Raw genomic sequence first — 142,768 nt, 5'->3', positions numbered from 1 at the left:
CATGTGGCAACAGAGGTCTAGTTTGGTTTGGTGTCATTGTCTTGATTGATGCCAGCTCATTGCATTCTTACCCACGATTACTACTTTTGTAGATTCTGCACATGTTGACACAGTGAAATGGATAAACAATACCAGCAGTTTTCTGTGAAAGTAGTTTGGCACTTCCAGGTCTTCTGAATTAGCCTTGGAGTCTTACAAAGAATTTGTGTATGGTGTTTTGAGAACTCTTGGACAATTTTATCTGCCCCCAGATATCAGCTAAACCTTTTAGAACTCCTTGTTTCCTGGTTACGAAACCATTTGAGTGTCTCTACCCTCTTTCTTTTCTTTTCTTTTTTTTTGCTTTTTGGGTCACACCCAGTGATGCACAGGGGTCACTCCTGGCTCTGCACTCAGGAACCACCTCTGGCGGTGCTCAGGGGACCATATGGGATGCTGGGAATTGAACCCGGGTTGGCCGCGTGCAAGGCAAATGCCCTACCCGCTGTGCTATCGCTTCAGCCCCTCTACCCTCTTTCTTTAAGAAAACTCATAAAGTCCCTACCTGCCTGGGAGGATACTTCCTATGTTAGACCTCCACCCTGGTTTTTCCCCCACTGAGCTCCAGATTTATGCAGTAGGAAGCATTTGATGAATGTTTGTCACGTGTTCAGATGTATAAAGGAATGTTTGAAAGGTTGAGTTGTATGATAATCTGAGACTGGGTGGGAGAGAAACTGGCAACATTGGTGGTGGGAAATGTACACTAGTGAAGGGAAGGGTGTTGGAACATTGTATGACTGAAACCCAGTCCTGAACAACTTTGCAACCATGTATTTCATAGTAATTCAGTAAAAAAGGAAAAAAATTGAGCCCTTTCATCAGAACAAAACAAAACAAAACAAAAACCTCCCTTCAGAAATACTTGCTTCCTCACTTTACATTTCTCTATGTATGTCTTCACATGTCATTTAATTACTTGCTTAGTTTCAATAAACCCTTACTAATTTTTTGCCCCTTTGTTCCGAGTGAATCATCCTTAAATGTTTTTCCTGTATTCCTGTTCATTATGTAAAAGGCCTTAGCTGAGATGGAAAGCACAGGCCCACTGTTCTCCCTGGTGTTTTCGGTGCTGCTGTAGGTTTTCCCTTTTTTGCAAATTACTAAGCATCAAAGATTTATGTTGTGGGTGTATTCTTGGTACATCAGGGGCTCAGTTATTTCTTTATTTCATTGAATTGTTTGTTGTAGGAAGAGTAAATGTCACAGGCAAGAAAACTATTTTTGTAAAACCTTTGTCTTTAGTGATAATGGGGATTTTCCCCCAGTTTTGTTTCTTTTGTTTTGTTGTGATTTCGGGAGCAACGCAGTGCCAGGGAGTTGACTCAGGCTTCCCGCACCCTCCCAACATGGAGCAAGCGCTTCAGTCCTTGGAGCTGTCTTCTTGGCCCGTTTCCCTCAGCTTTCAAGGTTGGCTTCCAAACTTGTATTTTACTGATAGGTTTGTTTGTTTGTGTTTTTGGTTTGGGGGCCATACCTGGCGGTACTCAGGGATTACTTCTGGCTCTATACTCAGGGATCACTCCTGAGTGAAGGGCTGGGGGACCATATGGGGTACTGGGGATCGAACCCAGATCAGTTGCGTGCAAGGCAAGTGTCCTACTCACTGTACTATCAGTCTAGCCCCTGAACTTGTATTTAATTTTGCTTTTTTGTTTGGGGCCATACCAGGGATGAAAACAGCATCTCCCACATGCAAAAACATGTGCTGAGGGCCATCTCCCCAGCCCCCAACTTGTCTTTATTCATTTCAGTGTTGTTACATTAGCCTGTCTTTCCCAATGAAGCAGGGGTAGACTAGTTTAGTCTAGCACTTTAGTAGCAGAGTCGATGTCTTTCTGTGACATAGCAGTTCTTGGGGAGCCCTGGAACCATCCTTGGCGGTACTTAACCAACCAGGACAGACCAGCCGGTACAAGGGCCTGGTAATGCAATCCTGCTCAGGCCCAGTTGTGTGTCGTGGGGGTGGGGGGGAGCACCCTGGGCCACGCCTGTAGCATTGAGGAAGGTATGCCTTGGTTGTGGGCAAGGCATATCTCTTGACTCCTGAGCTATCTCCCTAGCCCAACTCAGCATTCCTTGCTAAATCACTTAAGATTTTCTTGATAAAATATAATGTGATTAAATTTCTGTTCTTCCACCCACCTATTTAACTGTCAGTCAAGAATTTACAGTTCTTCAGCTAAATACTCATATATCTAGTCTATCAGTGATTAGATAACCATTTTTCCTCTAGAAAATGCCCAGACTGGGAGTGAGTCTTTAAATTGGCTCCTGAGATATCTTATCCTTTGCATTAGGGTTACAATAAAAATAGCTCATAGCTCTAACTACTAAAGGCTTCTTTTTGAAAACTGGTAACTGTTTTCTAATTTTAGAAAAATTCTGTCAGCAGCATTCAGACTGAAAGCAATTACCTATAGAGGCCCAGTAACAAAAGACCTCTCTCCCTTAACTCTGGATACTGAAGACATCTCTGAGATGCTATGACTCCAGATTTAGTCAAGTTGGTCCTTCAGATGCAAAAGCAACAGAAAATTATTTTCAGAAACTCATAAGACTCATGTGCCTTTCTTGGAAGAGTGACTTACAGTAGCATTTCAACTACCCTAGGGATGAATTAAGGTGAAGTGTAAAATAAAAATTGCAGCTTAAGAAGGACCCACAGTGAATGACAAAACTGTTTAATCTCAGTTGAGTCTAAGTTATCACAGTTAGAAATATCTATGAAACTATAAACGAATACTTTTTTTTTCTTTTTTTGCTTTTTGGGTCACACCCAGTGATGCACAGGGGTCACTCCTGGCTCTACACTCAGGAATTACCCCTGGCACTGCTCAGGGGACCATATGGGATGCTGGGAATCGAACCCGGGTCAGCCACATGCAAGGCAAACGCCCTACCCGCTGTGCTATCACTCCAGCCCCACTAATACATTTATTTAGAATGATTTCCTTTCCGTCTTTGATCTAAAGATCCCAGCATATATTTTAAGTGTGGTAACGGAATCAGGGTTATGATAGGAGCATGGAACATAAGAGAAAGGCCTGGGAGACAGCTCAGAGGGCCAGAGCATAGCCTATGCACTGCATCATATTCCAAGCACTAAGTCAGAGCCCACCCCAAGTGCCACCCTGTGTGACCCCTTAAAAAGAAGAAACATGAGAGGCACTAAGATTCTAGGGAACACTGCCCTTGTCCCCCTCCCATCTTAAGCAACTAATGCACTTAGGTACAAAGAAGCCCTGTTTATGAAAAGTCAGATTCCCCACTAAGGAATCTGTTGATTCTTGCTGTTCTCTTGAAATTCAAACTGGTCCCAGCAAAGCCGAGAACTCTCAGGCTGGGCCCATGACTCAGAAGACTGGAGCATATGGTTTGCATGTGGGAGTCCCAGGTTCCATCCCCATTACCACATGGTCCTCCAAGCACCACTCTGAGTGACCCCTGAGCACTGCAAGGTGTGGTCCCTTAACAAATAGACAGCCGGGGCCAGAGCAATAGTACATTTGCCTTGTATGCGACGGACTGCCCTGTGTTTATTTTCTGATCTTCCCTGTGATCCCCAAGGCCCTGCCAAGAGTGGTTCTAGAGTGCAGAGCCAGGAATAAACCCTGAGCATCACTAGTAACGGCCTAAAAATCCCCCCAAATAAATAATTATATAGCCAAAGCCCTCTATCTGAGGGGTAGCTGAAGCTAAGAAAGGGCATATTTCTGACTGGCGGGAGCTTCCAGTGAGAGCATCAGTGTGACAGGCCCTGGCAGTCCTCCTCCAAAGGCCAGTGCACATCCTGCTTTGGCAAAAAGGAACCTCGCCCCAGCTATTTCGGTATCCAGAGGCCTGCTATTCCTCCTGCGGCAGTTTTGAAAATTGCAGAAGACTTTCATTGACGTTCATCCTGAGAAAATGTTTCAGTCTTGAAAAGGACAAATGTCAACCATTGCATCATGGCAGATTACCTGTAAAATAAAATGCTACAGATGAAAAGGGAAAATGAAGCCATGGATGAGGGGAGTGGGAGGGAGGGCCAGAGTATAATGCTTCCAGGCACTTGGCTTCTGTCCGGTGCTTCCTGTCTGAGGGCGGTGGTCAGCCCTTTGCCTCCCCATTATGTCCTTCAACTCCAACTTCTCTCTGTGTCTCTTCATGGCTGGAGGTGGCAGCAGGTGGCAGTGCCCTCTAGTGGGCCTGCCTCTCCCACCTTCGGTGTGTTTTTCTAGCCCGATGACAGTCCTTAGCTGTCTATGCCTATAGTGTCGGTGTGTCCTTCCTCTTGATATCTCTCCTGGCAGGCTGGCAGCGTCCTCACCTTCTTTCCCAATCAGAAGGGTCCACCCTCACCTTTATTTTGGCCTTTCCAGTGAGAAAACAGTAGGCTTTGCTCTGGGCAGCGTCAGTAGTACCACTGTGTCCACACCCTCATCCTGGCCCAACATTCTCCTTGGTCTTCAGTAAAAGTTCTCAGTAGTAAGAGTCTTGTGATGAAATATTCCTTTTATCCAAATGAAAGCCTCAGAAGCTTTGCTGTATACTCTGCCTCTCCCTAACCATCTGATTTGCATGTATTATTCTAGGTTGGCGACAGAGATGATTCCAATCTTTATATAAACGTGAAGCTGAAGGCTGCCGAAGAGGTAATGCCTGCGATCGCGATGCCTCATCCTCCACCTCTGCGGTCACCCTCATCCTGTAACTCAAATGCCACCGCAGACTTGTCGTCACCTGTTCTGCATGTCAGAAACAAGTGACTTAGAGCTGTTAGATTTAGAAAAGACCCCTGGTGGGCCCTTCACTGTTTTTCACTCCTTGGATTTGCTTAGTGGACATGAAGTTGGATTTGCTTAGTGGAACTGAACTGCAGCACAGTTCTGTATGTGCTGTTCATACATAGTTCATACTTCATGAAAGGACATGAAGTACAGCACATAGCTAGTGAGTAGGTCAAAGTGAGAAATAAGTCCACAGAGAACTCCTCGGGGTAAAAAGAAACAGAGGTTCTCTTTCCATTGACATGTTTCAAATGTTCGTTTTTGCAGATTGGGATCAAAACCACCCACATAAAGTTACCAAGAACAGTCACAGAACCTGAGGTGAGTTGTTTCGAACAACTAACATGTTCTTTGGTTTCATAGAATTTACAGATTCCCAGTACCCCGTATGGTCCCCCGAGCACCACCAGAGGGACCTAAATAATTGCACAGAGCCAGTAGTAACCCCTGAGCATTGCTGGCTGTGGCCAAAACCAAATACACCAGATTCAAGGAGGACTACACTGCAAGAAGATAATAGTTAAGCTGTTGGTACAGGGAAGGGTCAGCTTGACTACTGACTTGGAAAGGGTTTCATCTTCTGATTTCTGTGTGATAAATACATACATGTTCCATGTGGTGTTACTTTTAGGTGTTGAAGTGTATTGCATCTTTGAATGAGGACCTCACTGTCCATGGGTTCATAGTGCAGCTCCCTTTAGATTCAGAAAATCCCATTAACACCGAAGCAGTGATCAATGCCATCTCTCCTGAAAAGGATGTGGATGGGTGAGTGTGACCTGGTCTTATGTAACCGTATCTGTTTGTAAGGTCGGAAGCAAATATTTGCTTCTAAAGGTTAAAAGCACCTTGTTACCTCTCTGTCATCTTCATTGCTTTAGTTTGACAAGCATCAGTGCTGGGAAACTTGCTAGAGGTGACCTGAATGACTGTTTCATCCCTTGTACACCAAAAGGATGCTTGGAACTCATCAAGGAGACAGGTACAAGAAATAAATACTTTGACATGATGTATACATCCCAAATGTTAACTTCGTAAACTCTAATTTCTGTGGAGTGATTATAAACATTTTGTGCAATAGTGCAGTTAGCTGGAATATTTGATCTACTTCTGTTGTCAACTTTAGAAATAATTATAAAATAAAAATTTATTTTGCTGGTTTTTGGAAGGAAGGGAGGGAGGGAGGGAGGGAGGTTGGTTGGTTCCTGGAACTGATCTTGTGTGCAGGTATAGAGGAGGTACGCTGGACCCAGAATCAGTGGGCTTGATTGGCTCATTCTGTCTCCTGGGGCCTTTACCTCAATCTCAGCTTTGTCAGCAGCTCTCTGAAATTGCTGTTATTTTTTGCCCAGTAGATGAGAACGCAGACTCACAGGGATAAGTAACTTTTCCAGAAGGCAGCAGAGCCACAGTTTGAACTCAGGATTATTTGAGTTCAGTGCAGCTAGTTTGGGGGAGGAGTGAGGAGGGAATGCTATTGTTAAAAAAAAATTCTCCAAGTCTCTACCCACTTCATGGGCACTGAGCCTTCATAGTAGTTCTTGGACTAGACAGATGGCTGAAACATCTCTTGAACAGTTGGCCATATCACCCCCATTACCTAGTCTCTATCTTGGTATTTTAACTTTATTGTGAATACTTTTAGCAGAGATCTTTGTTTTAAAATAAGGAAATGTATCCTGTTGAATAGATCTAAGGGCTGGTAGATAGTACAGCAGTTTGAGTTCCTGCCTAACATGTGCCTGACCGGGTCCTATCCTTAGTATCCCAAGGTGCCTCGAGCCTTCTGGGTGCAACCCCGAGGCCCCCAAACACTACCAGGTTGATTCAAGTGTCCCCAGTATCACAGAGCCTGAGCATCATCGGAAGTACAGGCTTTTGTGCTAAACTGACGAAATGACCTTTTGTGCAGGATGTGTCAGTCCTGCAAGGGACAGAGGTACAAGGCCACAGAGCACTCGATAGGCAAAAACACTCTCAGCTGCACTTTAAGTTCCTTTTCATCAGTTCCCTGCAAATAGCCCTGTGGTTGAGGTCCTAGGCAAAAGAAATGTAGATGAAGATCTGCTCAAATAAACTTAACTGAAAGTTGGAAAGAGTTACTAATACGAACTACTTTCCTTGCTATGCTCCACCCCACTAATACCCATTTGTCATAACCACTATAATTTAATCTGATGTCCTCTTCTCCCATATGGCTGTTTAGCTGAATGTTGGGGTTTCTTTTCTTTTTGTGTGTAGGTTTTCTTCCCACTCTCCTATGACTCAATGAATGAATCTTGGCTTAAGCTGCTCCCTTAAACCCACAGGAAGGAGGACACATGTCCACGTCCCAGTTTGTAGCCGCAGTGCTTAAACTGATATTATTGCCAAAGGCGGACTGACTGTTCAGGGGAGTTTTCCTTGTGGCTAAAATCCTGCTTTTGTGCACTTGTTCTGTGCTCTGCAAAGGATGGCTCTCCACAATGTGAACGTTGGCTATTCTTTCAGGGGTGCAGATTGCTGGCCGGCACGCTGTGGTGATCGGCCGCAGTAAGATAGTCGGTGCCCCGATGCACGACTTGCTTCTGTGGAACAATGCCACTGTAACCACCTGCCACTCGAAGACTGCCAATCTCAATGAAGAGGTAAAGGGTCCTGAGTGGAGCAGAAAGGGAGAATGTGTGTGTGTGTGTGTGTGTGTGTGTGTGTGTGTGTGTGTGTGTGTGTGTGTGTGTGTGTGTGTGTGTACACGCACACTTCAAGAAACAAATTCTAACAAAAATTTGTTGTGGTCTGGCCATGCTCTTTCTCTAGCCAGTTACCGTGTGGCAGATACGTAGCAGAGCTGTGACTTGACCCCTCGCAGCATGGTGCCCACAGATGCGTCACAATGCTGGCCTCTGAGGCAGAGGCATTCTGTGGGGGTTGTGGACAGTGGTCCTTTGGCCCCTGTGGCAACCTGTTCTTGACTCTGACATTGGCTGCGGAGCCTAAGAATCCGCCAGGGCTGCACCTCTGTTGACAGTGTGGGCTCTAAGCTGGGAGAACAGGAGAGGGGTGCAGCCCGTGCTCCGCAGAAGGTTTGCACTCCATTCCATGAGAGAGGGAGCTGGGATCCAGAGCCTGGCTCGGGGGCTGTGGCTCCAAGCCTGGGCCCTTCCCTTCCCTGCAGGCTTTTTGTCTCATGTGGGAGTCAGTACAGCATATGAAACGTGGTCAGAAATGGTGTGTGGCCTGTGTTCGAGACATTCACCTAACATGCTGTCTAATGACTGATGACAGTTCAGTAGGTTAGACAGAACTGGACCAGAGAGTTAGTTTAGCAAGCCAAGTGTTGGCTTGCATGTGGCTAACCTGGGTTCGATCCCAGACACCACGTATGGTCCACCAAGTACTGCTGGGTGTGGTCCAAAACAAACACAAACACAGTTTTGTATAATTTTATACAAAACTTAGGATGTCCTTTCACTCGAGGGTTGTTGTTGTTGTTGTTTATAATACACATTTTGTGTTAAATATGTTAAATATTTTATGGAAACCAAGGGCCTCCTCACACATATAGCACAGTTGCTCTACCACCGAGCTGCATCCTTGGCCTTCACTCTAGATTTCTGTGTGTTTCTCTGTTTAATTTCTGAACCTTCTTTTATTAGGTGAATAAAGGTGACATCCTGGTGGTTGCAACTGGTCAGCCAGAAATGGTGAAAGGGGAGTGGATCAAACCTGGAGCAATAGTCATTGACTGTGGGATCAATTACATCCCAGGTGAGCAGTGCAGAGGAAGAAAGTGGTTTCTCATGCGCCAGCCGGAGGAAGGCGTCTGGGTCGTCACAGTCTAGGCAAAGACCCCATTGTCCCGCTTGAAGTTTGAAGTGCTAAGGTCCAGAGGGATATGCCAGGGGATGCATGCAATTAGTAGCTGGCATAGTCGCCCCTTGAAGACAGGTTAACGGCAGAGCTTGTGATTGTCGCCTCTGCTATGTGCAGGCTGAAGCAAGAGCGGGGGGGCGTGTGCATTGTTTGCACCTTGAGCTCACCTTTTAATAAAATATTTTGTATTGTGTATTAAATAATATGGACTGGAGCGATAGCATAGCGGGTAGTGTGTTTGCCTTGCATGTGGCCAACCCAGGTTCGATTCCTCCGTCCCTCTAGGGAAGGCTGGCAAGCTACCGAGAGTATCCCACCCTCACGGCAGAGCCTGGCAAGCTCCCCGTGGCGTATTCGATATGTCAAAAACAGTAACAAGAAGTTTCACAATGGAGATATTATGGTGCCCGCTCGAGCAAATCGATGAGCAACGGGACAACACTGCTACAGTGCTATTAAATAATACATAATTTTAGCAGGCAATGGATAGATTTAAAACAGTGTGCTCTTTGCAAGGATTTGAGAATCCTGGAGGACAGCTTAGCTCATTTGGCCAAGATTTCCCTAGGTTTTTCGAGGTTCAGCCTGGACTTTTTCTAGGCACAGAGGGTAAAACCACCTTTGCCATGTCCAGTAGCATCCTTGGCAACCTCTCCTCGGATAGTCTTCACTCCCCTGGTCTGCTTCATGACATCCCCATTTCTCCTTCCCAGGGGTCTGGGATCTTTCTGTTTCACTCCCAGTCATTTGTCATTTTGGATGTGCTTTCAAATATTAGGAATTTTTCCTCTTCTCTGTACTCTGACTTTGAGTCTTATCCTCTCAGCTAGATGAACTGCTGTGGATCTTTCTTTCTTTCTTTCTTTCTTTCTTTCTTTCTTTCTTTCTTTCTTTCTTTCTTTCTTTCTTTCTTTCTTTCTTTCTTTCTTTCTTTCTTTCTTTCTTTCTTTCTTTCTTTCTTTCTTTCTCTTTCTTTTCTTTCTTTCTTTTCCTTGGAGTGGGGATTAGTGGCCAGTGGTGCTCAGGACTTAGTCCTGACTCTGCACTCAGGTATCAGTCCTGGTAGGCTCAGGGGACTATATGAAATGCCAGAGATTGAATCTGCTCAGTCACGAGCGAGGCAAGCACCCTATCCTCTGTACTGTCTCTGGCCTCGGATCTCCTACTGGTCCTCAGCACCAGCAGGCTAGTCCTGCATCTGAAGTTTCTCCACATAAAGCAGCTCATAGATTGGGAAAGGAGTAACCAACCATTAACCAGATGACTGTGTTGGTGTGTAGAACCTGACCCCAAGTGTTGGCTACCCCATTGTAGAAAATTCAGGTTTGACTTGGCTTTCCCCACCTCCTTCCACCTTCTGTCTGGATTTCCTTCTTCATTCCAAACCTTGTCTGTAAGTTCTCCCAACAAGGAGTGGGCTCTCCTTTTGAAACTTCTTCTCCTCTTCCTGCCCCTCCCATGCCCCTTGTTCTCTCCTCTGTCATGTGTCACTTGCTGGGTCCTGTGTTCTCCCCGAGTGCACAGTAGCTTCCCACCATGCTCTGTCCATATTTCTGCCTGCTCATTGCTAGCACAAGTATCTGTTGGATTATTGAAGGGAGTTATAACAAGAATAGTCTTTTATTCTCCTTCCCCATCTCAAGTTTGAAATACAGACACTGAGCTGCCAGGAACATTAGTCACTGTCAAGCCTTCACTGTTTTTAACCTCCCTCCCACTCTACCTACCACGCTTTTAAGACAGTAGCTCATAATTGATCACTCATTTTCTTATAGTGTAATTATCTTATGGATGATGAAGAAATTGCTCTCCTACAACTCACTTTTGAGTACTTGCAATATGACATTGCTCATTCTTCTTAAACCTTGCACCTTCTGTATCATATTTCTGCTTTTGACTTTTTTTCTGTTTTGGAAATTCTGGGTGGGAATCTTGAGACTTACAGAGATCAGTATGGAATGTTGACTTAAATGTGAAACTTTCTCTCATTCACATTCGTTCTTTACACAAACAGTAAAATACGAATGTGATTTAAAATAATATCTTCAATGGTCAGCTTCTTTTTTCTTATCCTGGGCATATAGTGAATAAGTATAAATAAGACTGGATTGTACTGTTCTCTGAGAAAAGCTATACCACTGAATCATAGACCAGTGGGAAGAGGTCCTAAAGATTGTCTCTGTAAATAGTAATATTTGAAGCATCAGGTTCTAAAACTGGGCCACTTCTTGGTTATATTTTGATTATTTAAATAACTTGTATGATTTAAATAACCAGGGATAACATAGATCACCAAGTTAAGAATGAATTAAAGTGTTGTTCTAAAGGAATAATTTAATTTAAATGTTTTAAGTATAGAGCAAAAATAGTTGGCCCAAAGACTTGAACATATCTCTGCTTGATTTATTAAAAGTAATGTGAGATAAGAGCTGTATTAATAGTAAGGTGGGGCAGGAGGTTATAAAAAGGGAAGATTCACACCCCCTTATCCCAATCTAATCTCAATCTATCCAGTGTAGTGGCTTCTGCAAATGAAATGTGAATGAGTCAAGGATTAAGTTGGACTTTATATAGAATTCCTAGTAAAAGAACAATTTTAGGATTGTTGTAATATCCAGAATGTTTGTTGGTTGCCAAAACATACTCTTAAACAAATAGAAGTGATCTCTGTCCATTGGTTGCATCAGTTTCCATAATGTACTCTCTACCTTAGCGGACACTCAGGTTATCTGATAGTTAAGAAGCAAAATTCAGCTCATCTAGTACATCATTAAAATGGTGCAAGATTTAGTATGTTGGGGCAGAGCTATGGTACAGTGGGTAGAGTAATTTCCTTGCATGCAGCCCACCTGAGTTCAATCCTCAGTATCCCATAGGGTACCCCTTTGTACTGACAGGAGAAATTCCTGAGTGCAGAGCCAGGAGTAACCCCTACGCATCACTGGGTGTAGCCCAAAAATCAGAAGGGGGAAAAAATTGGTATGTCTTCTTTATTCTACTAAATTGGGTCCATCCACTCCAGAAAATAACATATGTGTTAGATTCTACCAGATGCTGCTAGGGGGAGCATTAGAGCTGCAAGGTTTGATCCTATTACCAGCCCTCCCGCAAGTGCCCTGAAGCCCAGTGAAGGACATTTTGTATGAGTGAGCAGTGATGCAGGCTTTTATTCTTTGCAGCTCAGATTTGTGGTAGTTCTTGTATCCTTCTAAGGGAAGTGCAATTATATTCTTTGCCTTTTGCATACATTTAAAGTAACTACTTGTCTTTGGAACTAGATGTTGAATTGTTCCTCCAGCTCATGCCTGGAGCTTACAAAATGCTGACAGTTGCTGTAGAAACGGTATCTGGCAGCTGTGACATAGTTGAAGCTTTATGCACCCAAAAAATTCCTTTGTAAGCCTGGGGCGAATTAGCATTTTAAAAGGTGTTCATTATGTACTGGGTAGAATAACAAAAACAACTGGCATTTTAGTTGCCACCTGACAGACTACAAAAGGATTCTCCTGGCTCTGAAAAACCACTTCAGCAAATTGTGAATTTTGCAGGTAAAACAAGTTTCTCTCTAGGAAAGAGAAAATAGCTGTCATCCTATAGATTTTAAGGAAAATAGACTCTTAAGTCAAGAGAACTGCACACCCTAAATGCTACTTAATTTAAGAGGAAAACAGTCTTGATTGACACATAATTTAGAAATACACCAATGATTCAGATTCTGAAAATTCACTTTAATATTTCCCCCCCCTTGACCAGATGATACCAAACCAAATGGGAAAAAAGTCGTGGGTGACGTGGCATATGATGAGGCCCGAGAGAGGGCAGCCTTCATCACTCCCGTGCCGGGCGGCGTTGGACCCATGACAGTGGCAATGCTAATGCAGGTACGTGTGAATTAATGTTTCTGTCGTGGCGCTCCGAAGCCAGTACAGCTCCAATGACTGCTTTTCTTCCCTAGTAGAAATATTGTCAAGACATACTCAAGAAGTAAGAATGTGAGAACAAGAAAGGAAATAGAAGAATAGAGAAATAGAGTCGTATTAAAGGAGGAGAGTAGAGGTGGTACAGTTCTAAATTAGTTTGTAATATAAGTAGGTGCAAACACTGCCTTTCTGGGTGCATATTGACTACTTTGCCCTTTGTCCCACACACTCCCTGATAGAGCAGCATGGGACCTGCAGACTCTGGCCTAGAACTAAATTAAGCATGTTAATAGGTAGATCTTTGGTTTTTCCTTTCTTCTTTTTCGTGTTTGTGCCACAGCTGACAGTGCTTGGAGTTTGCTCCTGGCACTGTACTCAGGGATCACTCCTGGTGGTGCTTAGGGACCAAATGGGATCCCAGGGATGGAACCTGGGTCGGCCATGTGTAAGGCAAATGTCGACCCACTGTACTATCACTCAAGCCCCATGTTAGGTGAGTTTTAAAGCTGTTCATTTTGTGGTTGCACTGGAATGAGCCAAGGTTTGGAACTGAGCTGGAGCTGAAAAGAACACCTCTAAATTCCATTGTTGTTACTTTGTTTAGAGCACAGTAGACAGTGCACAGCATTTCCTGGAGAAATCTAAGCCTGGAAAATGGATAATTCAATATAACAGCCTTACGCTCAAGACACCTGTTCCAAGGTAAAAATAAAGCCTTTCTGGTTTTAAACTTTGTGGATTATTGGTTTCTAGCTGACAGCTACTGTAGTTGTATTTATGTCCCCTCTGGAGCCCCAGGGCTGCTTGTGGGATGAGAGAGGAAGCATTGTTAGGGTGAGCTCAAATTCAGAGAGGAAAGATAAATATAAATTTTTTTGTTTCTTTTCAGTGACATTGACATATCACGATCTTGTAAGCCGAAGCCTATTGGTAATCTGGCTCGAGAGATTGGTTTACTCTCTGAAGAGGTGGAATTATATGGTGAAACAAAGGCCAAAGTTCTACTGTCGACACTGGAACGCCTGAAGCATCAGCCTGATGGGAAATATGTGGTGGTCACTGGGTATGGGTTTTTATTCACTCGCCAATCAAATTTTAGTATTAATCCTGAATCTCCTATCTCCTTGCCAGAGGTTGTTTTTGCATTCACTATATCGTGAGTGCCTGTATACATTATATATAACTTCCTTTGATTTGTTCTTAGCATTTTGCACCAGTTTTCTCTAATTTTATCCTTCCGTAACAGTAACCCATGAGGTTCAAGATTTTATGTCCTCGAAGATGAGTATATTTGTCAGGGTTATCAAGTAAAGCATTGTATCTTAAAAGTTGTTTTCAGGGTACTAGAGAGAGAATGCAGTGGGTAAGGTGCCTTCCTTGGACACTGCTAACTGGAGTTCGATTCCAGCGCTCCATACAGTCCCCAGAGCACCACTGGGTGTGATCCCTGAATGCAGAGCCAGAAATAAGCCCTGGCATATTGCCAGCTGTGGACTCCCCTTTTTTAAACCTCATATTCAGAAATCTGCTAGTTCTGTTGACTTTTTTTTTAATTCTTTGACTAATATTAAAGGCTAATTTTTGAGACTGTGCTGAGAAATTTAAATAACAGTGTCTATAAGTATTTGTGCCTCACAGTGCCAAGAGTTAGCAGCAGTTTTGTTTTAATTTAAAATTTGGGAGTGGGGGCAGGGCAATAGTACAGTGGGTAGGGCACTTGATCCCTGTCATCCCATATGGTCCCCTGAGTGCAAAGTCAGAGTAACCCCTAAACATCACAAGGTGTGACCCAAAAAGCAAAACATAAATAAATAAATAAATAAATAAATAAATAAATAAATAAATAAATAAATAGAGAGGTGATGACAAATCAGGCTCTCAGAAAAGATCCTTTCCACGTCTTTTATATTTGTTTTTGGGTGCCACCCTAGCAGTGCTTGGGGATTCCTCCTAGGTTATGCTCAGGGGTTGCCCCGCACTCACTCAGGGAATCATGGGGTGGCCTCGCGCTTTGAGCTCTCTCTCCCCAACCCTCTTTGCGCATCTTTCATTTTCAAGTGAGTGAATCATATAAATATAACTCACATTTGGTTTTCTTCTTTTGTCTTCACCCTGAAGAATAACTCCAACGCCACTGGGAGAAGGGAAAAGCACCACTACGATTGGGCTGGTGCAAGCCCTCGGTGCCCATCTTCACCAGAATGTCTTCGCCTGTGTGCGGCAGCCCTCTCAGGGCCCCACCTTTGGAATCAAAGGTACCCATAGGACTGGACCTTGGGGTGCCCCTCCTTTATTCCTCCCAGGCCCACTGTGCCCATGAATGCTTGTGAACAAGTTCAGCTCACTTGACATCACTTGTCCTCCTCACATCTCCCTTCTCGAGCCCCTCCGCCCTCTACTCTCACTGTCTGACATGATGTGGGGATTGTCTAGGCTGGGTAGTGTGCAGCCAGGGCTCCTGCTGTAACAGTGATAGCAAAGGTAATCATTGCTGCTGATGGGGAGTTAAGGCATACCTACCCTTTATTTATCCTGTTAAGCAAAGTAAGTTAGAGGGAGGACAGTTATCCATTAACCTCTCTTATCTGTAGCAGATAGAGAAGCAAAACAAGGGCATAGACAGTATCAAAATCTTGGCCCTGGATTATAAAACTGATACTGCCAGCAGGGGGAGAGCGGGATGAATGAAGAGATGAACTAGAGTTGGCATAAAGATACTGGTGGAAGGCGATGGACACTTTGGTGATAAAGTGCAGTAAATATACGTCAAGACTATCAATGTTGGGGCTAGAGCGATAGCACAGCGGGTAGGGCATTTGCCTTGCACACGGCCAACCCGGGTTTGATTCCCAGCATCCCATATGGTCCCCCATGCACCATCAGGAGTAATTTCTAAGCGCATGAGCCAGGAATAACCCCTGTGCATCGCCAGGTGTGACCTGAAAAGCAAAAAGAAAAAAAATCAATGTTGGCCTGAGTACAGTGGGTAGGGCCTTTGCCTTGCACACCTGTATTCAATTTCATATTCTCCCTTGAGCACTGCCAGGAGTAATTCCTGAGTGCAGAGCCAGGACTATCCCCTGAGCACTCACAGGTGTGAGCCAAAAACAAACCAATCATTGTTAATGCTAATGTAACTATTTTACCTAAACTATAAATAATATTCCCAAATTTCTCAAATTTTCTAAAAATATATGGCTATGCACATATACAAATATATATCTCCTATTTTAAAAAAGAGAGAGATGACTGTCCTTATGTGAAGATTTTGCATTGCCTATTCAGCGAAGCTGTTCATACATATTGTATCTCCTGACCTGAGGTATGCATCACCCTTATACTTGTTTGTTTGTTTATTAATTTATTTTGCTTTTTGGGTCATACCTAGCAATGCACAGGGGTTACTCCTGGCTCTGCACTCAGGAATTACTCCTGGTGGAGCTCATATGGGATGCTGGGCTTCGAACCCAGGTTGGCCGCGTGCAAGGCAAATGCCCTACCCGCTGAGCTATCACTCCAGCTCCGCAACATCACCCTTTTAGAATAGCAGCAGCTGACACTTCAGAGGTAACTCGGTAAAAGGCAACATTACCAAAATGAGCCCACTGTCCATTTCAAACTCTCAAACAATTACAGTTCCATCAGCATGGTTTTTCGGTATTTCAGTTGAGAGACTGCTCACTTTATCTGAATGGATAAAGACTCAATGCCAGTAACCATACTTCACCTTCAGTTGTTGATAGCTATATTTTATATAAATGGGCTTAAATTTTGTTCAGTTCTTGATTTTAATACTCCCTTACAATTTCAGAATGAGCTTTTTCCTGGGTTTTGCTTATTGAACCCAGTTTTCTCTGTCCTTGTATAGCCCCATTTTCATTGCTTTATCTCTGCTTTGCAAAAATAAGGACCCCACAAAATCTGTAATTCAACTTGACATTTACCTCTCTGATGCCCTGGACGTTTTGAATGTCATTTGAGTAATAATCCAAATGGGCAAGCAAAAAAATCTAGCAGTTAACCTGTCTTTTAGGAAGCTAGTCTGTTTCCAGTATGTGAATTTTAACATTCTTTTTTTATAAAATGCTAGAGTAGCCCTCTGTGAGATAGGAGACTGAACAAGTCTGCCTTTATGTAAACTAAGTCTTGTAACATATTTGGAATCGTGGGGAACCTGTTTGTAAAGATAATTAATAGTTACATATGTATTTAAAGTTTTGTCATTTAGATTGAGATTTCAGCTGAGAGAATAGTCAGCATGAACAAAATCAAGTGTTTTATGTTAGTAAAAGAAAATTAGAAACACCTGATTAAATCTGCCCAAATAATTGTCACAGTAAATAAATAATGCGCAGCAATTACAAAAACCCATTAGTGCCTTTATTTCTGAGTTGCCAGGCTCAGCATGGCTAACCTGTCTTTCCCGGTGACTTGTCCTCTAGGTGGCGCTGCAGGAGGCGGCTACTCACAGGTCATTCCTATGGAAGAGGTAGTGTCTGGGATTTTGTTGAATCTAGACTTTTCATTACACTTGTTCTTTTCCACTCAGAGATAAATGTTCATTATGGGTCTCTCACTCAATGAATAGAATATTTCTTTCAGTAAGAGGAACACTTAAGGGGGAAAAATAAATCTTTGCAGTCTCAGTTGAGAGACTGCTCATTTTTTGACAAGGATCAGACGCTGACTTTAAATATAAATATTTGATCAGTGAATTCAGGGCCATAGTGGGGAAATGTCTAGGCATCTTTGATACTCCTTTGAGATGCTACTCATTGTGGCACTTGAACCCCGGTGGTATGACATTTGTGATCCCTAGATTTCTAAGTTGGGGAAAATGGTAATTTGTTACAAGGATAGTGTGCTGGTACCTTAAATTTTCAAGAGCTCCCTCCCTCCATGAAGTGTTTGTTCCCTGACATAGCTTCCAGGCTTTTACATTGAAGTCAATTTAAGTGCAAGAGAATGAATTTGAGCAAGGTTGATGGAAGTTGGAAGGCTAATGTGGCTTCTCCTTTGTAGTTCAATCTCCACCTCACGGGTGATATTCACGCCATCACCGCTGCTAATAATCTAGTTGCTGCAGCCATAGATGCCCGGATGTTCCATGAACTTACCCAGACAGACAAGGTAGGCTCCTGAGACACATTACGCCCCCACCCCATGCATTTTTGAAAGCGTTGAAGCATCTGAATTGTTGGATGCTGATGATGCAAACTAGCACAGCAATGAGGTTCCTCTCACTTAAAAGTCCTTTGTGTATATTTTTTTAAGGCTCTCTTTAATCGTTTGGTACCTTCAGTAAACGGAGTGCGAAAGTTCTCTGATATCCAGATCCGACGGTTACAAGTAAGTGTGAGCTTTTTCTGTGTGTGTACGTGTGTTTGGGCCTCACCCAGCTCAGTGCTCAACGGTGGCTCCTGGTAGTGCTTGGAGGACTCTCTACTGCTTGAGATCAATTGAATCTGGACAAACCATGTGCTCAGCCCATTGAGCTATCTCTCCAGCATCCCAGCCCCCATTTTATTTATTGTTGATATTGAAAATTGGGTTGGAGCGATAGCGCAGTGGGTAGGACATTCACCTTGCACATGGCCGACCCGGGTTCAATTCCTCCGTCCCTCTCGAAGAGCCCGGCAAGTTACTGAGAGTATCCCACCAGCACAGTAGAGCCTGGCAAGCTCCCCATGGCGTTTTCAATATGCCAAAAACAGTAACAAGTCTCACAATGGAGACGTTACTGGTGCCCGCTCGAGCAAATCGATGAACTACGGGACGACAGTGCTACAGTGCTATTGTATAAAACTGTGAAATTGATAAGGAAGCAATGTCTCCCAAAGGCATTTAAGTCGCAGTCCTAGAATAGAGCACTGACAGCTGCCCTCCCCTAACATGACAACTTTGAGCTTCATTTACAGCTTGAATAGGGGTTTCAGCATAGCATTGTATCATTGCAGTTTTTGGATTATAAATCTGTGCCCTTTTCAGCACCTTCACCAACACTATATGAACCTCCCCAGTGGTGCTCAGGAGTGGGACCAGCATTTCGATATTAGAGTCTAAAGATGAAGTGCTGCTTGGACTCCTTGTGTACAGGGCCTCTGGGGTTATACCCAGTAATGTGCAGAAGGCCAATGGTGCTGGAGATTAAACAAGGTCAGGTAGCTAGGCATAATGCCCTAACCACTGACTTTCCTTTACATTTTTTTATTTGAATTGTGTGACATACATAGTCACTGAATTACGAATGAAAACAAGGGTGTGGCTTAAAGTGGTAGAACACATACTTTGCATGTGCAGGGCCCCAGGTTGATGGCTCTCACAGGCTGCCCTCTAAGCCCAGTCAACTAGAAGGAAATAAGGAAGGGGGTGTGTCTCCAGGGACATAGGTTGAGTGCTAGAGCTCATGGCTAGCATGTGTGAAACTCTCAGCTCAATTTCCAGTACTACATGTTCTTTCATCCTATACCACCAAATACAGCCCTGTGGTGGTCCCTGAGCACTCTCAGGCTGATCATTGCCAGGAGTAGCTCTTTTTAATTTATTTATTGCTGGGGATTAAAGCCACGCCTCATATAACTCAAGGCAAGTGCTCTACCACTGAACTGCCTCCCTGGCCCAGGAGTGGCCTCTATTCAAAACAAAACAAAAAAACACATGTACCATATGATCCAGAAGTCCCACCCAGGGGAAATGCAAGCTGTATTTATGCAAAAACCTGCGTGTATTTTGCAACTCTGTTAATAATCTTTCAAATTTAGAAACCACCCAAAAGTCCATCAGGGGATAAATGACTATTACATCCATAGGGTAAAAAGGAGTGAACCATTGATATGCACAACAACATGAATGAATCTCAGAATAATGTTGAGAATGAAAGAAACCATTCTCAAAAGATTGCATACTGTTTATGTTCATATGGAAGAAAATGGGTCTGATGGAGAACAGATCAGTGGATGCTGGGTTTGGAGGTTGAAGAAGGAAGGATATGATATAAAGGGTAGTAAACAGCATTAAAATAAAATCCCAAAATATTCCCTTATGAAAAATTATATATTCCATATGTGCATTTACATATGAGTCATTGCTTTTGAAATCCTTTGTTTTTATTCATTCGCTTTTGATTTGGGGACACTAGCAATATATGGTACTTACTCCTGACTCTGTTCAGAGGACCATATGTGGTGCCTGGATTTTGTACCAGTGTCAGATCAAGCATTTTATCTCCAGACCAAATACCTAACTTCAGAGTTGTTTTTTATTTTCTATTGAATCATCCTGAGATGCACAGTTAAAAGTTGTTAATGATTGCGTTTCAGTACTAAAAAATTCTAGCACCCATCACTTCTCCACTGAAACCATGTATATCATTTTACCTTCTTTCAGCACTCAGTTCTTGTCCAGTGATCATTGTCAACTATCATCATCATAGTGCCCCTTTTCTTTCTGTCCTAACAGCCCTCCCCACCCACTTGTGGCAAACTTCTACCATGGATCAATCCTCCTGGCCCTCATTTCTATTGTCTTTGGGTATTGTTCTCATACTGTGCTGTTTTAGATTCTACAATTGAGTGTGATCATTCTATGTCTGTCCCTCTCTCTCTGACTAATGTCAGTCAGCATGATACTTGCCATGTCCATCCATGTGTGGAGCAAATTTCATGACTTCATTTTTTAACAGCTGTGTAGTATTCCATTCTTCAGAATTTGGGTTGTTTCAAGATTTTAGCTATTATGAATAGTGCTGCAATGAACATAGAAGTACAGATGGTTTTTTTTTTGGGGGGGCCTCTAGCACATATTCCCAGGAGCAGTTTACATATGAATGAAAGCTCAATTCTTGGGTTTTGAAGAATGTCCATATTTTCAAAAAAAGTTGGATCAGTCAGCATTCCCACCAGCACTGAATAAGAGTCCCTTTTTGCCAGGTCCACCAGCGCTGGTTGTTGTTGTTCTTTGTGATGAGTGCCAGTCTCTTTGGTGTGAGGTAATATCTCACTGTTGTTTTGATTTTCATTCCCCTGATGATTAGTGATATAGAGCATTTCTACATACGCCTTTTGGCCATTTTTTTAACTTTTTATTAAATCACCATGTGGAAAGTTACAAAGTTCTCAGGTTTATTTGTCAGTTATACAATATTCAAACACCCATCCCTTCACCAGTGCCCATATTCCACCACCACAAACCCCAGTATACCCCCCGCCCCCACCCCCTACCCCCTACTGTATAACTAATGAATTTCACTTCATTTTTTCTTTACCTTGATTACATTCCATAATTCAACACAAAACTCACTATAGTTGTTGGAGTTTCCACCCAAGAGAGACAGACCTACTACATTTGATAATTAGTTTTTCACTGCTGGAAATGAAGAGATATGTAGCCCCACTGCTACAAGTACATAACTCTCTCTCTTTTTTTTTCCTTTTTCCTTTTCCCTTTTTTTTTTCTTTTTCCCCCTCATCCCCCTTCCCGAGCCTCATAGTATGGTGTACGCCACGCCGCGTCAGCCAGCGTGGGGCTTTTGCTTAGTTCACAGTCCAGAGAGGTGGCTGCTACATTAATAACCTTCAATATTTCAACAAAAACTTACTGTTATTATTTGGTGTTTCCCCCCAAGTCAGACCTGTTCAAAAGGAACCGATTCACATTGCTGACAATTATAGATGTTAAGTTTTGGATTTCTGTATAAAGTCCAGGGAAAATTCTGCCAGAAATTACATAGCCCAGTTCACAGTCCCAGTGCATTGCTGTAAGAAGTCTCTGGATTCAAAGTCTTTAGGCACAGAGGGTCTGATTCACGCTCAGCGGCTCCGGATTTATCTGGGCCGAGGGCGTGCCGGTTACGCCCCCTTCCCATGAGTTCCTGGGAGCCCCAAAAGTAAAAACCGAATACCTCTGGGTTTGGAGTCATAGAAGATGGCGCTTGCCACGTGGGTGCCGCCAGCCCGCCGCTTTCCTTGCAGGAAGACAGGGTGGGGAGGAAGAAAATCCACCCCTGGCAGTACAGAGTTGTAGCCCAGTTCGAAGTCCCAGTGCATTGCTATCAGATGCTGCGCTGGATGCCCGAATGTGTTAGATCTCTGGAATCAAAGTCTTTAGGCGCAGAGGGTCCGATTCACGCTCAGCGGCTCCGGATTTATCTGGGCCGAGGGCATGCCTTTTGGCCATTTGGATTTTTTTTTTAAGGAATTTTCTGTTCTTTTCTTCTCCCCATATTTTGACAGGTAGATGTTTTCTTCTTTTAAAGTTCCACCAGTGCTTTATATATGTTGGATATTAACCCTTTATGGAATTGGTGGTGAGCAAATTCTCCTAGTCTGTGTGCTGTCTTTGTATTCTAGTCTTCATTTCCTTTGAGGTCGAAAAGTATCTTAATTTAATGTAGTTTCATTTGTTTATGTTTGCTTCCACTTGAACTTTTTTTTTAATTGGATCACCGTGAGATACAGTTACAAAGCTTTCATGTTTGAGTTTCAGTCATACAATGATCGAACACCCATCCCTCTACCAGTGCACATTTTCCACCACCAATGTCCCCAGCATCCTCTCCCCCTGCCCCTATGGCAGACAATTTGCTCCATACTCTCTACTTTGGGGCATTGAACACCCATCCCTCTACCAGTGCACATTTTCCACCACCAATGTCCCCAGCATCCTCTTCCCCTGCCCCTATGGCAGACAATTTTCTCCATACTCTCTACTTTTGGGCATTATGGTTTGCAATACAGATACTGAGATTATCACATTTGGTCCTTTATCTACTTTCAGCACACATCTTCCATCCCAAACAATCCCTCCGACCATCATTGACTTAGTGATCCCTTCTCTATTCCAGCTGCCTTCTCTCCCTACTCATGAGGCAGGCTACTAGCTATGGAGCAGTATTCCTGGCCTTTGTCTCTACTGTCCTTGGGTGTCAGTCTCATATTACATATTTATAAGCAAATTTCATGACGTCATCTTTCCTAGCAGCTGCATAGTATTCCATTTGAACTTCATTTTTAATGTAATTTTTTTCAGTCAGTTGTTTTAGTTATGATTTAAAAAGCATGTGATTTTGTTTTCCTCCCTCCGGTGCCAAGGATTAACCTAAGGTCTCTGCATGCAAAGCAAGCTGTTATCCATGATCTGTACATCCCTTGTCTGTGATTTTTTTTGTGTGTGTGTGTATGTGTGAAGCAAGATAGTTCTTATTAAAACTTATTTAGAAAGATGTAGGAGAGAGAAAGACAAAAGTAGATGTTTAAGAGACTTCTCCAGAGTAGACCATTGAAGAAACTATTGAGGCAGTCAAGCAAGATATGCTTTCAAGGGAGAACTCAGGCTTGAAGAGCAAGCCTGATTTTATATTTCAGTGCTGCAAGAATAATGCATGAGGGGCTGGAGCGATAGCACAGCGGGTAGGGCGTTTGCCTTGCACACGGCCGACCCGGGTTCGAATCCCAGCATCCCATGTGGTCCCCTGAGCACTGCCAGGAGTAGTGCCCAGATGCATTAGTTGTTCACATTTTGCCCTAGTTGCTTTTTATAATTTTATCTCTACACACACATATACACACACTTTCTGGAAAAGGCAGTTATTTTTTTTTTTTATGATTTGGTATTCCTTGGTTTATTTTGTTTTTACTACCCTGTCTCTCCAAATCCTATGCTTAGAGTAAAAATCATTTTATTAATTAAAATTGTCTTCTGTGAGGCAGTAGGGTACTGTGGAAACAGATGTTTTAGATCTTACTTTACTGATGGAACTATATGTCAGATGTGTCACATCCTGAGCACTGCATTGTGTGGCCCAAAATAAATAAAAACAAAACCTCTGTATACTTTGAAATCAAGTGGCTTCCCTAAAGCCAACTAACCTCACTGGGTTGGAACGAGAACATCACCAGCTTGTAAGTACCACCACTGACAACACATACATGAGTTTAAAGTAAGTTTTCAGGATATAGGAAAAGAATTATTGGAAGATTTAGGTACCCACTTGGATAGTTGTTGAGTTGGCGAAAAACTAATGTAGATTATAGGCATTTTCCATTTGTCTACAACCTTGTTGGATAAACTTGTATCACTTGTCTTACCATCGCTCATCGATTTGCTCGAGCGGGTACTAGTAACGTCTCCATTCGTCCCTGTCGCATGACAGTATAGCCTAATGCTATCTGCTCGCTCCAGGAATACGAAGAGCCTCAAACCATTCAGGGTCTTGACAAATCTGGATAAACATTGGGTGGATAAACATTGTAGATCAATAAAAATTCCAGAATTTCCTTTTTCCTTTGTCAGGAGGCAAAGACATCCTTTTTTGGCTTTATGGAACAATGAGAGGTCAAAATATAATGGCACATTAAAAACAGCACATAAAAGTTTCTTATACTGCTTTTCCATTTTGGGTTGATGAATAAGACAGCATTTGTTCACCCTGATTACAGAGGCCTGAACTTACGGAAATGCTCCAGTGCTCAGTTATCAGGCAAACATGTCAAAAATACCTTAGGAGGGGCTGGAGTGATGATACAGCGGTTAGAGCATTTGTCTTGCACATGGCCAACCCGGGTTTGATTCCCAGCATCCTATATGGTCTCCTGAGCACCACCAGGAATAATTGCTGAGTGCAAAGCCAGGAGTAACCCCTGAGCACCGCTGGGTGTGACCCAAAAAACAAAACCAAAAAAAAAGTGTCTTAGTATTAATGTGAATGGAAAATAGCCCCATTTTTTGCCAAAAGGATCATAGCTTTCCCTTTTGAATTTAAGATTTGTTAGAGAAAACCCTCCGGAGGTGGGGATTAAAACATTTGGAAATCTTGGGGCTGGAATGATAGCACAGCGGGTAGGGCATTTGCCTTGCATGCGGCTGACCCGGGTTCAATTCTCAGCATCCCATATGGTCCCCTGCGCACCACCAGGGGTGATTCCTGAGTGCAGACCCAGGAGTAACCCCTGTGCATTGCCAGGTGCGACCCCAAAAAAAACAAAACAAAACAAAACAAAAAAAAACCATTTTGAAATCTAGTAGACCTTTAATTTACCTCTTTTTTTTTTTTTTGCCTCTTCAGAGACTGGGGATTCAAAAGACTGATCCTTCCACGCTGACAGATGAAGAGATCAACAGATTTGCAAGATTGGACATTGATCCAGACACCATAACTTGGCAAAGAGGTACTTTTAAACAAGTAGTCTACATGAAAGCTTTGCTTTGGTTATATGCAACCCCCTCCCCCTCTATAGGAGTTGTTCATAGGGCTGGAGAGAGAGTACAGAGATAAGGTATTTACATGAGCCTTGCCTGTGGCCACTTCAGTTAACCGTGGATTGATCCCCAGTACTGCATATGGGCTCCTGGGTATAGCAGGTGTCCTTCTGAGCACAGAGCCAAGCACAGCCCTTGAGCACTGCCAGCCCCTCAGCTCAGCTTCACCCCCCACACCCGCCGCCCCAAAAGAGAGTGAAGTCCAGAAGCTTGTGGGGTTATTCCTGGTTAAGACATGACCAAGATGCTGACCTCTTTCTTTCTTCTGGCCATCTCCTCAGTCTCCTCATTAGCCATAAACAAACCTCCTTTTGTTGAACATTTGACATATTCAGAATTGATTGGAGTGGTAGTTATTTCAGGAAGTCTGGGCATAAATCAGAGTTATTTTGCAAGTTTGACTTAATGCAGAAACTGTGTTATGAAGTAGAAAAATTACGTTTAATTGTTTCTTGAATCCCCTCTCGGAGAGCCTGGCAAGCTACCCGTGTGTATTGGATATGCCAAAAACAGTAACAATTAGTCTCTCAATGAGAGACGTTACTGGTGCCTGCTTGAACAAATCCATGAGCAACGGGATGACAGTGTTTCTTGAATCGTGTTGCCCTTTTATTCTCAGAATGGGTTTTGTTTGTTTTGCTTTTGGGAGAGGGGGGGCTCTTTGGGTCACACCAAGCAGTGCTGAGCTTTACTCCTGGCTTTGCACTCAGAAATTACTTCTGGCAGTGCTTGGGGGACCACACGGGATGCCGGGAACCAAACCAGGGTCAGCAGCATGCAAGCCAAATGCCCTCCCCGCTGTACTGCTGCTCCAGCCTCTTCTTAGAACTGTTTTCTGGCATAAGCAACTTGATTTTCTGTGAGCTTTCTACCCTACCTGCTCATTTTTACCTCATTTTATTAAGCTGTCTTGTAAAAAAGTAAGGCGCCTTCAAAAGTTAAAGACTTAGTTGATAAGTGAGTTGCTTGGCTCCTTGCCATAGGTTTCATATCAGCTGTGCATCCATTTATCCTGTGTCACTGCTGAGGAGTTTTCATCTAGTCACTCAGCGTAGCTAACAGCCAGTTGAACTATTTTTGTGATTTTTCTTGGGCTTAGTAGCTGTTGCTAGCTAATAGTATTTTTAACATGACTCTTAATATCTAAAATGGCACACTAATTTTTTTTCTTCCTACCTCAATAGCCTTAGACAGATGGTATACTAATTTATCAGGAATAAGCAAAAGAAACTTTCATAAAGTTTATTTTTCTTAAAAGAATGATTTATCTCATTTTCAATTGTTGTTGCAGTATCCAGGGGTAGCATACTGGGTCGAGGTGGTCATACACTTGGTTGAGCTTTGCTGGATTCCATTACACATGATTAGCCTGAGGAATCTCAACCAGCTGCGCCTTCAGTGGACCAAATAACAGGGATTGAGCTTTTGGCTTTATGCATGCAAAGCCGATACTCAGCCACTGAGTTCTTCCCCGACCCCTGTAGGTCCATTTTGAAATTTGAGCATTTCATTCACTTTTCCTTTGCTTTGTGTCTAATTCACACATTCTAAGGAAAGTAGGACCAGACATAGGAACAAATGGACCATAGTTTGACTGGCTGTCTTATACAGAAATTTATAGTGAGTGAATTCCACTACATATAAATGTTTTGAAATCTCAAGTGTAGACTCCACCAAATTACATGCTTCACCTATGTGTGCTGCATATGTGTGTGAGTAGCATACAAGATACTGCTTTTCTGCTTAAATTTTTAGTCTTTTAGGAAAATAGTTTGACATATTATCAAGTGTCTTCAAAATGTCTCTGCTCTTTGTTCCATTTAGATATAAACTCATTTGTGGTTCATTTTGCATTTTTCTGATTATTCTTTCACATCTCATACAAATTAAAAAGTGACTACATTAAGATGCTAACTGTAGTTTGTTCAGGAAGTTGAAATTTAGTTTGATCTTTGCCTTGTTTCCCAAGAGAATGCAATCAGGTAAATATTTTGTCATTTGAATGCAAAGTTTGGCCAGAGTGATAGTACAGCAGGTAGCATGTTTGCCTTTCACGTAACTGGCCTGGGTTCCCCGGCATTCCATATGGTCCTCCAAGCATCTCCAGAGTAATTCACAAGTGCAGAACTTAATACCGTTCCTGGGTATAAAGCCAAAAGCCAAAAAAAAAAAAAAAAGTAAATTATGGTATTCCACTTTGGGATTTCCTTATCCCAACTTGAGATATGTAATTCCTATTTTTTTACTTTTGGGATTCTCTCTCTCTCTCCCTTCTCTCTCTCCCCCAAATTCTCCCCCCCCCACACACACACACACTATCTTTACTTTAAAAAAAAAAAAAGAAGGAAAGAAATAAGGAAATTATTTCTTCTAAGCATGCTCCAGAAAAGAGCAGACCTGTTATTTAGCCTCCTCCCAGAGGCTCTGTCCAAACCCTGCATTCACACCTCATGTATGTGTCAGGGTAGGATGAGGTCAGTGATTCATCCCACAGCATGGCACAGACATCAGCCTTTTGGAAAACTGGCCCTCTCTATTTCCTTGCACATATATGGAAGATGCTTTAAAATAGAGTCCAGATTTTTAGTTAATTTGAATTTTCTAGTCAGTAAAAATAAACTACTCCATATTTCTTTCTATTAAAAAAAGTTGCCTGTACATAAATGGTATATGAATATTACTCTTTAACCTTTATTCTGATTTATTTTAGCTTGTTTTGTCATCAATTTTGAAATAAAATCTTAAATTATTCATTAAGTAGACTTGCTGCTTTAAAATTCTGCTGGTTCTAGAGACTGGTGCAATAGTACAGTGGGTATGGTGCTTGCCTTGCATGCAGCTGACTTGGGTTCCATCCCTGGCACCATATATGGTCCCCTCAGGCACTGCTAGGAGTGTGATCCCTAAATACAGAACCAAGAGTAAACCCTCCCTAAGCACTGCCAGGAGTGGCCCAAAAACTACAGCCCCAAAAATAAAAAAAGGACCTGCTAGTTCTTTTAACCTTAGGACTCTTCTGCTCAACTTGATTCCCCATCTTCCCTGTTGTAGTGTTGGATACCAATGATCGATTCCTGAGGAAGATCACAATTGGCCAGGCTCCAACAGAGAAAGGATACACACGGACGGTAATTCTTTGTTCCTTTTTAAGTAAATGAATTCTTTAAACTAGATCCTTCTACTCTCTCCTCCTCCATCTTTCCTTTCGATTGATCCTGCCAGGTGTTATTCTGCCTTCTCCCTTTTAAAATGGAAGTGAGTGGGTGTGTGGGATTGAGTGCTCCTGACAGCTTTTGCAATGAATCCCATGTGTCACCTGTGTGTTTTTCTCTGGCATTTCCCCCCCTGGAGGTGGAGAACACCAAAGGAACATCTTTGCACATGAATTGACTAAAATTGCTACTTTTTGGCGAACATTTATAAAGTCTATTAAGTATAAATGCTTGCATGTTGCTTCCTAGGAACTTAGGGAAACTATAAACACAAGGATTGTTGGACCTAGTAGAACATTTTTTTTTCTTAATTGACTACTCAAACTCTTGGAATGATTACAAAGTTTTGCTATTTGGAAGGTTATTTTTATTATTAAGTTCTAGGTGTCCTAATCCATCTGTCTAGCCTTCTGAGCATTTTATTTAAACCTCAATTGCAAACTGGTATCACTTTTATGATCAAACTTCTGGTTTAATGTCATTTTCCCTGTCACCAGGCTCAATTTGATATCTCTGTGGCCAGTGAAATCATGGCTGTTCTGGCTCTCACCACCTCTCTGGAAGATATGAGAGAGAGACTGGGCAGAATGGTGGTGGCCTCCAGCAAGAAAGGGGAGCCCGTCAGTGCTGAAGATCTGGTGAGTACCTGAGAGCCCTGAGCTTGGGGACACTCGCAGTCCATTGGGTCTCTTAAGGTTTGCCTGTATCCAACAGTATGCTAGAAATGAGGTTGCCACAGTTAACTACTAAGTTCAGTTTGAGAATTCTACTCACAAGGTGGTCTCAATTTTACAGAGTGCTTCAGAGTGAGTTATAGATGGTATATCACACATGGCATTAGCAACATTTTTACCCCTGGACAATTCCCACGGTCCATGGGAGGCTTGTAGTCGCTGAGCTCGATTCATCCCCTGGTACCTCCCCCCCATGACAGGCCTCATGTCATGAGGCTTTTTGTTTCCTGTACCTACATTGATAACCACATGTGAAACAACTCATTAGCCAGCTCTCCTGATGGTCCTTCTAGGCCAGCATTACACTTGAGGTTATATCTCAACTGTTTGTTTCATAATAGAAGGTTTGAAATGAGGTGATTTTACATATTAATTTTTTAAAGCCTAGTTTGTGTTGACCTACACCAAATGACTCGCCTGTGGTTAGCAGTATGTCAGAGGAGTTCAGAAAAGGGGAGAGAGGCCCATTTCCTGTTTGCGCAGTTAATATGTGTGACCAAGATAATGGTTTAAATTTTTACATCTAAAGCAGAAACTTAGATGTCAGTGAGATCCATGGCTTTATCTTATTTTGATAATAGCTTTTCAGCTATCGTTAGATGCCTTAAAGAAGGGGCCTGATATTTTAAAAGCTGGTATTAAACGTCTGGGTTTTGCTTTTACCTTTGGGAAATAAATTTAATCGAGGCACATAAGTGTACTCTAGGAACCCAGTACTCTCAGACAGACTTCTTAAACTGTTCGCACTTATGTCCCACTGAGAAATTTTTATGTGAACCTGGGCATATAGGTATATAAAAACTGGCATGCAGGGGCTGGAGTGATAGCACAGCGGGTAGGGCGTTTGCCTTGCACTCGGCCAACCCGGGTTCAATTCCCAGCATCCCATATGGTTTCCTGAGTGCAGAGCCAGGAGTAACCCCTGTGCATTTCCAGGTGTGACCCAAAAAAAGAAAAAAAAAAAACTGGCATGCAAATCATACCTATACTAATAATAAGTCATAAATGTATTTTAAAACAAAATTCTTAAGATTTTTATATTCATACATACCATCTCATAGGGAGTTGTAACTCACAGGTTAAGAAATAGCTCTAGGCATTAGCATTTCTATGTGATTTGTTACCACTAGTCACAGAATTTCCTGCAGGCTGTGAAAAAGGTATTGCCACTTAACTCTGGTTTTCAGCAGCCCAGCCTGAGTGTGAAAAGATTGGAATAGTTGGTGTGAACCAGTCTGACATGGATTCCCTCACATCAGTTGGTAGTAGAGATTGAGATCTTATTTCCAGAGTTATGTGTTTTTCCAGAAATTACACACGAAGGACATATAATCTGTTTGCCCTCCTTAAAATAATTGGTAGCTTTATAATACAGAAAAAAAAAAAAAGAATGGATGAATCTTGTTTTGGACAAAGTGCTAAATTGGTCCACAGTGAATAACAAAGATAGACCTAATCATGCTCAGTTTCAATTGAATTTGGTTCAGCAGTTTCGGTTGAAGGTTGACAGATTTATTTTTATTTATTATTTATTTATTTATTTGCTGATTCAAATCGATGCTTCCCACCTTTGTTAATAGGGAGTGAGCGGTGCCCTGACCGTACTTATGAAAGATGCAATCAAGCCCAATCTCATGCAGACACTGGAGGTGAGCTGAATGATTCTTCCTTCTAAGCATCTTTTCTGGGTTTAGACAGAGTGGTTATAAAGCTTGCTTTTTTCAGGCCAGAGGGCTAACTCATTGTGCTGAGCACATACTTTGTACACAGGAAGCCTGGGTTCAGTCCGTAGCTTTGCATGGTTCCCTGAACACAGCAGGGAGTCACCCCTCCCAGTCCCCAGCACACTTTTCTTGAGGAATCATGAACCTTCTCTGCTTTTCTTTTCATTCTTCCTCAGTGTGACTGGGGTGGGTACTATGATATGATATAAAATTGGTGAGTTCGTAGTTTCCTTCTGTGGAGTCTTTTTTGGATTCCAACTAAGTGTGTCCCAGGCCTGTGATCCCATCTGCAGCCGGATTACCCACTGCTCCCTAACAATGTCTTGACTTCCACAGGGTACCCCAGTGTTCGTTCACGCGGGGCCATTTGCCAACATTGCCCATGGCAATTCCTCCATCATTGCAGACAGGATTGCGCTCAAGCTGGTTGGCCCTGAAGGATTTGTAGGTGAGTGGTTTTGCAAAATCAGTAAAGAGATCCCCTTTTCCTTTTATTATTAAAAGGGGGTGGGGTGACATTTTTACAATGTTGTTTCTCTTCACAGTGACCGAGGCAGGATTTGGGGCTGATATTGGCATGGAGAAGTTTTTTAACATCAAGTGCCGCTATTCTGGCCTCCGCCCTCATGTGGTGGTGCTTGTGGCCACCATCAGGGCTCTTAAGATGCACGGAGGGGGCCCTACGGTAAGGACCCATTTCTGGGGCTTTCCTGAAGGCCTTGTCAAGCTATATGACTTGGGCCTGTTACTTCACTAAGCCGCTCTTCTCGCCGGTGGGGAGGCCCAAAGCATGGGGGCTCCAATTGCCCATACTACATGGGCACCATTGCTTGGTGTTCCAGGAACCCACTAGCTGTCTAGTCACCTTTCTGAGAAAACGCTGGGTACTCTTTAAGCCTCTTCAAGGACTTGTGCTGCGTCCACCCAGAAGATCTCTGTGCTCTGACTGTGAAACTTGAGTCCCGTTTCCCCTGTAGACTGCCCCTAGCAGCTGCCACCTGGAATGGGAGGCGAGAGGCAGATTAGGATGTGCTCATCCCAAGCCCCACCTGAATTTTGAGTTATCCTGAGTTCCTGTTTGTTGAATATTAGCTTTTTGGTTTTATTTCTTTCGGTAGTGCTGGGGATTGAACCCAGGACTGAACCCATCTGCCTTGCAGATGCAAGGCAAGTAGTATTTAGCTGCTGAGCTACATTCCTGGCTTTTATTTATTTTTTTATTTTTTATTTTTTATTATTGGTGTGTATTTTGGGTCACACCCAGTGGTTCTCAAGACTTACTTCTAGCTCTGCGATCAGGCATCAGTGCTGGCAAGAGCTCAGATACGGGCTACTCATATTGGCCTCATGGATGGCAACCACCCTGTCCATACTACTATTACTCCAGCCCTTGAAATTTTTTTTTAATTAAATTATTTGGGGGAGCTAGAGTACAGCAGGTAGCACATTTGCCTTGCATGTGGCCAATTGGGGTTCAATCCCCAGCATCCCATATGGTCCCCTGAGCGCTGCCAGGAGTAATTCCTGAGTTTAGAGCTAGGAGTGACCTGTGAGAATTGCTGGGTGTGGCCCCCCTTTTTTTTTTTTTTTTTGGCATTTTGTATCACACCCAGCAATGCTCAGAGGTTACTCCTGGCTCTGCACTCAGGAATTACTCCTGGCAGTGCTCAGGGAACCATATGAATGCCAGGAATTGAATCTGGGTTGGCCATGTGCAAGGCAAATGCTCTATCCACTATACTTTCACTCCACTCTCCACGTCCCCCTAAAAAGTTAATTTTTAGGGACCAGAGAGATTGCCTTGCACGTAACCGACCCAAGTACAATTCCTGGCACCCCGCATGGCCCCCCAAGTACCACCAGGACAGATTTCTGAGCATAGAGCCAGGTGTTAGCACTGAGCACCACTAGATATGGCCCCAAGCCCCTAAGCAAAACAAAACAAAAAAAAAACAATTTATTGAGATAATATTGATTTACATGACTTTTTAGGGAATGGTTTCACACCTTTTCAAAATATGTCGCCACACCATCAAAATACTAGTATCCTCCACCACGGCCATTGGAATCTTACCCGCTGGATTTCCCTCTCCCTGTTGGTAACCTTAGTTCTGTATTCTGCATCTGAGGGTTTGCTGTCTCTTGGTTTTTTTTCTGTTCCTTCTTTTTGCTTCTCTATACATCACATGAATGAAGTTATCTGCTACTTGTCTTTCTCCGTCTGCCTTATTTCACTTAGCCTGACCTCCAGTTCATCATCTGTGTTGCAGAAAGCAAGATATCTTCTTTTCTGATAGCTGAGTAGTATTCTACGGTGCATAAATATCACTTTTTTTGGGGGGGTGTCCCCTCCTCTATCATGGGTGCTTGGGTTATTTTCAGATCTTAGCTATTATAGATAAAACTATAGTGCATATAAATTTTTTTAGTAGTTTTGTGTTCTTTGGATAGATACCTAGGGATGGAGTTGCTGCATTATGTAATAGATCTATTTTTAATATTTTTAAAATAATCAACAATAGATGGGGGTTCTTTTTTCTCCACACCCCCACCTGCACCCATTTTTGGCCTTTTTGATACAAGTCATTCTTACAAATGTAACATGCTATCTTGTCATTTTGATTGACATTTCCCTGATAATAAGTAATGAAGATATGGAATGCTTCAGAGATTTATGTGTCATTTTTACATGGGGCCTCCTTTAATCTTCTTTCATTCCAGTTTTACTAAATATGCATATCTGGGGCCTGAGGGTTGTGTTTGGGTTATTCTTGGCTCTGCACTCAGGAATTACTCCTGGTGGTACTCAAGGGATGACATGGGATGCTGGGGATCAAACCTGGGTCAGCCATATGTCAGGCCAGAACCTTACCCACTGTACTCTCACTCCAGCCCATAGTACATCTTTTAGAACTCTTCAGAGTCTGACTCACTTGACACCCTCTGGAGTCCCGTGTTTTCTTGTTGGTCTGTTGTGATGACACATGCCAAATAATCCTTGGGAAAGTCCGTGTGTACTTAGTAAGCATGAAAGAAGCCGTAGGACCTGAGTGTCATTAATGGATGTAGCTATGACCTCATGCCTCCAGACCATGCACTGCTGAGCACGACCCAACACCGTTCTGAGTCTTACTTGTCCCCAAGGACACCTCAGTGCTCCTCGCCAAGTTACCCTGTCCTGTCAGCAGAGCAGCATATGCTCCCTTTTTCTCTCACAAGCTACATTTCTGAAGGCTCTTGTACCTTCTCACTCATGCTCACACCACTGCACCTTCCCTTTCTCTTTTCCCTCTGGTATGAAAATTCACGATGCTTTACTGGGCAGCCTTGAGAGGAGATTTAGCTATGCCGGTTTCTGGTGCCAGTGCTCACCTCATTTCCAGCTACACTAGAGGAGCTTGTGGGAGACCCAAACGAGGTGGCTTGAAACCCTGCTTCCTGCCCAGCCTCTGTGCTTCCTTTCAGATTGGGAGCACTTTCGTCTCCTGAAGGAATGGGAGCAGAACTGGTCAAAAACTTCTTTTATTCTTCTTTTTGAAAAAATTACGTATGGTGTATTTTTTTTGTTTGTTTGTTTGTTTGTTTGGTTGGTTGGTTGGTTGGTTGGTTTTGGTGTGTTTTTTTGGGGTTTTTTTTTGTTGATTTTTTTTTAGGGGTTGGGGGATGCACCACACCCACAGTGCTCAGGGGTTACTCCCGGCTCTGCACTCAGGAATTACTCCTGGTGGTGCTCAGGAGACCTTATAGGTTGCCAGGAATCAAACCCAGATTGGCCGCGTGTAAGGCAAGTGCCCTCCCGCTGTACTGGTGCTATAGCCCCAGTGGAAGCTTCGTAATCACTGTTGTTTCACATAGTGGAGTCCTTGGGGTGGGCTACTGAGCCACCGGGCACCTCCTGTCTGAAGTCCAGTTGGGAGTGCTGTGCTAGGGGAAGAGTCCGGGGCCTGCTCTCTCGTCTATGTTGCGGTGCCCCACAGGTCAGCGCCATGAAGACATGGTTCCCCTTCGTGAGTCCATCCCGACTCCACATCAGACACCTCGGGGTGTCCTCTGCTAACAGCGTGCTGCCCTTTCCCTCCACCCCTGTGTTCCCGTTCCCACTACTATGTAAGTGACTCGCTGAGGTCCTTACCCCTGCTTCCTTCCAGCATCCCCTTCACCTCCGAGTCAGACCTGCAGGTCACCTGCTCTGTTGAAAGCAACTTTTTTGCTTGTTTGTTTGTTTTTGAGCTGTGCTGCAGAGTTCATGGTAGACCCTAAACCTTCAGGCTGGGGAACAATCTTGTATGTGTGGCTTCTGGTTTTCAGTCTGTCTCAAGAACCATTTTAAGTTGAAAATGCCTCTGACTTTGCTTCCTTTCCTTGCAGGTCACTGCTGGACTGCCTCTTCCCAAGGCTTACATTGAGGAGGTAATTTTCAGGTCTTTTTAGTTACTTTGATCCAAGAAAGCCCCACACCCAGAATGAACATTTCTTTGTTTTTCTCTGGTGGAAATGGAATGGGAAAGTTCTTTGGTTGCTTCTGGGAGCAAGAGATGCTACAAGACCTGAAGTGTGGGACGAATTGCATGAAAAGAAATAAGAGAAGTGCCTTATAAACAGAATTTCCCCACATGAAATGTCAGTAAAATCACTGCCGAGACCAGAGGTTTAACCAGGAGTGTGTTAGCTGGCTGGTGAGATTTTTTGATAGTACAGCTTGAGGTGGGGAATACTCCTGGGTTCAACCCCATAGGTTAATGAGGTTGAAAACCCTGCCTAGGACTGAGAGGTAGTACAGCAGGTAGGGCGATTTGCACTCACCCAACCCAGAATCCATCCCTGGCATCCCATGTGGTCCCCCAAGTTTACCAGGACTAATTCCTGAGTGCAGAGCCAGGAGTAACGCCTCCACATTGCCAGGTGTGGCCCTCCTCACCCCTCCCTCCCCCCACACACACATCCCCAGAAAAGAAAAAAAAAAAGAGAAAAAAAGCCTGCTCTAGACAGATAGACGGTTCCTTCCGCTCTCTTCCTGCATTGGCCAGTTGAATCCAACTGCCATTCGGATCAGAAGCAAATACAGAGCTCTCTTGAGATGCCTTTTTCTGCAGATTTAAATCCACATTAGAGTGCCAAGATGTGGTCAGGTTCCTGGTTGTGTTTTAGGCAACACTTAACACAAGTTGATCTGGCTTATCATGGCAAGCAGGCATTGAAAGAATAACTGTGAGCTGCAGTATTCACAGTGATACCATTTCCCACCAGAGACCGGCTAGTGGATAAGATGATAAGCTCAACTGTTGTCATTATTAATTGAAGGTTTCTACCCATTTGGGGAGGCTTTAAAACTGTCAAGTAGTGTGGGGTCAGTCTTCAGGCCCCAAATGAAGTATTTAAAAAGCTTCGAGAAAAAAATCATTGCTGCCGTGGGTCTGCCTGTCTTCTGGCTTGTGGTTGCCTTTTATGGCCATTTGTCTGATTCAGGCGTAGGAGGGGAATTCACAGTTCTGGCCCTCACAGCCACCCCGCAGCCTTTCCTGTGTCTAATTAGAGTGACTGCCCCTCACTGGCCCAGCTGGTGTCTTCATTTAAGAGATCCTACTTATTTAAAACTGTTTTTGATCAGTCTTACATGGGAATTGGTTTACATGTGACTAAAGGTGGAAAAAAAAATTAGCAACGCTCTTTAGAATATCAACTGAGTTCTAATCTTAGTTTCAGTGATTAAAAGGGAAAAGAGCACAAATCTTCTCTGTAATTTTAGTGTTTGCCATCTTTAACTTACTCCATTCTCCTGCTGTTTTATGTAATTTGCTGCTCAGTTATGCTCATGATCCAGTGTATATTTTCATGAGACTGTTGTATTTTTCATTGTGTTCTTGTTTAAATAGGGGCCATGCGCAGTAGCGTGTGGGAGGTCCAGGGACACTTCCGGTGACGCCTAGCCCCATACTGTGGTTGCTGGGCTCCGCCAGTGCTATGCTTGGTGATGTCCCCTGTGGGGTACTGTGATGCTATGGATTGAACTCATGGTCTTGGGAGGCTGAGCTTTCACCTCAGATCCATAAAAATTACTTTGATCCAAAAAAGCCCCACAGCTGGAATGAATATGTATAAACAAGTGCGTGAGTATGCACTTATTTAAAAATGTGTCCAAAAGTGAAATTAATTCAGCTGTCCCTAGTTTTGCAACTGTAGTACCTCTGTTGGGTTCCATATAAAAGTTGATGGCCTTGGGGCTGGAGAGATAGCACAGCGGGTAGGGCGTTTGCCTTGCATGCGGCCGACCCGGGTTCAAATCCCAGCATCCCATATGGTCCCCTGAGCATGGCCAGGGGTAATTCTTGAGTGCAGAGCCAGGAGTAACCCCTGTGCATCGCCAGGTGTGACCCAAAAAGCAAAAAAAAAAAAAGTTGATGGCCTTACTTTTCCTAACTTCTACATGGTAAATATTTATTGGGTCTCTCACCACTCAGTGACCTGGCTCCCTAGTGACAGGTTGGCATTTTTCACACTTACCTAGTGTTTCAAACAGTGCCACAGCAAACATCGTTAAATGTTTTCTTATGACTCTATTTTAAGTTTCTTAGTATTAGGCTCTTAAAGATGGTATTTACCTTATTTTCTGGTGTTCCTGGTAAATAAGAGTTCATGGTCGAGTCCACTAGAGATCTTAGTGTTTCCTGACAGTACTTGTGGCAGTTGTGTCCCGTTGGCAGGCAATGTACTAGGTTCTGTCTTCCATTGCAAGGGTCTTTGTGACTGCTCCCTCTTTGCACCGTGGGAAGTCATTTAGCCTGTAAACACAGAGATGGTAAATCTAGTTTATTTAAGGGCAGCCAATTTCCCTTAAGTAATAGACAAACTATTAAGATCTGGTATGGTGACAGTAAATACAGCAGAAGCTCCGTTTCAGTCTAGGCAGGAATTGAATATAGCTGGTGTGACAGCACGCACGCGCGCACGCACACACACACACACACATACACACTCACACTCACACTCCAGCACACACTCTCGTTTGCCACAGCGGGAGAAGCACTCGGGATCGCTCTCCCTTGTCCTGACAGCAGTGCGTGGCCGCTGCTCGAGTGCACAGCTGCCCTTTCAAGCAGAACCGACAACTGTTTGCAGCTCTGCCCTCGTATCTTCACAGACCTCTCACCCTGTGTTTACAGGACCTGGAACTGGTGGAAAAGGGCTTCAGTAACCTGAAGAAACAAATCGAAAATGCCAAAATGTTCGGGGTTCCAGTTGTGGTGGCTGTGAATGCATTCAAGTAAGTGCAAAGGGAAAGAATGAAAGGAAATGTGGGATGTGGTCAGAGTACTGACTGTTTCTAAGCCTTGGTTGGTTTTCAGCTGGTGCTGTTGGTTGTTGGGCCTGAGAAGCCAGTAATGACAGATACTGCATACACCAGAACACCTCATGCACTGAGGATCGAGTCAGATTTGGGTTCCTTGGGAGCCCATCTTGATCAGGGGGACTGGATAAAACATAGACCCAAAGTTATTCTTCATTAGTCTCTTGAAGCCTCTTTGCCAACAGAAGGGCACAGCTCTACAGAGTTCATGATCTTACTGGGTCTGTTGGGGTGTTGTTTTGAGCAGAAGTTGAATGTATAGAGCTGGAAATCTTCCCACAAGACTGGTGTAGGTAATGTGATGTGAGTTTTGATCTTATTCTAATGGTCTCACAACAGTGTGGGAAACAATTTTTTTTTTTCAAAGATAACATTTTTCAGTTCCTTATGTACCTAGAATGTTCTCTTTTGTTTCTTTTTGTTTTTTTGCTTTGGGACCACAGTCGGCTTTGCTCAGGGCTTTCTCATGGCTGTGTAATCAGGGATCACTCCTGGGGACCATATGGGATGCAGGGGATCAAAACCTGGTTGGCTGCATGTAAGGCAAGCACCCTGTCTGCTGTACTCTCTAGCCCTCGAATGTTCTTTGTATGTGTTGTACATACATGCCATCCTAAGCCTCATGACGCCCTAGTGAAGTAAGTGCTGTGATTATTCCCATTTAATAAAATCTCTTGCCAGAAACCAGCCCACCTGTGTGCTGTGGAGACAGACAGGACTCACTGCCAGGCTGGAATTGTTGGACTAGTGTCCACTGATGAGCAGCTGATGCATCAAAGTTTAATGACGGAACCAAGTAGCTGACTTCTTTGCCGTCATGAATGTGTTAGCCTGAAGTGCTGTATCTTACAGGACGGACACAGAGACTGAGCTGGACCTTGTCAGCCGCCTTGCCAAGGAGAATGGGGCTTTCGACGCTGTGAAGTGTACTCACTGGGCAGAAGGGGGCAAGGGAGCCCTGGGCCTGGCTCAGGCCGTCCAGAGAGCAGCTCAGGCACCCAGCCACTTCCAGCTCCTTTATGACGTCCAGGTGGGTCATTTGCTTTTAAAAACAGAAGCAGCAGCACACTGGGGTTTCTTTGTGATTTCCACTACTTAGAGGCCTGTGGAGTTTACTCACACATGGAGCCTATAACCAGCCTGGACTCCCCGCTCTGGACAATCCACACATACGACCACTGACATAGAGGATGGAGGGTCCATCCCAGATCCCCTGAGAGGCTGGCCTACAGGCTAACTTTTGAAAAGATTTGCTGTCCAGTCCCTTTGTGGGCAGAAGAAAGGGTTATATAGAAAATCCAAAGTGTAGCTCACTGTCAGCTGTAGCCCAGGCCTTCGGCCTTGTAATAACAAATGTGCTGGGAGCTATGCAAAGCCCAGGTGTCTTCGGCCATTTCCTGGTGAGAGGGGAAATGTGGGTGTGTGCCCCCGACTTCTGCCCAGTCAGGGAAACTTCCTGTCGCCCTCTCAGACGCCAGCATTCTTACCATTGCTGCTCTGTCCAGCCTAACAAACATTGTTTATTCTGGGATACAGTTTGGTTATTTCAGGGGAAGGTGGTATTTTGTTCTCGGTTTCCTCTGTGTGTGTTTCAGGACACGACTGGACCAAAGGTAGTGCCCACAACAGTTAGAAACTTGGTTAGGATCATCGTGTGCCTGAGCATGTTCTGCGTATATTCTCAAGTCTGGTTTTTGGCTTGGTTTTTAAAAGCTAATCGTAGACTTGCAAAAATAGCTATGAAAGATAAAAGGGAAAAATTGCTGTTGCTCTTGAATTGTGACATTTTCTTGTTTCTATTGCAAAGACAGTGCACTGACAGGTGAGAACATTCTCTACTGACATTGCCATTTTCCTGTTGAGCGTTAGTTTTATCGCTTAGCATGAAAATCTATTCCAACAATTGTCTTTTGGGGACTGGAGAGATAGTACAGGGATTAAGGCCTTTGCCTTGCATCCTGTTGATCCCCGTTCAATCCCAGTTCAGTCCCCAGCACACAAAAGATCCCCCAAGCACTGCCCAAGGTCACTCCTGAGCACTGCTAGGTATGGCCCAAGCCATCCCCTACCCCCCCAAAAAACTTTTTTGTTGTTTATTTTATTTTGTTTTTTAGGAAGTCCTACACACATTTGCAGAGCATTTTTAGGCTCCCTCACTAACTTTCCTGATCTCCCTCCACAGTGAATTCCAGTCCTTGAAAGCAGCAGGAATCCTGGAGGAAGAGGGGGTGATAAGAACTTTTTCTACTTGGATGTTCTAAGAAACAGGAGGCTGCTACTTGTTATCTTATTCAGCATCTGTTGGTCTGAAATCACCCCCCAGGAAAAGTACTTTTGCTTGGGGAAGTTCTGAATGTGCTCAGCATTTTTAGAGCTCCAGACAAGGGAATCTCGGCTGCATCCTTCAGCGCGTCGCTAAGCAGCCACTGTGTTCCTAGAGCCGCTTTCCAAAGCCTCTAGCACTGTTGAGTTCAAAGGGATCTTTTAATAATTTTGTGGCCAAATTATTCTTCCTCTTAGAAAACAAAACCCAGGCCAGAGAGATCATTGAAAGTACTGAGCACATGCTCTGCGCATGGAAGCTCAGGTATCGTCCTGGTGCTGGTGACCCACACCCGCCTCCCACTAAGCACAGAGCCAGGAGTAGCCCCCAAGTGCTGCTGGCTGTGGTTCAGAAAATAGCAGTCACCTGTCCTCTCAGCCTTAGCTTCCCGCTGCTAGAGTCAGATAGAGTCCTGATTTTAGTAACTGTATATCCATTTACCTGTGTGCAGCCTCCCCTCCCATTTCCTAAGGCAGTCCAGGTGCCCTTGGCTCCAAATCTCTTTGCCCTGAGAGTGGCCTTTCTACGTAGACCAGTAGCCTCCATCCACTACACTGTTGGCTTTAGGTGCTAGGGTAAGGCCTGTCCTTTCTCCCCACTCCCAATGTGTGTCCACCATGTAAGTCACCAGCTTGTCTTTTTACTACAAAGGTGATTTTGTTTATGATTATTTACAAGTTACAGCAATTAGCGGTATGCTATGTTAATCTGCCTCTCAGGAACTAAGAGATGATGAGAAATGAAGTTCTTCAGTAGCCTGCACTGCTGTTTGTGATGTACCTTGTATGGTCTCACACTTTTATCTACACACACACAATAATTTGGCCTCTGGGAAGTTTTCTATGTATAAAAAAATAGGTTGGTATTTAAATGTTTCTTCTGTACATTAAGATGTATAGAAGAACACTTGCTTACCAGTATGTGAAAACTCTTCTGCCCTTGGGGGGACACTGGGAGCCATGTCCCAGTCATGCTTCACCTATGTCAGTCTTCACCCTCTCTTCCATGTATTAGCTCCCAGTTGAGGAGAAAATCAGAATCATCGCACAGAAGATCTATGGGGCAGATGACATTGAATTGCTGCCGGAAGCTCAGCACAAAGCTGAAGTCTACACGAAGCAGGTAACTGTTTGGTTGGTTGGTTCTTCCACAGCGCTTTAAAGGCCGGATGGGTAGAAATGAACATATTATTTGTGGAATATCATTATGAGTACATAACTCCTCACCTAACAGTCTTTTCTTTTTTTCCCACAAATCTAATAACTAGGCTGGTAGGCAGTGAGATTAGCTTTATACTGTTGGCTATTCAAAATAAATGTGAGCGAGGCCAGAGCAATAAGGCGGGTAGGGCATTTGCCTTGCACACAGTTGACCCAGGTTCAATCCTGGAATCCACTGTGGTCCCCCTAGCACCACCAGGAGTTATCCCTGAGTGCAGAGCCAGGAGTAACTCCTGAGCATTGACAGGTGTGACCAAAAAAGTCTAAAATTAAAAAATTAAAACAAATGTGAGAATCTAGGGCCCTGGGATGAGTCTGTGGTAGAGCACTGGCCCTGCAAGCACAAGGTCGTGGATACAATCTAGCAGCAGCATTGGCGTGTGTGAGCCCTGGACCACAGCAAAGCATGTGGTCTCCATGCACCACGGCCGAGTGTGTGGGATCTCCAGTCATCTCAGCCACAACACACAAGGGCAGGGAAGAGAAATGGGGAAATCCATGTCAACACTACTTCTACCTCTGTGTTCTTTGTAGCATCGTCATCTTTTCACTTGTCCTGTCTCTGTTCCCCTTTTTTGCCAGGGCTTTGGAAACCTGCCCATCTGCATGGCCAAAACACACTTGTCTTTGTCTCATAATCCTGAGCAGAAAGGTGTGCCTACAGGCTTTGTCCTGCCCATTCGAGACATCCGCGCAAGTGTTGGCGCTGGTTTTCTGTACCCCCTGGTGGGCACGGTAAGTGAGTGCTTATGTGGTAAGGGAGAAGCTGTTGTTTGCCTGTGCTGTGCATTTTGAGTTGATTATTGAGTGGGTGTCAGATGAGCAGAAAGTTGGGGGAAAGGGCTGTGAGGGTCGCTCCCCTCACTGTGGATCCTTTCAGTTTCAGTTGAAGGATGGTGCTGTGACTCCATGACAGCAGTAATGATACTGGGGCCAGGCAAAATGCTCAAAGGTCAGGAGTGCATGCTTTGTATGTGGGCGCCTGGGGACCAGTACTTCGTGTCCGCCAGCATGAGAAGGGACCCCGAGCACCAAGGTTTGTGCCCCCTCCAGAAAAACAGCAACAGTCCTCTACCAGCAGCAGAGTGCCCCTGACTAAATCTCAGGTGGATGGTCCTAATTGCTAGGCTGTAGTCTGCTGATTAGCAGTTTGCTGGCCACCATAGGATGGTGAACTCAGTTACTCAGTCATGAACTCCCACTGGGACAGAGGTGCACAGCTTTCCCGGTAACCCCAGATTTTAAGCCTAAAATGTAGGATTTTGGGGTAAAACATAAAAAAAAAAAACATTATGGGGTAAAAAAAATTCTCCCGTAGGGACTGGAGCAATAGTATGGAGGGTAAGGCCTTTTTTTGCTTTTTTGCTTTTTGGGTCACACTTGGCGATGCACAGGGATCACTCCTGGCTCACTCAGGAATCACCCCTGGTGGTGCTCAGGGTACCATATGGGATGCTGGGAATTGAACTCAGGTCAGCTGTGTGCAAGGCAAACGCCCTACCCGCTGTGCTATCACTCCAGCCCCTGGAGGGTAAGGCTTTTGCCGTGCACACAGCTGGCCCCAGGTTCGGTCTTTGGCATCGCATATGTTCCCCCAGGCACCACCAGGACTGATTCCTGAGTGCAGAGCCAGGAATAATCCTGAGCATCACCCGATGTGGACCAAAAACAAATCCAAAAAATTCTCCCTTAAATGTGACAAAACCTTGTAGATGGGAAAAGTGAGATTGCTAGGATGTGGCTCAAAGACTGGATAGAGTATGTGCTCTGCATGTAGCAGCCCCAGGTTCGATTTCCAGCACTGTAGTGTAGCTGAGTGACATTAGCCAGACACAGCAGGACAACTGTCTATGACTCTTGTGGGTTTCCTGGAGTGGTCGGCAGAAATGGGAAGTAGAGTGGTGGGAAGAAGCAGCAGGCAGGAAGAGCGTAGATTAGTGTCTAATGGACACGCTGGGCTGCTCTACCTCAGGAAGCTGCTCATCACAATTTTTTTTTTAACTTTTCTGATTAGTAATATGACCAACAACTGGGAGAAGATCCCTTTAGGGGGAAATTGAAAAACCAAAAATCCTGCTAATTTCTGATTTGAGTCCTATTTTTAAGAGTTTTTTGCTGATACGCACAAATGTATATCTACATTAATGGGCACAAATGTTCTAGCTTTATAATGTCATGTCATCTTCAGCCTTGGCCTGAGGATCACTCTTTTCCTTTTCCCAAGTTTTTGACATTTCTGTGCTGTTGATGGTGACTCGTGTGTGTGTGTGTGTGTGTGTGTGTGTGTGTGTGTGTGTGTGTGTGTGTGTGTGTGTGTAATTTATTCTTAATTTACAGAAGTTTGATTTGGTCTGTCCTGTCCATATATGATTTGGAATTTATTCATGTATGAGATTGCCAAAAACAGTAACAAGTCTCACAATGGAGACGTTACTGGTGCCCGCTCGACCAAATCGATGAACAACGGGACGATAGTGCTACAGTGCAGTGCTATGAGATTGTTAAAAATATACCAGATTTTCACTTACAACCTTTACAAATTGCATCTTAGTAGATATTTGTTAAAGCCAAATCTTTAGAAGAGAAGCAAGTGTAAATGAAATCCATTATCATCACAGATTCTGTTTTAGAAGACCCACCCAGTTGGGCTAGTAAAAATAGAAACTATAAAGCCAGGTACATAAACCTAAAAGATTGTCATGGCCTGATTAAAGGAATCAAAGGATAATATTTCCTTTCATGTGTGTTACTGAAGCTAAGGTAACACAAGTATCAATTCAAGACTTATTTAAATAAAGTCACAAATCAGGTGGGTCATAGGGAGCTTTGACCATGAGCAGTGGGAGCTAAGGACTTGAGGACCTGAGTCCTGAGCCACGGGTGGTCCCAGTGGTCCTCGGAAGGTGGAATACTCCGGACTTAGTGCTGAGCCTGTCAGTGGAGAGGATGCCGGGAAGCCTAGCATTGGTTCACTAAAGTGGACCTTCTTAAACTGTCCGCTTATGACACCTTTTCACCCAAGAAGCAGGTGAGCACTGCCAGAAACACCTGAATTCATTACACTGTTGATTTGTGGGAGGGGCAGCACCTGGCAGAACTTACTTCTGGCTCTGCACTCCACTCAGGGACCACCCCTGGTGGGCCTCAGGGGACCATATGCGATTGAATCCCAGTCAGCTGTACGCAAGGAAATGCCCTACCTGTTGTACGATATCACTCTTTGACTGTGACAAAATTTTTCATGAACCCCTTCACTACCACATTCAGTTATGGGATTTCGTATGGACCACAACCTACAGTTTAAGAAGCTAAGTGTTGGATCTGGAGAGATAGTACAGTAGGTTGGGTGCTTGTCTTGCATGCAGCTGACTCAGGTTTGATCTCTAATGTCCTATATGGTCCTCCAAGTGCCACCAGGAGTGATCATGAACACAGCCAGAAGTAAGCTCTGAGCACCACTGGGTGGGGCCCAAAAACCAAATATATGAGAAGCTAGAAGCCAAAGATCTGAGCATTTGTCGTTGGTGGTAATAAAATGGCTTTCTTTTTAATGTATAGCAGGAAGAGCATCGTTTTAACACCTAGAAGATAATACTCTTTCTGGGTTGGGTTGTCTATCTTAGGAGAAGGGGCTTTGGGGAGCACTCCTCCTGCACAGTGCTCAGGGGGTCTGAGGGCCACTCATGGCAGTACTCGCAGAGCCAGGTAGTGCACTGCCAGTGCACAGCAATGTGATACTACTTAGACCCAAGTGTTGGGGCCGTGCCGTGCCTAGAAGCAAACTCAGGGCCCCACGCATGCATTCCTGCCCTTTGAGCTGTCTCCCTGGCCCTGAGGTTTATTTTTTAAAGCTATTTTCACATCTCCTAGATGAGCACAATGCCTGGACTCCCTACCCGGCCCTGTTTTTATGACATTGACTTGGACCCTGAAACTGAGCAGGTGAACGGGCTGTTCTAAATAGGTAAGTTATTATGGGGGAGTTTGTGTTTTCCCTTATGAGGCATATTTATGAATTATTGTACTCCAGCTAAAGCAATGAAAATGGAAACTTTCTATGTTTTCACAACATTTCAGATGTCACTGAGGGCAGATGGGACAGTAGTAAGAGTTGGCAGTAACCAGTAAGTTTTCCAACAAGAAGCCAAAAATATTTGAGCACAGTCTTGCCACGGGTTGCAGTGTAGGAGGAAGCCATCAGCTAAGGAGCTATATAGGACTGCAGGGGAGTTTGGCTCCAGGAGACTCAGGTTGAGTTGATGACATCTTGAGATGTAGGAGCAGCTGGAGGTCTTTGTTCTTTGTGTAGACAGAAAGCAAGAATTGAGTAAATATCCCAGAAAGGCAAAGAAAACAGGGACTAGTCTGGGAGTTCTTGGAGTCTTAAGTGAAACACCCCCAATTGCTCATCATAGTGAACCACTTGTAGACGCATCCCGTTGAAATTTCAAAAAAAGGGCTGGAGAAATGGCTGGAGCTGGTATTTTGCACACTGGAGACTCTAGTTTGGGCCTCAGCACTGCATGGTCCCCTGAGCACCACTGGTGTGGCCTCAAAAAAAAAAAAAGAAGAAGAAAGGAATTTCAAAAATATCAAAGATGATGCTAAAAATTCTTAAGGGGACAGAATTATAGTACAAGGGTAGGATGTTTGCCTTGCATGCAGCCAACTTGTATACTTGTATTCAATCCCCATCTTCCCATATGGTTCTCTAAATACCACCAGGAGTAATTCCTGAGTGCAGGGCCAGGAATAACCCCTTGAGCATCACAACAGGGTGGGCAATCCGCAAACAAAACAAAAATATTCTCGGAGGAAGAAAACTTGTCTGTAAAACAATGAGAATGATCTGAACACCTCATCTCAGGTGATGACGTGAGTCTGACATCTCAGCAGTGAGAGGCTTTGAGGCAATGGAGAAACACCCACAAAATTCCCAGTGAACAGTAGCTTCCCACCCACCAGCCACCCTTCTCCTTGACACCTTGACACCCCACCAAATTCATCCAGATGTTCCAGACACAAGTTTGCCCTTCCTCGTCTCTTCCCAGGAAGGTCTTTAGCAAAAGGGAATAAGCCAAGAAAATGGGGAGACATGGCTTTCAGGAAAGTTGTCCTGACCTGAGCAGTGATGTAGAGGAATCTTGACCAGTACAAGAGCTACAGAGCCCATGTGAAATGGGGAGCCCTTGAGAAAGATTCACAGAACTAAAACAAGACTTGGGTATCCTGTATCAAAGGGTAATCATGCAGAACAACAGCTCCTGCCTTGTCAGAGAAAGTCAGGGTTGTAGAGTGAGGTGGAAGCAGACGGGGATCCCCTTAGCAGCTATAAGGAAGGTGAGAAGAGAGACTGCGGCTTCTCGCTAGGGGACAGACTGTTCTTCAAGATAGAGTACACGAGACTGGAAATGTCATCCTGGCCTTGAGCTGTGTTCATGTAGCCAGAATGTAAATGTCACACATGGCTTTGAAGTTCAAAGATGGCCTCTGAAAAGTTAGCTGTGGGAAAGGCTGTCACCATTACAGCATTCACTGTGCAGGAGGGGAGCAGAGTAGTGTCAGAGGGCAGAGGTGTGGTATGGATGGCAGGAGGAGACTTGCAGTACTCCAAAGATACTACTTGCTTCCTGTCTTTCTCCTTCCAGATCCTCCCTCTTCGAGAATCTGCTCTGCCAGTTTGGCCAGTGTGTCTGCTGCCAGACCATGTGGGGAAGTCCAAGAAGATGGCCCCATCCAAAGATCTAAGATCAGTAGTGGGAGTTTCCCCAGATACCTTCCCTCAGTCTTCATTCTCATCATCATGTAATAATTTATCTCATCAGCCTGTATAAATTAACATAAATCATTCACATGTCTCTTTACCGAAGTTGCACAGAATAAAGAAAATAATTTTGCTATCTCAGTGGTTAATTACGAACTGTTGTGTGAACAGGCTGAGCTGCAGCATTGCTGCTGTCTCTTCTGAGCCCACTTGCCAGGCAGACCCCCTGGACCGAGGAAGCAAGTCACAGTTGGTACTTTGTCGTGCTGTTGGGTGTAAAGGGGCATGTGGGGCCGCATGCCTGTCTGGAGACAGTCAGGCGGTGGGGAGGAGGGAGGAGAGGAGGACTTGCCCTTTTTAGCATATGCTTTCCTGTTCTGTTCACTTTGGTTTAGGGGCCTTACCCAGCAGTGCCCAGAGGACTATATGGTATGCCCGGGATTAAACTCAGGGTGGCTGTGTGCAATGCTAGCACCCTCCCTGCTATACTGTCTCTCAGGTTCTGCATATGCCTTTTTTTTCTTTATTTAGTTTTTATCTTTTATTCTGACAGTATTGCTCTTTGGGATTCTCTCATTTCTGTATTAGCATCTTTTGCTTTTTAGATTTTTTGGGGAAGATGGATGGTCCTAGAGCTCTGTCTGACCCTGATAGCTCATCAGATACCTACTGAGCTGTTCACATGTGTCCTGCCTGGCTCAGTGGCCACCTGCAGAATGTTTTTTCCCCTGAAATATTTCCTTTTTCATATTCTCTTCCCTACTCCTTCCCCCTTTCCATTTTTCCCCTCCTTTTTTCTTTCTCTTTTTCGAGTGGGGGCCAAACCCCAGAAATACTCAGGGGTTACTTTTGGCTCTGCACTCAGGAATTATTCCTGGTGAGCTCAGGGAACCATATGGAATGCTGGGGATCAAACCTGAGTCGGCTTTGCATGTAAGGCAACTCCCACCACTGTACTCTCTCTCCTGCCCTCTTTTTGTTTTAGGATCACACTGGCAAGGTTCCGGGGTGGCTCCCACCCAGATGTGCATTGGGAACCAAATGATTCCAGGGTTGTACCCCGAGCTCCTGCATGCAAAGCATATGTTCAATCCTGGCTCTCTCCCTAGCTCTTGTTCTTTATTTTCTATATCTGTTTTTCTCATCTCCCAGTTTTCCCTCTCTCTCTCTTGTCTTCCTACTTTGAATCCTTCCAGATGTTGCATCGACCTATTGACACCCCATGGTCTCAGTGTTACACATACCTGGCATTGATGGCAGGATTTTCCTATTGTTCTTAGTTGTATCATTTATTTATTTGTTTGTTTGTTTGTTTATTATTTTTTTTATTTTTTTGCTTTTTGGGTCACACCTGGCTCTGCACTCAGGACTCACCCCTGGCAGTGCTCAGAGGATCATATGGGATGCTGGGAATCGAACCCGGTCGGCCGCATGCAAGGCTAACGCCCTACCCGCTGTACTATTGCTCCAGCCCCTGTATCATTTTTTTAATCCCCTCAGTTTACATCACTATTGAAATACAGTTTTATAGTTCAAGGAAATAATGGCAACTTTTTGCAGGGTGCGGGGAGGGTGGCAAAGGGATCATGCATACAGCATCCCTGCAATCCTCCCAGGCTTTGTGTGGTTGTGGCACATTGTAATACTTTCAGTTCCTGTCCCGGAGTAGCAATCAGGCCGTAGCTGCACATAGTTGATTGTTACTGATGTTTTCCAAAATGTCTGTAAAACCCCAGCTAGAGTAGCACTTGCTTGCTATTCAGTTCATAACAAGAAAGCAGCCTACTGTCCAACATGGTGACTTCAACTTAAAGAATTTAGACTTCCCTGTATCTCCCAAAGCCATGTGGGTTTAATGATGAGAATAATGGACACAGTGGGAAAAGATCAGAGAGTTATCATGCCAAAGATTATAACAACTAATATGACAACTATTCAAATTGTTTTTTCACCAGGTATTGCTTGAAATAAGTAAATAATCCACTGACGCAAGTACTTTCCAAAGTAGAAGAAAATGTGCCTTCAGTAAATACTCCAGTGGAATAAGTTGATTTTTCATTATGATAATGTTTTTTGTAGTTTTTAGTTTGAGATCCATCTTGTTTATTTTTTGTTTTTGAGTGATGCTGAGAGGTTACTCCTGGCTATGCACTCAAATTAGTTTTGATGGTACTCAGGGGACCATATAGGATGCCAGGGATCAAATCTGGGTCTGCTGCGTGCAAGGCAAGTGCCCTACTCACTGTACTGTTGCTCCAGCCCCAGAGATCCATCTTATTTCTTATAGCTATGTCGTATGTAAAGGGTTGTCTGTCAATGGACAGTTGCCAATTTTTTATGTTTGATCACTAAGGTTGTAGTACTGTCGCACTGTCATCCTGTTGTTCATCAGTTTGGTCGAGCGGGCACCAATAACGTCTCCATTGTGAGACTTGTAACTGTTTTTGGCATATTGAATACACCACGGGTAGCTTTCCAGGCTCTGCCATGCAAGTGGGATACTCTCAATAGCTTGCCAGGCTCTCCGAGAGGGATGGAAAAATCAAACCTATCACAGAAAGGCACTCTGCAAAATGGACTCAGGTCATCTCATTCCAGAGCCTGTTTGCCTCTCCGAGCGCTTTCTAGCAGGGATCTAACAAAACATGCAGAAATGGATAGTCCTTTTGTGATAGGTAGAAGAATGTCTATTTTACATCCCTTTAAAAAGGAGGAATGATAAAGCATGGAAGAAACAGACAAGAAATAAAAACGTTGGGCCAGAAAGATAGCCCAAGTAGGTAAAACACTTGGCTTGCATGCAGCTGACCTGGGTTCAGTCCCCAGCATCACAAAAGATCCTTCAAGCACTGCCAGAAATGGTTCCTAACTGCTGATCCAAGAGTAAGTTTTAAGCACACTGGGTGTAGCATTTCCAAAAATGCAAAAATAATAAGCAAATATTAACATGAGCTTTATGAAATGAATTCCTCAATCTGATCAAGAGGGATATAACAAGACATCATCATCATCCTGTTGATAATCGATTTTCTCAAGCAGTCTCAGTAACGTCTCCATTCGTACTAATCCTGAGATTTTAGAAGCCTCTCATTACTCGTCCTTCCCAATGGTGCCGCACTGGAGGCTCTTTCAGGGTCAGGGGAATGAGACCCATCATTGTTACTGGTTTTGGCAGATGAATATGCCACGGGGAGCTTACCAGGCTCTCCCATGCAGGCAGGAAACTCTCGGTAACTTGTCAGTTTCTCTGAGATGGAGAACTAGGCTATAAGATGTCACACGGCTGCAAACGGCCGCACACTTCCGGGAGCTTGGTTTTATAGTCTGGATATTGGCCATTGATGGGATTACATGGCGCTGGGGGCAGTTTCTGGGTGTGACTGCCTAGTTACTGGAAAATGGGGGATCTGTGCAGAAGAGGCCCAGTCCTGATCCAAGCAGGCTTGGAAATCTCAGCCCTGGGTCCCGCACACGCACACCTGGGTTCCTCTGCCAGTTCCTTCATGCGTGAGGCTCTTCCGAATGTGTGCAGAGGGCATATAAGGAAAAAAAGAAGATTGCCAGCTAATGGAAGGCTTGAGCTCAAGATATTTAGAAGCATTAGAGCTTGGGGTACATGTTAGTTTCTGATGCTAACGATGGGGAAGGGCTTTTACACAGGGGCCAGGAATCCTTTCTGACCACTAGCCTCCCTAGGCCCATTTCTTCCCCTTCCCTGCAATGCTAATGCCTTCCATCCCCTCATTCAATGCAAACTGCTGCTTCTCTGATCTCCTTCACAGGCTGCTGTTATGCACTGGAGATGTACAGACACATCAAAATTCAAGAGTATGTATGGACTGTCAAGTAAATCAGCTCACAGCAAAGTTACTGTGTTGTGTCTGTGTTGGCTGGTGCAGCTCAAATGTTACCAGGAAAAGATCAAACCCCTCTGGTTCACTGAATGGCATACCCGAGGGGAAGGAATGGGGAGCGCTTATTCCCAGAATAACTGATTTCTAAGAGATTATAAATCATTCTCCATGGCTACAGGGTCAGGCCACTGAAACCTGATACGAGCATGGGAGTTGCAGAGCAGAAGAGTTCAGATATAAATGTGCAAGCTACCTTGTTGACAGGCTGTATCTGGTGATATTAACAAGCTAGCTGTGGGTAGAATAATTTCTCATAAGATTGAAGAGATATTTATAGGCTTCCATTATATAATAAAAAAGCTACTAACAGCAATGATACGGATAATAGTTGAAACTGTCACTCAGGGATGACAGACATGCCTGAGGAACTGGATGGATACATTTTTAAAAAAGAATACTCATTATATGCTCTAGTCATAACCTAAAGAAAACTACTGAGCAATATTTCATCTATAGTAGAATACTGACAGTGTATGTTGGGATGTGTAATTTAAAAATCTGTCCTTCAAATATAAATCAATTCACTTTAACTCTGTCCTTTACTGTTAAAGTGAACAGTGAAATGGCTTTTTTGACTTCTATTTTTTTTTTCAAGAAAGTTTTTATTGAAACTTAGGAAACTGAGAGGTGGATATATGTTGAGAACACAGGTTTCTCCTGAGTGGAAATAGGCAAGCAAAGAAACATTGAGACAAGCAAGCGAGATTTATGTTCAAAGGAGGTTTGAAGAGCAAGTTATTTTTTTCTTTAGAAGACCTTGTGGAATAAGATCTGTAAGTCATTAGTATCCTTTATTGTTTTAACCTATCCTTTGATTCATTTCCAACTACTTCCTAGTCAGGCAGCTATTATTCCTTATCTTCATCTAGATAAGGTTCTTTTAATATTTGCCTGGAATTGTTGAAAACTTCCAGATTGGTTAGATTTGGGAAAACCTGGATCTCAATGAGGAATAACATTATAAGTAGGTTATAAGTGGTATAGATTTCCTTTGGCTTGGTTAAAGTTCAAAATGGCAGTAAATAGCAGCTCAGACTAAATAAACAAGTTGAATTGTTTATTATTTAACCAGAGCGTCTGGGATTTTCCTGAGTCACTTTTTTATTTTTTATGGGGGATGCGTCATAGACCCAGCTGTGCTCAGGGCTCACTATCTCCCACCCTTTGTTTGGTTTGCATTAAACCAATTTCCATCAGTTTCTGGGCCACACCCAATGGTATGTGGGAGCTACTCCCAGCTCAGTGTTCAGGGGTCATTCTCGGTGTTTTGGGGGACCATGTGGTATCAGGAATCAAATTCTGACTTTACACATGGAAAGCATGGTGCATGTGTTCAGTTGTCACCCAACCTTTTTTTCTAACTTTTATCTATAAATTTAAGATCTTGACAACTTAGATTCAATTTTGCTATTGTGTCCTAGTAGTTCTTAATAAGTCTCAGTGAAAGCTATAGACTCATACAACATGGGATTTAGAATCCTAGAAAAAAACATTTGAAAATGGATAGCAGATTTACCCTTATACAGATTCTTATTGGACTGAAGAAACACAGCTGCTTTGCATTAGTTGTTCCCTCCGCCGTATTAGATTCTGCCTCTGCACCATGTTCCTGGAGTGTCTCCTCTCCACGGGGGAAGCTGGGATTGTGCTTACTTCAGAACCAGCTGGGACTCCTGCAAACGCGCTTGTACGTGATGTTAAACCCAAAGCAAGTCACCCTCAACTCACAGCAACATCATTCAGTGGACATTTTTCTTTCTCATTTTTTAATTTTGTTGGGGTCACACCTGGCAGGTGCTGGGTATTGAACCAGAGTGGGTAGTATGCAAGGGTAGCAACTGGCAACGCCTTTCATTGGATGTAAGTGTTCCTTATGGGTACAAATAAATGAGTGGGGTGCTTTTCTGTGCCTCTAACAAATTCAAATAAAGACTCAGGAAATGCTTGAAAATATACGACCCCGGCAGGAGGGTAGCTGTTGGCTGTGCTCTTTGTTGGGATTCCTACTGAGAATGTGAGGAAAGCTATGGGCTGTCCTCCACCCCCATTTAACTGAGAAAGACGAGGTTAAGCAAGAACTGCGCATACCCAGGAGAGGAACGAGGGACTTGCAGGCTACCTCAGTTTACCTTTGGATTGTAAGGTATAAAAGGCCGTGTCTTTCTGACCTGTCCGCATCGGTGCGTCTGCATGAACACGGTGTCCCTATGGATCAGAGCCCTGCACACTGGTGACATCACTTCCACCTGCCCCGTGGACTTGGGGAATCAGGGTCTGGGTCTTGGGTTTTTGAGCCTGTTTCAGAATTACCAGGATAACCTCATGACACTCAGAACCGCTCCTGCGTCATCTCCCCCCACCCCGCATCTCAATTTATCGATGAGAGCTCCGAGAGATCTTATTCTCTCCCGTTTTTAATGCTACTTGTTAAATATGATAGCTGCGATGTCTTAGATATTCGAGGTCGGATGGCGGATGGGGGTACCTCTCACTGAAGCCCGGATCTTGTCGCTCTGCGGCAGTCCCCTCCCCACCTTCCGGTAGCCCTCCCGGTGGTCCCCCTGCCCGCACCAGGATGCGATGGCGCCGCGGGGACATTGCGGCCCGGGCAAGGAGCGCGAAGGCGGGTTCCCACGCTAGCAGGTGGCAGCCCCGCCCTCCAGCTTCGGCCCCGCCCCCTGCCCACCTTCTCGGCGCGCAATTGGTGCCGAGGGCTGTCGGTCTCGGCGCTCTGGGGAGGGGGCGCCTCCGGTCTGCAGTAGCTCTGCAGAGGACTTGAACGGCTTGCGTCTGTGACTGCGTGTGTGCGGGGTCCCTCGAGCGCCCACCACGACCTCAGCAGCAGAGTCGACCCGAGACCCGGGCACCCTTGGTAAGTGCAGGAGAGTGGGGAGGAGGAGGAGGAGGTCGCAGGTAAAGGAGGGTCCCCGGCTAGTGTCAGATCCGCTGACCGTTCCCGTGGCATAGTGGGCGGGAGGCGCCGCTGGACCCCGGGTGACCGCCCACTCCTGAGATGGCCTGGAGGGTGATACGGGGAAGATCATTTGTGCGCAGGGATCTCCAGCTAGCGCGACCCTCGAGAGCTTTACCCACCTTCCCACCCCTTTTACCCATGTCCTAGGCAGCAAGGGTGGGTTGCGGTATTTTTTGGTTGTTTTTTTTTTTTTTTTCCTGTTCCCTTTTGGAGCGGGGAATGTGATCTTGGTTTCCCTGCAGTCATAATTTTACATGTAGCTGGAAGCTAGGTTATCTGTTCCACGCCCCCGGCACTTTCCTTTTTGGTGCTTTCTCCTGCGCTCTAGCCCCTGCCATAAGGCGCAGGAAGCAAGATGCGAGCTCCCTCCCGGAGGAAGCTTCGCCGCCACGGCTGGGCGGGAGAGGTTCGCTCTCCTCCGACCCGGGCCGCTCTCGCCTCCGCTTCTCCGCTCCGTGCGTTCTGCTACCTGCGACTCTCTAGGACCTGAACACAGGGGCTTTTATCCTGCGGCGATGGAACTCCCCTGGCAGTCTAGCGTTCTGCAAAGTTTTACTGTCTACAGACCGTTTTTTTCTCTATTTCAGTTTTTGTTGGGGTATTTATTTCTCCGTTGTGATGTATTTTAGGTGAGCTTCTGAAGCAGGTGTCTTTGGGTAATCCATGTTCCTTTAAAAAAATAATACATTACTAAGTATGATCTAATTTCTGCCTTTCTATTGTACATGCCCAATGGTTAATAAAAGCACATAAGCACCGAAACTCACAAAAAGTGAGAAGAGGCAGAAAACTATAACCATATGGAATCTTATGTTTGGAGAAGATGGAATTGAGAGGAGAGAGGAATCTGAGGTGTTCCTAGTTCAGTTGTGTCCTTGGGCTGGAATGACATTGTCTTTCTGTGAGAAGGGAGGCAGAGGCAACACCCCCTGGACGGGTATATGGACCAGGGTCATAAATTGATTCTCAAGCTTGCAGTTGCTCTGTGATTCATAGAATGAAAAACCACCCAGGTAAACCTTTGAAAGGGACAGATTTACATAAAGAATCACTTTACTTATTTAGGACACACATTAGCTGAAGCGCATAAGGTTTGTGTTCCACGAGCTCCTTGTGTCCAGGTCCATTGTCTTACCTTTCTGTGAATTACTTTGAAATGACAACTTTATATTTATATGTAACTGATCTCTCTAGTATCTGAATTGTCTATCTGGCTTTCAAGTAATTTTGAAAAAAAATATGTCAAGAGGGAGCTGGAGCGATAGCACAGCGGGTAGGGCGTTTGCCTTGCACGCGGCGGACCCGGGTTCGATTCCCAGCATCCCATATGGTCCCCTGAGCACCGCCAGGAGTAATTCCTGAGTGCGGAGCCAGGAGTATCCCCTGTGCATCGCCAGGTGTGACCCAAAAAGCAAAAAAAAAGGTCAAGAATTTCAAAAGCAGGGGCTGGAGCAATCGCACAGCAGGTAGGGCATTTGCCTTGCAAGTGGCCAACCCGGCTTCGATTCCCAGCATCCCACATGGTCCCCTGAGCACTGCTGGGAGTGATTCCTGAGTGCAAAACCAGGAGTAGCCCCTGAGCATCACCGGGTATGACCCAAAAAGAAAAAAAAAAAGAATTTCAAAAGCTCTGGGATGAGAGTGATAATACAACAGGTAAGGCATTTGCCTTGCATATGGACAACCCAGGGTTTGATCGCAGCATCTCATATGGTCCCCAAGTACCACTAGGGGTAATTTCTGAATTCAGAGCCTGGAGTAACCCCTGAGCATCACTGAGTGTGGCCCCCAAATGAACAAACAAAAATTTTAACTTGATTTTTAAATCTCCAGGGAGACAGTACAATGGGTAAAGCACTTGTCTTATATAATCCCAACCAGGTTCCATCCCAGGCACCACATGTGTTCCCTGCCAGGAGTGATATCTGGGCACAGAGCCAGGCATAACCCCTGTGCACCTCTCCACCCAAAAAAAGAACTTAGTCTAGTTGTGGCTCAATTTTAAGTTGTGGCTCAATTTTAAGTTGATGATCTACATTATAATTAAATATCGTTAAAGATTTTATGTGTGTGTGCATGTGTGTGTGTGACTTGGTTTGGGGGCCACACCTGCTCAAGCTCATGGGATACTCATGGCTCAGTACTCAAGGGTTGTTCCTGATGGTGCTCATGGGATAATGCAGCACTGGAGACTGAAAGCGGGCTTCCCACATACAATGCCTGCACTCCAGCCCACAGGCTATCTGTTACCCACTCTCTGGTACCCACTAATTTTGCATATCATCGAACAATTCATTTTTTCTGGTGAAAATCTTGATGCCTAATTTCAGAGCATAAACTTCTGGGACAGCATTCTTCAGTTGACCCCGATCTATATCCAGCTAGTTGCCAAACTCTCCTGGCTTGTGTTTCTTCATCTGCAGGTGGTGATACTGCCACCTACTTACTTTGCAATGTTGTGGGAAGCACTAGAAATGTATGTGAAAGTGACAAGCATTTCCCAAGAGCTCAATAAGTGTTGGCTCTCAGCGCTACCTCTGTCTGATCATTTGCTCATTTATGGGGGAAAAGTTTGGACATCAGCTTCTTAGAAAAAAAATGTTAAAATTAAATGAGTATATTTAAGAGCGGAGAATGATGATAATGTTAAATTTTCCGAGATTGTAGGAAAAGTAGCATTTCCTTGATAGAACATCCATTTTGAAAAAAGAAACCTCTCGAAAAGAAACCTTTGACCTTAGCAGGAGGCTTACTGCAGACCACCAGTTGCCCTCTCAAACTCAGTTTCACTGCCCAGGTTTGAGTGATCTCAAATAATAAAGTCGTTTGCAGCTTTGGAATTCCTTATCTTCTGTAATAAAAATTATACCAGCTTATCACCCATGTCCTCCAGTGTTTGTTTGCTAACTGTGATTCAGGGGTCATAAATAAATCATAAAAACAGCACATTTAAGAGAATTGATAAAACTGTCTGATTGCAGAGTAACCCAAAGTGGAGCCGTAACAAAACGAACAGAGTCAAACAGTTTCACGCTGTTTTTGTTTGTTTGTTTTAAATAAGGCAAATATAAACTCCATTTCCTAAGGAACTCTGTGCAAGGATGTAGAGCTGGCTTTCAGCACTGTTGTGAGTTGCAGGAACACAGAGTCACACCCCTTCAAAGGCCTGTGCCCTCTGCATCCACCAGGCTGTTCTTCACCACCCTCACCTCCCAAAGAGCCCATCACCCTGTTTCTCCTACTCCAACCCTGACTCCTTCAGATACCTACTGTTCTTGTCAGAATGAACAGGTTTATCCTTGATGGCTTTGTTTATATTCCACATGAGTAAAATTATATGTGTGTGTGTGGTTTGCCTGTTGTTGGGACATGCTGGTGGTTATTAGGAGCCATTGTTGGCTCAGTGTGTGTATGTTAGGGGAGTCTGGTCCTGATAGTGCTCAGGGGACCATGTGGTGTTGGGAACTGAACCCAGGTCTCCTGCATGTAAAACAGGTGCTCCTGCACGTTGAGCTCACTCTCTGGCACATGTTTCTCTATTTTTACTTCTTATTTCACTTAGTCTGATCCTCTTGTGAGAGAGCCTTATTGTCACAAATGGCAGGATTTTTATCTCTGTATGTGTGGTGCCAAGGAGCAGATCCACAACTTCACACTTGTAAAACATATGCTCTACCATTAAACCACATCACAGGCTCAGATTTTATCTTCTTTTAGGGGGTGTCGGTTTTGGGGAGATAAGCAATTGTGCTCAGGGTCTCTCTTGTCAGTGCTCAGGGTCCATGTGGTGCCTGGGATCGAAACGGAGGCTCCCACATGCAAAGTCTGCACTCCAGCTTGCTAAGCCATCTCCCCAGCTCCTGATTTCATCTCTTAAAAAACCCCATGAATACAAACCCTAATTTTTATTCTCCAGGCACTTCAATAATTACCATGGGAAATATGCCTGGTAAAATTGGACACATTCAACTGAATAGTGCGTAGATAATGGTGGCTAATGGTGATATTAAATGCCACTCTTTTCTCTCTTTACCAGGTGGATCTTTAAATAGAACAAATATTTATCAATCCAGCAAAGGGCTTGCTCAAAGAAACTGACAGAAATTACAGTAAACAGATTAGTTTTGTATATTGGAGAAACCACCTAAGACAACGCTTTAGACCAAAGGAGTGGATACATCCGGAGGAAATTTTACCTTGTAAATTTTTGCCTACATGTTCTTCATAAGAGAGAATTCTGAGAGAATTTTTCTAGAGAATGAAAGAATGTAAAGTGAAAATGGAAAGCATAGTGTCTGAAATTCAAGTGGAAAGCAAGGATGAGAAGAAAGCCACAGAAGTTAGTCCTCAGGAGGAGAGGCAGGAGGAAAAGGCCTCGAAGCTCTGCTTCAAGAGAAGAAAGAAAGCAGCCAAAGCAACAAAGCTTAAAGCCAGCCCTGAATCTGCTGATACGGTGAGGAAGCATCCCCGTAAAGCAGGAGCTTCTGACCAGTCACGGCCCACTGGGGGGGCCTGGGCCTCAATCAAACGCCTGGTGACACGCAGGAAAAGGTCCAATTCTTCAAAGCAGAAGTCCTTAGAGGCTAAAGAGCCAGAAATCAATGCTGAGGATGCCAACCTACGGAAGAAAAAAGCAAAATCCAGACTCCGGCTTCCCTGTGTAAGATTCTCAAAGCGAGGGAAAAGAAGTGAACATTCCAAAATTATAGAAGATTCAGACTGCAGCATCAAAGTCCAGGGAGAAGCTGAAAGTTTGAGCATAAAAACTCCAACTCAGTCAGAAGAGCAGGCTCCAGAGATCAAGACAGCCCCACAGGTAAAGAAAGACATCTCACAGAAAGAAGACAAAGAAAAGGGCTGGGAACCCAGTGTGAGTAAAAACCTGACTTCTGCAGAGAACGTGATTTCTGTAGAACTAGGATTAGACACAGGCCAAACTGCTATTCAGACAGGAGCTGTCGTGCTTGAAACAGCTGAAGAAAAACGAATTGTCCCACCCAAGCCTGAGAGCCCACTTGAAACGTCAGAAAGAAAACTGCCACCAGCTGTTCCTGCTGTTCCCCCTCCCATGGTTGCTGATGCTCCCCTCTCTGTGGTTCCTAATGTTCCTTCATCTGTGGTTCCTAGTGTTCCTCCTTCTGTGATTCCTGATCTTCCTCCCTCCAAGGTTCCTGACGTTTCTCCTTCTGTGACTCCTGATGTTCGTCCCTCCATGGTTCCTAGTGCTCCTCCTTCTGTGGTTCCTGATGTTCCCTCCGTGGTTCCTGAAGTTCCTCCCTCTGTGGTTCCTAGTGCTCCTCCTCCCTCTGTGGTCCCTACTGCTCCTCCTCCCTCTGTGGTCTCTAGTGCTCCTCCTCCCTCTGCGGTCTCTAGTGCTCCTCCTCCCTCTGCGGTTCCTAGTGCTCCTCCTCCCTCTGTGGTTCCTAGTGTTCCTCCTCCCTCCGTGGTTCCTAGTGCTCCTCCTCCCTCCGTGGTTCCTAGTGTTCCTCCTCCCTCTGTGGTTCCTAGTGCTCCTCCTCCCTCTGTGGTCCCTAGTGCTCCTCCTCCCTCTGTGGTCCCTAGTGCTCCTCCTCCCTCTGTGGTTCCTAGTGTTCCTCCTCCCTCTGTGGTTCCTAGTGTTCCTCCTCCCTCTGTGGTTCCTAGTGCTCCTCCTCCCTCCGTGGTTCCTAGTGCTCCTCCTCCCTCCCTGGTTTCTGATGTTCCTCCCTCTGTGGTTCCTGATGTTCCTCCCTCTGTGGTTCCTGATGTTCCTCCCCCCGTGGCTCCTGATGTTCCTCCCTCCGTGGCTCCTGATGTTCCTCCCTCCGTGGTTCCGGATGTTCCTCCCTCTTTGGTTTCTGGTGTCCCCCCTTCCGTGGTTCCTGATGTTCCCCCCTCCATGGTGCCTGATGTTCCTCCCTCTGTGGTACCTGATGTCCCCCCCTCCGTGGTGCCTGATGTTCCCCCCTCCGTGGTTTCTAGTGTTCCTCCCTCCGTGGTTCCTGATGTCCCCTCCTCCGTGGCTCCTGATGTTCCTCCCTCTGTGGTTACTAGTGTTCCTCCCTCCGTGGTTCCTGATGTCCCCCCCTCCGTGGTTCCTGATGCTCCCCCCTCCATGGTTCCTGATGTCCCCCCCTCCGTCGTTCCTGATGTTCCTACCTCTGTGGTTCCATCTGATGTTCCTCCCTTATCTGAGATCCAAGATCAGCAAATTGTAGAGGAAGCCAAAAGCAGTAGTCCAGAAAGTGAACCAAAGTGGGAAGACCAGGAAAGTACAGACAATGTAGCTAAAGATAGTCAGCCAGAAGTTTCTGAATTGAGTCAGGAATCAGATTTTAAAGAAAATGAGCTTGATGTAGAGAAAACCAAACCAGATGAAAGCAGAAGAATGGAGCCAATTGCCATTATTATTACAGACACTGAAATCAGTGAATTTGATGTTAAGAAATCTAAAAATGTCCCTAAGCAATTCTTAATTTCAACAGAAAATGAGCAAGTCGGGGTTTTTGCTAATGATGGTGATTTAGAGGGTCGAACTTCAGAGCAGTATGAAACACTCTTAATAGAAACAGCTTCTTCGCTTGTGAAGAATGCCATCCAGTTGTCTATAGAACAGCTGGTCAATGAAATGGTTTCTGATGATAATAAAATGAACAATATTCTTCAGTGACTTCATTTCCAAAATCACAGAAAAAAACTTAATGATAAATTATTTTACTTACTTGTGGCATTTCTTATTCTGTAACAAATGAGATTATTGGTGGAATTTATTCTAGACCAGAGTGCAAAAGAATTCAAGTTGATAAACCCTTCCCTACAGCTGAAATGTAGTCACTTCTGGATTGAAGGAAGTCTGTATAGATGGCAATCCAAACAACACACAGGTAGTTGCTTAAACAGTGTATACAGATTGGTATGCTTGGGAGAAGGAAGATGTATTTACTGGGCACCTCGAGTAAGTTATAAGTTCTTTAATATCTTCTGAAGTTACAAAGCCTCATTTCCTTTAGATGGTTTAGCCCTGTGTAAGGTTAACTTTGTGTTCAGTTTCCAAAAGCTTATTTTTTTTTTACAGTGAAACTTTGCTTAAGCTGGTATATAAGGTGAACTATTTTTGTGGACATGTGATTTATGATTTATTATATTTCTAAGCATTACCTCAAAAGTACTGCACTTCCCCCATTTGAGTGTGCAGAAAGTGAATATTTGAATTACACAGGAGTGGCTTTTGAGACTTGCTTAGGTCCCTTACAAGTTATTCACAAATTCCTTCAAACTGGCAGATAATTTACCAAGTGTAAAGGTGTGGAGACAGGGAGTACCTGTATAAACCTGTTTCTGTCTGTTGAAAAGCTTAAAGCAAAAACCTAACAGGGACAACAAAAAACAAAAATAATAGAATTTTCCATTCAAAAGAAGTCCAAGTACCCAATAACAAATGATCACAGATAATATAGTATTCACGCTGCAGGATCCCTTCTCAAAGGATTATATTCATCAGCCTTTCTTCAAAGAGGAAGAGTGGATTCAAAACCAGATTAGCAGTAAAAGTCTTAGGGATTTAGGATTTAGTAAAATGTGGTTCCTGACCAAGAATGAGCCATGAACCTGACTGAATAGAAAGTGAAACTTACTAAAGCAAATTATATTTTAAATGTCAGTGCTCTTTTTTTGTGTTGAAAGATACCAGTTAAAACAATTTGCATGGATATTGAAAATTAACTTCCTCATAAGTGTCTTCAGTTCTGCTTGCCCCTTACCAAAAGATGAACAATATAAAAAAAGATTATTTGAATTTTTATTCAATTATTTAAATTGATCTCATTAATTACCACCATATTTTTTTTAAAGGCAGCTGTCAATTTTTCGCTGTGTGTAATGGCCATGGTACAACAGATTTCCCTACCTCCTAGGTTGAGGCTTATATCCTAGATTCCTTGTCCACTGAGTGTTACTCTGAAGGTAGATCAAAAATTGAAGAGGTTTTACTCAAATTGTAAATTGTTTGTTAAAAAGTAATTGTACATCATTAGAGAAAAGAATGTATTGTCAGGGTCAGAAAAACACTCTAACAAGTAAGGCACTTGCCTTGCTCATAGGTGACCACGCTCAATCCCTGGTTCAAGCCCAGCCAGGAATAACCCTTCAGTAAGGAGCCAAAAATAAGCCCTGAGCACTATCAGGTGTGGCCCCAACTCCACCCCCCCAGAAGTGTGTATCAAATTACTTAAAAGATTATGAGTTCTTGCATTAGTTATGAATTGCATATATAAAGTATGTGTTCATTTTGTCCTACTGAATTTTGTTTCTTTCTGTACATTTTCACATCTCTGGCAAAAAAAAAAAAACACCTGAATTTTGAACCAATTAATGAATTAATTGAACTAATGGGTTAATTAAATAATGGATATTCTTAGCAAGATTCTTTCTGAAGTGCAAAAGTATTTCCCCAGATCTTCCTACTTTCATGCTTTATATATACCCTTGTGTGTGGGAAGAGTGGCAGAGTCAAATTAATTTATCAACATGAAAAGTAATTCTTTTAAAACACTTTACCCAAGACATTAGTTTCCTCTAATTGTACAACCTGAAAACAAAATTTTAAAGACTCAAGACATTCTTCCTCAAAAGTTCACTTTTAATCCACTGTATGTGGTGCTATAATTACTTGGACAGTACCAGCAAATATATATCATATATAAAAAAACCTTAATAAGGTTGGTGCATTTTACAATATTTGCAACAATTCTGTCTTATTTATTAACAGGATTTCTCAAGCTAATATATTTTCATTGTTAATGAAAATATATTTTTAATAATTGCTCATGAATGAACCAAAAGCATAGTATATGTTAACTATTAAAATATTATGAGAGGTACAGGTATATTTGAGGTTTCTAAAAATAGATATAAGGTAAATATGTAATTACTTTTTTATGAAAGTAACATTTAACTAGTCTAGGTTTCTATTTTTTGTCTTTATTGCAGTTTGATACGACTCTTTTTTTTTTTTTTTTTTTGCTTTTTGGGTCACACCCGGTGATGCTCAGGGCTGACTCCTGGCTCTGCACTTAGGAATCACTCTTGGTGGCGCTTGGGGGACCATATGGGATGGCCGGGAATCGAACCCAGGTTCGCCCTACCCGTTGTACTAACGCTCCAGCCCAATACGACTTTTTGGTTAGAATGTATTCATAGTTCTGTGATGAATGTGTCTGTTTGCTTTCATTAAGTGGTATTTCTTCAATTTTTATGAAATTTAACCGTAATTAAGTTTGAAAAAAAGAATCCAGGATTGATATCAATCTAATCATACCTGCTACATGACAAAATCTCATTACCATGATCTCTAAGGTGACCCAAATTGGTTTTTTTCTAGGAATAAGAAGTCATATATGTAAGTCTCTCCTGAAAGATTTTTTACTGTATTTATATTAAGGAATTATAAGTGACAGTCAACAAATATAGATCTATTTAATTTATATTCACATGATATTAAAATGGCCACTTAGAATCATTTTAGAAACACATTAATTTCATCTAAATTTGTTGTGCTTTTAATGAATTTATATTGATTAGCTGGGATTAGTTTCCCCTTAAACTCAGAATTGTGCAAATCTGATTGTTTTACTGGAGAGTTGATTTTTTTTTTCCCCAGCATATTATCTCCTTTCAGAGTTCAGTATTATTCACTCTGCTTTACAATCCACTGAATATGAAAATCCTCCTGTTTTATATGTAGCACTATTCACTTCATTTTTCAAAAGTACTTTGTAGAGTATAAAAATAGTACCTGGTAACACTTAAGTAATGGTAGCAGAAAACAAAGGAACTTTCAAGCAGAAATTATGTTCTGTGCCACCTCCTCCACCTCAAAGAATAATAAGCATGTGGCACAAACGGAGTTCAGAAAAGTTGTCTGCATAATTTTCTTTCAAGTTAATCTACCTGACAGTACAAAAATTTGTGATCATATTAATTGGTCTACTATTTAGTGGATCTTAGAAATCCTCTGATTTCTGAGTGAGGTTACTTTACCAGTTTACATGAACAGCCTTCATGCTTCAAGGCTTTCAGGAATTGGATCAGAAGGTAACACCAGTAAGTGTAGTTTCTGTATGCAATTGATAGTTAATTCATCCATAAGTTTTTTTACTGCAAGTTGCCTTACTTTTTATAATTATGTTTTTAGAGATTTATAGCAGGATTTTAAAAATAATTAAGAGTCACATTTGCTCGAAAAGATCCTTTATTCTAAACATCTCTTTTCTAATTTCATCTAATAGTAAATACATCAGTGGTTGACTTTACTGCCTACCATTTCTGCATTAAAAAAAAAAAACAAAAAAAAAAAACCAAGGCTGGATAAATAGGACAGGGATTTAGGTGCTTCCTTGTATGGGCTGACCCTGGTTCAATCGCCAGCATTGCACATGACTCCCTAGAAATGCTGGGGAACCCCCCAAAAAACTCTTTTAACATTTAGACTTCTCTAAGATGAAATTCCTGACTCTTCTTGTCTTACATTAAGTTTCTTTATATAGAATTCCAAATTTCAATCAACAGTACATTTATAGTAGTTTTGAAAAGGTTTTTTTTAAAAAAAAGAATTCTTTTTTGTTTATAAAATATAACAGGAGGAAACTACATACAACTTACATGTTCTGACTAAATTCAAGTTGATTCAACATTCGCTGCCTATGACAGGGTATAAATGCTGCTGGACAAATAGGCCTTGGCCTCCAGCGGATAAACCTTGATGACAGCAGCAAGAGACTGGGGCAGGGGTTAAGGCAAAGACCCACAGGTAATGTGACATCATGAATGCCAGAGAGGGGAGATGAGACAGAGTGATTCAGTCTGATAAAGATACAAGTATCTAAATACAGGGGCCCTTTGAAAGTGTTAGGTTTCTAAAGAGTTAAACAGTATCTCCATTCTGATTTGTGAACAGGTGCAGAAAAGAAAAAAGCCTGCATAATGTTACATATTTATAGCAGTTCTTTGTCTGTAAAAATGCTAAGTGGATGAGTTGTTATGAAAGTAAAGTTTCATTTGATATTTCTCACTAAATTAATACTATCTTACTGTGTCTCAGACGCTATTAATACTCTGTAAAAAAAAAAAGTTTCAACCGGAGTTAATATATGTATTGATGACTGATAGAAAATAAATGTTATATTGGCTCGTTTATTTACCCAAATCTTTTCAGAGAATCCTGTTATATTGTGTTCATGTTCCATAAGTCTAAAGATCACACGGATGAAGCTACTGGGTTAGCGCCTCCCAGAGTCCTCCTCTGATGATGGGCTGTCAGATGTCAGAGCTGGAAGAGCCCACTTCGGCTAAGAGCAGACACCTATAGCTGAATTCAGTTTCATCGAACTCGTTACAGCCAAAGGACCATTCTAACTTGGAACCCATCAAAAGTGCAGTTGTCCTCATAGCAGCCTCTGCATTGTTCATACATTTTATCAACCTCTGCATTGTTCATACTCTTCATGGTTTCCCAGGAAGCAATTTTGGTATGCAAATTTGGCTTGAATTCTTTAGAAGGTGCCTGCTGAAACTGTGTGTTCCTAAAGTTCTGTGATGACCGAAACACTGATTTTCATCTCTATGTTTTAAAACTATTCAAAAAATACATTTATTTTCATTCCCTCCTTCATTCCCCCCATCTCCTCATTGTTGCTATCATGGCTGTGATGAAGGATAGGACGTGCTTGGCTGTGGTGCTTGCTGGGGCTTGGCCTCCGTTAGCTGTGGGGCTTGCACACATGCTCTCTGAGGCGAGTACCTAATTTCTCACAACTAATGTTGGCGCTTGCCAGGGGCACATTTCCTGTCAGTGGTGCTCACATATTTTTAGTTTGCCATTTACAGAGCATGGGGGACTGCTCTACTCCTTTTGTGGTGCTTTCTCAAACCTGGAGGTGGTGCAGTCAAAAATTATTTTGCAGGGGCTGGAGAGATAGCACAGCGGGTAGGGCGTTTGCCTTGCACGCGGCCGACCCGGGTTCAAATCCCAGCATCCCATATGGTCCCCTGAGCACGGCCAGGGGTGATTCCTGAGTGCAGAGCCAGGAGTAACCCCTGTGCATCGCCAGGTGTGACCCAAAAAGCAAAAAAAAAAAAAAAAAAAAAAATTATTTTGCAGTGCTGGGACTGCTGGCAACAGAGCTGCCACAATTGGTGCATGCAGGACACTGGAGATGGGAACTGTGCCTATATATGTTTAAGGCAGGTGCTCTAAGTTCTCCCCCACCCCAACTAGTTCTCCTGGCCTAGTCCCCTCGTGCGGACAACCTTTTCTAAAACAGCCTCACGATAATGATTGGGTTCTATGAAAGAGTGTACTTTCCAAGTCTCAGAACTGGGATGAGAGAGCTAGGTACTAACATTGCATGCGGCCAACCTTGGCTTGAACCCTGGCACTGGACATGGGTCCCCTGAGCACTGCCCGGGGTCACTCCTGAGCACAGAGACAGGAATAGCCTGTGAGCAGTACCTGGTGTAGTCCAAATCACATAGCACTGTAGTACTGTCTGTCTTCCTGTTGTTCATCGATTTGCTTGAGCAGGCACCAGTAACGTCTCCATTGTGAGACTTGTTGTTACTGTCTTTGGCATATTGAATATGCCATGGGGAGTTTCCAGGTTTTGCCCTTCGGGCGGGATACTCTCGGTAGCTTGCTGGTCTCTCCGAGAGGGACAGAGGAATAGAACCCGGGTCGGCCACGTGCAAGGCAAACGCCCTACCTGCTGTGCTATCACTCCAGTCCCAACAAATAAAAAATGTTTATATTTAAAATAACTACTTAAGATCCTCCTTCCCTTGGTACTGACACTGCGATGACTGGGGGTCACAGTGGTGAGCTGTGATGTTCTCTAGGGGTGACACCAGGTGTCGGTGTTCACACATTTGCCTGCAATGCTCACCAACGTTTGCACTCCTTCAATTGCAGTGTGTATACATGTACTGGTTTGGGATCAAGCTTTTTATTTAGGCAAAATGTTGGTGCCAGAGTGATAAGACAGTGGGCAGAGCACTTGCCTTGCATGTAGCCAACCCAGGTTCAATCCTTGGAATCCCATATGATCCCCCGAGAACTCCCCCTAAGTGGTACTCAGGATACTCCTGGCTCCAGACCACCAGGTGATCCTTGAGGACAAAATTGGGAATAATCCCTGAGCATCACTGGGTGTGGGTCAAAAACAAACAAAAAACAAAAAATGGAAAGGCTATGGTCACTGTGCTCCCTGTGGTTTCTGTGAGCTTTCCCACATTGTCCACGAGAAAGCACACTTCTGGGCTATATCGTTTACTCAAATATTTAGTTGAGTGCTGTCAGAAACTACCTTCAGCATCAGGTTCAAGGACCTCTAGCAGAGCTTCCAGGACAGTGCTGGGTCCATGTGAGACACTAGGGATTTGAACTCGTAACCATACAGTTGTGAGGCAGGTGTTCTAAGTCACTGTGCTATTACTTTGGATCCCACATTTTTTTTCTTTTTGAGTCACACCCGGCAATACAGAGGTTACTCCTGGCTCTGCACTCAGGAATTACTCCTGGCGGTGCACGGGGGACCATATGGGATGCTGGAAATCGAACCCAGGTTGGCCGAGTGCAAGACAAATGCCCTACCCGCTGTGCTATCGCTACAGCCCCCAGGATCCCAAATTTTTATTCACATCTATTTAATGTGAAAAGAAACCACCCTTCCCTCCAGCCCACACAGCACCATTAGTTTAATATGTGAGGATTATTGTGTTTTTGGGACCACACACACGCACTTGGTCAGAGGCCACTCTCAGTGCAGTACTCAGGGGTCATTTCCATTGATGTTCAAGAGTACATTCAATCCTGGAGACTGTACCTGAACTCCCCACAGATAAAGCATGTGCACTAGCCCTTGTAGCTATTTGCCAGGTCTTAAGTTTTGTGTGAACACATCAGAATTCTGCATCTATAAACACCAGGTCATCCACCAGCAAAAGTCTTATTTCCAGCCATCACCATATACTTACTTCTCTACCTATCCCATTTAACTATCTCCCACTCTCTGTCCCCTCTGAAACAATCTGTCTCTGTATTCAAGAGGTGTTTTGTTTTCATTTAGGGGTCACAGCTAGTGGTACTCAGGATACTTTGAATCAGTACTCACGGAATTGTTCCCAGAAGAGCTTGAAGAACCATGTGGTGCCAGGGATTGAACCAGGGCAAAGAAAGAATGCAAAGTGAGCACTCTAGCCCTTTGAGCTATCTGCCTGGCCCTCCTATGTCCAAGAATTTGGATCTTCTCTTTGCTTCCTACAAGAGTTTGATTTTCATTAATTCTTTTCAGATCTATTATTTTTTTAATATTTTTTATTAAGGCACTGTGATTTATAAAGTAACAGTAGTTTAAGGCATACACTTCAATACCAATCCCACTCCAGTGTCCACTTCCCTCCCATCCCATAGCCTGAGTACTGAGCCAAGAGTAAATCCTGAGTACAGAGCCAAGAGTAAGTGCAGGTGTCAATGTGTTAAAACATTTTTTTAAAAAGAAGTCTTCCCTTGGGGCCAGAGAGACAGTATAGGGCTGGGACAGTTGAGGTAGGATACTGGGAAGGACGCTTGTCTTGCATGAGCCAACCAGGATACCTAACATCCCATATGGTCCCCTGAGCATTACCAGGAGTAAATCCTGAACACTGCCAAGTGTGACCCAGACAAAAAAAAGTACAGGGCTTAAGGCTCTTTTGTTTTTGCTTTTTGGGTCACACTCCTGGCTCTGCACTCAGAAACCACCCCTGGTGGTGCTCAGAGGACCATATGGGATGCTGGGAATTGAACCCTGGTCAGCCAGGCAAACGGGAAGGCAAACGCCCTCCCCGCTGTGCTATCACTCCAGCCCCCAGGGCTTAAGGCTCTTGCCTTGCATACAGCTGATTCGATTCCAGCTTGATCCTGGTCCATGTATGATCACATGTTTATCACCAGGAGTGACCTATAAGCACAGAGCAAGGAGCAATTCTAGGTACGTCCCACAAACCAAAAACAAAATGGGTATTTCTATGCATTTACTATGCTAGACAACATTGTGACAGAAAGGATAGAGGCCCACTGTGCTCACAGAACTTCACATTGCACATAAGTAAAAGGGTAATGATAATGGCAAGTGGGAAATGAGATGGTCCAACGGGAAAAGCTGAGACCCGCTCTGAAAACCTGCCAGGCATGTGTGCAATTCCCATCAACAAAACATTAGCAACAACCAAGAAAGACATAAAGGGGTAGGAGAAAGGAATTAAAAAAAAAATCAAGATTTCAGCTTACTCTGAGACTAGAACTGGTTGTAAGCAAGCAAGAAAAGAAAGAACACCATTTTTAAAAGTCAGTTGTTGGAACAGAGCCGGGGAGACAGTCCAGCAGATAAGGTGCTTGCCTTGCACAGGGCTGAGCCAAGTTTGCCTCCTTTACTCCATAAGGTCCCCTGAGCTCACAAGTGATCTCTGAGCACAGAGCCAAGAATAAGCCCTGAGCACTACTGGGTGTGACCCAACTTACCCCCAACACCCACCCTCCCCACCCCCACCAAAAAATTTTGAGTGTAAGTGTACAAATGACTTCCTGCTTTGGCTTTGTTGAATTGTAGTTGAAAATTAAATTTCAGAAAATAATACAAAAGCCAACCTTAGAAGTGGTGGATGTGAAAAGAAGAAACAAAAAGGAAGACACAAGAAAGTTCCTGGATATATCTCTTAATCAGAAAGAAAACCAAAAACTGAATTTGTTGCCTTCTTAAAGGAGAAAACGGTATTAGAACTACAATTCCAAAGCGATATTGTTAAGGACTTTAATGAACTCTCAGAAATACCCCATAAAACAATCCAAATAAATGGGAACTTGTATGATTGGTTATCTGCTGCTGACTTCATGTGTATGTAATGTATACGTAAATTGGAATCATCCTGATCAAAAGGAAATATCAGGGTATTGCAGTAGTGTACTTTTATATAATTTTAGTAAAACCCTTATTATAGATTTGCTTTAGGGATTGGTAAAGCAACATTCGGGAAGAGCTAAGCACTAATTAAATAGGGAACTAAAGGAATCATTCACCAAATTTGAGGATAAAGAGAAAGGCACATTGGCGCCACCTTTTGGCCAGATGCAAATGTACATAGACTACACTCCTTTCTCACATTTTAACTGCAGATTTTGTTAGACACATCATTATTAGGTTCAAATAATTATTTTTTGACCCATACTCAGTCATATTTTGGGGGCACTATGCAATTCTGGAGATTGAATCTGGGATGCACACCACATGCAAAAGGTGTGCTCGAGCCTACCTCCTTGGCCCAACATTCAAATGTTATATGAATAGACTTAGAACTGTCTGACACCAGGGATGTAACTCAGTAAGAGAGCTAGTATTACATGTATGAGGCCTGGGTTTGATCCCTGGCCATACCCCTTGCTGCCCCCACTTCCCCCCACCCCGTCTCCACCACATACACAGAGGACACAGGGATGGAGAGATATGTGCAACATATGCTTCACATGCAGAAGCCCCACTCCAGTACTAGTAGCATGCTTTCCTGAGCACCACTGAAACTGATCCCTGAGCACTGATCCAGGAGTATCCGGGTGTGGACCCAAAACAAAGTAGGGGGGACAGAGAGATAGAAAAGATGACTGGAACACATGGTTTGCATGCAAGCACCTAGGATTTGACCCCTGACACCTCTTAGTTCCCTGAGCACCTCTAGGTGTGGTAGAAAAACAAAAACTCTTTGTAGTTTAATATACCTGTTTTTTGGGGTGGGGAGTTTGGGCCACACCCATCAGTGCTCACTCCTGGCTCTATGCACAGGGGTCACTCCTGGAAGGGCATGGGGGACCATATGGGGGTGCCATGAATCAAACCTGGGTTGGCTCTACCCACTGTACTATCTCTCTAGCTCCACATGAAGAGTTGAAAAAACAGATTTTTTTAAAAAACACATTTTGGGGGCTGGAGTGATAGCACAGCAGGTAGGGCGTTTGCCTTGCACGCGGCCGACCCGGGTTTGATTCCCAACATCCCATATGGTCCCCTGACACCACCAGGGGTAATTCCTGAGTGCACGAGCCAGGAGTAACCCCTGTGCAAAAAAAAAATAAATAAATAAATAAAGCAAAAATAAATAAATAAATAAACCACATTTTTAAGAGCTAGGATTAAGATAACACAATTTATTTCTGAACAAACACATTTCATACTCTAAGAACACATTCTTTTTCATATATTTTTTATTATTTTTAAAAAGAACTATGACTTACAAAGTTACTGATAATTGAGTTTTAGGTATATAATTTTCTAGCACCAAACTCACCACCAGTGTCTAAGAACACTTTCAAAATGACTAAAACAAAATCCCTCAAACTGAATTTTCTTTTATCCCTTAGTTCTTGAAAACCAGCACAAAATCTATTTAAGACTTCTAAACATGGTTAGTGAACCCCAGCATACTGACCTTTGGGGCCTGAATTACTGTGCTGGGGGTGGCTTCCTCTGCACCTGAGGGACATGTCGGACACCCACCAATCCCTGGCATCCACCCACTAGATATCTGTAGCAACTCTGCTCAGTGCCCCCTGCTTCCTTCTGTGGCAATCAGGATCATATACATACTATTGAGTGACCATGTGGTTGACTGTGTCAATTTGATGGGTCATAAGATACCAACTCTTTGATCCAACATTCTGGATTTACCTGTGATGGTATTTTTGAATGTGACTGACATTTGCATCTGATTTGTATGGCAGCTTGCCCTCTGCAATGTGCGTGGTGTTCCTCTAGTCTGCTGAGGGCCTGAAAAGAACAAAAAGCTGACCCTTCTGAGAGCAGAGAACACTTCTGCTTGGCTGTTGATCTGAGACATTTGTGTTTCCCTGCCTTGGTTGATCCTAAGCTTGTTAGCTTTTGGACTGGAACTAAAATGTGGTCACTTCTAGATCACCAGCCTGCTGACTATATATCTAGGGACTTGGCAACTTCCATAACTATGAGAATGAATAGTTTACAATACTGTCCCCCAATCTCACTTTATCATTTTGTTTTGGGGCCTGACCCAGCAGTGCTCAGGGTCTATTCCTAGCTCTGTGCTCAGGAGTTACCCCTGATAGAATCGAGGTACCATATATGGTTCCTGGGATTCGAACTGGGGTCTGCCTCATGAAGGCAACTTCTTGCCTCCTGTACTCTCTGGTCCCAAACCAAACTTTTGGGACAGGGGTTGGGTCACGTTGGAAGCTGTGCTCAGGGATCACTTTCAAAGTGCTTAGTGCTTGAGGAATCATAAATGGCTGACAACATAGAGTTGATGATAGAAGCAATGTTGTGTGCAAGTGCCTTAAACCTATGGACTATCTCTCGAACCCCTCTCATTTTATAAAGCTATAGTCATAGATAAAGATACACACACACACACACACACACACATATTCTGTTGGTTCTTTTTCTCTCAAAAACACTACTACAACTTTGGTTGAAAACCAGTTACACACTGTATTGATGGAAGAGAGACAGTAGGGAGTAAATTAGGAAAAAGGATGATGGAAGGTGGAAAGTATTTGATGAGGGCACCAATTTTCTATTATGGTGTCCGATTGGGAAAAGTTGGGCACATTATGCTTCACCCCTATCCAACCTTCCCAACCTTTTGTGGAAGCTGGGCTCAGGGCTTACTCGTGGCTTTGTATTCAGGGACCATTTCTGGTGTGGAACTCAGGAGACTGCACAGGGTGCCACGGATTGAATGTGGGTTGGCCAGTTGCAAGGCAAAAGTACTACCTTCTCTATTATCTCTCCAGCCCTTCACTATGCATTTTTGTAACACATACCTAAGATGTTACCCGGCACAGAGACTACTTACCTCACTACTAGGAAGAAGGCATTCGGCAGACACTGCTGTAAAATAAGAACATCTTTTATAAGTTAATAGGTTGTTTTTATGATCAAATCACATTCATTTGTCATGATATGATATATAAAATCCACTGTTTTTATTCCAAATAGAGAATACAAAATCTTCCAAAAGAATGTTTTGAAGCAAACCCATATTAAGTAGAAGAGTTTAACCATACAATAATGTATTATGGATTATAATCTTTTGCATTTTGCTATAGTAACTTACTACACACAAAATAGTTACTGATAGCTAATGTCAACTGCTTTGAAGCAGCATTTCCTAAGTCATCTAGTGTGGCACAGAATAATTGTGTAAAGCACAATGGATTCTTCTAGGTCATGAAGACAAATATCAGTTTGTGATTCCCTGTATGAAGACACCAAGTATGAGATTGTTTAATTATGTCAGTTTTCAAAAAGTACAACCACATAAACACAGAAGCACAAGAAACATTTACAAAGTTCACGCTCAGGATTTAAAGAATTAATTATAATGAAAATACCATAGAGCTACATTTAATTTGAAATAAAGATATCTACAAAGTACTCAATAAAACCTCTTCACATGGTCTATTTATATTTCCATTAATATAAAAAAAATTGACACTAAGGATCTGAGTTACATCATCAAGAATTATCTATGGAAATAAACATTAATAGAATATTTTCCAGACTATCTTTTCCCATGATTATTTCTTTCAGTTTTAAGTGAAGCCTTTTTAACATTAAGATTATGAAAGAACATAATTACATATTATGTCCAGCCTAGTTATTGCCCTATACTTTGATACGATCTATATCAAATAAAGGAAAATAATACTTCTTTGATTGCTTTTGTCCTTTTTCATATGTGCAAACAATATGTTTTGGGGAAGTTTTAATAATACTAAAATTGGCAAGGTTTTATTCCCGTTAATGCCAAAAAACTAATACCCTCCTTGGTGAAGGCAAGATAAACAATATGATTAAAATATAGTAAAAAAGAAATTCTAGCAATACTATTTCTACATGATTAAAAAAAAGTTTTGTTAATTAATTACTGAGTATCACATAAATATATGATTGTTTCAAGACAAACTAAAATTTAAATATTGGATGCAAATAGATTTAGCTAAAGAATAATACAGTTTTCTTTATATAATTGATTTTTATCAGTAATATGAAGAATTTAATATAACTTTAATACAAATCCTCACAACACCCCTGTGAGGTAGGGACTGCTTATATCCACTTTATATATGTCAGAAATTCAGAACAAGAAATAATAACCCAAATAAACCAGAAAATTTTGGTTTCTTATAAGGCAGACTGCATTTATCAGATGCTGAGTTCTGACATTATGCTAATAAGGACAAATACTGAACAATGCCTACTTTTTCAAGAAAATAACTCTAGGATTCTAGAAAGGGAAAAATCTATGCTGTTCTAAGACAAAAACATCTGCTTAGTATTTTTCAGATACACTGATTAAGGTGCACATAGGATTTCCAGTTTTAAGAATTTTGGGGGACTAGAGCGATAGCACAGCAGGTAGGATGTTTGCCTTGCATGTAGCCAAGCTGGGTTCGATTCCCAGCATCCCATATGGTCCCCCAAGCACCGCCAGGAGTAATTCCTGAGTGCATGAGCCAGGAGTAACCCCTGTGCATTGCCGGGTGTGACCCAAAAAGAAAAAAAAAAATTTCGATAATCATTATGCAAGCCTTATATGGCTAAGGTTACAGCTCCATTTTGCAGATCAAGTAGTCACTGGAACAGAAGGATATTTTTTATACAAAGTTGATTTTCTTAGGATCATGTTTCTTAAAATTATAGCGAGAGCATAATTTTAGTCATTTAATAACTATTTTAAAAATATGCCTATTGAATGCATTAAAAAAAAGAAAAACTGGGTCCAGTTTCTGTACCACTAATCACTGGATCTTAAACCCTAGCTTTTGAGATTTTAAAGTATAAAACAGAGGGCTGGAGCGATAGCACAGTGGGTATGGTGTTTGCCTTGCACGAGGCTGACCCGGGTTTGATTCCCAGCATCCCCTGTGGTCCCCCAAGCACCATCAGGAATAATTCCTGATTGCAAAGCCAGGAGTAACTCCTGCGCATTGCCGGATGTGAGCCAAAAAGAACAAATAAATAAATAAATAATATATATATATAAAACAGAGCGGGGCCGAAGCAACAGTAGAGCAGGAAAGGCACCTGCCTTGCACACGGCCAACCCAGGTTCAATCCTCGGCTAAGGAAAAAGAAGACTTGTTTTAAATCCTAAAATTAAAAGCAACTATAAAAGAACAAACATAAAAATTAACTATTATTTTCTGCACAACCAACAGGCAGAGACATATTTCTGCTTTAAATTTAGTACTATCAGGATCGATCACAAGCAAACTCTTAACATTTTTCCAGATTCTGCCCTAGTTTGCTGCCCTATCCTACAATTTATAGTCATCCCTTTAGCTACATACTTCCTGTGTCAAGGACTAAAGACTGAGCAAGCAGGAAATAATTATACAAGACAAAATTAAGATTCCCACCCCCTACCATGTGCAGTATCAGGGATCAAGTTGAGGGCCTCACACAGGCAAGGCATGTACTCTCAGGGAGTCAAGTCCCTTGTACAGAAAAAAGTCATCTTAGAATAAAATATTGCTCAAAGGAGGATAGGAAATATATCCTAAATATCCCAAAATACATGGAAGTATGCTATATGTGTTCATGCGATCAGATAGAATCTTGGAGGGCACTGAGTTGAATAAAATTTTTTGGTGGAGGAGGGGTTTAGGCCACACCTGGAGGTGTTCAGGCTTACTCCTGGCTCTGCACCCAGGGATCACTCCTGGCAGGGCTCGGGGGACCATACAGGGTACCAAGAATCAAACCTGGGTCAGCCACATGCAAGAAAAGTACCTGCTGTACTATCATTCCAGCCTTAAGCTCAATAATCTCTTAAATTATTTAAATTTAAAAAAAAGAACTTGAGATCATACCCAGCAACACTCAGGGGCCCTTTCTGCAGTGGTGGGGCAGGGAGGCAGGAGGATGACACTGGTTGCTTCGAGATACAGCCTTTTAGGGCACCTCTCTAAACTTATTTAAAATTAGAGTAACTTCTGCCTCCAAAGAGCAATACAACGTTTTTTAACTACTCCAAATACAAGATTTTTGCTCTCAGCACATATCAAGCTTGGCGCTGGGCAAAGAAACTCAACTACCCTAGGCAGTGCCCATTTTTTTATTATTCAGCTCTCAAGAAAAAAATGACCACTCTATAATTCACCTACATTCAGTTTACCCATAGAAAATCATTATGTCCTTTAATGATTAGATCACTCTTTTGAGTTCCTTCCTGGCTAAACTCCAATGCTAAGGAGAAACACTATGCTTTTAGGAAATGTCCTTAGAAGAAAGTTCAGGAGCTTTTGTACGCAGTTGAATTCTAAGCTTCAAAAACCAAATTTATATTTGCGAGGCTAAGACTTCAAAGGGTGACATACAAAAAAAGATAAAGTAGTTTGGAATCTTTCCCTTTTGTTATACTTGCTATCTAGTATTTGAAATTTAAACATTCCAGAAACAATCTGGATCTACCCTTTGTGCTGGCTTGATGAGCTATTTCCCAGTTACACAGAGCAGGAGAATCTATCATTTGGTGCATGGATTTTGCTTATTTTGAAGCTTTAGCTTTGTAAGTGAGTAATGTTTATTCACAGAGGAAATGTTATCAAGGATATTTTTTTGAAGCAAACAGATTTTATTTGGAGGGTTTTTGGAGTGAAGGAGGAAGAGAAAAGTGGGAGAGAATGGAGAGTAAGAGAGACAGAGTAACGCGCTCAAAATAGAATGCAGGCTTCTCCAAGGGCAGAGAGAGCCCCTACACACATCCCAGAATTAGATAGGAAAGCATAAACGTACACATCTCAAGAGCGGAGATGAGGGTGACACATGTGCTCATGCACCACATGTGCTCGGCCACACAGGCGCAAGCAGCACATGGGCTCGGGCAGCATATGCAACAAGGATTTTAAAGGTAGTTAGATGACACTAATGAAGCTGGCTAGTTTTGTGAACTGGACAAAAATAAAACCTGTGGTTCTAGAAAATTACTTTTCCAACTAATTACTAGAAAATGAATACCAACTTGGGGCTGGCACACAGCTGATGTGGGTTTGATCCCCAGCATCCCCTGAGTATGACCAGGTGTTAGTTACCCCCCAAAAAACAAAGCAAATAACATCACCTGAAGAGGCCAGAAAATTCTGACACTGAGGGCAGAAAAATAATTTTTGTTTAACATTTCCTTCTTAAAACTCACATAAATCTCGGGGCTGGAGTGATAGCACAGCGAGTCGGGCATTTGCCTTGCACTCGGCCGACCCGGATTCAATTCCCAGCATCCCATATGGTCCCCTGAGCACCACCAGGAGTAATTCCTAAGTGCAAAGCCAGGAGTAACCACTGTGCATCACCAGGTGTGACCCAAAAAGCAAAAAAAAAAAAAAAAAAGTAAAAACTCATGTAAATCTAGTCATAAAAATCTCAAATTTCTCATAGGTTTTTAAGAACACTTGACTCTGTTCTGATATGCTTATTTTCGTGTATGTATCTTATTGGTTCTCTTCAAGATTTTTCTGAGTCTAAGGAAGATGACTCAACAGCTGGAATGCATGCTGGCAGGGAGGGGCCCAGGAGTGCTTTCAGGCACAACGTAGTTTCCCAAGCATTGCCATAAGTGGTCCTGGCAGCTCCCAGCTTTACTCTTCTTTCTTTTGGAGGGGTGTGTGTGGTGTGTGTGTGGGGTGCAGGAATGCAAAATAGTGCACAGGAGGCCCAGGGGTACCACTGGTGATTCTCAGTCAACCAAGCCAGCAGTTCAATGCAAGTGCTGGATGACACGGTTGTGTGGTGCTGAGCACTACCTGGGTTGCCCTGAGGGTGCTCAATCAAGGCCTTTAGAACCACACCAGCACTATTTGGAGACATCCAGAGCTGTACCCATGAAGGGGAATGTGGTCTGGGTATTAAACAAGGGTCAATCACATCCAAGTCATGATTTTTTTTTTTTTTATTGATTCACCGTGAGATATTGTTACAAGCTTTCATGTCTGAGTTACAAGGCATGATTCTTAACCCTGGTCTATCTCTTGAGCCTATCCCTTTCTCTCTTTTAACCAAAATATATTTTACTAAAAATGCAGTATACTCAATGTTAAAAAATGGTAAAAGCCAAGAAAGGTATTATAGAATTAGTAAGTAAAATTGCAAGGGCTGGAGAGATAGTATAGCGATTAAGGCTCTTGCCTTGCACATGGCTGACCAGGGTTCGATCCCCTGCAACCCATATGGTCCCCCATGAAAAGTCAAGAGTAATTCCTGAGTGCAGAGCCAGGAGTAACCCCTAAGCATCCCTGGGTGTGGCCCCCAAACAAAACAAAATCAAAAAAAGTAATTTTAAGACTATTCATGATTTGGTATGGCTAGGTTTGAAAACAAACTTTTTTATGGACTATAACATAGTCATGCATTAAAATAACTATAATGGAAGCTTTTTAAAAATAATACTCGAAGAGATTTAATTCATGTGAAACAAGAGCCAAAAGTGATAGTTTAGAATATTTCTTTGAAAAAAAAGAAAAAGAAAAGATTTCATTTCCAGAGCTGTAGAGATAGCTCAATGGACTGAGTGCATGCTTTGCATGTGAGAGCTCAGGGTTTGATCCCTAGCACTGCATAATTCCCCAGGCACTGCCAGGAGTAATCCCTCAGAACATAGCCTGGAACAGGCCCTGAGTACTGCCAAGTATGGTGCGACCCCTGCTCTCCCACCCAATTTCTAAAATTTGCTTCCTATTTAAGTTTTACTGATTGTAAAACCTGGAAAAATTTAAACATTTTATAAATATTTAATATAAAGTTCCAGGTGTCTACTTAATTTCAGATTTCTATTTGCGAAAAGTTCACGGCCCTAATTGAAAGCTACATTTTAACAGTCATGTATTAATATCACTTACAATAAACAGATCAAATATATACATCCTTAGAATTATACACAGGGTTTGAGACATAGCTCAAAGGATTAGCATACATGCTGCACATGATGGAGGCCCAGATTTGACCCCCAGTACTGCATGGTTCCACAGCACCACTGGGAGTGATTCCCAGCATCAGGCTGGAGTAGATCCTGAGTACCACTGAGGAGCCTGAAAAACAAGGAGAAAACCCTACAGAATGGAAAATGGCAAAGGAAAATGTCAAAGTAATTGAGGAAGAAAAGAATTTAGAAATTTTTTTAAGTGCTTGTTTTTTTTCCCCAGAATTGATATACAAATTCTTAAGAAACTACTACTCAACTAAGATTGTGTCCACATTTTCTTGTGTGAGCTCTGTCTCTAAGGCACAAGAGGAGTCTAACTGTTCTTGTGACAACCGAGAACTTTTCAGGGAGACATCAGACCAACTGTCACAATATGGCTGAAATCTCGGAGCTAATGCATTACCAAACCTTTGGTATCGGTTGTACCTGTAAGATTTACCTTTGTGTGTATACATGTGTTCCAGCAATTGGCTCTTTCGGAGAAATTTATGACCACAGATGGTACAGCTGATTTTTCTTTTCCTTGAAAAAGAAAAATTACAGTTTAATTCTACTGGCTCAGTATCTTTGGAGATCAAAGACACTTGACTGATCTGCAAAGGCTCTGTGATACCCCGGTTTGGGTGGTCAGGTTGCTGTTCATTCTCCTTGACAATGAAGGAACTGAGCCTGTGGCACTCCGGGGCCTCGTTATTTTCAGTAAGAGGGTGCACTTCACCAAGGTCATTACTTTCCAGAATGGAGGCAGGGACTCCAAATGGGAGGGATCCAGACACATGGGTATGAAGATGTTGCCTTAGGTTACTACGGGAATCAAAACGCTCTCCACAGTAATGGCAGAGGTGTATTTTGATGCTACTTTCAGTGGCACCTGTCACCTCTGACGAAGGTGAAGTATGGCTCTGGGAGATCACTGATTCTGGCTCAGATCTCTCCTGCTTGATGGACACTGGGGACTTCTTATGTTCCTCCAATGCCTGGGTGGCAGCGTGGGCCCTCTGCTGCTCTGCAGTGCCATCATCCAGCCCAATTGCCAGAGAAAGCTGCAGCTGTGGGTGTTCGCCCTGGACAGCAGCTCTGTTTCCAGTGTTAGTTGCAGGAGGGTCTTTGACTTCGAGCCCTTGTTTGACAGCTGTTTTTTGGGTTGTTGAGATCTGAATGCCATACAGATTTGAGGACTGCACGGTCTCTGGTGAGAACACCTGATTCATTTCAGTTGCAATATGAGAAAGGTAGTCCGCGTGAAGAAATCGAATCCCTTCTTCCAAACGACTATGATCCACAATCTGTTTTGGTCCTTTCCCCGTGTACATAATATGCAACAAATAGCTGAATATGTCAGGTTGGATGTCAGTTGGTTGTATTTTTATGCATTCGCTGTTAAAAACAAAAAGCAGATCCACACAAGATGAAAACAACCTAGTTGGTCTTTTAGTTAATATTAGGTCTTCGGCTAAAGCAAGTTCTTCCTAAGAAGCTCAAACTTAAGCAATCTAAATTGATGAAATAGAGCAATAAAAGTTCCAACTTTCATTTTATGGTGGTTTTATGGTCCAGCAACAAGTCTTCATGCATTCAGCCTACTACCTAAAGAAACAGTGCTAGGGTGATAGCTCAAAGGGCTAGTGCACATGCTTGGCATGCTGGAGGCCTGTGTTTAATTCCCCACACAATCCCACAAGCACTACCTGGGCGTGGGCCCCAAAACCAAGCTGGCAGTGGTCACACCTGAGAACTGCCAGATGTCACCCCAAAAAGCAAAAGAAAAAAAATGTCATGAAACAGAAACTATGTTTAGTTCAATATTTGTTATTTTGGTTTTGGGCCATAACCGACAGTGCTCAGGGTTTACTTCTGGCTCTATATTCAAGGATCACTCCTGAAAATGCTTGGGAGACCAGATGGGGTACTGGATATTGAACCTGGGTCAGCCACTTGCACAGCAAGTGCTCTACCTGTTATACTATTTCTCCAGCCCCTAGTTATTTAATGACTCCTAGATAATATATACTATATTAGATGTGAGGAGGTAAAAAAAAAAAATGAATAAAATAGGTATCCTGTTCTTCTGACCGGGATGGGGATGTGGACCAACTTGGCAATGCTCTGGGTTACCTTTGGCTCTGTGCTTAGCAATCACTCCTGACAATGCTTGAACCGGGGGTCTGATAGCATGCAAGACAAGCACCTTAACCCTGTACATATTCTCCAGCACTCATGTCCCGTCCTTACAGAACTTTATAGCCTACCACTAAGCATAAAATCAGGAGAACTAAAAACAAGTTACTCAAACAGATCTATATTACAATTATACTAGCATTTACATTAGCTAGTAGAAACACCAGTATATATCAACAAATAAACTGATTTCTTAAATGTGGCATATATATTTAATAGAATATATACATAAATATATGTAATGGAATATTACTCAACCATAACATGACATTATGACTCATACTACAGCATGGATAAGGTTTGAAAACATTATGCCATGATATTTTGTCCTGGACTTACTCCCCTCCACCCAGAAGTCTGAAGATAAGTCAAGGTTTAATTCCTGGTACCACATGGACTCCCAAGCACCACTAGAAGTGACCATTGAGCATAGAGCCAGAAGTAGTCCCCAAGTTTTACCAGGTGTGGCCCTTAAACCAAACATACACACCAAAAAAAAAAAAAAACTATCCAACTAATGAATAGATATAATTTTGATTTTTGTTTTGGAGCCATACTGGTGGCGCTCATGGCCTACTCCTGGCTCAATGCTCAGAAGACCATGTGATGTAAGGATCTGAATCTTGGGATCCTGCAAACAGAGCATGTGCTCCAGCCCTTTGAGCTAGCACCCTAGCCCTTAAGTATAAATTTAAAATGCTTCCCAATAACCTAAGTCCAATTTTCATGTAAATCTAGAATTCAGATAACAGTAATAGCTATGTATCCAAAAATTAGGAATTACCAAGCAAAACAGAAGTAGGATAACCTAGTTACCGAGTAGGATAACCTAGTTACCGAGAACCAGGAAATCAGTCAATGAATTCACAAAGTTTGCTTGGAGCAAAGTAGCTTGGAGCTACCTGAGAATGCTCTAGGTGTCAGTATGCTGGCAATCTTTATCTTTAGTCTAGTTATCTGGGAAATCCCCGTTGAGTTTCACTTTCAGCTCTGACCTACCCACTTCCACTTCCATCAACATTTTTTTTTAACTACAGCACAGAGCTCTGTTAACTGAGACATTTTACTTGCACTGGTCTGTCACCTGGTATCTCCTGCATTTAGTTTAACACAGTGCCTGGTACACACAGACCCTTTGAAGATGAAATTAACTTACAGTTCTAGAATGAGACTGATAAGAAGGCAGTGTTTCTATCTACTTTCTACACTGACACTTACATCAGACAGGAAGTTGGCATGCAGAAAAGGCTACACATAACCTCCTTTCTCCTTGTGACATACATACTAATCATTCTGATCTACTCCTGCTTGTTTTCTGAATGTACCAGCCTAGTTCACATCTGCATGCTTTCATGATTTTCACCCTCTGCCTATAATGTATGTTCTCATATTTCTCTTCAACTGAAAAACTCCCTCTGATCCTTCAAGATCCAGCGCCTCTGTAATTCCAACTTTCTCAAAACAGGGAAATTGATATTCCAATCTACCTTGAACAACACCTCCCTTATGTACTGATGGCACTGATTATTACTAATAGTAACCTGTTAGTATACTATTCCAACCTATTCCGTTTCAGGAAGAAACTGAAACCCCCAAAGAGCAACCATATTGCAATTATTTCTTTACATGTACCAAATTCCATTAGGCTACTGATTTGTCTTTTTGATTTTTTGGGGCCATACCTAGTAGTGCTCTAGGGTTACTCTGTGTACAGTGCTCTGGATATAAAGCCCTGGTGGTGCTTGGGGGACCATTTGGTATTGGGATAGAACTTAGGGCTCCTACATATATAAGATATCTCTCTGGATCTAATCTATTAACTTCTTGAGTGTAAAAGATACAGCTTACCTTTTACTACAGCTCAGCACAATACCTGACATGATATTTGAATGAAAGAATAATTAGCAGGGACTCAACAATGGTACAGTGGGTAGGAAAGCTGCCTTGCACACTGCTGACCAGGTTCAATCCTACCACCCTGCATGGTCCCCTGAGCCCTTCCTAGAGTAATCCCTGAGCGAAAACAAGGAGCAAGCCCTGAGCAACATTGGGTGTGTGGCTCAATACCCCTACTTCCCCCCCCAAAATTAGCTAATGTTATATAAATAGAGTTTCAAAGTGTGTGTGTGTGTACTTGAGCTACACCTAGCAGAGCTCAAAGCTTAATCTTTTTTTTTCTTTGCTTTTTGGGTCACACCCGGCAATGCTCAGGGGTTACTCCTGGTTCTGAACTCAGGAATTACTCATGGCAGTGCTCAGGGGACCATATGGGATGCCGGGGATTGAACCCAGATTGGCCACGTGCAAGGCAAATGCCCGACCTGCTGTGCTATCGCTCCGGCCCCTCAGGGCTTACTCTTGGTTCTGAGCTCAGGGATCACTTCTGGTGGTCTCAAACAAAAAGTGCTATGAACAAAAAACTAGATGAGCCATGTGCAAGGCAAGCACCCTGCCTTGTACTATCTCTCAGGTTCCTAAAGTTACTCTTGTATTTGCTTGTTTCTGACTCTGGTTCTACCTGGCTCAGATCACATACTACATTGTGCACAGGCGTTGCTTCCAAGGGTGGTAAGGGAATCAACTGGAGCCAGAGAGCAAACCACTCTCCTGCATCAACATGAACATAAGCTCTTTTGAACTATCTTACCAGTCCCTAAAGTTACTTATTACCAAGAGTTCAGAATCTAAATATGTTTTCCACACTCTCTCTAAATACCTATATTGTTAGGGTAACCTAAATTTTAAAAGCAATTCAGGGCTGGGGAGATGGTTCAGAGGGCTGGTGTCCATTCTTTGCATGCAGGAATTAAAGAATTCTTACAGATGCACATCCTTACCTTGTTTGATGAATAAATATCATCTTGAAATAGTTAGAAAAAGCAGCAAGCACTGCTCTGTGGGCTTTAAAGTAAACATCTCCAATAGCAACCGTGCAATCACACAGAAAACCAAATTCTCGTTGCATGTTCAACTGCTGCAGAAGGACAAGGCTATGGCTAGCTGTGTCCATTATGGCTCTGAGAGGGAAAAAAAAATACATAGTTCTTTTTAATTCTAGTTCCTACAGATCTAGAGTATAAGGATATTTAAAGCTAAACAAAATTATTCAATGTTTTCAATCTTGCTTGTTTCATCTCAAATCTTACATTAATCCCCATCTTCATTATAACAAACACTATTAATTCTACTCAAACCCTGAAATGTGACTTTTTCCTTTAATAAGATAACTTGGTACAAGTGACTCAGGAACAAAAAGAACCCTCTGTCCTTTTTTATCTATGCCACAAAAGTTTCTAGTCCTGCTTTCTCACTAGAAAATAGGAATGAGACTGATTTCCCTGTTTAAGAGTTAGATGAGACATATAAAAACCACCTTGTTATTGAAACTGCTATTCCACCATTGGTTATAAACGTTAGTAACATAACTATGTGCCCCGACTGCTCCTTAAGAACCATCCGTGTGCTTAGGGAACAACAGCCTATCATACATGTGAGAACTTAACAGGAGTCCTGAAAATAGCTGATGAGTCTCATTCCTTGATTTATAAGAGTTAGGGGCCCCATAAAAAAGAATCTAATCCTGATCATAACTGGATTCAGTCACAGATAAACACAGAGGTTCCTGAAGGAAGGAGAAAGCAGGATGGGACCACAGGTAAAGTCATACACAAGGGAGAACATGCAGAGGAAATCAGTGGAGAAGTCAAAGGTAAGCATCAAGGATACTCGATCTATGGACCCAGGCAAGTAGAAGGCGATACCTCACCTTCTCCATCCCAACTGTACAGAGCCTTGAGGCTTTACAGAAGATGGTGGTCAGGTTATAATGATAATCATTGGGGGTGGGGGGTGCTGGGAGAATCTACGCTGAAAGTGAAGATACTGAAAAGAGGGTATAAGTTTCTTCTCTAGCCAAAGAGACCAAGGTCCATGTAAATAAATGATGAGAGTATGGGGTTAGCCATCAGGAAACTGGCAGCAGCTAGGGAAGCAGACAGTTGAATGAGTGATACTAAAAATAGCAGACACTTCACTTTGCACTCATTTCATTTTCAGTATAACCTTATAAGAAAGGGAATGTATTTAATGTGCCTTACAGATAAAGGAACTCAATTATAAAGATTTAATTTACCCAGGTTCACACTGCTAGAGGATTCAAATCCTGGGTCCCAAAACCTAAATGTCATCCCAACCTATCCCTCAAATGGAACATGACCACAGACTGGAAGAGCCAAGGGAAAAGCTGTTTTGTTTCTCAAGACATCAGGAACTTTTGGAAAGAGGAATCAGGGAGAAACCAGATTTTCTGCTGCTTAAACACAGTGATGAAGTGACTCCTGGATCTGTGTTTGGGATATCTCTCAAGCATATTCTGGGAACCATGTGATACTAGGGATCAAACCAGGGTCAGATGCAAGCAAGGCAAGCATCTATAGTTTCTGTACTTTCTCTTAAGTTTCAAAGGCAAGTTTTTTGTTTTTCTTTTTGGAGTGAGTAGGGTGACATTGATCTGAGTCAGGGATCGCTCCTGGCCAGGCTTGGGAGACTATATGTGGTGCCGGGGATCAAATCCTGGTCAGCTGTGTGCAAGCAAAGTGCCTTACTCACTATACTATCTCTCCAGCCCTATACTTATATTTTGAAGAGAAATTTAATTTTAAAAAAATGACAATGTACAGTACAGAAAAATTACATAGATACTGCAATCAAAAAGATTACAAGCTAGGGGCTGGAGCAATAGTACAGTGGGTAGGGTGTTTGCCTTGCACGCGGCCATCCCGGGTTTGATTCCCAGCATCTCATATGGTTCCACTGAGCACCGCCAGGAGTAACCCCTGTGCACTGCTGAGTGTGACCCAAAAAATGGGGAAAAAAAAAAGATTACAGGCAATCAGGAAATAAAACCAAAACAGCAATTACAATTGGAAATAAAGGAATAAGTGCTAAGTGCCTAAGAGCAGTTCAGATCACATGCTGTGAAGCAGAGTAAAATAATAGGTGATCCAATGCAAAATATGCCATTTTAGTGATTTAGAAGAAAAGAAGGTGAACACAGCACCCAGGAACAAAAAAACAGAATGAGTAAATGAACAGATATCAGTGTGTGTTAATATACATACTGATATGTATATTTGTTTTCTTCAGGAGAACAAAAGAATTTGCTTTGTCATAGGAAAACTAAAAGCAAAGAACAGAACAAGTGATGGGATCAATTAACAGGAGGGGTCAATAAAACTATAAAGAACTGTGATGGTACTTGAAATGGAGAACTTAATATTAAGATGTTTTCAGTGGGTGGGAACACAATATACTAGTTATAAAGCTTGGATTCTGGAGCAAGACAATTGGATTATAATTTTAACACTGCTGTTGGAATGCTTAACTCTCTAAGTCTCAATTTCACTTATAAAATGTGGATAATTACAGTATTTACCTCACAGGCTGTTACACAGATTTAGTACAATAATGCCCATAAGCATTTAGAAATTGTAGAACTCAGAGTTCAACAAATACTAGTCATCATTGTCATCACCATCATCATATTCATCATCTTCATCATCAGGCATTGAATTGAGACTATTCTAGTAACAACACACAAAGAAGATTAGCAAGGCGGGGCTACAGCTGTAGTATAGCAGGTAGGCGTTTTTGCCTTGCATGCGGCCAGCACCCCCCACCCCCACAGGGTTGGATTCCCAGCTTCCCATATGGTCCCCTGAGCATCACCAGGAGTAATTCCTGAGTGCAGAGCCAGGAATAACCCCTGAGCATTGCAGGGTGTGACCCCAAAAGAAAAATAAATAAAAATAAGTAAATTAAAATTTAAAAAGAAGATTAGCAAAGGAAAGGGAAAGAGAAAGACAGACCAAAAAGGAGTCAATATCCCTATCCAAGTAATGGCAGTAGACTAAAGAAAGGAATACAAGACACATCAGATGTAGAACTCACATGAACTGGCAACTGGATATGGCCAATTAGATTTCAGGTCAAAGGTGAGCCTAAGAATTCCAGTTTTACAGACTGACTACCATTTGCTAGGCACTGACAGAAAGGGAGGATTCCAGAACACCAGAGAAAAGATGCACAGACTTGAAGTCTTGAGATGGTTTAAAGGGCAGGAGTGTCTGCCTTGCAATCTGCAGGCCCAAGTTCAAATTCAATCCCTTATACTTCATGGCCCACTGAGCACCAAGCTGGGAGTAGCCCTGATCACTGCCACATGTAGTCTAATGTCCCCCCTGCAAAAAACAAAACAAAAAAAAGAACTGGCTTCGTGAAAGAATCTTCATCTTCAATACAGTGAGCTCAAGGTACTTATTCTCAGCAAAAATATTTCCTTAATGGGCAATAACATAGTGAGCAAATGAGCAAATAACACAGTGAGTAGGTCATTTGCCTTACATGTGGCCAACCAGGGTTCAATCCCTGGCATCACATATGGTTGCCAGAGCCCCACCAAGAGTGATCCCTGAGTGCAGAGCCAGGAGTAAGCCCTGAGCACCACTGGTATGATTTAAAAAAAAAAAAAAGAAGGAAAGAAAAAAAGAAATATTACCTATCAGTGGATGGGTGTTCATTGTATGAAAGACTGACGCTCTAGCAGAGCAAGAGTGGAAAGAGAGAAAGGTCCTCTGACATTACCAGGCTGAAGTCACCAGGTATGGGTAGGATGAGAGTGAAATAAAAGCAGCTAAGAACGCATCTTTAAGAAACAAAAAAGGGCCTGGAAAGATAGTGCAGTGGGTAGGGCATCTGTCTTGGCAGGGCTTGGGGGATCTTATTGGGTGCTGGATACCAAACCTGAGTCATTCAGATGCAAGGCAAGTGCCTGACCAACTGTTAACGTCTCTCCTATCCCCAAGGTGGAGTTGGGGGGATTCACCCAGTGTTGGTAAGAGGCTTGATGTTGGTGGGTGTGGTTGCTCCTGCAGGTACCTGGGGAGTCATGAGGCTACAGGGATGGAACCTGAGACTGCTACGTGCATTGCTGAATATCTCTCCAATCCTGTATGTACTCTTTCAGATGGCACTTATACACAAACTTAGCAGTCAGTCCACAAGCTAAGAAGTTTAGATCTTGAAAAAAAAACCCTAGAGTCACCCAAACACTTCCTGGAGTGACTCAAAAAATAAGCAAAAAGAAACTTAGGAAAATATCCCTGACACTAATATGTCACTGTCATCCCGTTGCTCATCGATTTGCTCGAGCGGGCACCAGTAACATCTCTCAATGTGAGACTTGTTGTTACTGTTTTTGGCATATCCAATACGCCACGGGGAGCTTGCCAGGCTCTGCCGTGCGGGCGGGATACTCTCGGCAGCTTGCTGGGCTCTCGGAGAGGGACAGAGGAATCGAACATGGGTCGGCCATGTGAAAGGCTAACACCCAATCGCTGTGCTATAGCTCAGTCTGACACTAATATAGAGCGTTGAAATGGTTAACTCTGCCTTATATTAATTTGTTTGTTACATCAGAGGATGTAATTTTTACTAATCTATATTTAAGTTTACTTACTTTTTTAATTCAATTTTATTTTTTTAAGAACACACCCAGCTGTGCTCAGAGTTTATTCCTGGGTCTATGCTCTGGCTCAGGACTTATTCCTGGTGGACCCAAGGGATCACAGGGATTCTGGGGATCAAAACAGGGTCGGCAGTGTGCAAGGAAAGCACCCTATCCTCTGTACTATCATTCTGGCCCAGACTTTTAATTTAAGCCCATTTAGCGAATTATTTCAGGTAAAATATTTTCAATCTTTTTTTAGTTCTTGTGCTCAGGGATTACTCCAGATTCTGAAATCAGGGATCACTCCTAGCGGTGTGATTCAAAGGGGACTATTTGAGGTGCCGGAGATCAAATTCAGGATGGCCACAAGCAAAGCAAGTGCCCTACCCACAGTACTATCACTCCAGGCCCTCATTCTTTTCTCACATCTTTCAGTTTTTATTTCTCTGCTCATATTGATTCCTGGTTCATGCACATTCCAACCCTGTTATTCTACATCTCTGAACAGTTACAACTGTTGCTTTAAATCTTCCCTTAATTCTAATCACTGGGTCATCTTGAGGGCAATACCATTAAGCTGATGGCTTCCTGATTTTCTGTGTCCTTTCATTGTTTCACTTTTTTTGTTTGTTTTGTTTTGTTTGGGGGCACATCTGGTGATGCTCAGGATCATTCCTTGGTAGTGTTCTGGTACCATATGGGGATCAAATCTTGGGCTTTCTATATGTAAAGTATGAGCTCCAGGCTACTGAGCTATCTCTCTGGCCTTTTGGTAGAAATTTTATACTGTTATATAGAACAATAAGAAGTAAAAGAAAAATGTACAAGTGTTACTTCTTTTGAGAGGGGGTGGGGTTAGAACCATACCCCAGCTATGCTCAGGGAACTATATATAATGTCAGGGAAAAAAACCCAGGTCAGCCACATGGAAGACAAACACCTTGCATGATATAAGCATATATACTATTTCTCCAATCTCCCAAGTGTTACTTATGTCTTATCTGTTACCATAGTGATATTTCTAATAATAGGCTCAGCAATATTTATGTTCATAAAAGCCTTTATTTGCTAGATTGCAGTAACTTTGGGTTAGCAAAAACTAAAAGTTTTTTTTTGGAGGGGTCACACCCGGTGATGCTCAGGGGTTACTCCTGGCACTGCACTCAGGAATTAGTCCTGGTGGTGCTTAGGGGCCATATGGGATGCTGCGATTCGAACCTGGGTTGGCCATGTGCAAGGCAAATGCCCTACCCACTGTGCTATCGCTCCAGCCCCCCAAAACTAGAAGTTTTAAGAGAGAAATTTAAAAAAACGATTATAACATTGTGTAGGGGCTGGAGAGATAATAGAGCAGGTAAGACTTGCATGCGGTTGACCCAGGTTCAATTCTCAGCACCCATATGGTTCCCAGAGCCCACCAGGAGCTCAGAGTCAGGACTAAGTGCTGAGCATTTCTGGGTGTTGCCCCGAAACAAAACAAAAACAAAACAACCCAAAACACTGTGTAGAAAACATATTTTCTCTTGGTTTCTAACACTCCTATCATTAAGAATGAAAAGTTGGCAAAGAAACGTGTACAGCTTTTTAAAGATAGTTATTCATAGCCACAAATACAAAGGTAAAAGCAGAAATACTCAAAGTGCCACAAGAGAAAATATTTTAGTGATTTTAGCTTTCAAATGTATTTATACAAGATACCAGAAGTGTAACATCTTATAATCTAAAGAAACAATATTTGCAGAAATAATTTTTATCCAAGAATGGGCTCTTGTGCAGAGTATTTTGTGAAATCTTCCATGAAGTTGTTGTGATGGGTGAGTCCTACCTACTCCAGATGAACCCAAACAGAACTGAAGGGGTAAAACACTGATCCTGTTACTCTGGCTTCACAGGTGATCCTAACCAGATGTCTTATTTAAGAACCACTAAATAGGGGCTGGAGCAATAGTACAGCGGGTAGGGCGTTTGCCTTGCATGCAGCCGACCTGGGTTCGATTCTCAGCATCCCACATGGTCCCCAGGCACCACCAGGAGTAATTCCTGAGTGCAGAGCCAGAAGTAACCCCTGTGCATCGCCGGGTGTGGCCCCCCCCCAAAAAAAAAGAAAGAACAACTGAATAGAAGAAATCAAGAATGTTTCACACTCTAACTTAGAAAGAAAAAGAAGCTCAATTACATTAAATAAAAAAGCCAACACGTGTAATTCTCACTGTAACTTTAAAAGCAACCAGATTTAAAAACAAATATCCTTGGGCCTGGAGTGATAGTACAGTGGGTATAAGCATTTACTTTGCATGTGGCCAACCCAGGTTCCATTCCCAGCATCCCATATGTGGTCCCCCAAGCACCATCAGGAGTAATTTCTGAGTGCAGAGCCCGGAGTAACCCCTGAGCATCACCAGGGGTAGCCCCAAAACAAAAAGCAAAACAAAACAAAAAACACACTTTCAAAGTAGGTGGATGGGCATTGAGGACAGAGAAGAGACATAATCATTTCCCCATTTCTTCTTTTAAAGTAATTAGGACAATGATACATTTTTCATACTCCATTACAACAATTTTCAGAGTATTTGAAAATTACTAGGGTTGTGACTCAATGACAAAGCACAGACCTTACCTCTGTGAGGCCCCAGGTTTGACTCCAGTACGAAGGGTGTGTGTGATCACTAGGCACCACAAAAGGATGTGGAAATCTAAATTTGGAATACTTAGCTTGAGGTAAGGTTTTCAATAATTCTAGGATCTGCTAATGAAAATCACTAAGTATGTTAAAGACAGGAATAAGAAATAAATGTAGGGGCTGGAGCGATAGCACAGCGGGTAGGGCGTTTGCCTTGCACGCGGCCGACCCGGGTTCGATTCCCAGCATCCCATATGGTCCCCTGAGCACCGCCAGGAGTAATTCCTGAGTGCAGAGCCAGGAGTAACCCCTGTGCATCGCCAGTGTGACCCAAAAAGCAAAAAAAAAAAAAAAAAAAAAAAGAAATAAATGTAGTAGATGACACAGGAAGAACAGTTATGCTCTAGAAACCTTTACCAAACAGGGAAGCATTTGGTTGGGGCCTTCTGTTCGATGGTAGACAGAGGCAGCCCACTAGAACTCTAACCCCCATAGAAACGAGTGGGAAGCCTGATAAAGCCACAGTAATACCAGGCAAACAAGACCGTTACCACCAGTGGAGTGCAAATTGCTGGTGTACCCTTAAAAAAAAAAAAAGTAAAGTAAAATGAAAGAAAAGCAAAACCCTGTGAAGGAAAGGAAAACATTCTTTTTAAACCCACACACACAAGAAAAACTGTGTTTCTGGAAAAAGAAAATAAGATACTTGAAAGGATAGGAGAAAGCTGGAAAATGACAATGCTAGTACAGACCTAGAATACTGAAATGCACTACAGACAAGAGTGATGCTAACTTCTGAATATAGGTGAACCAATACTTCCTTTGACAGAACTGTCCAGAAACATGTCAAGAAAACCCTTGTTTAAAGTGCCTAAAATTTTTCAAAAGTCTTCAAATTGATTTGTAACCAGGGAAGTGAATGTTTTTAAGTTAAAAAATAAGTGACATAACAAAATTAACTCCCCCCCTCAAAAAAATGTTTAAAAAATCCTGCTAGCCAAGAAAAAGCAGAAGTGCAAATGAATTAAAAATATTCTCAAACTGTTCACTTCAAACACTTTGTTCTCCTCTTCCTCCCCTCTCCCTTAGGGAAATTAAAGTAACAACATCTTTCCTAGTAAGACTAGCAAATACCATTTTAGTTATTATCAAGAGGTATTACTATGACTAAATCAACTATAAGGAAGGTTTTGTACTTAGTGCTTTACGTACTTTCTCTTTTAATCCTGTGACTGTATTTGTCATTTTAATTTTACAGATGAGGAAAACCCAAGCATAGGACATTCAATGAGCAAATAACATAAGGAGAAAATAAAAACAAGGCTGACTCCATGTACTGGTAACTATAAACTGGAGCGATTTTTCTTAGTAACCTCTCAAAAAATTGAAATGCACATTACGTTATTTGCAATAAAGCAGAAGGCGCAGGAAGTGGTAGAGCAGTACTTCCTAACTTAACGAGATAAGAGCACCTGCGCTGTTTAAAAAAAAAAACAACAACAAAACAAGAAATAAAATCTGCAATAATAGAACCCCAACCCCCAACACTTTCTGGCTCTGTTATTACTAACATGAACAGGTTTTTCTTTAACAAGATGGTCAGAGCAGCACCTACGCACCACAGTACATAAATCACTTTGGTTCAGTGGCAGGGAGGGCATTATGCAACACTTCCCAGCACAGCTCTCACCAGGATATTTTACAGGCAAGGCACTTCGGCCCCTCCTCCCCAGCTAGACAGCCTGGCTCCTTCGAATTCCCCTCAGGAGATAGGGTGGAAGCTCATAGCTCTACTTTCTAAGGCAGAGAGGGCAGCTGAAAGTCCTGCTCGGCCTCTCTGGGCAACCACAGGCGCCAATAAATCAGCCACAAGGCGATTCTCTCATCCCTTTCCTGGCTGCAAGTGGTAGCAAGATATAAAGCAAAAAAGCAGGCTTGACTTGGGAGATAAGTGATCTAGCCTTGAGTTCTACTGCAAATAACTACTTCAGCCAAGTCAGGTAAATCTCTAAACTTGTCTCCTCCATAAAATGGAGCCAATGTAACCTCCTTTTCAGTAAGAAGTCGAAATTCATCTTCAAAAGCAGCTAGTCATGGCAGGTACTCAAATAGAGACCCAAACCAGCCATCTCCTCTCCAGATAAGCAAAAAGATACAGCAAGTCAAGTGCAGTCCCTCCCTCCTCTCCTGCTGACCACCCCATGATGGTCCTAAGCCATCTGATTACCTTTCAACCATCAAACTAATCCAGTACACATCCTGGGCCATTAGTGCTTTGCTCCTATTTAGGAGCCGATGCCTGACAACGGAGGAAAAGCTCTTCTTCAGTGAAAACACTCAAATTGTGGGCTGGAGCGCAATGGTTAGAGCGCTTAGAGCGTGTGTGAGGCCCTGGGTTGGAATACCAGCAAACTCTTGGGATCCCCGCCCACCCATCCCCCTTCCCCAAATATATTTTGCTGTGTAAGATTGTAATGGCTTAAAGGCTTAAGCAACCAATGTTGCAAACAGGTCTTGAGCACACAAGATCACCGGCAAGTCTATTCCACCTACAAATAGTACCAAGCTCATTCCTTAAAATATCAGCGGCATCTCACACCGGCCAAGCCTGGTTTCTCAACAGCTTGGGTCGAGCCAAAAATCGTCACCTCTGGCGGCCAGTCTCTCCCAAGAGTGGGTCAAACTGGCGGTGGAGGTCCTGTAGGGAGAACTCCACGACTGAGCCCCTGGCGCCTGGGTCACCCAAGGTCCGTCAGACCACCTCCCGCTACTCTCTTGGGGCCTGGTGAGAGGCACTGGTGAGAGGCACGACCTGGGTTTTCCCGAAGGCGCTCTCGGCTCGAAAACGCTGCGATCACAAAAGTGTAACTTTATAACGTGACAAATGATCCTGTGAGCATCAACAACGGTACCAGAAAGGCGGACGCCTCCCGAGACAAGCAGGTCGACCCCAGGGGGAATCCCTTGGGCGGGAAACCAGCCTCGGTCCCGCCAGCGGCTGTCACAGTTGAGGGACAGCGCTTGGGGATCGGCTCCCCGGCTCCCAGTAACGAGTGCTCGGGCGGGCAGTGATCCGTGGCACACGCTTTTTAATAAAAAAAAAGAAGAAGAAGAAGAAGAAAAAGAAAAGAAAAAGACCGGGGCAGGCTTTACAGGAGATGAATGGCACCTGAAGGAGGGAAGACAATAAGGGGAGGAGATGCCTACCCGAGAGGCGGGTCGATCACAAACAGGGCCAGGCTGAGCAGAGGGAAGGCGGTGGCCGCAGCCACCCGCAGCAGCGCCTGGAGACCAGCCCACTTGCCCCGAGGGGGAGGTGCGTCCGCGCGCCGGAGCTCCGCGGGCCCGTGCGGGCTTCCTGCCTGGGGTCGCACCCGGGCGGGCTCCCGCGCGCCGGCCCGGCCTTCGTCAGGTCCGGGCAGCTGCCTCATGCGGGCAGCGAAAAGTGGCTCTGGAGGGGAGGGCGGGGGTGGGGCGGGGCGGGGGTGAGATCCTCGACCCCGCGCTCACTCGCGGTGGCCGTTTTCCTCCTGGGCCCTGATTGACATCTGCAACGGACCGAAAACACCCCTTATCCCGGCTACTTGCATCTGGTTCCGCGACCGCCGCAGCTGCAGGCCGCCGCCCCGGGCGGCTCGCGGCGGGAGGGCCCTGAGCCCGGAGCAGCCCACAGGGGTTGGGCCGCGTCGCTTACCCAGACGCCGCCGCGGCGGCCCGCCGGATCCTCCGTGCGGGAGGGGCGGCTCCCGCGCCGTGTACGTCACGCGGCGGCGCCGGCTCACGCACCCCGTGGCCCGCTCTCGCGCGGCTTCTCGCGCCGACCAGCCCGCGAGGGCTCACGTGACTGCGTGCCCTGCTAGCCCGCGAGCGAGGGGCGCGAGGGCCGCGGTGTGCGTGCGTGCGTACGTGCGCGCGCGCCCGCCTGCCCGCCCGCCCGCGGCCCGCTCCTGTGGCGGGGCGGGGGTCAGCCCGCTCCCTGGCGCCTCGGCCGCGGTCTCTAGTCGTGACTCTGTAGGCGGAAGCGTGGGAGCCCAGCCGGGGCGTCACGGGCGCCCCCCCTACAACCGCGTGACCCCGGGACTTTCCCCCAGGGTGTGCAAAAGCACCGGGCCCCGGCTCAGTTCAGGCGGGGTTGGGGGTGGGGAAGGGTGCGACCGCGTGTTCCTGGGAGAGGGCTGAGGGCGCGGGTCCAAGCGGACTGAGGTGCGGGAGCTTGAGAGAAGAGGCGGGCTGGACGGGGTGGGGCATGGCGGGGAAGTGACTCAGGGGCAAAGGCGGACGGGCCAGGGGTTGGGGGGAGCGCGGGAAAAAAACGACCCTGCACTGACCGGCGGCGCGCGGGACAGGGCTAGGGTACCCACGCCCCCAGAAGATCGGGGGGGCGTGCTGCGAGGGCGGGCCCAGGGCTGGGGACGGACTTCGGGACAGGGTGGGATGGCAGCATCCTGGCCTTGGGGAATCGGGAGGAGCCCGGTCTCCTCCAGCTGTGCAAACAGGAGGAGGAGGTCCCAAGCGTACCCCTGGGAGAGGGGCGAGAGGGGTGGTCAAGCCGCGCCGGCCCCCGCGGTGCGGGTTGCGCCAGCCTCCTCGGAGCCCGACGCAGAAACTTGTTGCAACAAACAGGCGACCGCGGGTGCCCCTAGCAGCCAGCGGCGGAGTGGGTGGGCGGGCGAGAGGGAGGGGAAGGCTGGCGGACGCCGCAGCGAACTGGTGGGCAGACCCGGAGTCGCCGCGTAAGCGGGGCCGGCTCAGTGCGGTGCGGCAGGCGCGGCTGTGCGGCAGCGGAAGTCCTTTGTTGCAGCACAGTCCCTGGCAGAGCCTGAGCCTCTCCGCGCAGCCCAGCCCGAGCGCCGCGCGCCGCCGCCACTGCAGCTCGCGGCCCCTTCACCTCTGCCCGCCTTTCGCGCGGCCGATTTGCCTCAAACTCCTCAAAACCTCCGCCGCCCCGGTTCGTGCTGCTGCCGGTGAGTAGCTGCCAGTTGTGAGGCGATTTGCGCAACTTTGGCCCGGCCCGAAAGGCGGCGGGCCGCGCGGGCCCGACGGAGTGCGGGGCCGGAGCGGCGTCAACCCGTGCGGGGAGCCGGAGCGCGGCGGACGCGCGGCGAGGACCCCGGCGACGGGGCGGCTGCCGAGCCGCCTGGCTCGAGCCCGCCGCCCGCCGGCGCGCCGGGTCCGGGACAAGCGGCCTCCATGCGTCGGAGGCAAAGCTCCCGCCGAGTCTAGTTCACAAATTTGTTCTCTTCTTCTCCTTTTTTTTTAATTCCCCCCTTTCTTTCCCTTTATTTTTCCGAGGGGGGGAAGGGAGAGGAGGTGTAGACGGGAGGCGGGAGGACTCGGTTGATTGACGTGCCCAGAGCCCGCTTCGCGCAACTTACAGCTGCGGCTCCGCGGCGGGTGGGAGGGGAAGTGTCCCAGAGCCCGAGGCCGCAGACTTGGGCGCGCTCCGAGAGAGGAGGCGTAAGAGCCGGGCAAATTCTTGCCACGCTCTTTCCCACCCCCTCCGGCCGGCGCACACACTTTTTGTTGAGTTAAAAAAAAAAAAAAACCGTAGGTCTCGGGTCTCGGAATATTTCTTGGCAAAGAGGTTTCCTGGGAAGAAAGTGCTTTGGTCGCCCTTGGTGGGCACTTCCTGGAAGTTCTCTTAGTGTTGGATAAACGTGTTGGATTTGAGTGTGGAGTCCTTAGCAGTGAAAAATCACAGAGCCCAGCCACCTTCCCAGTTTCCCCTTCTACTTGGTAGGAAAGGTTGACATGACAGTTTACAAATTGGGAGCGTCACAGCGCTGCAGAGAGGTGATAGAAGCCCAGGATATTTTCTGGGACAGACAGGAGGACAAGTTTTTGTCTGTTTTTGTGGGGGAGGGGTAATATTCGGAATTCGAGTTTCTGCATAGAAGGACGGTAGCAGGTCTCTACTGTGCAGAGATCTGCAGGACCTTCATGACTAATGCCAGTACACTACTTTTCTCTATGACATTCAGATCTAAGCCATGGTCCCAGGTTGTTGCTCTTTTAGAGGATGTGTGTGTGTGTGTGTGTGTGTGTGTGTATGTGTCTCTGGGGAGCGCATAGGGGTCGCGAGGCCCATGGTTTGCTCTTTTAGGGGGTTGTGTGTGTGTGTGTCTGTCTCTGGGGAGCGCATAGGGGTCGCGTGGCCCATGGTTTACTGCTAATTGCGCTCAGGGATCACTCCTGGCAGGGTTCTGAGTTCTTTTGGGGATGCCTGGGATTGAACCAGGATTGGCCACATGCAAGGCAGGCTCCCTACATGCTGTATTGTCTCTTCAGACCTCACTTCAGGTTTTTTGAAGCAACTTAAAATTCATTTCTTTTTATTTTTGGAGTGGGGTGTTGATCAAATTAATGTGTCAGAGAGTGCAAAGCATTAACACTGTCACTAGATAAATTTCCAGCCCTAGAGTTAATTTCTCGATCTGAAGTTCAAGGACTTTTCCTTTTAAATGGAAAAATTAAACAAGACGACATTTTGTTGTAAGCGGATAGGCTGTGGAGAAATGAGAAGGATTGGGGTTCAAAAGAATGAAGCTGTAACCTCAAAACTTTCCTTCTCAGTCGCTCATTTTCTAATATAAAGTTAGCATAACTGGTTTGCGGAGCTAGGTGGAGCATCCTCGTCTTAAGTCTACTGGAAGTGAAAAAAATTGTTAAGATTAATAGACTACAGGGTAGGAGCAATAGTAGGGTGGGTAGGTTGCCTGCCTTGCACGGAGTCAGCCCTGGGTTTGATCCGCAGCACCACATAGGGTCCTCTGGGCTCTGCCAGGAGTTAGACCTGAACACAGCCAGGACTAAGCCCTAATCGCCACTGGGTGTGCCTCCAGGCCCCAAAATTAATAAACCGCAGTAGAGCCTTCAGTTAACATCTTATACTCATTATGACCAAATTTTCATGGTACAAAATAATTTAAGTTGACCAGTCTTTCCAGAAGCCTTTTTGTACTTTTCACATCTGTGTAGGGACTAGTCTGGTGCATCACTGTCAGAGACAAGAGAAACTGTTTAAACAGGACCTTAACAGATTATTCCATGCGTGATCTGAGCCACTCTTTTGGTCTTTTGTTGTTTTATTTGTGGCTCACACCCAGCTGTACTTAGAACTTACTCCTGGCTCTGTGCTCAGGGGACTGTTAGCAGTGCCGGGGATCCAACCCAGGTCAGCACATACAAGGCAGGCACCCTACCAGCTGTACTCTCTCTGGCCCTGAGCCACTTGGTCTTGACCTGTATTTTCAATTCACTTTAGCACTGATAAATCCTACTGTTATTTCCTCATTCTCTTCTTTCGCCAGGCTCTGGGGAAGGTATAGTTCATGAACTTTTTTTTTTTTTTTTTGCTTTTTTGGGTTACACCCGGCGATGCTCAGGGGTTACTCCTGGCTCTGCACTCAGGAATCACCCCTGGCGGTGCTCAGGAGACCATATGGGATGCTGGGAATCGAACCCGGGTTGGCTGCGTGCAAGGCAAACACCCTACCCGCTGTGCTATCGCTCCAGCCCCCAGTTCTTGGACTTTTTTAAGGGTGTCTTCTTGCAGCAGAATTTCTCATTCTAATGAGAGGAGGAAGTGCTTGCTTTCAGGCCTCTCCTCCAGTCAGGGAAAGTGTTCATTAAGCCTTTGCTATTAACCTTCTGGCTCTAAGTGTGGAGAAAACCATCTGGGATAAAAATACAGAAAAATTCGCACATACTTTTAAGTTAGTCTTTTGTGTTTCCCTCCTTCCTGAAATTGAAATGTAATTGAAAAACATCTGTTTGAGAGATCACTTTGGTCTCTCTAGGGTGTTTTCTGATTATCTCAACATAAATATTAAAGTGATTTTATACTGTTAAGTCTTTTTTCAAAATGGAATGTATTTTATTAAAGAAAAATCATCTCTGTAAAAATTCAACCATAAATTTATGCTGAAGCACATAAAAAAAATCATTGTGTCTCCCACGCCCCAGAGATATTCACCATTAACAGTCAATTCCTTGTTCGAAAGGAGAGAAGGCAACATTTGAACATAACTATGCTGATAGAGGATGAGTTTCTCTTGCTCAGTAGACACAGGTACCATGCTAAATATTAAGCAAAAGGTAACAGAGAGGAAAAGAGGCTGTGCAGTTTTTCTTTGTGGCATGATACATATTTAAGTTAGATTTCTAAGTATGCTTTGTGACATGTTGTGATTTACATAGTAACTATAAGAGGGTATAAAGTTTAGAATCACTTATTCCATAGTCTGGTATCAGCAAGAATGAGCCGTGAGGTAGGTAGTTGGTATTCTGAAAACAGTTCGTATATACATAAAAATATAATCACAATATTGGTCATTTGAGGGTATTGGGGCATGAGTGATTTTTACACTACTGACTGCCTTTGAGTTTAAAATAGGTCTCCTTTGGTTGAGTTTTGGGGCCACACCCTGTGGTGCTCAGGGCTTGCTCACAGTGGTGCTCAGGGACTACACTGGGCTAAGGATCAAACCTAGACCTCAGCATGCAAGCATACACATTAGCCTTTTGAGCCATCTCCCCAGCCATGAGTTTAAAATGATCTTAAAGTTAAAATTGGAAAATTAAACACTTCCACTCATTTCCCGTGTGAGATACACATAATTCTTCTTAGAGAAAACTGTTAAGTTTCATTCCCATTTTATTTTGTTTGCTCAGATGGGAAGCGGTAAAGTCAGCAGATGGAAACAGGAGATGGGGAAAGAGACAGGGCATTCTGCATGTCTGAGGCTGTGAGAGAATGGGTGGCTTGAGATGTCCCAAAGTGGTACTTCGATTAATAGTCATTGCCAGAAAGTAAAACCTGGTTTACAAAAGCTGAAAGTTGGGGCTCTGAAATAAAAGTCAGTTTGTATTTCATATTGCACTTAAAAGGTGAGCAATTTGGGCACTAATCCAATTTCCTCATTCACAACGTGAAAATAAAAATACCTATCTTCAAGGTTGTTGTGAGAATTCAATTGAACAATGTAGGAGAAATTGCATGGTAAAGTTAATATTGACCACTACATGAAATTTGTCATGATTGAAATAATGCAAAAAACAAAAAAGTGAAATAGAAACAGTCTACCTCAACATTTACTCAAAAACTGATCAAATAGCAACTAAACGCCAGATAAATGTTAGAAGCCTAGGGGCTACAATAATGACTAAGAAGATTCCCACCCACACCCCAGCCCCCCAGAATTACTGTCCCAGTCAAAGCAGGGGAACTACATAGTTATAATTTCTGCCTTGAATGTGGAAATAGACATAGCATCCTAGTGTCAATGATATATTTGTCATCTTATAGTTATATCGGTTTTTGAAATGATGTGTCACTGTGGGATCCAAAAGAACTTTCTTTAAAGAGTGAACTGAAGATGGTTCTAAGCAAAAGCCAATTTGTTTTCTGTGTGTTTGTTTTTTGACTTTTTGGGTCACACCTAGCAATGTTCAGGGGTTACCGCTCGTATACTGCACTCAGAAATTACTCCTGATGGTGGGGACCGGCCATATCAGATGCTGGGGATTGGACCTAGGTTAGCCATATGTAAGGCAAATACCCTACCCACTGTACTATCTCTCTGGTCCCACAAAGGCAACTTGTGAAAGCCTGGAGACTTTAACCTAATAGGTGCTTTGGGGAAAAGGGGGAATCTTAAATAGATTCAAGGCATGAAAATAGAGTGAAGATTCTTAGAATTAGTGTATTTTTTAATTTGTGTTCTTCAACCTTTTTACACTTGTGGACTGGTACCTGTCCTGCAAACCAATCCATGGACCAGCAATTCTAACCAAGATGGTAGACGGTGGTTTTCAGATTTTTTCCTCTGGCAAGCCAGCACTAGCCCATGGACCAGTGGTTGAAAACCACTGCTTTTTATATTAGTTGGTTTCATTTCATTAACTTAATTAGGTAAGAGTGTGGAGTTTTCAAGATTCTGGTTAGATCAAAAATCGATGAAAAACTTTAAAGTCACAAAATTTGAAATAGTAGATTTAAAATATATGTGGATCTGGGGCTGGAGCAATAGTACAGCAGGTAGGGTTTTTGCCTTGCCGACCCGGGTTCAATTCCCAGCATCCCATATGGTCCCCCGAGCACCACCAGGAGTAATTCCTGAGTGCATGAGCCAGGAGTAACCCCTGAGCATCGCCAGGTGTGACCCAAAAAGCCAAAAAATGAACAAAACATATATGTGGATCTGCTGAAAAAAGGAAACTGGGTACTGCCATGATCATATAGCTGCCTCATTCATTCAGCAACATTTACTGAATGCTTACTATGAACAAGCCACGAAGTTTTTGCCTTCAGGTTTAGCTTACGGTAAGGGAGACCAGCACATAGGTGATTATAGTAAGTGATTCTGATCAATAACTCTAAATGCTAGGAAGAACTGTCACACCATTTTCAGATAAGAGAATTGAGGTGTAACTTGATTAATCAACCTCCTCCAGGTTAAACATCTAATAAATGGCACTGCCAAAATCTGAATCTAGGCAGACTGGTTACTCAGCTTTATCACCTATTTCATGATACTGTTCTGAAGATTTGAAAGAAAAAAAAAATATGGGCTTTCCTTTGTATGTAAGTAAGTTCCTTTTTTGATCTTGTTGCTTTTAATATTCTGCCAGTCTTTGGATTTTGTCATTTTGAGTATAATGTGTCTTGGAATTTTCCTAATTGGGTCTTTTTTCACCAGGACCCCTCAGGCCTCTTGGATCCTTGTATGTATTCCTTATTTATAAAGGAAAGCCCATAAGATGTACAGCAGATCTATCAAATGATACTAGGATATAGTACAAAAACTCAACACCTGACCAAGAATATTGTAACCAGTTAGATTAACATTCAGATTTGAAGAAATGATACAGAACATCACAGACAGGCAACAGCATAAGGAATTTATAGCCAGTTTTGAAACCAGTTTTGCAAGAAGCCTTAAAAGAGCTCCTTTGAAGGGCAGGAGAAACTTCTCAAAATATGGCATTGAGTATGGCACTCACTAATGGTGCATATGGTGGTACTCTACTAGATTAAGAAAGGTTAAAAAGAAAGAAAAAAAAAAAAAAGAAAGGTTAAAAAGAGGGACCGGAGCGCAGCAGGTAGGGCGTTTGTCTTGCCGACCTGGGTTCGATCCCCGGCATCCCACATGGTCCCCCAAGCACCGCCAGGAGTAATTCCTGAGTGTAAAGCCAGGAGTAACCCCTGAGTATTGCTGGGTGTGACCCAAAAAGCAAAAAAAAAAAAAAAAAGTTAAAAAGATACAGCAATTAAAAAAAAGATACAGCAATTCATCATCACAAATTGACTTCTATTGATTTATTTTGATAATTGTTTGCCACTCTTTTAAGTTTTCTTGGACCAAGTAATATGAAATTTGTTATATGCCTGCCACGGGGAAAATTAAATGATTTGAATTTTTTAATTTACATCAGTTAAGGTCATATAGCTATCAGCCACTACAAATTGACTTTTGTTGACTTATTTTATGATAATTCTGTTTGCCATTTCTTTAGGCAGATAGTATGAAATAAATTTGTTATATGCCTGCCAAGGGGGCAGGTAGGGGTCAGGGAATCTGAAACACTGGTGGGGGGAAAGGGACACTGGTGGTAGGATTGGTGTTAGAACATTGGATACCTGAAACAACTCTTTTATGAACAACTTTGTAAATCATGGTGTCTTAATAAAATGATGAAACAAAACAAACAAAAAAAAAACCCACCTTTTTAAAAACTGGGGCCAGAGAGATAGTACAAAGAACAGAGAATACGGCTCAAAGGACTGGAGTGCATGTTTTGCATTCTCAAGACCCTCAGTCCGTCTTTTGCGTTATATGCCTCCTCTCTTCCACTCCTGCACAACTGGACCCAAGCAGCTTGCATTGCCAGGATTAGAATAGAACTTTCTGCTCACCAGCTGACTGTCTCTAGGAATGGCCCCTGGTCTCCCCTGTACATTGTTTGGGAGGCTTCTATAAAATAAGATAATATACACAGTAATGTATTAGAAGGGAAGAGGGAGCTATTGTAGGAAGATATCTGGGAAATAATCTGACTCTTTTTTTTTTTTTTCTTTTTGGGTCACACCTGGGTCTACCACTCAGGAATTACCCCTGGCGGTGCTCAGGGAACCATGTGGGATGCTGGGAATCAAACCCGGCTTGGCCGAGTGCAAAGCAGACACCCTACCCGCTGTGCTATCACTCCAGCCCCCAATAATAATCTGATTCTTAAATGATTCCTAGGTTGTTCAGACAGAAGAACCAATCAGCATCAGTAAAAATGGAGGTGAGAAATATATTGGGAAGCAGGAGGGGGTGTCAAGAAGCTTTAGCAGTTGCTTGAACACCCAAGTTTGAAGTGGGAAATAGCTAACCAAAGAATTGATGGGTGGGCATGGAGAGATCTGTTGGTCTTAGTAAACATTTATTTTGTATTTTATATTTTTGGTTTTGTGGCCATACCTATTGGTACTTGGGGCTACTCCTGGCCTAGAGCTTGGGGGTGAGAAGTTTCTTAGCTTCAGACTGTGTGAAGGGTTGGTTGAATGGTTTAAGCTGGAGACTGACATGATCTGATTTTTGTTCTTTATGAATCAATCAACTGATGATTGAAGGATAGATTTAAGGGGTCAGCTAAAGAACCTGTTATAATGTCTTGAGAATAATGATAGAGGCCTTATGAGGGCAGAGACGCTAGGGATGGAATAGAGGGGCAGATCTGAGACATTTTGTAAGAAACTGTTAAGACTTAAATGATAATTATTTAGAAGTCCCCAAGTGACTCCTATGTCTGACAGTGCCAGCTGAGACAAGACACTAGAGACAGTGGTGTATCTTAGTGATTTTTAGAAAAGAAAAGAAAAGAAAAAAAAATCCACAGAGTGAGTACTGGGTAATAGATAGCTCATAAAATGCAATCTAAGAAATGAATGCCACGTGAAAAGAACTTCCTGAAGAAACTTTGCAGTTTATTGTGTACTGTGTACACAGCACCATCTGGTGGTCAGAAGATGTGATGATGTCACATTAGCTTTTTAGGGTGAACAGATGAAAATGCAGGCCAGAGTGATGGTGCAAAGGAGCACGTGCTTGGCATACAGGAGGACTGGGTTGAACCCTGGAATTGCATGATCCCTTCACCACCACTGGGGAGCAACCCCTGAGAAGCATACTAGGAGTAGCCCTCAGAAAACAAAAGAAAAAGTTGATGCCTGGATTAACTTTTCTATTACTGAAAGAGGGAGAACTTTTCTAGAAGACACCGTTTACTCTGATTTTTGTGTGAATAATTTTAACTCAGTAATGCAGTTGAATAGAAATTTCTGAAGTAATTTTGGTTGGCAACAGCTAATCTGGTACCCTGGCCTGAAGCAAAAGAATAAACCAGTTTGTATCCTGTCAATTAAAATAGATGAAACAGGGGCTGGAGTGATAGCACAGCAGGTAGGGTGTTTGCCTTGCACAGGGCCGGCCCGGGCTTGATTCCCAGCAACCCCGAGCACCTCCAGGAGTAATTCCTGAGTGCAAAGCCAGGTGTGACCCAAAAAGGGGGAAAAAAAAATAGATCAAACAAAGGGCAGGAATTAAAACCTTTATTTTATTCATAAAATCTGTCCTTAGGTCCTTACAGAAAATTTAATTATTTAGATTCAGATTTGATGAGGTTTTTGTCTAATATTAATAATATTGAAATAGAAGATTAGCATGCCTTAAACATTTTAAGAACATTTTTAGTGCTCAGGGGACCAGTCATGCTAATACTTGGGGCAGGAGGAGCAACATACTACCAGGGAACGAACTAGGGCCTTAGTGCAAACAAGACATGTGCTCCAACCCTTTGGATGATTTCTCTGAACCCTCAGCACACCTTTAGAAGTGACATATTTTGGTTTTTAACAAGCAAAGAGACAGAATAATACTAACCAATCTACAAACCACAATTTCCAAAATCAAGGTTTTTAGTAGGTACAAATAGCCATTGCACATATGAACATCTATATTTCAACAAGACGCACAAAAGAATACAGCCAGGTTGTGCTGTACTAGGGCTATAGTTAGAATAGTAGGAAGAATCCTAGACTGGATTGAGGAGTCCAGGTCTTATTTGTCAGTCACTAAAACCAGAGGTGACTTTGAGGCCTTTGAGATCTTATGACTTCACTCAAGTTTGTCTTATCTACAAAGCAGAAGGTTGAACTTGACCAACACTTTGTAAAATTTTACCAACTATATCCATAATGACAACATTAAGAAAATAGTGCTGTGCTTCTACTAAAAAGATGAATCTTATTTGAGTCCTGCTAAGAGTATGATATCCTTATTTTATAGATGAGAAAAGCTAGTGTTAGGAGGTAGAAAAGTTTCCTTGTAGCAAAATAAATGATAGAGCTGGTATTCAAATATGCCATTGTCTAATTCCTAGATTCTTATTTAATTCTCTCATTTAACAAGCATGCAGTAAGTGCCAACTGTGTGGGAAGGGTGTGCTAGGCACAGGGAACACAAAGGCCATTAAGCCTGTCCCTGTCCTTGAGAGTTCAGTGTCGTAGGCATTGCTTTACTGTACTGCTGTCTGTGTCTTTTAGTACTAATGATACAAGTAATACTGCAGCACTGTTAGGACTAATATATAGCCACGTGAGGGTTTCAAAAAACATTAGAATGTTGGGGCTGGGGCAATAGCACAGCGGGCAGGGCGTTTGCCTTGCATGCGGCCAACCTGGGTTCGATTCCCAGCATCCCATATGGTCCCCTGAGCACCGCCAGGGATGATTCCTGAGTGCAGAGCCAGGAGTAACCCCTGTGCATCGCCATGTGTGACCCAAAAAAAAGCAAAAAAAAAAAAAAATTTGAATGTGAGCATAGACAGAAGCACCATTTATAGCATTGTTTCTATGGGAATATGTTTTTCAAGTTCTAAGTAACTAACTTAAAAATAAGGTTTGGAGCATAACCCAATTATAATCAGAACTCCTATAGTAAGGGTTGAATCTGCAGTCTAATAAATAGCCAGAATTCCTGGTCTAAAAGGTAAATAAATCTTTTTAAGAATTTTTTTTGGGCAAAGGGGGGCCATACCCAGTGACGCTCAGGGGTTATTCCTGGTTGGAATTACTCCTGGCAGTAATTCCTGACTTAGAGCACTATGTGAGATATTGGGGATTGAACCTAGTGTGCAAGGCAAGCTGCTGTACTATGGTCCAGCCCCAGATTTTCTAAACTTGGTCATGTCTGTCATTTACATGCCTTAAAAAAAAAAAACACTTATCTACAACTGATTCTTCGTGGAATTTCACCAAGAAAACGAAAGAATTTAATTAAATTTTTGTTTAGAAGTTTGAATGTACCTTGGAAAATGGTATTGTAGGCATGAATTTTCCTGAGGTAATCATATTTATAGGGGACAAAAACCCTTGGTGCCTGAATTTCAGTTTCAAGAGTCATACTATTTATATTTTAACTGTACCAAATCCTTTGTGAACTTTGGAAGGTTCTGTAATATCATGTGCCTTTGTTTTCTTATCTAGAATATGGGTCTTCATAGAACCTACTACTTTGTAGAGTTCAGTATGAGGATTAGATGCTTAAATGAGAAATATGCATGCATATATACTGCATGTATATATGTGCAATATGTGTATGTCTTCATATACCAACAAGACTGCCACATACATATGGAGAATTCACATGGGTATAAAAACAAAGTAAATGGAGGGGCTGGAGCAATAGCACAGTGGATAGGCATTTGCCTTGCACGCGGCCGACCCGAGTTCGAATCCCAGCATCCCATATGGTCCCCTGAGCACCGCCAGGGGTAATTCCTGAGTGCAGAGCCAGGAGTAACCCCTGTGCATCGCCAGGTGTGACCCAAAAAGAAAAAAAAAAACAAAGTAAATGGAATTCATCAAAGATACATCCTACTGGAATGGGAGTCTGGGGCATCAAAGAGAGACGAGGGGTCTTATTTGAGCAAAGGATGTCTTCATGTAATAAAAGTTTGCCTCTACATATTTGTAGAAAGCTACATCTTTACAATTAAAAAATTTATTTTCTGAGGAGGCTGGAGCGATAGCACAGTAGGTAGGGCGTTTGCCTTGCACGCAGTCGGCCCGGGTTCGATTCCCAGCATCCCATATGGTCCCCTGAGCACCTCCAGGAGTGATTCCTGAGTGCAGAGCCAGGAGTAACCCCTGTGCATCGCCAGGTGTGACCCAAAAAAAAGGGGAAAAAAATTATATTCTGGGACCAGAGAAATGGCTTAAGGGGGCTCTGGGGTTCAATCCCAAAAAAAGATGTTTCCTAAAAAAAAAGCCAGTGGAAGTGACTACAGAGCACAAGGAATAGCCTCCAAACAAAACATAAACTTTCAAGAAAATGTTATTTCTGGACATGTTCCTAAATCTAGGTAATCTGCATCCTTTAAGGCCATGGTAATAGTTTATCCTGAGACCCACAGGACCACACTGATTTAGTTCACATACAAAGATGTCGTATTTTTTTTAAAAAGCCTGCTTGGTACATCTGAGGGAGACAGATCCTATTATAGTTAAGGCTAAATATTAGTTATTCATGTTATTGTGTCACCGTTATAGGTTATTTACCCTATCTTCTTAATTTTCAGCTATCAGTCTAGTAAAGCAAATCTACCTTTACTCTTCTCTATTTTTTTTTTTTTTTTTGCGTTTTGGGTCACACCTGGCGATGCACAGGGGTTACTCCTGGCTCTGCACTCAGGAATTGCTCATGGCAGTGCTCAGAGGACCATATGGGATGCTGGGAATCGAACCTGGGTTGGCCGCATGCAAAGCAAATGCCCTACCTGCTGTGCTATCGCTCCAGCCCCTTCTCTATATTTCTAAGCTTTTATTTGTGGTAAGCATGTTAGCACTTGCCAGTTACTTAACTGTACACTAGTGCAGGTGTTTTCAGTGCCTTTCCCCTTGCGTTCTATTTTTATTTTTTGCTTTTAGAACCATACCCAGTAGTGCTCAGGGCTTGCTCCTAGCTCTATATTCGGGGTCACTCCTGGCCGGGCTCGGGACCATTAAGGATTGATAGAACTGGTGTTGGCTGGGTGCAGGGTATGTTTCCTACCCACTGTACTCTCTCTTTGCTCCAAGCCCCCTGCTTTCTATTTTTATCTATCCTACTCATTCATCAAGGCCTCACTGGAGTTCTACATTCTTCCTGGAGCCTACTATTCCAATATAATTAATGATTTTCTTTTTTTATTTTTGTTTTTTGTTTTTTTTTTTGTTTTGTTTTTTCTTTTTTTGGGTCACACCCGGCAATGCACAGGGGTCACTCCTGGCTCTGAACTCAGGAATTATCCCTGGTGGTGCTCAGAGGACCATATGGGATGCTGGGAATCGAACCCGGGTCGGCTGAGTGCAAGGCAAGCGCCCTACCCGCTGTGCTATCGCTCCAGCCCCTGATTTTCTTTTTCTGAACTCTAGCTGAACTTGATTCAATATAATGTAATACTTAAATGTTTACATTACTTCTGGATTTAAAATCTAATGCCTCCTACAGGGGAGATAGCTCAAAGAGCTTGATCATATGCCTGGCATGTGGAAGCCCCAGATTTAATTTCTGGCACTAACTTGTCCCCAGAGTAAACGAGGGTAGCCCTAGTGAACTGGCCTGAATAGCAATGGGCTACATATCACCAGGAGTGGCCCTCAGACCCCTGAGCACTGCCTGCAAGATTCAAACAAAAATGTAATGTGTCATATATAATTAACCTTATTGTATATAACTCTCCTCCCATGCTGTGTGCAGTTTTAGGAACATTACAGGTATGCATTTTCATACACATTTTTATACTCTGATTTGTAAACATGAGCAAATTCATGTCAGACTTCTTTCAAAAATAGTCTATATCCTTGTTAAATCCACATATAGACACACAGTCGTTTTAGAAAGAAATAAGTAGGAGGAAATGAATGTTAAATGTACTTTGAGATCCAGAAGAACTCAGAGATCAGGGCTTCAAATTGAGAATCTTATGCCAGGCTTTGCTATAGCCTCTCACTGAGACTGTGTGGGTTTTCCTCAGGGAATTTCTTGGTAAGGTAAGTCTATGACACAATCTTGGGATGATTTGCTTTACAGGAGTCACTCAAAACTTCCTTTAAGCTACTCTTCACTTTCTGTGTGTGCTTATTTATAAACCCTTTACCATCTGACCAAGACAGACAAAAAGAACTTTGAGTGAATTATTATTCCAATTTAAAAAATTTAGCAACAGGGACCAAAGAGATAGTACAGCAGGTAGGGCATTTGCCTTGCATGCATGCAACCAGCCCAGGTTTGATCCCTGGCATCCCAAACAGTCCCCTGAGCACATGACCAGGTTAGTAATTCCTGAGTGCAGAGTGAGGAGTAACCTCTGAGCATAACTGGATATGCCACCTCCCCCCAACAAAAAAGGAAATTAAGCAACAAAATAAAAGGGTTTTTTTGGGGGGGTGGTCACACCTGGCAATGCACAGGGGTTACTCTTGGCTTTGCACTCAGGAATTACTCCTGGTGGTGCTCGCCCCCGAGCATATGGGATGCTGGGAATCAAACCTGGATCAGCCGCATACAAGGCAAACACTCGACCCACTGTGCTACAGCTCCAGTCCCCAAAATCAAAGTATTTTTAAAGTTTGCTTAGTGAGCAGACTGGATCAGACTAGCTGATGTATACAAACACCACCTTCCTGATTGAGTGAGTACACAGGGAGTAGACTTCTTTCTATACAAGAACACCTTGCCAAAAATCCCTTTGTCAAGGACTCATGCCTAGATTGTGTTGAATGCTTTTTAAAATTTTTATTATTGGGGTTGGAGTGATAGCACAGCGGATAGGGTGTTTGCCTTGCACGAAGCCCACCTGGATTCTATTCCCAGCATCCCATATGGTCCCCTGAGCACCGCCAGGAGTGATTCCTGAGTACATGAGCCAGGAGTAACCCCTGTGCATCGCCGGGTGTGACACAAAAAGAAAAAAAAATGATTTATTTTTACTGAGTGTATCATATCTGGTGGTACTCAGAGGGCCATGCAGTGCCAAGGGATGGAACCCATAGCCTTACATGTGCAAGTAATGTGCTCTAACACTTCAGCCATATCTCTGGTGTCTTGTGTAGTATCCTTTGCACAAGGGTGCAGTGCCCAGTGGTTAGTACTATCAAATTGTTAATGCCCAACTGGCAAGTCAGGAGTTCTTACTGTGTGGCTCTAATACCTACTTTAGCACAGTTAACTCTACCTCTTTTCTTAGATCTTTGCCCTTTTATGAGATAAGAATGCTGGGATAGATGAAAATTTCTAAGTTCTCAAATAAGTTACTTAATATACATAATGTTCTTGATGGCTATTTTAAAATTTGAACTAAGCTGGTAAACATTTCAAATAAATTTTTTGGCATTACCTAATGGTTTCTATTTCTTCTAGAAAACTACATTCACAGTATCTCTCTAGGAATATGTGGCTTTAGATTATAATTAAAGTTTCAGGTCTTAGCACCAGCTTATCTAGTCGTAATAAACTTGTTCTGCCATTGATACAACTAGTAACACAGTCATAGAGCTCATATATAGAAGTGCACAAGCTTACATAGAAGCATGTTTTTTAAATTTTTTTTAAAACCAAACTGGTATAACAACAGTTCTGAAGTTTTTTGGTAACAAAAATTTGCAGAGAACAGACTTTGGAATTTAAATATGAAATAAAGTAGCTGGTGTCAGTGTGCCAATAACTGTTAAAAGTTACTGTGTAGAGGGGCTAGAGCGATAACACAGCGGGTAAGGCGTTTGCCTTGCACGCAGCCGACCCGGGTTCAATTCCCAGCATCCCATATGGTCCCCTGAGCACCGCCAGGAGTAATTCCTGAGTGCAGAGCCAGGAGTAACCCCTGTGCATCGCCAGGTGTGACCCAAAAATCAGAAAAAAAAAAAAAGTTACTGTGTAGATCGGAGACATAGGAATGAGAAAGTACAGCAGGTAGGGAGCTCACCAGGCTGATTCCTGAGTGCAGGGCCCTGGTTCAGGTATGGTCAAAAACAAAACAAAACAAAAAGGTTACTGTAAAATAAGTTTTACTCAAAACATGGACATTTATATAGTGACACTGATGAAATTATAATTCTAGGTCCACCTAGAAGCTTGTACTTTTATTTTTTTAGACATAGTGCTTGTTCAACTTCCAGCCCTGAGAGGGAGAAGAGAAGAAGAAATAATGGAGGCAGTGGAATCCATAGCCAGTCTGACTCTGAGCCCTTGTTCGATTCATTACAGCATGATGCCTTTTTCCAGAGTCAGTACTTAGTATATGTAAACTAAAGTCACTAATTTAGGAAAAGTCGTCATTCCCAACAGATTATCTGAGCAGATTATTCTCAGTACTTATTTATTATCTAGTATAAAGCACCCGTTATCTGCTCAATTTATACATATATGTTAAAATACTATAGTTATCCTTTTCATTTATGGTGTTTTATGTTAACACAGAATATATGTATTTTTACCTGTTCAATTGAATTGTGACCAAGCCATAGGTGTACCTATCATTTGGGCTTCTTTGTAGTTGCACTGATTTTGGTTGCTGACCATAAAATTGTTTTTCATTTAGATTAGAAGTTCTTAGAACTTTAAAATTTTTTGTGTCATTATATAAGTAAGGAATACTTAAAGCCAGTAAGTTTTCGTGGATTTACTACTGGACTTCTAGATGGAAGGAAACTTTAGGTTTTCTAGTCAAACAGAACTCAGTGCTTTTGTTAGGGGGCAGCTTCTCAAGCAATGCTCAGAGTCCAGAGGATTAGAGATAGAGCCTGGCGATGCTGTGCCGAAGAGAAGCGGGAGGATTATGCAGTGCCAAGGATTGTACTCAGATCCTTGCACATGCAAAGCATGAACCTCATAGCCCAGAGCCCTTGATGCTTAAATAAGCGTCACAACCACAAGTGCTATTGTTACTTAATTATCACATGCCAAACACTACGTTTTACACGTTGCTTCTAGGAATACTCATTTTTGTTAGATTTTCTGGGGTATTATTATTCCCACTCTGATAGTTCAGGAAATGGGGTCAATAAAGAGGATAAATAAGTTGCTAGTGGTGGCAAAGTTAAATTGGTCTGTGATCCTGGGCTTTTTTTTTTCTTTTTGGGTCACACCCAGTGATGTACAGGGGTTGCTCCTGGCTCTGTGCTCAGGAGTTACTCCTTGCAGTGCTCAGGGGACCATATGGGATGCTGGGAATCGAACCCGGGTCAGCCGCGTGCAAAGCAGACGCCCTACCTGCTGTGCTATTGCTCCAGCCTGATCCTGTGCTTTTATCACTGCTACAGTGTCCTTAACAACCCCTCATCCCTGCTTCCACACAAGGCAGTCATTGGCCTCCCCTTTTCCAAGGGGAATTGAACCCATGGTCTCGGACAAGGCATGAACTTTACCTCTTTTCCTGGCCCCATAGTATAATTTTTAGGTCATACGACAATGAATTTTAGGAATTAGATAAACTTATTACACTCCCTTATTGCTAGGCATTTCAAATTATAAACAATACCTTGATGAATATACTGGTACAGACATTACTTTTTATATTCAGGTATATGCTGAACATAATTCCTTATAGTTCTGATAGATAATCTGAGTAACAGGTTAAAAATATCATATCTATTTGAAATACTAGATATGTTTTACAGAAAAGGCTAAGCGATTATAATTTCAAGAATGTGGGCCAGAGAGTATTGGGTAATATGCATGGTCTTGGCACACAGCCTACCCAGATTCGATTCCGGGACCAGATATGGCTGCCTGAGCCCAACCAGGAGTGATCTCTGGATGCAGAACCATGTGTAAGCCCTGAACACAGCCAGGTATGTCCAAAAAACAAACAAAAAAGGGCAGGAGGTCTTATTAAGAGTCTCCTTCATTTCACTGGATCTACATCCCTGGCTGTGCAACTCTTGTCTTTAGATGGGAAAGACGGGAAGAACAGAAAGAAGGAGGTTAGAATAGGTCTTTAAGAGTGAGGGACTATGTGAGTCACATATGATCAGTAACATAAAAAGTGAAAGTTAGTATATTTACCTTAATTATAACTGCAGGGATTAAAGAGTTGGAAACTGAAGAGTGAAAATTTAGTTCTTTAAAAAATACTCAAATGGTATAGAAACTTGTCTCTAAAAAATGATTTTGCAGGGATAGGTATGAGGGATTGGAGGGAACATTGGTGGAGAGAAGTTGACACTGATGTCTTCAACACTGATTGGTGTTGAAGCATGGTATACCTGAACTCGACCATGAATTACTTTGTAAACCATAGTGTGTACCTTAATATTTTTTAAAATGATAAATATATTTTTTAAAATGATTCTGTGGGCGAGCAAGATCGCTCAACAGGCTCAGCACCTGCTTTGCATGCAGGAAGCCCAGATTTGATCCCAAGTACCTCCATGAATGACTGTTGAGCATAGAGCCCAATGTGGCCCAAAACAAACAAAGATTCTGAAATTGAATGTATACAAAAAATTTTTTTTCTTTTTTTTTTTCTCTTTTTGGGTCACACCCAGCATTGCACCAGGGTCATTCCTGGCTCATGCACTCAGGAATCACCCCTGGCGGTGCTCAGGGGACCATATGGGATGCTGGGATTTGAACCCGGGTCAGCGCGTGCAAGGCAAACGCCCTACCCGCTGTGCTATCACTCCAGCCCCTGTATACAAAATTTTTAAAGAGAACAGCTTGTTTAGGTTTGTAATGAAATGCTTAGGACTTCTAGTATTTTAATATTTACCTTTCTTTACTCAAAATTCCTACATTAAACTCCCTACATTTAAAAAAGTGTCTAAAAATTAAAACAATACAGCATTCTACCATATGTTGCTGAGTCATTTTTTAGTACTTTTTTTTTCCTCTGTCTTTTTAAATTCTATTCTAAGCAATGTGTTTTACAGTACTGTTATTGCTGTGGTTTCATACACAAAAATTCCAGCACCAAACCCTCCCCCAGAGTGTTACTTCCCAGTGTTGTCCATTCCACACCCCTATCTACCATGTGTTGTTAAATAATAAAAACTTGTTTCTGAAAGGTATATAAGTTTGCAGGGGTAGCTGTAGGAGGGATGGGAGGGAATATTGGTAGAGAGAAGCTTTTGGGGGTTTAAACAAAAGAAACAGGCAAAACTGTATGCCTAACACATAGTAAATACTCAATACTGTTGACTGGATGTTGATAAACAAACCTGAAAATATAAAACTGTGTTTGGCGAGATTATGTAAGTAAAGATGTGCAATCTGAAGTGTATTTTCGTATTATATACTTGTGTATTTGAGGTTTTGGTCATAAATGTTACCCTTTTTGTAATTCTTTAGCAACTAAAAAATGGAAGAAAAAGGGGGCCCGAGTGGTAATACAGTGGGTAAGGCACTTGCCTCACATGCGGCCACCCACATACAATCTTCAGCATCCCATATGGTTCCCCAAGCCCACCAGGAGTGATTCATGAGTGCAGAACCAGGAGTAACCCCTGAGCACAGCCAGGTGTGGCCTAGAAACCGAAAGGGGAAAAAAAAAAAAAGAAAAGAAAAATTATAGTCTAGGGGGCTGGAGATAGCATAGCGGGTAGGGCATTTGCCTTGCACACAGTCGACCTGGGTTCGATCCCAGCATCCCATATGGTCCCCTGAGCACCACCAGGAGTGATTCCTGAGTGCAGAGCCAGGAGTAACCCATGTGCATTGCCAGGTGTGACCCAAAAAGCAAAAAAAAAAAAAAGTGTGCACTTAACACTTTGAGCTATCCCTCAGGTTTTTGGGTTTTTTCTTTTTGGGTCACACCCGGCATTGCACAGGGGTCACTCCTGGCTCTGCACTCAGGAATTATACCTGGCAGTGCTCAGGGGACCATATGGGATGCTGGGAATCGAACCCGGGTTGGCCGCATGCAAGGCAAACGCCCTACCCGCTGTGCTATCACTCCAGCTCCCCCCTCAGATTGTTTTTATAAAGTAATAGTATTTTTTTTCTTTCACATTTAGTGCATACTCTGTCCTTCCCCCAGAGTTGTAATGAAACCAAAATGTTTGTTTTTTGTCACCTCTGCTTATATTTTTAAAGAACATATGAGAAAGAAGCTTTAATAAATGACTTGTTTATCTTAAAGTTAAAAATGATCGGGGCTGGAGTGATAGCACAGCGGGTAGGGCTTTGTCTTGCACGTGACTGACCCAGGTTCAATTCCTAGCATTCCACACGGTCACCTGAGCACCGCCAGGAGTGATTCCTGAGTGCAAAGCCAGGAGTAATACCTGAGCATCGCCGGGTGTGACCCAAAAAAAAAAAAAGTTAAAAATGATTAAGGTATATATTATTGACATTTGCTGGATTAGAATGGAAAGGTATTTATACCTTGATTGTAGTAGCAAAGTCACATGTGTCAAATCATGATTAAAATTAATATTTTTCAAAAAAATTAATATTTTTCAAATGCTTTTCTGATATCTGACATTAATTTTTCTATTTTATACAGGTGTCTAATAGAAGATGGCAAAGCCCAGCCACAGCAGCTACGTCCTGCAGCAGCTAAACAACCAACGGGAGTGGGGCTTTCTCTGTGACTGTTGCATTGCAATTGATGACATTTACTTCCAAGCACACAAAGCAGTTCTAGCTGCTTGTAGCTCCTATTTTAGAATGTTTTTCATGAACCACCAACAAAGTACTGCACAACTGAATCTCAGCAACATGAAAATTAGTGCTGAGTGTTTTGATCTCATTTTGCAATTTATGTATTTGGGGAAAATTATGACAGCTCCATCCAGTTTTGAGCAGTTTAAAGTGGCAATGAACTATCTGCAGCTGTACAATGTTCCTGACTGCTTAGAAGATATCCAGGATGCAGATTGTTCTAGTTCAAAGTGTTCATCTTCTGCTTCTAGCAAACAGAACAGCAAAATGATATTTGGAGTAAGAATGTATGAAGATACTGGAGCTAAAAACGGCAGTGAAGCCAACAGGTGGAGTGCAGAGCCAAGTTCAACAGTAAATACACCACACAATAGAGAGCCTGATGAAGAATCTTTACAATTAAGTAATTTTCCTGAGCCACTCTTTGATGTATGTAAAAAAAGTTCTGTGTCCAAATTATCTACTCCAAAAGAACGTGTATCGCGACGCTTTGGACGGAGTTTTACCTGCGATAGTTGTGGTTTTGGCTTTAGCTGTGAAAAATTATTAGATGAGCATGTTCTAACATGTACTAATAGACATTCATACCAAAATGCACGATCCTATCACAGACTAGTCGATATTAGAGATGGAAAAGAAAGCAGTATCAAAGCTGAATTTGGTGAAAAAGATTCTTCTAAGACATTTTCTGCACAGACAGACAAATATAGAGGAGACTTAAGCCAGGCTGCTGATGATTCGACTTCCACTACTGGAAGCAGAAAAAGCACAGTGGAATCTGATCTAGCCAATGAAGAAAAAAGCAGAGCTGCTGAGAGAAAAAGAATCATTATCAAGATGGAGCCAGAAGATATTCCTACAGATGAACTGAAAGACTTTAACATTATTAAAGTTGCTGACAAAGACTGTAATGAATCCACTGATAATGATGAATTAGAAGATGAACCTGAAGAGCCATTTTATAGATACTATGTTGAAGAAGACGTCAGTATTAAAAAAAGTGGTAGGAAAACTCTAAAACCTCGGATGTCAATAAGTGCTGATGAAAGAGGTGGTTTAGACAATCTGAGGCCCCCTACCAGCAGTCCAGTACAAGAGGATACAGAAAATGCATCTTGTGAGTTGTGTGGACTCACAATAACTGAAGAGGACCTCTCTTCTCATTATTTAGCAAAACACATTGAAAATATCTGTGCATGTGGTAAATGTGGACAAATACTTGTTAAGGGGAGACAGCTTCAGGAACATGCTCAAAGATGTGGAGAGCCCCAAGACCTAACAATGAATGGGCTAGGAAATAATGAGGAGAAAATGGATATGGAAGAGAATCCTGATGAACAGTCAGAAATAAGAGATATGTTTGTAGAAATGTTGGATGATTTTCGGGACAATCATTTCCAAATAAACAGTATGCAAAAGAAGCAGTTGTTTAAACATTCTGCCTGTCCTTTTCGATGTCCCAATTGTGGCCAGCGTTTTGAAACTGAAAATCTAGTGGTTGAACATATGTCTACTTGCCTAGAACAAGATATGTTTAAAAGTGCCATCATAGAAGACAATGAGAGAGATCACAGACGAAAGCATTTTTGTAATCTGTGTGGAAAAGGATTTTATCAGCGGTGTCACTTAAGAGAACATTATACTGTTCATACTAAGGAGAAACAGTTTGTTTGTCAGACATGTGGAAAGCAGTTTTTAAGAGAGCGCCAGTTGCGACTACACAATGATATGCACAAAGGCATGGCCAGGTATGTCTGTTCCATTTGTGATCAAGGAAACTTCAGAAAACATGACCATGTACGGCATATGATTTCTCATTTATCTGCTGGTGAAACAATATGCCAGGTCTGCTTTCAGATATTCCCAAATAATGAACAGTTGGAACAGCACATGGATGTTCATCTGTATACATGTGGAATATGTGGAGCAAAATTTAATTTGAGGAAAGATATGAGATCACATTATAATGCCAAGCATTTGAAAAGAACCTAAGTGATTTTCTACTGTACTAATGTTTAGTTGATAGCAGATAAAACACCAAAGCAAAGGATATGAGCTATTTAGAAATTGATTTTATAAGTTGAATTGTTGGAAAATTTTTCAAAGCCCTTTTACCATTAATATTTTTGTTTAGGATCTTAAGTATCTACATCTTAGGTGTTACAAAGTGTTTATCATTTTTGTTATTTCTTAATAGAATTCTTTGTTTTAGTTTGTTTTAGCTATGATAAAGTTACTTTTAAATGTAGACTGCAAGTGGTTGTTACCTCTTCAATGACTATTAAACTTTAGGTTTTTTTTATCAATAAGGTGATGATTTCACTTTTTCTATGTTTTTTTAAGGTTTTTCTGTGAAATTTTTAAACCCAGTATTATTGGCTATTCCTGTTTAAATTTTTTAAACACTTAAGTAAATACTTAAAACTGTCCTCATTTTTAGCTTTTATATATTTTTTATAAGTTGGACAGTAATTTATTCACTTTTCCCCCTTATCAGTGAAATTCATATTCTTAAATTGAAAAGCTTATTAGGCAGGTTAGGTGCACTGAAGATTGACACGGGCTCAAACTTGGCCTAAAAGTATTCATGGACCTAAGGAAATTCCTATAAATGAATATTTCCTATCATTGATAAAATATTATCATTTAATACATTTAAAACTTATATTAAGTGTAAAACCCAATGACTTTACCCCACTTGAAGTATTAGTGGGGATAAGTCATTTTGCTTTGTGATGTTAAATTTAACTATGATAGTTAATTAAAGAGACCTATCTTGTATTCATTTAAAATAATTTAAAATATTCTGATTTCTAAAGTGTGTTAGTTTATCAATTATTTTGTTTATAAATAGACTAATAGCTTCCTAGGAATATGGTATCTAAAGAAATGATTTTTCACCTTTAAAATTACATACTTTTGGAACTTATTTTGAGATTTGAGAAAGCTGCCATGTATATTGATAAATCTAATAAAATAAAGAAATCAATTACAAATCTGGTTGTTCTATAAAAGTGGAGTGTGCAAAAAAAATGGTCTTGTGTTTTATACTATCTAAGACTTGGAGAAAATGTGTTTGTGGCAATTTGCAGTTTTTCATCAACCTTTATTTTTCTCTAAAGGATTATGAAATTTGAGAACTATAAAATCAGCATATAAATGGAAATAATTTATCATTTTTAGTTAATGTAGTATTACCAGTTAGTTATAGTTAGTTATAGTTAGGTCTACATGAATTACATGTGAATTTAAAACACTGGCAAATTGACCCACCAGTAAACATCTATTGACTAGAATGCCTTAATGTGAATTAGTGACAAAGTAATTCCTATCTTATAATGGAAAAGGATGTTAAATTACTCCATATTTTAAAGTATAATTTTGTGATTATGAACAGTAATTGCACTACAGTTCTCTTAATCAGATTTTTAAAATATGCAGTCATATTTTTGTATATGATTTGCATTTTAACAAATTGCCAAGTGAATTGAGAGATATATTGACTTGCACAGATTTAGTTGAACAAAAAGTATTAGAATACAGTTTGAGCTCTGAGATTCATGGGAACTGCATTGAGATAAGAATTGGAATAGTACAAAAGCTAAATAATGGGGATGGGGACATACACAAAAAGATAAATTTGAATTTTTTAAAGACACATAGGAAAAAAGATTGTCTTAGTGATTTATCAAGTAACTATACAATAATTAGTCTTGAAATGTGGTTCATATCAAGAACATGGTAACAACTGATAAAAGAGAGTAGTATCAAGAGGAAAGATAATCTCAGACTAAGTCACCAAACTATATGGTGTCTTAGTGAGCAGTTTTCTTTGAGATCACTTTTTTCCTATGACCCTTAACCAGAATCTGTTGAATTGCTTCCCACCACCAAGGAGCAGGAACCTTTCAAAGTACTATCACAGTGTAGAGAGGATGATTTGTTCTATTAGGAAATGGTTATTTAGTGTCTTGACACATAATAACAGCAAATATGTAAGCAGTTTTGCATAATTGAGTTGTATAGAGATTCACAAAGCTATACCTCACAATGTTTTCTCTTAGTTTCATGTTACATAGAATACACTTTTTTTTTTTTTGGAACTAGCACAGACTTCTTTAAGTAGGATATAAAATTTTTTCTTAATTAACTTAAAAGTTACTTGCCTTTAAAAAAGAAAAAAGGGAAATTAAAAAACATCCTATATTTCTCCATTCCAGTTCCTCTCATTCTTCCTCTCTGGGGGTGGAACTGTAACTCCCTTGCCCTGTCCAGTGTTGTGAAGACAATGAATCGAGATTATTGAAACTGCCTGCTCCTCCTGCCGCTAGAATTTGTGTTTAGGATCCAAATCTAAAGTTACAGAAGAACCTAAATCTATGTGGAATCTTGCTCCTCCTTCCGCCTCCACAGTCTCACAAGACCACCTTTCATTCCAGCAGGAAATCTTGGGTGAATGGATTCAGTACCTAATAAGCTTGCTACCAATTACGGTGCAACTCAGTTACTTATACTCTAATTTAGTTAAGAAAACTAGAATCTTGGGGCTGGAGTGATAGCACAGCGGGTAGGGCGTTTGCCTTGCATGCGGCCAACCCGGGTTCTATTCCCAGCATCCCATATGGTCCCCTGAGCACCGCCAGGTATAATTCCTGAGTGCAGAGCCAGGAGTGACCCCTGTGCATCACCGGGTGTGACCCAAAAAGCAAAAAAAAATTAAAAAACTAGAATCTGTTTAATAAAGCACAACCAAGATGGCAGTAGATAAGAACTCAGGAATTCCTTTTAATCTTACATATTTTTAAAGGTAAAAATATTCAAAGAAATGACTAACACTAAGAGGGCATGCGGCTAATGATTAGTATGTAAAGTAATATTCTGAGAATGAACAAAAATACATTTCAGAAGGGGTAGTATAAAAATATAGTTTGCTAGGGCATTGGATACCAATAAAAAGAAATAGAATGGTAGACATGAGTTATACACTATTGTTGAACAAAATTATAAAATTTAAAAAAGCCTAAATTGTCTAGACAAGAAAATATATTGAAATAACTTCATAGAATAACACCAGCCTTTGTATTCTAGTTTTATTTACTTACAACTCCAAAGATCAGAACCAGAGTGTCACACGTACAAGGTATGTTCTCTACCAGTGAGCTACATCCTTAGCTCTACAAACCTTATATCCTAAAACAGAAGACATAGGATATAACTCAGCAGTGGAGCTCTTGCCTTCCATGTGTGAGACCCCGGGTTCAATCCTGGCACCACAAAATTGGTAGCAAGTTTCTCTCTTAAAACTGGTGCTTTATATTACTAATTAAGTAAATTCAGAAAAGTCCCCTAGAGAACCAGTATAACGAAGTTAGGATAGGGAGATAGCTCAAAGAACTCAAGTGTATACTTTGTCCATATGGGAGTACCATGTTAGATCTCTGGTATTCCATGGTCCAAGAGCACTTGAGGGAGTAGCCCCAAACAATAACCAGGAAAAGCAATTGTACTATTTGAAGTAAATATAAAACTTGTTAAAAAGCTAAATTGATAACAAAAAGAAACTAACTTGTGCACACTTTTTTTTCCCTTTTGGCCCACACCTAGCTGTGCTCAGGGTTACTCCTAGCTCTGAACTCAGGGATCACACCTAGTGGGACTTGGGACCATATGGAGTTCCAAGGATTGAACCTGGGTCAGCTGTATGCAAGGCAAGCTTACCTCCATACTATCTCTTTGGTCCTAGCTATTTATTAACTTTAACTTGGTTTTGTCATAAAACCAATCCCTGACACCAAGTGAAAGAAAAAATATTAAAAGTTCTTATTTTTGCAAGTAACCTACTTAGATCAGTTCCTCACCTTTTCTCCCACCACTCTCCTTCCATCTCCTTTTTAAGTAAATGTTTCTCAGTGGTAAATGCCAGTTCTATAGGCATCCTGCTTCAACAGCTGCTAGGATTTCAGAGTACCAAAAGAGTTCTGTGAGAATATAAGCTGTGGAATAGTAACTTGATACCTGAGGTCCAGAAGCCAGAGGTAAATAGGAAAAATGCTAGGTAGGTAAAGTCACATTCGATGTTAAGAACTTGAAGCTGCAATTCAGATTTTAAAACCCCTGAGTTGGTTTTGTAACCCTAGGGCTGTCAGTAATTTCAGCAATCATTTAGTTGGCATTCACATTCTTGATGTGCTTCACACAAATAATTTTTTAACATCTCCATAGTTGTATGAGGTACCCCGACAGACATTCAAAGAGACTATTTTTCCAAGATCATATCGTTAAATAATAGACCTAGAATTTGAATCTGGACATATGATTCCTATATTTGTGAATTTGACCACAAAGTTAAATATTCTACCTACCAAGAAGTACAAAGAAGGGCCTTTTCAACCTAGGAAAATATGCAGTAATGCTCCCTGGAGACTGCCTAGTTTATTGTGCCTAGTAAGGTGGCTAGTAATAATAGGTACAACAAACAGGTTTAAACAGTGTGAAACTATACGTGTTGGGAAAAAACATTAAAATCTATCATTCAGATTGTCTTAGAAATGAAGATTAAATACTGATGTTTTACTGTTTTTTGTATTGTCATTTAGTGTATTTGTCAGCCACTTGGAGTCTACAGTAGATGCTCAATTAAAAATTAATTTGGGTGGGTTTTTCCGGTATTGTTTTGGTGTCACACCTGGTGGTGCTCGGGGGCTACTCCCAGAAAAAAACCTTGGCTACTTGAGGTTACTCCTGGAAGTGCTCCAGGACCATCTGGTATGGGGGATTGATCCTGAGCCTCTTGCATGTAAAGCATGTCACCTTTGTACCCTACCCTGCCCCAAAACTTAATTTGAATTTATTTCAAATTTTCATCTCTGTGACATTTTTTGGTTCTTCCTTTTTTTTTTATTTGTTTTTGTTTTATTTTTGACGATACCTGGTGGTGCTCAGGGACCATTCCTGGTTCAACACGTAGGACCATGCAGTACAAGGGATTAAATTGAGGTCTTCTACATGAAATACATGCACTCCAGCCCATTGAAGGAGCTATCTGACTCTATTGCCCTTTCTTTTACATTCTCCTGACCTTTATGTTTAAATATCTCCCACCAATCACCATTTAATTTTATTGCTTATGAAACTGATAATATTCCCAATGAGAATGAGGACCTCAGAAGAATGGGTTTTCTTCAATTATTTGTTGTTGCTGTTTTGGGGGCCACACCTGTCAGTGCTGAGTATTACTCCCTGCCATGCTCTGGGATGATGTGGTACTGAGGATCAAATCCTTGAGTTATTTCTTGGGCCCCAAGTTTTCTTTTTGCTTTAACAGATGTTGTGGATAAGAAACATTATTTCTTTGGGCCAGAGAGATAGCACTACGGGTAAGGTGTTTGCCTTGGCAAGCACATAGCTGACCCAGGTAGGATCGCCAGCACCACACTTGGTCTCCTGAACCCCTCCATGAGTGATCCCTAAGTGCAAAACTAGGAATAAGCTCTGAGCATAGCGAGGTATGGCCCAAAAACAACGAAAATTTCATTTCTTTGACTAAAAATCAAAACAAAATCCCTAGTTGGTTATTCTAACCATTTATACTTTAATTATATAAACATATATTTCTATTGAGAAATACAGGAGAGTCTTACTTAAAAAAAATGAAAGGTAATTTTAGGGGAGAACTGTATTTCTACACTTAGCTAGCAACAAACTTTCAATGGTGTGCAGGACTACACTGGCACTGTGCTTGTGGAACCATGTGCTGGAAATTAAATTACAGTTCCTGTATGCAAAGCATGCTTTCTGTGCACTCAACATATTGAACTATTTACCCTGGCCCCATAGCAACAAACTAGTGATTTAATGGTTTGCTTCCCAATAGAATCTGACTTTAACAGTTCTAAAATCTATTGAGAGGGTTTTACATATTGAACAATAGATGTGCAAAGTTAAGTTTGCTGCTTTAATGATCCCTCTACCATCTCAAATGTTTGTTTTTATTTTTTAAAAAATAATAAAAGGATAGTAAAGTTTTGATGGATAATGGTCCTCTGTAGTCAATAGGTGATCCACTTATATTGCCTTCTACTAAAATTCAAGGGTGGTATACAATAACATAAGGTAACTTAAGTCTCATTAAAGTCAGATGTAATTTAGCATATTTGTAAATCTATTTGCTGCTAAGAGGCCAAAAAATGCAAGCTTTTAGAATGTATAAATGGTGATTGGTAAATATAAGTATTTGAATTCTGAACCCAATTTAATAGTGACTTTAGTATTAAAATGTTTAAATCCTGTCTGAATTGTACTCTCACATTCAGAAAAATCAAGTCACCGAGATTCATCCATTAGTAGATTTGTTCATCTTTTCTATCAAACTTGAATCCTTAACATCACTAGGGGGCAGGAAGCCATTATAATTTCTGATCTTTGCTGACAAAAGTGGCATGAAGAATAAATTTTAATATTTGGCCCTAAATTGAATGTATCAATGCACGTAATTATGACTTGTAGTTAGTGAAGGGACACAAAATGTATAAGATCTGGGAATGTATCTCACTGCCATTCCTGACACTGGGTGCAGTACCAAAGGAGGAGGAAAAATGTAAAAGATTTGGTTGCATTTCAGAGTCAGGAATATTCATACTCTCTTTTTTGTTTTGTTTTTTGTTTTTGTTTGGGGGGTCATACCCAGTGGTGCTCAGGGATCACTCATGGTGAGGTTCAGAGGATCATAATGGGTTGCTAGGGATATAATCCATTTTGGCCACATGCACAGCAAGTGCCCTATCTGCTGTACTATCTTCCTGGCCACAAAATTAATACTAAAAGAAAGCTTATAAAACATATTTGAGAAACTATAGAATCAGTAGACAGCCTGCATTTAAGTTCTATGTTGTTTTTACTCTTAAACCAATTGTTCATGCCAGTCAGGATCAGCAGAGCTCATTTTTTAAAGGATAGAAATATGTTACTAAGCATTGAAATCATTAAACTTATCTTTTAAGTTCTTATGTGTTCTCCCACAAGGGGAATATTTTAAAAGACTTTTTTTTTTAAAGCATTACTACTAAGGCAAAGATTGGCTGTAAAAACTAAAATTCACTGGGACAAGTTAGAGAATTATGAACTTAAAAATATGAGTGGGAAATTCTTCCTCTGCCTGTATATGTACTTTATTTCCATTTACAGAATATACAACAGTTAATACTTAAAGAAAACAATGTTAGCTTAATAGCAGAAGGCACTCAATACAAGAACATAAGTTTTAAAAAATTTTAGATATTTCAGCTTTTTGCCATTAACTTTAAGAAGTTGAAGTATACTGTAAAAATGTTTTATTTGAAGGAAAATATTTAACTGCCTCCTTCCTCCCTTCTTTCCTCTACCCAGCTGACCTATATTATTTATGTTACATATTTATGTGCCTACCCATTCTAGCTTCAAGGAAAAGAAAAGGTATCCCAAAAGCTGAATAATTAAATTAATAATAAGTACCTTATATTTGAAGAGTTTAATAAGTTTCATTGGGAAAGAAATTAGATGAATTTAAGTTCTAGGAACTATGCCTTTGTTCCCATTCTTTGTTCTTGTAATTATACAGGCCTAAGTGCCAAAAGCCATGAAATTCTAACCTAAGATTTATGTTTTATCTTGTAGAACAGTCATCTTGTAATACTATTTTTCTTGAGCTTTGTTTTTTTCTGTGTGGCAGTGGTGAAATAGGGCCTTCTAAACCTCTGAAGAAGTGAGATCTGAATTTGGAGAGGACAAAGGGAAGAATCAACAACAGATTATCTTTAAGTCCAGACGCAGAAAAATCAGATCTGAAGTGGCACCATCTTTTCTGTCTTCCTGACAAACCTCAGCAACCCCAAAAGTTCCAGTTACAAGGATCCAAGAAAACTCAGTAATGATCATTTTGGAATCACTTTGTGTGACAAAACTGATTTATGGTGACTCTCCTAATATTTACGGAAAATCAGCTACAGAAAAGAAACTCAAATATTCATATAACATCAGTGATTTAAGCTACACTAAAGTAAAACTTTATATACTAATTATCTTTTTGAGTCCCTTCTAAAATAAAAGGACTTGCTAGACTACTAAAATATGAAAAAACATAAGCTTATCTGTATAAATACATATATACAATTCTAACTTTAAAATAATTTGAATTAGTTTACATATTATTAAACGTAGCAAGACAATTATACCAGAAACCTGTAGTTTAGAATATAAGATGTGTACAAAAAAAATGCCACTATCTTAACAAAGGGTAGTTATTACTAAAATGTAACATTAGTCCTTAATTTTTCATTTTATTGTGACACCACAAGTTTACTTGCATCAGTGAACCTCCCTTTTAAGTCTATTAATTTGGAGGGAAAACAAAAGTGACTTTACTTCAATAGTGGCAAAGTTTTTATGAATCACAGATACCCAAAAAGAATGTATATAAAATACAATTTTATTCTGATCTTAGCACTATAGCTTAAGGCAGAATTAGTTTCTATTAAAAATTAATTGTTGGTATTAAATATTATAGTACCATGCTGCTTAGCTTTCAATTTCAAGACAAAACAAATACTGACTGGGAAAATGGTTAACATGGTTAGCATGTCTTAAAAAATAATGGAGAAATGTTTGGTGAAATTTTTAACTTGGCTACAAATACTTTGTTTCAGAGAGATATATGTACACACATACATAACTATATATATGCACATTTCTTACTATGTGACTCCTTAAAGGACTGTGAATATATTTGTAGTTTTACTTTTCGTTAACTGTGTACTCAATTCTTTATTATTGTTTGTGTAATATTAGGTGTTAAATGTCTTCAGAAATGCTTATTTTGTTTTTATGCCTCTTCATAAATGTTGTAATAAGATGTAGCACAGAAATTTAACCTAGAATAAACATAATAGTTTAGGAAGAAGTCATTTATAATCTCATTAAAAATTAGGATGATAACTTGAATATTCATTCTAACAACTAGACTAACGAAAAAATCAGAGACACTTAATTGCAATGTGATAGTGAGTAGATGAGTGGAGAAAGGAGAAGAGACATCCACTAAAGACTTTATATGAATAGAACTGGTTTAAGATAAATAAAACAAATTTAGGAAAATATTACCTTTAAAAAAATAACTAGAGGTAATCTCTGTTGGGAACAAGAGGAAGTATATTGAACTTAGAATTTTAACAAATAGAAAAAAAAATAAAAGAATATTATCAGTAATCAAAGGTGCTAGAACAATATAGTAGAAACTCAATGAGCAATTTTTCATTGGTGGAATTAGATTTACAAAAGAAATTATCGCTTACATTTTGATTGTACTAAAGGACAAATGTAATGACCTACAATAATTACAAGTGAATGAATGCATTCTATAATGTGATTATTTTCTGTAAATTAGTAAAAGATGCAGTTAGTTTTTGGGTCACACAGAAAATTTTTGTTACATTTTTTAATCCATTGTTTTTCTGTAATAAAATTTTCTCCTCTATGTTCAGAAGTAAACTGTCTGTATATTACTTTTATTTATACAGAATTTTTTTAACCCAGCTCCTTTAAACAATTGTCTGAAAAGTTATAAACTCCTTCCATTTTCTATTACCAAAATAATAAAATGTACATTACTAATACAACTAATTATGGCTTTCCTGAGAAATATAAGAAGTACACAGAACATAAACTAAAATTCCTATCACCAAATTCTGATTTCTTTTGCTACAGAACATTTGGAAAAGTACTGTCTCATGGTAATTGCAAATGACAATAAATTAGATTTTCCTCATATGAAAAAATAATTTAAAAATCCACTGACATAGTATTTAGCACTTTCAAAGAGTCATTTTTTCCTCAAAACTAAAAGCATGATTAATTCAAACAAATAATGTTTTTTTGTTTTTGTTTTTAATCATACCCAAAGATGCTCAGGGCTTTATCCTAGATCAGTGCTCATTGTTGATAAAGAGCTCAGAAAACCATGTAGTACCAAGGTTCGAACCCAGAGCTGCTGCATGTATAGCATGTACTCCAGACCTTATAGCTATCTCCTCAATCCCAGAAACAACTTTATTACTGGTATAATTCATTTATTTTTAGTTAAGAATTTAATGTTCTTTTCATATGACTAGCAATGAGTATTCTCTATATTTCAAGTCAGTATTGAAAGATGATAGCCCATATTTCACATAATTTAGTATTAGCAATAATGGCATGCTAAGAGCCTCCCTTCTTTTAGATATTTCACACTATTCCAGAGTCTTCTTGAAGTTAGCACTCTATAAAATGCAGTATGCTTGTGTTTCTGTAAAAACAATATCTACTTTTATCACAGATTCAGTACTCTCCTGGAGAAGTCTCTGTTCCAGGTTTCTGTCTTAGCCTCATGGTGTCCCATAGTTTGTTTATTTTGGTTTTGGGGCCAAAACCATGGATTCTCAGAGCTTACTCCTGCTTCTGCATTCAGGGATCACTCCTGGCTATAGTTGCGGGACCACGCATAGTGCTGGGGATCAAACCCAGGTCAGCTGCTTTATCTATCCGCTCTACTATCTCTCAGGTCTCAGTGTTATAGTTTAATCTCATAATTTAATCCTTTAAAAACTTAGTTTTTCGGGTGGGACAGAAAAAAAATTAAAAAGAAAACTTAGTTTTTCAAGACTCAAAGAAACAAGTTAAAAAATTTGTGATTAGAGAATTGGGGGGCGGGGAGGGGAATAGCTTATTTCCAGAGCATTATAAAATGCTATTTAATATTTATAAAGATCTTAAATATAACAACGGTTTGCTTGTGATTCACTCATAAATTCTCAAGTCTATTGGCTGCTACTTTTTCCACTTCCTTTTTTAAAAAATTATGTCTTGTTTTGTTGTTCTAAGATCACACCTGACTGAGCTATGATTTACTCCTGGCTCTGTGCTCAGGGATCATTCCTGCAGTACTCAGGGTACCATGAGTGGTGCCAGGGACCAAACCCAGGTTGACCACATGCAAGGCAAACATTTTACCCATTGTACTATCTCTCTGGCCCCTTACTCCACCTTCTTACCATATCAACAATGTCTCCTATAAATAATTTATGTCCTTGATGAAGGTTATGCCTTAATTGGGGCTAAGCGCATTCCAGAAAATTCATAAATTTTGTTTTCTACTAATTCTGGAAAGACATACTCTGGCTAAGTGAGTTTCCTTAGAGTAAGCCTGACTACCCAGGTGTACATATAGGTTTTGAGCTCACTTTTCTTTATATCTCTGATACAAATATTTTCAGATATGAGTTTCAATTTTTGGTAGGTGCAATGCTTTTTAATACTGAAGTATATGAGACATGTGAGAATCTTCTTATATAGAAATAAAAAATACTTATTTCCAGTCTTGGTTAAATAATGTTCCTCAGTCAGGTCATTTTAAATTAAGCTTTTAATAAGCTTAATTTAGCAAATCATGACTACATTCCAGGTGTTTTTCCAGTAGTAGAGATCAGATAGAATTTGTGTTTGGTTTCTGGTCCATACCCTGAGATGATCAGGGCTTACTCCTGGCACTGTGCTCAGGGGGACAATATACAGATGCTGAAGACTGAACCCAGGTCGGCTGCTTTTAAGGTTCATGCCCTACCCTCTGTTATTTCTTCAGCTCCTAAATCACTCCTTTTAATCAGCTGCAATAAAAGCACTGCTGCTCCCTGCCCACGCTAGCTAGTAGGACACTGAGATAGAGAACCCATACTTGCCAATTCTGTGTGTGAAATAAGACCCTTACCTGCTCTACTATCTCTCTAGCCTCTAATTAGAGAGAGTTTGATTTTTGTTTTCCAGACTGTGCAGATGTTTGGGTTGGAGATACTGTACAGGAGGTAAGGCTTTTTTCCCTTACATGCAGCTCCCATTTGAATCCCCAGCACCACCTATAGTCCTTTGAGGACCACAAGAGTCATTGAGCACAGACCCAGTAGCTCCTGACTCTGCTGGGTATGGCTCCCAAATCAAAATAGTTTTGGGGGAGCCACACCTGGCAGTGCCCAGGGGTTTTGGGGATGCCAGGGAAAGAACCCAGGTCAGCCACAAATGCCCCCTACCTGCTATACTATTACTCCAGTCCAATAAATAAATAGTTTTAAAGCACCGTCATATTTACAAGCTACCAAATTTCAGTTCGTGAAAATCAGCAAAATCTCTTTGTAGGAAATCTAATTACCAAACTTCAATTAACTATTAATAGTGATGACTTTAAAATAAATTGTAAAATTATAATATAGATTATATGAATAATTCTATAATACAATCAATTCTGATATATTTTTCACTATCTTACTTACAGAATAGTAAGATGCAAAACTCTTGTAGTTTTTTACTTATATACATTTAGAACATTTTCTTGCGTCATTAAAAATCTGTAAGCAATTTTTATGGCTACATAGTAACTATCATAGTAACTATCATACTTTCCTTATTGTTGTTATTTAAACAATTTCCTTTTTTAGTGTTATGAAAGGGCTGGAGAAATAGCACAGCGGGTAGGGTATTTGTCTTGCATGAGGTCAACCCAGGTTCAATTCTTCTGTCCCTCTTGGAGAGCCCGGCAAACTGGCAAGCTACCGGTGGCATATTCAAGATATGCCAAAAACAGTAACAAGTATCATGATGGAGACATTACTGGTGCCACTCGAGCATATCAATGAACAACTGGACAACAGTGCTACTGTTATTTAAAAAGTAATGCCTATATGTTACATTTTCCCTTTAGGATGAATCCCACAAAGAGATGCCTAGTAAATGATCTGGTTATATTTAAGATAAACAATATTTTCATTAGTACAAAATGGATAGGGTGCTTACTTTGCAGGTGCCAACTGGGTTCAATCCCTAGTGCTCCATGTGGTTCCCCCAAGCACTGAAGGAGTGATCTCTGAGCACAGGATGTGACTCCAAAACCAAAATAAATAAATATTATTGTTGTATTATTGTCCTCCAGATAGTTGAAATAATTTGAATCCACATCAATAGGATATGCCTGTTTTGCTGCATCATTCCTGGCCCTAAGTAACTATTTCATCATAAATTGCTAATTTTTATTTAACAGGATGTATTTTATTGAATTTGAAACCACATTCATTGAAGAATACAAAATAAGATCTTTTAAAAATTGGGAAGGGGTGGGCTGGAGCGGTAGCACAGCGGGCAGGGTGTTTGCAGCCGACCCGGGTTCGATTCCCAGCATCCCATATGGTCCCCTGAGCACTGCCAGGAGTAATTCCTGAGTGCAAAACCAGGAGTAACCCCTGTGCATTGCTGGATGTGACCCAAGAAGCAAAACAATTAAAAAAATAAAAAATAATTGGGAAGGGGGAGAGCTGGAGAAAGAGAGAACAGGTGGGATACTTGCCTTGCACTTGGCCAACCTGGGTTCAATCCTCTGCATCTCATATGATCCCCTGAGAACTGCCAGGAAAAATTCCTGAGTGCAGAATGAAATAACCCTGAGCACTGCTGGGTGTAGGCCCTCGAAAAAACCTGGTAAGTGGGGAGGGTGAAGGAGATATCTCAAAGAGCTGTCCCCCTCACCCTACCTGCGAGTGTAGCCCTAGCAACTTGGGGACAAATACCCTAAATATCCCAGGAGTGGCCTGTCGGATGCCCAGCTTCCCCAAAATCAATGAGGGAAGATGTAAAAATTCCAAGAAAGGTCAATATCTGATAAAATTCCAGAACAGTAAAAGATAAATTTCATATAAAATCAAAGGCAAACACTATATCTTTTAGGAAAATTCAGAATGTCTTTTAAAATATGGAGTAAAAACTTACTAGATGTTTTACTATGTTTTTACTAGGAAAAAATACAACTAAATAAAAAAATATATAAAATTAATACTACAGTTCCAGAAAGCTGTGTCAAAGAGGGATGTGGTAATTTGATAGAAAGATTTGAGAGGGGTATGTTGAGAAGGGGGAGACACTGGTGGAGGATGTGATGTTGGAATATTGTATGTATGAAATCCCATTAATAGTGTATATCATGGTACCTAACATTAAAAAATGAGAACTCTAAAAGAAAGACTTGTTTTCAAACTGTGCAAGAGATAGTACAATATTAATGCAAAAGAACTCCTCAATTCCAAAGCTCTGTTTGTTTTTTGTTTGTTTCTGGGCTACACTGGATGGTGCTCAGGGACTGTTTGGGTGGTACTGGGGAACCATAAGAGATGTTGGGGATCAAATCAGAGTTGGCTGCATGCAATATAAACTCTGGCGACCTGCACTCTCACTGCTCCCCTGGAACTCTAATTTCAATATTTGTATACTAGAAAAGCCCTGTTTGTCATTTTTGTCATCTTTCTTTGCTTGAGGTGACCATTGTCTGGAAACAAGAGATCTAATGAGTTTAGTTTTCTCAAGGTTTTTAAGCATTAGTTGTAGCGGGAACATCATCTCGAAATCACATCATCAGTTCTAAGAATATGTATTGCTTTCCAGGCCACAAATTCCCTCCCCAAAGCCAAAACAAAATACATGGCAGGAATTTCCAATAATAAAGAAATGTGTACTTACAATTTTAGAAAGCTTCAATAGAAGAATTCTGTTTTCTTAAAATTTCTTTACAAGGTTTTCTGGTACAATTTTTCCCCCTTTTAACTTCTCTCACGAGAAAGGAGAGGAGAACTGTGGCTTAAAATGATACTATCTCAATAAAATTAATAGTAAATAAGGTTTTTAAAATTGGAAATTACATACACAACTTTTAAAAAGAAACGTGTTTATTGATCGACTTTATAGGGCAGCGTCAACTTTCTTGGTCACAGATAACTTTTGTATTTCTCAAAAACTGTTCCAGCATGGCTGTCTCGCGGTTTTGCTATTAGTCTACTTCAAAGGTTGAATCCCCTGCCCGCCCACCCCCAACCACCACCGACGCAAGTTCCTTCCCTTAGCTTCAGGGAAAAGATCAGTGTCTCCCCAGGCTTGTAAATTTATCTTCTGTCCACCAGCAGAGTCAATTTCCTGCTTAGGCCCCTCGCCTACTGCTCTGTGTGTAACCTGCAGTTGCCTCAGAGCGCACGCTGCTCTCTTCCTCGCCCAAGCCGCAGCCTGTGCATAAACCGCTTTTCGTCCCGTCCCTCTCTGCTTAAAAACCTCAGCGCCCGGCTCAGGCGCGTCCTGTCTTAGAAGGGGTCTCCGCTTTCCGCTCAATTTCGATGTGCACCTCTCTTGTGCTCCCATAGCGCCTTCTTTCGGCACTTCTCCTGAGCGATTAGTTCTCGTCTTGATCATTTCAGTCTCCCACAGTAAGTAATCCTGTGAAGCTCCCCGAGTAAGCGTTGCCGGCTCCCCAACTCCGCCCCGACAATGGGAAGCGTTTTCGCTCTAATCGCTACAGGTGTTCTTCCTGCAGGATCCCCTTTACAGCAGGGAGCTCCCACCTTCTACCGCCTGATGCCGGACAGCACTACCCTCCGCTGGCCGGGAGCCGCGCTGCCTCAGCGGCCACGCCACGCCGTGCCGAGCTCCCTCAGTTTGCAAGGGGCCGGAGGAAGAACAACAACAACAAATCCTTCTTTTAAAAAATGAAAGAAAGAAAAAAAGAGAAGAAAAAAGAATTTAAAAAAATGAAAGAAAGTCTTATTTCCTAGGTGCAAACGATTGGGAATGAAATGCCCCGCGCGTGTTAAGTGAGTCTGGACTAGGCATCCAAGGTGTGGAGGCTGGAGTTAATACGCTCGGGTTTCCCCCTCCCGCGCCACGCCCCAGCCCCTTTTTCCCCACCCCACTTGAAAATTCGCGCTGCTCATTGGCTTCTGGCCCTGCCAATCAGAAGGACGGGAGCCAATCCTTCCTACGAAAGGTGAAGTGCTAGCAGAGAAAAAGTTCGGACCCCCGGGTCGCGCGGCTCGAGACTAACGCCCCTCTAGCAGCCGGCTGCGCTCGAGAGCCGCGACTCTCGGCCGCTGTGGGGGGCAGGGGGAGACATAGGCGGCGCCTCATTTGCATAACGGCCGCCCCTGGCCGCCTCGCGTGGGCCGGAGTCCCGCCTCTCACCCGACTGGAAATCTGTTGGGCCACGGGCGGGTCACTCCTAGCAAGGCAAACCTGTGGCGGCGGGTGCCGGGAGCGGATTGGCTCCGGGAGGTGGCTGGAGGAGGCCGGGAGGCGGCTATAAGAGCGGGGAACCGAGCCGGCGAGCGGGGAGACGCCACTGAGTGCGCTCGCGGTGGGTGGTGCGAGGCGACCGTTAGTTGACACCGCGGATTTTCTGTCCCCCCCCTGGTCCTCCTGTGCCCGGCGTTCTCGTCTAACGTCGCCTGCCAGCCTTTCAGTCACGATGTCTGCCCGCGGCCCGGCTATCGGCATCGACCTGGGCACTACCTACTCGTGCGTGGGGGTCTTTCAACATGGCAAGGTGGAGATCATCGCCAACGACCAGGGCAACCGCACCACCCCCAGCTACGTGGCGTTCACCGACACCGAGCGCCTCATCGGCGACGCCGCCAAGAACCAGGTGGCCATGAACCCCACCAACACCATCTTCGACGCCAAGCGGCTGATCGGGCGCAAGTTCGAGGACGCCACGGTGCAGTCGGACATGAAACACTGGCCGTTCCGAGTGGTGAGCGAGGGCGGGAAGCCCAAGGTGCAGGTGGAGTACAAGGGCGAGATCAAGACCTTCTTCCCGGAGGAGATCTCGTCCATGGTGCTCACTAAGATGAAGGAGATCGCCGAAGCGTACCTGGGGGGCAAGGTGCAGAGCGCGGTCATCACCGTCCCCGCCTACTTCAACGACTCGCAGCGCCAGGCCACCAAGGACGCGGGCACCATCACCGGCCTCAACGTGCTGCGCATCATCAACGAGCCCACAGCGGCGGCCATCGCCTACGGCTTGGACAAGAAGGGCTGCGCCGGCGGCGAGAAGAACGTGCTCATCTTCGACCTGGGCGGCGGCACCTTCGACGTGTCCATCCTGACCATCGAGGATGGCATCTTCGAAGTGAAGTCCACGGCCGGCGACACCCACCTGGGCGGCGAGGACTTCGACAACCGCATGGTGAGCCACTTGGCCGAGGAGTTCAAGCGCAAGCACAAGAAGGACATTGGGCCCAACAAGCGCGCCGTGCGGCGGCTGCGCACGGCCTGCGAGCGCGCCAAGCGCACCCTGAGCTCGTCCACGCAGGCGAGCATCGAGATCGACTCGCTCTACGAGGGCGTGGACTTCTACACGTCCATCACCCGCGCCCGCTTCGAGGAACTCAACGCCGACCTGTTCCGCGGGACCCTGGAGCCGGTGGAAAAGGCGCTGCGCGACGCCAAGCTAGACAAGGGCCAGATCCAGGAGATTGTGCTGGTGGGCGGTTCCACCCGCATCCCCAAGATCCAGAAGCTGCTGCAGGATTTCTTCAATGGCAAGGAGCTCAACAAGAGCATCAACCCCGATGAGGCGGTGGCTTACGGGGCTGCGGTGCAGGCGGCCATCCTCATCGGGGACAAGTCCGAGAACGTGCAGGATCTGCTGCTCCTCGACGTGACTCCGTTGTCACTGGGCATCGAGACGGCTGGCGGTGTCATGACCCCACTCATTAAGAGAAACACCACGATCCCCACCAAGCAGACGCAGACCTTCACCACCTACTCCGACAACCAGAGCAGCGTGCTGGTTCAGGTGTACGAAGGCGAACGGGCCATGACCAAGGACAATAACCTGCTGGGCAAGTTCGATCTGACCGGGATCCCGCCGGCCCCCCGCGGGGTCCCCCAGATCGAGGTCACCTTTGACATCGACGCCAACGGCATCCTTAACGTTACCGCCGCCGACAAGAGCACTGGCAAGGAAAATAAAATCACCATCACCAACGACAAGGGTCGTCTGAGCAAGGACGACATTGACCGGATGGTGCAGGAAGCAGAGAGGTACAAGTCGGAAGATGAGGCCAACCGTGACCGGGTCGCCGCCAAAAATGCCGTGGAGTCCTATACCTACAACATCAAGCAGACGGTGGAAGACGAGAAACTGAGGGGCAAGATTGGCGAGCAGGACAAAAACAAGATCCTCGACAAGTGTCAGGAGGTGATCAACTGGCTCGACCGAAACCAGATGGCAGAGAAAGATGAGTATGAACACAAGCAGAAAGAGCTCGAAAGAGTGTGCAACCCCATCATCAGCAAACTTTACCAAGGCGGCCCTGGCTGCGGCGGCGGTTCTGGAGCCTCCGGGGGACCGACCATCGAGGAGGTGGACTAAGTTTGTACGAGAGTAAAACCTCTTTTCCTTTCCTTCCCCCACCACCTTTTTTTCTTGTTTCTTTGAAATGTGCTGTGCCAAGTACAGAGGTCGGTTGTTGGGGAGTCAGTCATTAGTCCGGTATATGCATATGAAAGGAAAGGGGCAACAATTTAGTTTCATTATAAAAGGTTAGTTCCAAAGTTTGATTTTTTAAAAACATTATTTGAGGTTTCTCTTAGTGCATTTTGTGTGTTTGATGACTTGAGCCTTTTTTGTTTAGTCTAGTTTGTGCATGGAGATTTGTTTGAGATGAGGAACATGAAGTTTGTACACATGCTCTGTGGAAGCTTGGTGACAATAGAATATAAAGAAACGGTTTATTTTATGTACTACTATAAGGCTAAAGTGAACACTGCAGTAATGTTAAGGGCAGGTATATTTTTTGCAAACAAATGCATAAATTCAAAATTAAAGCTGAAATTTCAAAATTAGTCTCAGAGTTTTCAATTTTCCCTTCTATTATTTTGTTGGTCTTTAAGCTATTAGTATATGTAATTTATCTAACTTAATCTTGTCTGATTCTCAGATGGGGCTTCTGCTTTGAATTACCAGCAACTTCAGGGGAGAAGATCTGGGTAAACTTCTTCCCCAACCCCTTTAGTACAGAAACTGAACCTAAATTCCAAAAGAAAAAAAAAATGGCTTAAGTGTTCAAGTGAAAATCCACCTGAATATTACACAAAATAAATCAATTCTGGGTTAAGTAAAATGATATATTTCTAAACAAAAACTGGGACAGGAGTTGTCCTCTGAGAGTTGTCCAAGGTAGTATGAAACAATTTGCTCTCTGTGACAGGTCCCTGAAACAAGAGCCCACAGGCAAGCTTTTAAGCCACCTAGTGTAAGTGCAAAAGTAAAATATTTAAAAAAAAAGTTTGTTTCTAATTTAAACCTCAACTTTTGAGTCTATTAAGGATGGTTTCAGCAATTATATAACTTGGCAGGTAAGGATCAAATATACCACTATTCCCATCTGAGGATCAAAATTCTTGGTGCAATACCTGCTTTGTAACTAGGTTTCTTTTTAAGGACAAACTACACAATAGTCTTGTATTTTGCTAATACATAACTTATTTATTTCCCTGCTTATCTGATTTGAAATTGTGACAGGAATATTATAATCCCTATGGAATCCATTACCTTGAATTTAAGCTTTTAAACTCCCTTTTTGGGAGAAAGGGAGTTTTATTTTTTAGTAAATGACTGCTTTGTTATAATTTTTCTAAAGGGAGCTTGGGAGAAATTCAGTAACTAAAGTAACAATGGAAAATGCATAATTTTCATTGCATGAAGAAATTTTTATCTTTTTTCCAAGTACAGTTTATTTTGAAACTTTGTTAAATTATAGAAAATATATTTTATTTAGTGGTTTAGTGGATCTTTCTGTATTTCTACATTTTACAGAGGTGTTTTTTTTTTTTTTTTAATGCGAGAGCTTACTCCTAGCAGTGCTCAGGGGGCTATATCCTGGTCCAGGGATTCGAACCAGGGTCTGCTGCATACCAGGGAGACTAACTTTTGAAATGAGTAATTTAAAAACTATTGAAATGGTAACTAAAAATTATTGAACTAATGTACTTAATTATTGGACTTTAGGACTTAGTGATCCTCTCACACCAGAGCTTTATTTTCATTTTTATTACTATTTTTTTTTCTTTTTGGGTCACACCTGGCAATGCACAGGGGTTATTCCTGGCTCTGCACTCAGGAATTACCCCTGGCAGTGCTCAGGGGACCATATGGGATGCTGAGAATTGAACCCGGGTCAGCTGCGTTGCAAGGCAAACGCCCTACCCGCTGTGCTATTGCTCCAGCCCCCAGAGCTTTATTTTTAGGTATGTATAAGTTATCTCTCTTTTTAGTAAAACTTAGTTGGAGGAAGTATTATAGAAGAAATTGTGAAATTGTTTCAAAATAAACTTTTAAATTGTGAATGTAATTACTCTTTACGTTGAAAAGCTTACTATATAAAGCCTGAGTTTTTTGGTGGGAGTGTTACTTCTGTGGAAATTTTTTATCAAGGGGGTTTAAAGGGTATTTTTATTAGCAAGAGATAGCATCACTGGGTCAGGAATGTAGCTCAGCAGTAGAACACTTCTCTGGCATAACTGAGGCCCTGGGTTAGATCTCCACCACCACAAGCATGATTACCCCCCCACTCCACAAAAGAACAAACAAAAAACCTAACAGATAACATCATACATTTGACAAACTACCTTGATATTAAGAATCACATAAATAGCCTTGGGGTGAACATTTTACCAAGATAACACATTATATTAGCCTTTTATTTAAAATACTATTTCTTGGGACAGGTAAGAGTGCAAAGAACTAGATCTTGGGGCACAAACTTTGCATGTGGAAACCATGACATCTGACAACCCACATCACACCCCACGCTATACCTCAACAGGTATGATCCCAAAGTCAAAAATAAAAAGAGCATTATTCCTTTTCTGTAAATTTATAATAGAGTATTTTAATTTTGGTTTGGGGGCCACACTCCAGCAGTATTCAGGGCTTATTCCTAGCTCTGTCCTTAGAATTTTTCTTGGCAGTGGACCATATGTGTTACAGCAGATTGATTCCAGGACGGCTGTGTGCAAGACGACACATTACCCACTGAAAGATCTATCCGGCCCCTGCAATGGGGTCTTTCTGTAAGTGTAATTTAGTAAAAATATGACTCATTTTAGGCCTCACTTTAAAAGAGATTAGTACCTAGAATACCAGGAAAATAACCAGTAAATTCTCTGAGCCTATTATGTGGCCTCTGGTAAGTTGCTAGAATACATCAATCCATATAAATAATAGATTCAGTTTCTATTTTTATGAAAAACCATGTGTAAAATTTCTCGCCTCCTTCAAGTGGTTAATTCTGTCCTCTCGATTTATCTACACCCAAATATTACTAAGATAAAATCAACAAAGTAGCTATTCAGTGTTTCCAGGGCTCAGTTGAAACTGGTAACCAGAACTGCTTAGTAGATAATAGATCAGGCTGACTCAAATATCAGTGGAAAAAGTACTTTATGTTTAGAAGGAGGCTAAGTTACAGTTTTAAGAAATAATTAACATCACTTGAACTTGAAAGCGAGTTACACTATGTACTAGTGGTGATGACTAAAGAAAATGAAGTAATACACAATGCTAAGAGGTGAGAAAGTACATTTCTCAGAATAGGTGTTTGAAATTGGAGGGGAGAGGAGGAGCCACACCTTGCAGTGCTCAGGGCTTCTGGCTCTGTACTCAGGGATCTCTTCAGGCGGGCTCAAGGACTATATAGGGCACTGGGGGTGGAACCCAGGTTGGCTATGTGCAAGGCAAGCAAGCACCCTACCTGCTGCACTATTGCTCTGGCCCCAGGCATTTGAATTATTAACAGAATGATTAATACAGTTGGCCCACTTTGAAGCAAATAAATCTAAACACCTGTCAATATAAGTCAGCAGGTTGTGAGATGTGTGAATTTGAAAATCACTATCACTGTCATCCCGTTGTTCATTGATCTGCTCGAGCGGGCACCAGTAACGTCTCCATTGTGAGACTTGTTACTATTTTTGGCACATTGAATATGCCACAGTAGCTTGCCAGGCTCTGCCGTGAGAGCAGGATACTCTTGGTAGCTTTCGAGTTTCTCCGAGAGGGACGAAGGAATCAAACCCAGGTCGGCCTTGTGCAAGGCAAATGCCCTACCTGCTGTGCTGTTACTTGATATATAATAAAAATTTATTAAAGTCTGACTTTTTATTTTTTGTCGGTTGTTCTTGGGCCCTTGGGTTGTTTCCAGATTTTTGCTAGTGCTATAGTTAGCACTGGAGTGCAGACGCCTTTCTGTCTTGTGTTTTGGGATCCTTAGGATAAGGGGTGAAATTACTGGGCCATATGGAAGTTCAGTTCCTAGTCTGTATTTCTTTATTGTTTAATTGTGAACCTTTGTTAGTTAAGCCCATTACCATTTGGTAAGGCTGGTCAACAATGATCTAGTTTAAAGAGTCTTAGTTTGGGCCAGAGCGATCGTACAACCGGAAGGTCGTTTGCCTCGTATGTGGCCGACCCGGGTTCAATCCCCCACATCCCATATGGTTCCCCAAGCACCACCATTCTGAGTGCAGAACCAGGAGTAATCCTTGAGCATCACGGGTGTGACCCCCAAAAAGTAAAAACAAAACAAAAAACAGTGATTCCTGAGTACTGTCGGGTGTGGCTCCCAAACTAACTTTTTCCCAGTTTTATTTTTTTTTCTTTTTTGAGTCACATCTGGCAATGCTCAAGGTTTACTCCTGGTTCTGCACTCAGGAATTATTCCTGACAGTACTCAGAGGACCATCTGAGATGCTGGGCATCGAACCAGGGTCAGCTGTGTGAAGGCAAATGCCCTACCTGATGTGTTATCACTCTGGCCCTTTTTCCTTTTCACCAGATTGTAGATCACCAGTGAAAAAACATCTACTTAAAAAAAATGGTCTACTTGAATATGTGAAATCACTGATCATATAAATTCTAATGAGCTAATTGTTTGAGGTTCTCATTTTACCTTAGTTTTGTACATTATTAGCCTGAAGTTAAACTATGGCAAGATATAAAAGATCTTTAGGTTTTGTTTGTTTTTGGCTTTTGGCTTTTGAGCCATACTTGGTTGATGCTCAGGGCTTACTCCTGGCTCTATATACAGCTATTAATCCTGGTGGTGCTCTGGGGACAATATACAGTGCTGGATATCAAACACAGGTCGGCTACCTGCTAGGCAAGTGCTTTACAGGCTGAACAATCTCTCCAGCCCCAATTCTTTGTTTTCTTTTTGCATTTTTTCACATGATGGGATAATTTGAGGAGGTTAAAGGATGATTTTTCTAAAAGTGATTGTGAAATGAATAGATTCCATCTTTGATCTTTCCCAGGCCTTTCTTCCAGAGCGTCTAGACATTCTTTCTCTCTGTCCTCACCACTCCAGGATATATTGGTTGGTGAAAAGCTCTGGGTATGACATGGATAGTTTTGTTCTCTTTCAAGTAAGTCATCTTATAAAATGCCAGCCTAAGGCAACAGCCTCAAACCAACATTACCAGTGTATGAGTAGGGATACCTGTAGCCTAACCAACCTATACCAACAATGACTTCAAGTGGAACAATAATGTAGGTAATTAAAGGTTTAGACCACTGAAACTCATAATTGTGTGTTATTGAGTAGTGAGAGTGGGAGGGCTGGGTGGTAAGAAGAATTTATGAATTCATGGTTGCCATATTTTTAAAGTCATGGGAATACAATCAACATTCAACCCACTAATTGCATATAAAAAAAGCAAGAGATAGTATTTGCAATCATGTATCATCCATCTAATAGCTTATATTAGTATTAGAAGGAAAATACAATCAAAATTTGTATATGAACTTGTAAGAAGTTAAAACATACAATTTGAAGATTACCAAATTTCACTGCATAATTGTTATAGATTTTTAACAAATATTTTTGCAAATAAGTGAAGTGGAACTTTAAGAATAGAGTTTTAAGAGTTTGTGCAGGTATTAGAAACAGTACAGTACTGTGGAATTATGGTGAGAATTAGGCAGCCAAATATGATAATGTAAAAATACCTATTGAGGGCTGGGAAGCAAGTGCTACAGTGGGTAGGGCCTTACTCTCAGCTCATCAGGAATGATCCCTGAGCAGAGTCAAAAGTAAGCTCTGAGGGGCTGGAGCGGTAGCATAGCAGGTAGGGCATTTGCCTTGCGTGCGGCCAACCCTGGTTGGAATCCCAGCATCCCATATGGTCCCCTGACCACCGCCAGGAGTGATTCCTGAGTGCAGAGCCAGGAGTAACCTCTGTGCATCGCCGGGTGTGACCCAAAAAGCAAAAAAAAAAAAAAAAGTAAGCTCTGAATACTGCAGAGTGTGGCCCAAACTCCCATCCCACAAACCAAAACAGAACAGAACGAAAAATACCTAAAAAATTCTTAAGTGAGTACCAGTGAATGTAAAGGAAGTTCTTTGAGTAATGCTGACTATGTGTAATAGTTTGGAGCAAGTTGATCATTTCCATGGATTTCCAAGTATTTCACAATTTTTTTTTCTTTTTGCATCACACCCAGTGATGCTCAGGAATTACTCCTGGTATTGCTCGGAGTCAGCCACGTGCAAGGCAAATGCCCTAACCGCTGTACTATGGCTCTAGCCCCAAGGTATTTAAATTAAAAAACAAAAGTGAGTGCTGAAGTCACAGCACAGCAGTTAGGGCACTTGTCTTGCACACAGCCTACCCAGGTTTGATTCCCTGGCATCCTTTATGTTGAACTAAACACCAACTACCAAGAATAATTCCTGAGCACAGGGCAAGGAGTAACCCCTGAAAATTACGGGGTATGGCCCCCAAACCAAAATCCGAAACAAAACAAGTGGATTTTTGGGCTGGAAGACCATTAAAACAAAAACAAAA

At 42.5% G+C, this 142,768-nt stretch overlaps 5 protein-coding genes and 1 non-coding gene across 14 annotated transcripts in view; 4 read left to right on the top strand and 2 right to left on the bottom strand.

Moving 5' to 3' along the window:
* MTHFD1 (methylenetetrahydrofolate dehydrogenase, cyclohydrolase and formyltetrahydrofolate synthetase 1) overlaps positions 1-47,278 on the top strand; it is a 69,497-nt gene extending 22,219 nt beyond the window's left edge. Inside the window, exons 3-28 of the mRNA XM_004612363.2 lie at positions 4,617-4,676; positions 5,079-5,132; positions 5,443-5,579; positions 5,693-5,793; positions 7,302-7,438; positions 8,447-8,558; positions 12,417-12,544; positions 13,188-13,285; positions 13,473-13,646; positions 14,702-14,838; positions 17,026-17,072; positions 17,606-17,713; positions 17,858-17,932; positions 24,645-24,747; positions 27,890-27,966; positions 28,548-28,688; positions 30,365-30,433; positions 30,845-30,956; positions 31,054-31,193; positions 34,877-34,918; positions 37,669-37,769; positions 38,706-38,883; positions 41,191-41,298; positions 41,979-42,131; positions 45,267-45,360; positions 47,045-47,278. Coding sequence (XP_004612420.1) covers positions 4,617-4,676; positions 5,079-5,132; positions 5,443-5,579; positions 5,693-5,793; positions 7,302-7,438; positions 8,447-8,558; positions 12,417-12,544; positions 13,188-13,285; positions 13,473-13,646; positions 14,702-14,838; positions 17,026-17,072; positions 17,606-17,713; positions 17,858-17,932; positions 24,645-24,747; positions 27,890-27,966; positions 28,548-28,688; positions 30,365-30,433; positions 30,845-30,956; positions 31,054-31,193; positions 34,877-34,918; positions 37,669-37,769; positions 38,706-38,883; positions 41,191-41,298; positions 41,979-42,131; positions 45,267-45,356 — 2,682 coding nt within the window. The 3' untranslated portion in view covers positions 45,357-45,360; positions 47,045-47,278. The remainder of the gene's footprint in view (positions 1-4,616; positions 4,677-5,078; positions 5,133-5,442; positions 5,580-5,692; positions 5,794-7,301; positions 7,439-8,446; positions 8,559-12,416; positions 12,545-13,187; positions 13,286-13,472; positions 13,647-14,701; positions 14,839-17,025; positions 17,073-17,605; positions 17,714-17,857; positions 17,933-24,644; positions 24,748-27,889; positions 27,967-28,547; positions 28,689-30,364; positions 30,434-30,844; positions 30,957-31,053; positions 31,194-34,876; positions 34,919-37,668; positions 37,770-38,705; positions 38,884-41,190; positions 41,299-41,978; positions 42,132-45,266; positions 45,361-47,044) is intronic.
* A 6,538-nt stretch (positions 47,279-53,816) lies between these two features.
* On the top strand, positions 53,817-66,697 carry AKAP5 (A-kinase anchoring protein 5). Of its 2 annotated transcripts, XR_008629084.1 has the most exons (3): positions 53,817-53,946; positions 58,085-60,982; positions 65,240-66,697. XR_008629084.1 is itself a non-coding variant. In XM_055129808.1 (2 exons), the coding sequence occupies exon 2, from the start codon at positions 58,307-58,309 to the stop codon at positions 60,695-60,697; it is 2,391 nt and encodes a 796-aa protein (XP_054985783.1). In that variant the 5' UTR covers positions 53,817-53,946; positions 58,085-58,306; the 3' UTR covers positions 60,698-66,697. The 2 variants fall into 2 exon arrangements, 1 of the variants encoding a protein (XP_054985783.1); XM_055129808.1 differs by having other exon boundaries at positions 58,085-66,697.
* Positions 66,698-73,440: 6,743 nt separating this feature from the next.
* On the bottom strand, positions 73,441-95,154 carry ZBTB25 (zinc finger and BTB domain containing 25). Of its 7 annotated transcripts, XM_055129814.1 has the most exons (5): positions 94,575-94,813; positions 84,078-84,257; positions 79,676-80,439; positions 79,502-79,584; positions 78,997-79,168 (listed from the first exon to the last, which is right to left on the bottom strand). In XM_055129814.1, exons 1-5 carry the CDS (start codon positions 94,796-94,798, stop codon positions 79,133-79,135), a joined length of 1,287 nt encoding a protein of 428 aa, XP_054985789.1. In that variant the 5' UTR covers positions 94,799-94,813; the 3' UTR covers positions 78,997-79,132. The 7 variants fall into 7 exon arrangements, with proteins under 7 accessions (XP_054985785.1, XP_054985789.1, XP_004612418.2 ...); XM_055129810.1 differs by having other exon boundaries at positions 73,441-79,168; positions 79,502-80,439; positions 94,575-94,812; XM_055129813.1 differs by lacking the exon at positions 78,997-79,168 and having other exon boundaries at positions 79,324-79,584.
* Positions 95,155-95,662: 508 nt separating this feature from the next.
* On the top strand, positions 95,663-131,883 carry ZBTB1 (zinc finger and BTB domain containing 1). Of its 2 annotated transcripts, XM_004612360.2 has the most exons (3): positions 95,663-96,331; positions 115,899-117,804; positions 125,763-131,883. In XM_004612360.2, exons 2-3 carry the CDS (start codon positions 115,913-115,915, stop codon positions 125,797-125,799), a joined length of 1,929 nt encoding a protein of 642 aa, XP_004612417.2. In that variant the 5' UTR covers positions 95,663-96,331; positions 115,899-115,912; the 3' UTR covers positions 125,800-131,883. The 2 variants fall into 2 exon arrangements, with proteins under 2 accessions (XP_004612417.2, XP_004612416.2); XM_004612359.2 differs by lacking the exon at positions 125,763-131,883 and having other exon boundaries at positions 115,899-119,039.
* On the bottom strand, positions 128,187-128,255 carry LOC129404114 (small nucleolar RNA SNORD2). The gene has a single exon (XR_008629703.1). It is a non-coding gene; the product is annotated as a small nucleolar RNA SNORD2 (small nucleolar RNA).
* A 1,125-nt stretch (positions 131,884-133,008) lies between the features above and the next one.
* HSPA2 (heat shock protein family A (Hsp70) member 2) lies at positions 133,009-136,765 on the top strand. The gene has a single exon (XM_004612358.3). It carries the CDS (start codon positions 134,382-134,384, stop codon positions 136,290-136,292), a length of 1,911 nt encoding a protein of 636 aa, XP_004612415.1. The 5' UTR covers positions 133,009-134,381; the 3' UTR covers positions 136,293-136,765.
* The last annotated feature ends 6,003 nt before the right edge of the window (positions 136,766-142,768 follow it).

The sequence above is a fragment of the Sorex araneus genome, chromosome 3, assembly GCF_027595985.1.
Source record: "Sorex araneus isolate mSorAra2 chromosome 3, mSorAra2.pri, whole genome shotgun sequence".
In the NCBI taxonomy this organism is placed as follows: Eukaryota; Metazoa; Chordata; class Mammalia; order Eulipotyphla; family Soricidae; genus Sorex; species Sorex araneus.
The sequence above is the reverse complement of the archived record's forward strand: the minus strand, read 5'-3'. Positions and strand labels throughout refer to the sequence as shown.

Bases quoted from the DNA above. Each gene is read 5' to 3' on its own strand.
- ZBTB1 (XM_004612359.2), top strand. From the start codon at position 115,913: ATGGCAAAGCCCAGCCACAGCAGCTACGTCCTGCAGCAGCTAAACAAC.
- AKAP5 (XM_055129808.1), top strand. From the start codon at position 58,307: ATGAAAGAATGTAAAGTGAAAATGGAAAGCATAGTGTCTGAAATTCAA.
- ZBTB25 (XM_055129809.1), bottom strand. From the start codon at position 94,798: ATGAGGCAGCTGCCCGGACCTGACGAAGGCCGGGCCGGCGCGCGGGAG. The intron at 84,258-94,574 runs GTAGGCATCTCC...TTTCCCTCTCAG, and splicing joins GTGATCGACCCGCCTCTCGG to AGCCATAATGGACACAGCTA. The intron at 80,440-84,077 runs GTAAGGATGTGC...TGTTTTTAACAG, and splicing joins ATATTTATTCATCAAACAAG to CGAATGCATAAAAATACAAC.
- HSPA2 (XM_004612358.3), top strand. From the start codon at position 134,382: ATGTCTGCCCGCGGCCCGGCTATCGGCATCGACCTGGGCACTACCTAC.